This window comes from Sus scrofa, chromosome 18 (assembly GCF_000003025.6).
Source record: "Sus scrofa isolate TJ Tabasco breed Duroc chromosome 18, Sscrofa11.1, whole genome shotgun sequence".
Lineage (NCBI taxonomy): Eukaryota > Metazoa > Chordata > Mammalia > Artiodactyla > Suidae > Sus > Sus scrofa.
Window position 1 is genome coordinate 9,549,178 of NC_010460.4, and position 121,896 is coordinate 9,671,073.

The following is a 121,896-nucleotide window of genomic DNA, read 5'->3' on the forward strand; positions in this document are numbered from 1 at the left end:
AAGGCCTGCGCCGTTTGGTGTCGGGATCGCGTGCTGGAAGCACAGGCAGGGAACCGTCGTCACCAGCAACGAGGGACTTTGGACTCCGAGGCTCCTGGGAACTCTGGGCAGGGAACCTCTGACACACGTGGATGGGGCAGCTCAGTGCCTATAGGTTGGAAGCAGGGACACAAGTGAGAGAACCGAGCAGACCGGGTTTCAGAGAGGATGCGGTGGGAGAAATGGCAGGTTGTGTTACCACCGCCGAGCTGCTGTCCCTCATTTTCTGTAGTATCCTAAGTGACTCCTCTTTGTGGGGTTTTTTTTTTTTTTTTTTTTTTTTTGGTCTTTTTGCCATTTCTTGGGCCGATCCTGAGGCATATGGAGGTTCCCAAGCTAGGGGTCGAATCGGAGCTGAGGTCGCCAGTCTACACCAGAGCCACAGCAACGTGGCATCCGAGCCGCGTCTGCAACCTACAGCTCACGGATCCTTAACCCACTGAGCAAGGCCAGGGATTGAACCTGCAACCTCATGGTTCCCGATCAGATTCGTTAACCACTGCGCCGTGATGGGAACTCCCTCTTTGTGGGTTTTAAGTCTCACCACCATCGTCTTTATCCTCCTCCTCCTCCTCAAAGTGCCATTTATTGAGCACTTCCCTTTTGGGCACTTACCCCACTTAATTCTCACCAAACACTGTGAGGCAGGGACTGTTGGAGGAGCCTGAGGCTCAGGGAGGTTCCGGGACTTGCCAGAGATCCGCGTTCCTAGGTCCTTACCTACTAAGTAGCAGAGAGAGTCTTTGCACCAAAATCTGATGGACTCCAAGCTCTGTAAGGGAACCTAGAAGTTAGGAGTATAGACTGGAGACAGCTTGCTAGTTGTGTGGCCAAGGGCGACTCTGTGATTCAGTTTTCTCCTCCATAAAATGGGAATGATGATGATTCTAGAACTACCTCCTAAGGTCCTACGGAGGAGCAAGTGAGGAACTATAAAATATGACCTAAATTATGGAGGAACTTTTTTTTTTTTTTTTGCTTTTTAGGGAAGCACCACATATGGAAGTTCCCAGGCTAAGGGTTGAATCGAAGCTGCAGCTGCCAGCTTACACCACAGCCACAGCAGCATGGGATTCGAGCTGCATGTGGGACTTATACCACCGTCAGGGCAATGCCAGGTCCTTAACCCACTGAGCAAGGCCAGGGGACGAACACGTGTCCTCATGGATCCTACTTGGATTCATTACCACTGAGCCACGATGGGAACTCCCAATAACGGAGGATATTTTAGAGCAAAAAGTTTTACGAGGAAATTCCCTTGTGACCCAGTGGGTTAAGGATCCGACGTTGCTGCAGCTGTGGTACAGGGCGAAACTGCAGCACAGGGAACTTCTACTTGCCCCGGGACATGGCCAAAAAAAAAAAGGTCTTGCAGTATTTGGGACATATGTATACTAAAAATTATTCTTTGTTTCTCTGAAAGTCAAATGGAACCAAACATCCTGTATATTTCCTGGCAGCCCTATTGAGGAGGCTCCCAGGCTGGCTCGACCCCTTGGCCAGTTTGGTTGGCAGGACTCTCTGCTCTGGTGGGGCTTTTGCTTCTTCCCTGGCCCCCCAGCCTCCTGGCTTCTGGTCCTTCATTTTCATGGCCCTGACCTGCTCCTGGCCTCCTGGCCTCCTGGCCTCCTAGCCTTCAGCCTTTCCTTCCTTCCAGCCTCCTCTGGGGTCTTGACGTGTGTTCTTCCTGCTAATCCAGGCCAGTCCATCTGCTGCTCTTTCAGGCGAGTGACTCTGCTTTCTGTTCTCTGGGCTCCATGAACCACTCAGACCAAGCTGTCTTCTCCTCCGGGAACAGGTACAGGTTTCGGTAATTCTTGCTCTGTGAGCGGTTATAGAAATGCACCCAGCTTCCTGGAGTTCTTGTCATGGCACAGTGGAAATGATTCCAACCAGGAACCATGAGGTTTCGGGTTCAATCCCTGGCCTGCTCAGTGGGTTAAGGATCCAGTATTGCCATGAGCTGTGGTGTAGGTCGCAGACGCGGCTGGGATCTGGTGTTGCTGTGGCTTTGGTGTAGGCTGGCAACTACAGCTCCAATTAGACCCTAGCCTGGGAATCTCCACATGCCTGGGGTGTGGCCCTAAAAGGACAAAAGGAGAAAAAAAAAAAAAAAGAAAAAAGAAAAAAGAAACTCACCCAGCTTCCTGAGGGCACCACTTCTGTTTTCCTGGAACAGCTGGGACTGTGCCGTCAGAGTGAACCAGAAAGTCTGGGTGTCTCCAGAGGACCCCCGCTGGCCCCCTTCCTCCCATCTGCAGCCTCGTTTCACTTCTTGTTCCCACCGAGGGGAGGGGCGTGGGCAGAAGTTTGCATTCTCAGTCGAGGAAGTGGTGCCCAGGGCAGGGCGCCTCCCTTCAGCTGCAATAAGGAAACAACAGCACAGCCTGGAGACCCTCAGAACAACGGGAGGTGGGACAGCAGCAAAGATGCTCATCCGCTTTTGTCACACCTCATCTCAGGTGGCCTCAGGTCCCCCGCCCCGCTACTTCCTCTGCTCCCTGGGCCAGGGCGAGTCCTTGGAGGGACACCCCACCCTCGATTTTTTGTCCTTCCTGTGCTTGTCTTTGTCTTTCCTGGCCCAGAGTGTGTCCTAGTAGAGGCACGGTTCACAGGCCGCGTTACTAAAGCCTTGCTCGCACGCACGTAGTGGCCCTCCTGAGTCACGCAAGGACTTGTTAGAACACTTGTCGCCAGCCCCACCCCTGGCGTTTCAGATTCGTAAGTCAGCGCTGGGCCAAGAATTTGCATTTCTATCAAGTTCCCAGGTATGCTAAGGCTGTGGCCCAGGGCTGCGCTCTGAGACCCACAGGGTGGCAGGAGGTTGAGCTTTTTTTTTTTGCATTTGGATGATTTTAATTTTTTCCACTGTAGCTGGTTTACAGTATTAGGAGGTTGAGCTTCTGAGAGGCATTCTTATTTTATTTTTTATAGGATGCAATCATTTTTAAATAATTTTAAAATTATCATTGTTTTACAATGTTTTGTCTATTTTTGCTGTACGGCAAAGTGATCCATTTATATCTATATATACACATTCTTTTTCTCACATTACCCTCCATCATGTTCCATCACAACTGAGAGGCACTCTTTTTTTTTTTTTTTGGTCTTTTTAGGGCTGAACACGAGGCATATAGAGGTTCCCAGACTAGGGGTCAAATCAGAGCTGCAGCTACTGGCCTACACCACAGCCACAGCAACGTGGGATCTGAGCCGTGTCTGCGACCTACACCACAGCTCATGGCAACGCCAGATCCTTAACCCACTGAGCCAGGCCAGGGATCGAACCTGTGTCCTCATGCATACTAGTCAGGTTTGTGATCCACTGAGCCACGACAGGAACTCCCTGAGCAGCACTCTTGACCCTCAGCTTCCTGATCAGAAGGGTCCTGACCTGGATGGCAGTTCTCTGCGTGCCTGTTACTGTGCCTGGCATCCCTGTAGCATAAAGGATTGAGGGGTGGTGGCTCCAGGTCCACCTGGTAATCCCATCCGGGGGCGCCTTTGGGGACATGGTGTGGTGAGGGACCCTGAGAGGTAGAAGGGCCAGTCTCGCCCAGAGTGTGCTCATTCTCCAGAGTAGACGCAAACTGAGAAGTATGGGTAATGATCAGTCACTCGTTACGTAATCATACCCCTCCGTAGCGGGTTCTGCGGGTGCCGCTGAGAGCCGTGGCTGACGGCTTTCGAGTCCCTTTCCAGGAATTGTCCTCCTTGTGCAAAGCCGCCTCCTCCCTCGGGGCGGCCCACATCTGCTGAGTGGTCGATGCTGGGCTACAGCCCCCATGCTCCAGTTCTGGACACTCTGAAGGGCCATCCCGGTTCCAGAGCTCCCTGGAGGAGCCGAGGCCTTCCCTGTGACCCCATCCCAGCTCAGCGCCTCCCTCTGCCTAAGCCCCCGCTTCCTTCACTCCCTGCCCATCGTGGAACCTGAGCGTCTGGACGGTGACCCAGTGTGCCGGGGTCTGTCCCAGAGTCTACAGGCCTGGGAAGCTGAGACATCTATTTGTTCCTAAATCTGGGGAGGTAGCCCAGAGGATAAATGCTTCTAGAAGCCAGAGGAGGGCACTGTCTTCAGGACCTGGTGTTCACATGGAGGGGGCAGCAGGTGGGCATGAGGGGGTCTGGTGGCCTTACCCCACCCTCTCTGCATGGGCGCCTTGCTTCTGAGACCCTGGGAACCCACCATGAAGTTTGTAGCTTGCTCTCATTGTGACTTCGACTCAGCCCATCTGCTCGCCCTCTTCCACCGGGGCTCCTGTTCCCACCACACCTCCCTTCTCCTAACTCCTCAGATACCACTGCTGAGAAGACCTCCTCTCTCAGCCACAACCTTTTGTCATCCCTACCAAGGCCACTCAAGCAGATGCTGTCTTCCAGAAGAGATACAAAGAAAAGAACATCTGGAAGAAAAGCAACAACACTGAGACTCTGCAGGAAATCTTGGAAGGGTCCCCTGATAAGGTGCTGTGAGCATTTATAAAAAGCAAAGCATAGGGTTCCCATTATGGTGCAGCAGAAACGAATCCGACTAGGACCCATGAGGTTGTGGGTTCTATCCCTGGCCTTGCTCAGTGGGTTAAGGATCCGGTGCTGCTGTGAGCTGTGGTGTAGGTTGCAGACAAGGCTCAGATCTAGCGTTGCTGTGGCTCTGGCCGTAGGCTGGTGGCTACAGCTCTGATTCGACCCCTAGCCTGGGAACCTCCGTATGCTTCAGGTGTGGCCCTAAAAATAAAAAAAAAATTAAATTAAATTTAAAAAAATTAAAAGCAAAGAAGCTCTTTAAGTTTAAACATGAGGTGTCCAAAGGACTTTTAGATATAAAGATCACTGTCCTTGATAAGGATGGTTTGTAGGAATTCCTGTTGTGGCTCAGTGGTAATGAAACTGACTAGCATCCATGAGGAAGCGGGTTTGATCTCTGGCCTCGCTCAGTGGGTTAAGGATCCAACGTTGCCCTGAGCTGTGGTGTCGGTCACAGACACGGCTTGGATCCTGTGTGGCTATGGCTGTGGCTGGCAGCTGCAGCTCCAGTTCGACCCCTAGCCTGGGAACTTTCATATGCCTCGGGTGCGGCTCTAAAAAAAAAAAAAAAAAATGACTTCTATGTTCAGCTGGGGGAGCTCCCTGAAGACAGTCAGGAAACTCATCGCCGGGCACAGAGCAGACTTTCAACAAGCACCAAGTGATGAGGACATGATCGGCTGGGCTGAGCTCTCTGTCATTGTGCCTTGGTGGGCAACACTGCTATCTGCTAATGTTGAGACGCTAAAAAATAGTCCCACCAGCTTCCAGGACACCTTTGCAAGTCATGGCTCCTAAAGGCTCCAGAGACCACCCCCCCCCAGCAGTCCTACAGGATGTGAAAGAGAAAGTCCAAGTGGAACGTGTATCTGAAAAGTCCTCAAGTGCATCCCCCCCTCAAAGCTTTTCTACCCCTCCCACCTGTGGGCAGACCCAGCCTCCTCTCCCCCTGGGCACCATGCCCCAGGCCCCCTCTGAGCCTCAGGCACTGCTCCTGTCACTCTGCCCCTCATGCGCTTCTGGACAAGCCTCTCTCCCATCCAGCCTGTGAGCGCCTCGCAGGCAGGAGCCACGTGCAGACTTTACACCCATGACCACAGCGCCTGGCACCCTGGGGAGGGGTTGCTTCACGAAAACTTCTTGCGGGAACAACCAAACTACATATATTTGTTCCAGAAATAATCTAGCATGGGAAAGACAAGGCAGTTAATTTTAATTTGGATGAAACTGTCTTCTTTCTGAATCCTTGAAGGCGATAAAAAGGAAACAAAGAAAAAGCAGAAATTCACATTCGTGGCCACACACAAAACAGGACTGATTAGAGCAGTGGGGAGAAAACAGAAAACAATATTCTCTGTGACTCTGGGATCATTTTATTCTCAGCGCCTTTTCTGGAATCCAGGGCTTTCTGGATCTTTCGGACACAGTGGGGGACACTAAGTACAGAGAACATAATGAGTTTCTTTGTTTTTACTGCAAGGCTGACCCCCCCGCCCCCCCGCCCCCAACCCCCAGTTCTTAGATTTTGTCTGATTTTCGTAAATAGGCAAAAACTGAGAAGTCTGTTTCCTTTGACATCTTATAGCTCCATTCATAACAAGAACTCAAAACATAGAGCAGTAAAGTCAACTGATAAATTTACAATTAATGCTTAGGGAAGCTATGCTCTTACAGTGAGTATAGAAAGCATTCTCTGAGCAAGTTATACATAGCACATTTTAATGTCCTCAAATATCAAAATGTTTCAACCTTTAAAAGGGCATTTGTGCATATTTCGCTTTTTTTGGGGGGGGGGCACACCCACGCATATGGAGGTTCTCAGGCTAGAGGTCGAATTGGAGCTCCAGCTGCTGGCCTGTGCCACAGCCACAGCAACGTGGGATCTGAGCTGTGTCTGCGACCTACACCACAGCTCACGGCAACGCTGGATCCTTAACCCACTGAGCAAGGGCAGGGACTGAACCCACAACCTCATGGTTCCTAGTCGGATTTGTTTCCACTGTGCCACAACAGAAACTCCAACCTCTCTGCTTTCAACTCACACTTCAAACGCAGATGGGGTTTGAGCTCTATATTCAGACCCTTGCCATCCAAACTCGTTTCGCATCCTCCAGGAGAAGGGACTTCCTCATTCAGCAGCTGCAAACACCTGCTTTCAGCGCTTTGCTTCCCACTGAGGAGTCAGAGGGTTCTCTGAGTGTTTGTGTGTGTGGTCCCTGACCTTTAGTGCCCATTCACTGTTTACCAGGAGTTCCCGTCGTGGCACAGTGGTTAACGAATCCGACTAAGAACTGTGAGGTTGAGGGTTCGATCCCTGGCCTTGCTTAGTGGGTTAAGGATCCGGTGTGGCCGTGATCTGTGGTGTAGGTTGCAGACGCGGCTTGGATCCCACGTTGCTTTGGCTGTGGTGTGGTGGCTACAGCTCCGATTCGATCCCTAGCCTGGGAACCTCCATATGCCGAGTGAGCGGCCCAAGAAATGGCAAAAAGACAAAAAAAGAAAAAAAAATTATCTTAAAAAAAAAAAAGTGTTTACCAGGAGTTCCCTTTGTAGCTTAGCGGATTAAAGACTAGATGCTGTCTCTGTGAAAATGCAGGTTCAGTCCCCGTCCTTGCTCCATGGGTTAAGGATCCAGCGTTAAAGATGGTTAAAGATGTGGCTCGGATCTGGCATTGCAGTGGGTGTGTTGTAGGCAGGCACCTGCAGCTCCAGTTTGACCTCTAGCCTGGGAACTTCCATGTGCTTCAGGTGTGGCTATAAAAAGAAAAAAAAAAGTGTTTACCAAGTTAATCACGGCAATAATAATATTCATAAATGTATGCATAAAAGCAGGAGGGTTATACGGCGAAAGGTGGGAGGTTATTGAGAACTGGTTTTATTCTTTGTATTTTTCTGTCATGACAGCGTTTTCTGTGATAAACAGATTAACTTTAAAATCGGAAAACAAGAGTGCTGTTTTGTACCATTATCGATCATGTAGAAGAACAAAGCATTGTTTCATAGTGTGGCTCAGAGAGAGATTTCTGCTTCTAGCTGTGATGGAGCAGCAGGGATCAGATTTACCCTCCCACCTGAAACAATTTAGAAACCAGATGAAACACACGAAAGAATATTTTTCAGACAGAGTACAAAAGGCAATGCAAGACAATGCAACCTGAAAGGTAGAAACCAACGCGGGATACCACGAAATTCCCCCCAGTCACTACCTGGAGAGTCTCCATCTGCAGTAAAGGGAGGAGGACCCACCTGGAGCCCAGTGGTGTCCTGAGTTGAGGGAGCCAACCTAGAGTTTGGAGATGATTAACGATGGTTCATTTTATGTATCCACTTTGCTAGGCCACCACACCTAGATATTTGTAAATGCCTCTATGAAGGCATTTGCTATGCATTGAATATGTGTGTCCCTCCAAATTCATATGAGATGGTACTTGGAGGTGGAGCCTTTGGGAGGGAATTAAGTCACGAAGGTGGACCTTCATGATGCGGTTAGTGCCCTTAGAAGAAGAGACACAAGGGAGATGATTTCTTTCCCTCTGCCGTATGAGCATGGAGCCGTAAGGCATCCATCTGCAAACCAGAATGTGGGCTTTCACTGGAAACTGAATTGATCAGAACCTTGATCTTGGACTTCCCAGCCTCCAGAACTGTGACAAGTGAACACCTGTTGTTTAATCCACCCAGTCTAGGAATTCCCGTTGTGGCGCAGTGGTTAACGAATCCGACTAGGAACCATGAGGTTGCGGGTTTGATCTCTGGCCTTGCTCAGTGGGTTAAGGATCCCGCATCACCCTGAGCTGTGGTGTAGGTCACAGACAAGCTCAGACCCTGTGTTGCTGTGGCTGTGGCATAAGCCGGTGGCTACAGCTCCGATTAGACCCCTAGCCTGGGAACCTCCATTTGCCTCGAGAAGTGGCCCTAGAAAAGGCAAAAAGACAAAAAATAAAATAAAAAAATAATCCATCCAGTCTATAGCATTTGATACAGCAGCACAAGCTGATCAAAGCAATATTATTTGGATGGGATAAATGTTTAAATGGGTGGACCTTGGGAGTTCCTGTTGTGGCTCAGCAGTAGTGAACCCAGCTAGTATCCATGAGGATGTGGGTTCAATTCCTGGCCTCACTTGATGGGTTAAATATGCAGCATTGCCATGAGCTGTGGCATAGGCTGGCAGCTGCAGCTCTGATTGACCCCTAGACTGGGAACTTCCATATGCTGCATGTGCAGCCCTAAGCAAAAGAAAAAAAAAGGGTGGACTTTAAGAAAGCAGATTGCCCTCCATAATATGGGTGGGCCTGACACAATCAGTTGATGGCCTTAAGAAAAAGACCAATCACTCTTGAGGAAGAGGGAAATCTGCCAGCAGACTGCCTTCAGGCTCGAGCTGCAACAGCAGCTCTTCCCTGGGTCTCCAGCCTATCAGCCTACCTTGCAGATTTTTGGCTTTGTCAAAAGCCAAATACACACACACACACACACACACACACAAAATTCAGGGGACGATGGGGACCCCCTAAAGTTTCATGAGCAGGTCAGTGTAGATCAGTGAGTTGTTTTAGGAAGATGCTCTGAGCTGAACTGGAGGAATGAGAATCTAAAGCTTTGGAGAATTTCTGGTACTGAGGATTGTAAGAATCCAGGTGTGTGGCAGGAAGGAAGGAGGGGATGGAAGAAAGGGGTCAACAAGAAAAATAATTTTGGGGGGCTTCTTTTTTTTAGGGCTGCACCCTTGGCATATGGAAGTTCCCAGGCTAGGAGTCAAATCGGGGCTCCAGCTGCTGGCCTACGTCAGAGCCACAGCAATACCAGATCCGAGCCGAGTCTGCGACCTACACTACAGCTCCTGGCAATGCTGGATCCTTACCCCACTGAGCGAGGCCAGGGATCGAACCTGCATCCTCATGGATACTAGTCGGATTCGTTACAGCTGAGTCACGATGGGAACGCCAGAAAACCAATTTTAAAGAAAGAATTTATAGGGTCTGGTAAAGACTCTTTCTTATTCATTTGACTGAGGGTGAGGGGAGGCATTTCAGTAAAGTCCCAGTGGTGCAAACTGCATTCCAGGGGTTGGGGAGTGATGGATAATGAGGAAATGGTACCCAAGCTCCTCGTGGAAGAAAAGGATGACTAGACCAGTTCCTGGAGGAGTGACAGGCCTGGGAGCAGCTTGTTTAGAGTTCCTTCTGGCTTTGTTGTCCTTTCCTCCGGGTCAGATCCTTCTTGAGCTGTTCCTGCCATCAGACCCTCTGCTGGGCCGTGAGCACAGAAACCGGGCTTAAGGAAGAGAAAGGACGCACGAGCAAGGAAGGGGGATGAGGCACAGACAGGCTTGGCAAGAGGGAGGCCAGGGGTTACATAATCATGGGTGGAGGGTGAGGCTGCTGCTTCTGCGTCTAGAAAAAGACAGAGACCGGCTGGGAGAAGGGGGGAGCCCGGAGGGGGCGTGGCCTCCATCTGCCCTGTGGGTTGTCAGGGTCTCCAGCAAGCCTGTTGCCCCTTCTTCCAGGATGTTTGCCCTCCTCCCTGGGGACTCATCGAGTCCTAGTCACCACTCCCTGGACGCTTGGCCATGCCCTGCCTGACTGGCAAGCGCTCTGTGTTGTTCCCATGGCAGAAGGCGGTTCCTGGCCCACAAGTGTCCCCGAGTGAGGAAAAGACATGTTGGAAACGGGAAAGGATTCCTCCCTGCAAAGTTTTCCTCGGGACACGGAATTTAAACTTTTATCACTAACGAGACTTTGCTCTTCATTTTCCTGAATGACTCAAATGTTTGCTTCAGACAATGGCAGCGTGTATCTTGCTTGAATCATTGGCTTTCTGTTATTTTTGTAAGATGTGGGTGGGCAATATGAGTCAGTATTTTTCCAAGCGATGTGAACATGATATTGCCTATTTTGGATCATGTCATGCTGCGATCTGGAACACTTTTCTTGAATTTCAAATCTTGGAGCTTGGGAAATTTTTGTTTTTGTTTTGCTTTTCCATCATTTCAGAGTGTTTTCAGAAGGAAAATGACAGAACATTCCTTAGCCATGGTTGTACGTTATGAGGTATATAGTAAATTATAAATATTCTACATCTATAAAATAAAAGATTTTTCTACATCCGGTCATGTGTTTGCCGTCTTGGGCTTAGTAGAATGTTGAAGGTCATCTAATTCAGAACCTTCTCTGGTGTGTGAATACCCTCAGGGTAGTTTTCTAGCCTCTCCGTGGGTACCCCTCTCTGACAACTGAATTTTATTTCTCTTTTTACGGCCATACCTGTGGCCCATGGAAGTTCCCAGGCCAGGGGTCAAACCAGAGTTGCAGCTGCCGGCCTACACCACAGCCACAGCAACGTGGGATCCGAGCCACGTCTGCGACCTACACCACAGTTCATGGCGACGCCAGATCCTTAACCCACTGAGTGAGGCCAGGGATTGACCCTGTGTTCTCATGATTACTGGTCAAGTTCATGACTGCTGAGCCAAAAGGGGGATTCCTGATCTTTTTATTATTAAAGCCAGAATAAGAGTGTGAGGCTTCGTGTCTCTGGGGAGGATAGTGTCTGGGATGCACACCCCCCCCCGCCGCCGCCCTAATTCATAAGTTGAAGTCCTAGCCCCTAATACCTCAGAATGTGACTATATTTAAAAAATAAGATCTTTAGGAGTTCCCGTTGTGGCGCAGTGGTTAACGAATCCGACTTGGAACCATAAGGACTCCTAGCCTGGAAACCTCCACATATCGCAGGTGTGAGCCTAAAAAAAAAAGATATTTGAAGAGATGATTAAGTGAAAATGAGGTCTTGAGAGTGGGCTTTCTTACGGGTGTCCTTATAAGAGGAGATTTTGGTCACACAGAGAGATCCAAGGAGCACGAGAGCGCAGAGGGACAGCCCCGTGAAGAGGCTGCCAGAGAATGGTTATCTTCCTCAGAAGAAATCCATCCTGCCAGCACCTTGATCTTGGACTTCCAGCCTCCAGAACCATGAGAAAATGGGTTTCTGTTGTTTACGATTCCCAGCCCATGTCGCTTTGTCATAGCAGTCCTAGCAAGTGAATACAGTTTTTGCCACTAAGAATAAGAAAGCAACGTCACCGGGGCAGTTGCTTTCAGGAAAGCAATGCCCTCCCAGAGTATCTGCATGAGAGCCACCGGCCAGCACTAGAGCAGAGCATGGAGAAACAGGTCTGATGCCACTGCTCTTGCTGTTCCCATGCCCATGCCCCCCCCACAACACTGGAGTCAACCCTGGGTGGGAGCCATTGAGGGGCAGTAGAAACATGTAGAAAGTTCTGGAGAGTTCCCATCATAGCTCAGCGGAAACGAATTTGACTAGTATCCATGAGGATGCGGGTTGAATCCCTGGCCTCACTCAGTGGGTTAAGGGTCTGACGTTGCTGTGAGCTATGGTGTAGGTCACAGACGCAGCTCGGATCCCGAGTTGCTATGGCTGTGGTGTAGGCCGGCAACTGTAGCTCCGATTGGACCCCTAGCCTGGGAACCTCCATAGGCTGCAGGTGTGGCCCTAAAAAAAAAAAAAAAAAAAAAAAAAAAAAAAAGTTCTGGAACAAAGGTAGACTTACCACAAGCTAATGAAGCTTGAGTGTCAGGATCCCCAACTCGCTGGAACTTCTTCTAAGGTCTGAGGAGGTGCCCTAGGAAAGTGTTCATGTGACCTTGTTTGTAAAAATGTGCAAAAGGTATTTTAACTGCAACTGGTTACAACTGCTGCCTCTTCCCACTCCAACTGCTTCTCCATCACACGTATCTTCCTGCTGAATGACGGGAGAGTGTCCACAGCTAAGGGGTCCATTCTGTTTGTTTGTGGGGAACATAGTCACAGTGGTCAGAGTTAGATCTATGTACGCTGATGCTATGGCTTGCTCTCCAAGGCTAGGAATGGCTACCAGGTAGGAGTATCTTAGTAAATGTTTAGCAACTGGATTTGTCGTGTTTGCCGATTTCTATGGTGTAAATACTTCCATGTTGGTCCATTTCAAGCTGTCGGTGTGAAATCACTGTCAGCAGAGGTGGGAAGAGTCTAGACTGTGATACGGTATTTGTATCCTGTGGATTCAATGGCTGTCAATAACCTCAAGAGCACAGTAAGTGCAAAATGTAGTGATCTCCTGGGAAATGATGAATGTTGAGTGTTTATTATCTTTGTTTTAGTATTATTTCTTTAATGATATATAATTTTATATTATTTAATTTTTTTTTTGTCTTTTTGCCATTTCTGGGCCGCTCCTGCGGCACATGGAGGTTCCCAGGCTAGGGGTCTGATCGGAGCTGTAGCCGCCAGCCTACGCCAGAGTCACAGCAACGCAGGATCTGAGCCACGTCTGCGACCTACGCCACAGCTCACGGCAACGCCAGATCCTTAACCCACTGAGCAAGGGCAGGGATCGAACCCGCAACCTCATGGTTTCTAGTCGGATTCGTCAACCACTGCGCCGCGACAGGAACTCCCCTATATTATTTAATTTTTGATAATGTCTGTGTTTAAGCATTGAATCTCCAAATTCCTGAAAACCTAACAGTGGACTCCTGTGAGCCAGAAGGGGCCAGCTTCCCCACATGGCGTACGAACGCCAGGAACACCCCTACCACCCACTTTGTTGATTCACCCTGTTTTATGTCATGAAGTAATTAGTAATTTGATATGGAACGCGAATAAGGGAGGAGAAACTAGATGTATTAATTAATTAATTTTTTTTTTGAAACTAGGTTTTTAAATGTAGGGAGCCAGAAGCTAGTCTAGAAAATTCTTTCAGTCATCAGGTATATACATTTGTACACAGACGATTTGGTTCTCATCAATGCCGAGTTGAAATGGTAGTTCTTGGTTATCGAGGATGTACGTGATCATGCGGTGCATAGAATTATAAAGGCCCCATGAAGTTAAAAGGAAATTTGGATGATATATTAGCTCCACCCTCTTACCTCTCTCATATCCGCCCCCACAACCCTCCCTTTTGCTTTCTCCACTCCAGCCACTTTGGCCTCCTTGTTGCTTCTGGAATTTACAGGGTACATTCCTGCCCCAGGGCCTTTGCACAAGCTCTCCTGTCTGTAATACTTTCTCCGGGTAGTTATATGACCAGTCCCTTGCCACTTTCATGTCTTGGTCATTTCCTTACTTTCTCATGAGGTCTTCCTTCAATATCTCTCTCTCTCTCTCTCTTTTTTTTTTTTTTTTTTGTCTTTTTAGGGCCGCACCTGTGGCATATGGAAGTTCCCAGTCTAGGGGTCAAATCAGAGGTACAGCTGCCGGCTACAGCACAGCCAAAGCAACGTTGGATTCTTAACCCACTGAGCAAGGCCAGGGATCGAATCTGTGTCCTCATGGATGCTAGTCAGATTCGTTGCTGCAGAGCCACCTCAGGAACTCCTCAGTCTTGGGGTTTTTTTTTTTGTTTTGTTTCTTTATTATTTTGAACTTGGGGGAGCCTGTGGACTCTGCTGATAGATGAGGAAGTTCCCAGGCCAGGGATCGACCCAAGCTACTGCAGTGACAACACTGGATCCTTAACCCTCTGTGCCACTAGAGAACTCCAGCTGGCATGTTTTTGAAGGCTTCCCTCAATCTAAAACTACCACCTATCACCCCTCACACCCAGTAGCCCCTTAACCTTTCCTTAACTGAAGTTTCTTTAGACATAATCACCTAGGATATCAGCTGCCTACACTAGGATGCAAGTTCCACGTGTCTTGTCTTATTTTACTCTTTGAAGTTCATTGCCACACCCCTGGCTCCTAGAAGAGGGTCTGGGACATGGTGGTAATAAGTTCTCCTCGTCTCGTTACCAGGACAGTCAAGTTCATCAAGTCATAATAGCTCTCACTGATTCCCATCTCTCTCATTTCCTTTCTTCTTAACTGATGTTTAATTGTGGAAATCATGAGTGCACATAGAAAAATAAAAATGATACAGGAAAGGATAAAAGTATAACATGGAAAATAAGCATCACATTCCCTTTCCCAAACTGCTCCCTCAGTCTTACTCCTCAGAAGACATCATTGTCAAGATTTTCTGTTTTAAGTTTTATGGTGGTTATTATAGAACCTGAAATGCTTTGTTTATGGCTTTGTTTCTGGATTTATCCATGTATGGAGTATCTGCTAATTCCTGGTTATGTGAATGAGGAATTTAACCCATCTGTGATGCCGCTTGCTTTCTCTAATCAGTTTTTATTAGACATCTTGTTTTAGTTCTTTAGTTCTTCTATGGGATATTTCACAACTTCACATGAAATCCTAACACCTATATTTCTTTATTATTTTGAACTTGGGGGAGCCTGTGGACTCTGCTGATAGATGAGTGTCATTTCAAAGTGATAGATGACACTTTCTTTTCTCATCTCTCTGTCACTTCATTAGACATTTTTATCTTTTACATGATCAAGATTTACAACATTTACATGCTCCTCTGTAACCACAAGTAGAATTTTCATTTTCTTTTTTCTTTTTGGTCTCTTTTAGGGCTGCACCTGCGGCACATGGAGGTTCCCAGGCAAGGGGTCCAATCAGAGCTGTAGCCACCAGTCTACGCCACAGCCACAGCAATGCGGGATCCGAGCCACATCTGTGACCTACACCACAGCTCAAAGCAACACCAGATTCTTAATCCACTGAGCAAGGCCAGGGATCGAACCTGTGTCCTCATGGATGCTGGTCAGATTCATTTCTGCAGAGCCACGACAGGAACTCCCACAAGTAGAATTTTCTGAGTTTTGATTCTAAGAATTAAAATCATTTAAAATGCCAGTACAATATTGTAATTATTTAAATATTCACCAGTGAGCCAACAATGATTGGTTCTACAGGGAAGGCATGTAATCCAATGTCATTAAATATTTGAAAGTTAAAGAAAAATCATTTATGCATCAACACCTAATGTATCCTTTAATTCCACCCCCCCCCCCTTTTGGCTGTACCTGCAGCAGATGGAAGTTCCTGAACCAGGGTTTGAATCCAAGCCACAGCTTCAACCTATGCCACAACTGTGGTAATGCTGGATCCTTAACCTGCCTCACCACGGTGGAAACTCTGTCCCCCAATTCCTTTTTTTTTTTTTTTTTTTTTTAAATCTTCCTTTACTTCTGGGTCATTCTCAACTACAATTGTTTCTGGTATTTCAAGCTACTTTATTTCTCGAAATCCTTGATTTTTTTTTTTTTTTCTGAAAGCTCTGGATTTTTTTTTTTTCTTTTTATTATTGGGGCAGCACCTGCAGTGTATGGAAGTTTCCGGGCTAGGGGTTGGATCAGAGCTGTAGCTTCTGGCTTACCAGAGCCACAGCAGTGCCAAATTCGAGTGCCATCTGTGACCTATGCCACAGCTTGTGGCAACGCCAGATCCTTAATCCACTGAGTGAGGCCAGGGATTGAACCCACATCCTAATGGGTACTAGTAGGGTTCTTAACCTGTTGAGCCACAATGGAAACTCCTCTGGAGGGTTTTTTTTAATTTTGATTTTCAAAACTACTCAGATCCTTTTTTCACGTAGGGTTGGTGTCAAACAAATTTTCTAAATTCTTATAAGTCCAAAAATATCTGTTTGCACTTCTAGTTAATTGACAGTTTGGCTGAGTACAGAATTTTAGGTTCACATGAGGTTACAGATTTGATCCCTGGCCTTGCTCAGTGGGTTAAGGATCCGGCGTTGCCATGAGCTGTGGTGTCGTTCGCAGACGAGGCTCGGATCCCGTGTTGCTATGCCTGCGGTGTAGGCCGACAGCCATAGCTCCGATTGGACCCCTGGCCTGGGAACCTCCATATGCTGCAGGTGCAGCCCTACAAAGACAAAAAGACAAAAAGAAAAAAAAAAAAGAATTTTAGGTACAAAGTCTTTGCTTCTCAGAACTTGGAAGGAGGGCTGCCTTTATTGTCATGAGATCTGTGCACTCCAAGAAAGAATGTGGCGTGGAAAACAAAACTCAAGCAGTGGTAGCCGAAGCAGCCTTTCTTTTCCTGGAAATAAAGGAAGTACAGATTAATGAGGACCCGTGCTTGGAAGGACCCTCATTTTGTTTAAGTTTCTGCTGTCACCATCTTGAAATTCTCTCTCTCTCTCTCTCTTTTTTTTTTCTTTTTTCTTTTTAGGCCACTCTAGTGGCATATGGAGGTTCCAAGGCTAGGGGTCCTATCAGAGCTATAGCTGCTGGCCTACGCCAGAGCCACAGCAATGCCAGATCCGAGCCGCATCTGTGACCTACACCACAGCTCATAGCAATGCCGGATCTTTAACCTACTGGGCAGAACCAGCTATCAAACCAACATCATGATGGATACTAGTCGGACTTGTTTCTGCTGAGCTACAACGGGAACTCCCCATCTTGAAAGTCTTAATAATTTTTAATGGAGTCCTACATTTTCATTTCCCCTGAGCCTCGCAAATTATGGAGTTGGCCCCACTTAGAAGACATTCAAGCATCTAACGTTGTGTGAAGTCTAACGTCAGACTGATTTTTATTCCTTGGCGGGTAACACGCTTTCTCTTACTGGAAACTAACTTCCTCCCTTCCTCCCTCCCTCCCTTCCCTTCTTTTCTTCCTTCTTTCCTTTTCCTTTTTTTCTTTTTTATGGCAGCACCTGCAGCGTGTGGAAGTTCCCAGGCTCTGCGGGTCGAATTGGCGCGGCAGCTGCCTGTCTACACCACAGCCACAGCAACTCGGGATCCAAGCCCCATCTGCGACCTGTGAGGCAGCTTGGGACAAAACCAGATCCTTAACCCCACTGAGCAAGGCCAGGGATCAAACCCACATTCTCAAGGATACCATGTCCGATGCTTGACTTGCCAAATAAAGATGGACCCTCCTCTTTCCTGAACCCTTCAGTATGCATATGCATGTTTGTTTTAATCTGAATTTTATTCTGGATTTTCACCATGATGCACCTTCCTGTGGGTCTCATTATCCTGCTCTGCTTTGGTATTCAGTGGGCCCTTTTATGCTGAAATCATTCATTTCATTCTTTGAGCTAGGGAATTTTCTCTTTATTGTTAATCTGATTTTTTCCCCCTTTTCTGTTTCTTTTCTTGTAGAACTTCTATTTGATAAATGTTGGACTTTCTTCATCTTCTACGTCTCACTTTCCCTCATATACCCTCTATTTCCTTGCCTTTTTATATTGTGTTCTGGAGTTGTCCTTAGGTTTATCTTCCAAATCACTAATTTGACCTTTAGCTGTGTTCATTCATTGTTTCACTCATTCACTTTTTTTTCCTTTTACTTTAGTGGTTATATATGTATATATAATATATGTATAGGCTTTTTGTCTTTTTAGGGCCACATGTGTGGCATATGGAGGTTCCCAGGCTAGGGGTCTAATCAGAGCTACAGCTACCAGCCTACACCACAGCCACAGCAATGCCAGATCCAAGCCACGTCTGTGACTTACACCACAGCTCATGGCAATGCCCGATCCTTAACCCACTGAGCAATGCCAGAGATCGAACCTGCAACCTCCTGGTTCCTAGTTGGATTTGTTTCTGCTGCGCCACAACGGGAACTCCAGTAGCCGTATTTTTTTAGGTTCCTCAGACTCTGTGAGGAACTCTGAAAGAGCTGTGCAGGCTCCCTTTTCATAGCAGCTTGCTTTTGTGGCTGGAAATTTCCCCTCTAATTTCTCTGAAGCTACTCATTAGAGCTAAGAAAAAGGTGTATTTCTCTTATGTACCTGAATTTGCTGTTTCTAGGGTGAGTTGTTTCTTTGTGTGTTTGTTTTGTATATTAGTCCTTCTCTTTTATGTGGCTGATTTTCCTCATATGCCTTTCTGTCCCTTCCCATTTATAATATACACTTCTCTTTTTAGTATGCTGCTGGTGTGGGCTTTTTCTGCAGTTCTCCCCTGACTCGGGGTTCTCATTCTGAGTTTTAGATTGATGAGCAAGGAGTGTTTTCAGGTATTTCTCCGGTCAGGTAGGTGAGTCGCAGGTCAGCAGGCTGGGGAATTAATTTCTCAATTATCAAAACAAGAAGGCTTTATTCTGGAAAAATAGCAGCTTGGTGTTTTGTTTTTCTTGTTAGGGCTGCCCCTGCAGCATATGGAGTTTCCCAGCCTAGGAGTCTGGATTCTTCTGGCTTCCCCCTGGAGGGGCTTGTCTGTCTGATTTGCCACCTGAAGACCAGCAGCTGGGAGAGTTTGCAGGGTGGATAAGGGTAAAAATTCCAGAGTCTTCCTGCCTAGGTTTATTTTTATTTAGAATTTTTTTTTTTTCTCTTTATGGTTGCCCCTGCACATATGGAAGTTCCCAGGCTAAGCGTTGAATTGGAGCTGCAGCTGCAGGCCTGCACCACGGCCACAGCAACACCAGATCTGAGCTGCATCTGGGACCTACACCGCAGCTTTTGGCAACACCCTCATCTTCATGGAGACTAGGTCAGGTTCTTAACCTGCTGAGCCACAAAGGGAACTCTGCTCAGTGTATTTTGACCCTTTCCTTTTGCTCCTTCTCTTCCTTCTTTTTCCTGATGTCTGTTGTAGAGCCCTGGACTTAAGAGACCTTAAATTCTGCTGCATATGTCTCCCAGCTTGCAGTATCCTTATTAGGAGCCCTTCTTAGGCATGCTGCCCACTCTCTGTAGAAAGCAGTTGGAGCTTCCTCCTAGATCAGTGGCTCTCGGTGTGGTCCCAGACCAGCGGCAGCCTAAGGAACTTGTTAGAAATGCAAATCTTCTGCCCCACCCTGGACCTGCTGAACCTCTGGGGTGGGGCTCAGCAAACTGGGTTTTAACAAGCCAAAGAAAACAAAGCCATTCGTTTGATTACTGTTGGCATAGGGCAAAGCCGCTGTTGCCAGCCACTCTTTCTGAGGAGGGGAGGGTACACCTGTTCTGGGTGGGTCAAAGCTCTTTAATGAGTTACCCTGATGACTGTCTCCTGGCTCGCTCCCTGTCTCTAATTAATTTATTTATTTTTGTCTTTTTAGGGCCACACCCGAGGCACCTGGAAGTTTCCAGGCTAGGAGTCAAATTGGAACTGCAACTGCCGGCCAATACCACAGCCACAGCAACTTGGGGTCTGAACTGAATCTGTCACCTACACCACAGATCACAGCAATGCCAGATCCTTAACCCACTGAGCGGGGCCAGGGATCAAACCTGCGTCCTCATGGATACCAGTCAGGTTCTTAACCTGCTGAGCCATGATAGGAACTCCTTGCTCCTTGTCTTTAAATGTATTCACGGGCGCTTGAAGCTTCTCTGAAGCTCTCCTGGGGAATTCCAGAGTTACTTTTGGTGTGATCTCCCTTTTTCTTTTTCAACCAGTCAAATCTCATCTGCTTTAAAAAAGTTAGCAATTTTGGAGTTTTTCTTGTGATGCCGCCGGTTAAGGATCTGGTGTTGTCTCTGCAGAGGCTCCGAGGGTTACTGCTGTGGTGAGGTTTGATCCCTGGCCTGGGAACTTTCACATGCCTTGGGTGTGGCCAAAAAAAAAAGTTTGCAATTTTGTCATAATAATAAAAGGATTTAAAAAATAAATCAAATAGTATGAAATTACTTACAATGAAAAACGAGTCCTCTGCTGTCGTCATTATACCTTTGTTCCCCCCACCCCCACTCCCCCCATGCTACCCAAACCCACTGTCTGCAGGCAACTACCTTAAACCCTTTTAGCCATTTTTCTGTTAATAACTCGATACGTGTGTGTGTGTGTGTGTGTTTTGTCTTTTTAGAGCTGCACCTGTGGCATATGCAGGTTCCCAGGCTAGGGGTTGAATCAGAACTGTAGCTGCCAGCCTACACCACAGCCACAGCAAATTGGGATCTGAGCCGCGTCTGCAACCTGCAGCACAGCTCACAGCAACGCCGGATCCTTAACCCACTGAGCAAGGCCAGGGATCGAATCAGCACCAGCATTCTTACGGATACTACTTGGGTTCCTTGCAGCTGAGCCTCGATGGGAACTCCGAACTCCATGTTTCTAAATAAAATACTATTTCTTGATTTTGGACATTGCCTATTGACTTCCTGTTACTGTTGTTGAGGATTTAGTTCTTTCGACCCATCTACTCTTTCCATCTTCTAAGTAATTATATTACAATAAAAAAATCATTAGTGTTTAAATCGGATTCACTATAGAGCCCTGTAGTGTATTCTGATTGTTTTTTTTTTAGTTTGTCTTCAAGTTAAAATCAACTTTTTAAAAAATGTGCTTATTTTTCTCAGTGCTTATTAAAATTTCCCTCATATGCCAATATATCTGTCATCAGTTTTTTTACCTAATGTTAAAAATATCATTTCAAGCAATCTATCAGTTTCATTATTATATTATTATTATTTGTCTTTTGTCTTTTTAGGGCCGCACCCGAGGCATATGGAGGTTCCTAGGCTAGGGGTTTAATCGGAGCTGTTGCTGCCGGTCTACACCACAGCCACAGCCATGCCAGATCCGAGCCGTGTCTTCCTTACCACAGCTCACAGCAACACAGGATCCTTAACCCACTGAGCAAGGCCAGGGATCGAACCCACAACATCATGGTTCCTAGTCAGATTCGTTTCTGTCCTTGTGCCAAGATAGGAACTCCCAGTTGCGCTGTTTTTTAAGAAGGAGACCGCCCTCTCGTCCTCCTGTCCTTCTGTCGTCCTCTCGCATCTGACTGCTCTCCAGGCTTTCTGCTCAGTTACAAGCCCGGGATTCCCCTTTACCATTCTCTTGGGTTGCATGAATCTAAGCAGGAAGTATTTAAGCGGCTCAGCATCATGTCATCCTTCCTTGAATTGTGCTTCTAATTCCTGGCCTCCGTCCTAGTCCCTGGGACAGGTCATTCTTTTGATATATCCAGGACCCCTTAGGCCTAGTTCCTAACTTCATTCCTGCCAGGCCCTTTGCCCAGGGGTCACCCAACCCCTAAATTCCAGTCGCAAGATGGGAGTCCCCACAGCTGTTCAGACTTCCTTGGTGCCAACGGGTGACTCTGATCCTCGAATTTATGATCCTTTATGTTCCATGGTATTGAGCCATCTTCTGCGTACAGACAAGAGACCGTGACGTCATACAGCCCTGGAGTCAAATCTCACCTGCCCCTCTTCCTGGCTGCGAAACCTTAGTCATTTTCCACTTTAGAAAAGCCCAAAGAGCAGTGGAAACAAATCCAACTAGTATCCACGAGGATGCAGGTTTGATCCCTGGCCTCGCTCAGTGGGTGGGATCCGGCATTGCCATGAGATCTAGTGTAGGTGGCAGGTGTGGCTGGGATCCTGCGTTGCTGTGGCTGTGGTATAGGCCAGCAGCTGTGGCTCCAATTCGACCCCTAGCCCGGGAACCTCCACATGCTGCAGGTGCAGCTCTTAAAACAGCAAAAAGAAAGAAAGAAAGAAAAGAAAGAAAAGCCAGAGGATAAAAACACTACTCTCAAAATTCCTATGGTGGCTCAGCAGGTTAAGGAGATGCCATTGTCTCTATGAGGACGTAGGTTCGATCCCTGGCCTGGGGACTTCCATATGCTGCAGGGTCAACTGTGGTGAAGAAAAACAAAAACTACTCTTATTAAGATTGTTAAAGGTATTAAATGAGATGATATACATCAAGCATCGAGGAGAGTTCCTGCAATGCACTAGCTCTATTTTCCATTCTCTACTACCGTGTCTCTGGTCCTACCACCAACAGCTTTCTTTGCATTGTCATCTGATTGTACTCTTTCCTTTGGATAAACTGATTCTTTTTTTTTTTTTTTTTTTTTTTTTTGTCTTTTTAGGGCCACACCCGAGGCATATGGAGGTTCCCAGGTTAGGAGTCGAATCGGAGCTGTAGCCACTGGTCTACGCCACAGCCATAGCAACTTCAGATCCGAGCTGCGTCTTGGAACTACGCCACAGCTCATGGCAACACTGGATCCTTAACCCACTGAGTGAGGCCAGCGATGGAACCGGCATCTTCATGGATCCTGGCCAGATTTGTTTCTGCTGAGCCTCGATGGGAACTCCCTGGATAAACTGATTCTTCGTGCATCTGTACCTGAACCTGTCTCTCCCCTGCTTGTGGTTTCCTTTGGTCCACTCCAGAACCTAAGTCTTGTTTCAAACAGAGAACCTTTCTAGTCCTCCTAATGCTGTTATAAATAAGTGGGTCATGAGTTCCCATTGCAGCTCAGTGGTAACAAACACGACTAGTATCCATTAGGACTCGGGTTCTATCCCTGGCCTCGTTCAGTGGGTTAAGGATCCGGTGTTGCTGTGAGCTGTGGTGTAGGTCACAGACAAGCCTCAGTTCTAGCACTGCTGTGGCTGTGGTGCAGGCCGGCAGCGACAGCTCCATTTCAACCCCTAGCCTGGGAATTTCCATATAGCAAGGGTTTGGCCTTAAAAAGACAAAGGGGGGGGGCGGTGTCAAATCCATACTTATTCTCCTATGCCATCATTTTTTTTGGCAGAGAGAATTTTCTAGCTCAAAAGACATCTTCTGATAAGAGATGAAAACTAAATAGATGTTAAGAATTTTGCTTTATCATCTGTCAGTATTACACCATCCGCCCCTACCATCATGCCTACACCTTCCTTGTTCTTTTTCTCACTCTAATTATAGATTAAAGAGTCCTTTTAGTTGTCCTTAATTTATTTTGGCAGGGCCCAGCTCATCCTAGACTTTGGTCTTCCTCACACCTTCTATACAAATCTGTGCTGCAATTCTGATTTGTTCTTGACTGAATGTTCTTTTCTCCAAGTCCTTGGAAGATCTTGGGTTTTCAGGGCTCCCCGTGTACTACATGATTAACTCTTTGCTCACTGTGTTTTAACTCCTGTAATTAAAGTTGGTTTGATTGTTTGTTTATTTATTTACTTATTTATTTGCTTTTTAGGGCTGCACCTGCAGCATAGGGAGGTTCCCAGGCTAGGGGTTGCATCAGAACTACAGCTGCCAGCCTATGCCACAGCCACAGCAACACCAGATCTGAACCACGTCTGCGACCCACACCGCAACGTAGCTCACGGCAATGCTGGATCCTTAACCCACTGAGTGTGGCCAGGGATCGAACCTGGAACCTCATGGATACTAGTCAGATTAGTTTCTGCTGAGCCATGATGGGACCTCCCTCTAATATTAATTTCTAATGAGGACCTATAAAGGAATAAATCTGTGAGGCAATAAAATTAAGAGGCAAGGCTCACAATTAAATCTACAGTCCTGATAGGTTTTAAGTTATTTTTGCATAGACAAAAGGTTTATAAATCATATATAAGGAATTCAAAGACACTGAACAACATCCAAAGTTGTTTTTTTTTTTTGGCTTCACCCAGGGCATATGGAAATTCCCAGGCCAGGGAGTCAAACCTGAAGTGACAAGGCTGAGTCCTTAACAGGCCACTGGGAACTCTCAACTTATTACATGTATATCAATGCTGCTATTTTCAGGTTACAAAAGAATTACTTATCATTTGGGTTCAATTTGAAAGAGATTTTTTGTGTTTTAAAAATATTGATCAGTCATGGGAGTTCCCATTGTGGCACAGTGGAAACGAATCCGACTAGGAATCATGAGTTTGTAGGTTCAATCCCCAGCCTCACTCAGGGGGTTAAGGATCCGGCACTGCTGTGAGCTGTGGTGTAGCTTGCAGACACAGCTCAGATACTTTGTTGCTTTGGCTGTGGTAAAGGCCAACAGCTGTAGCTCCAATTCAACCTCTAGCCTGGGAACCTCCAAATGCTGCAGGTGTGGCCCTAAAAAAAAAAAAAATTGGTCAGTCATGACAAGTCATTACTGATTGCTGTCAGTCAGAAACAAGGAGGTATCACCCCTGAAATAAGAATGCAAACAAAATTAAGAACTTGTCCAAAATTTTCTCTTACAGTGTTTATCACATTTTTCTATACCCCTATGTTATTGCTGAACACACCACCTCGAGTGCATAATAAATGTTTGTTGTTGCTACACAAGAGATTTTTGCCACTGCCTCCCATTCAGTCCCCTTTAAAATACACACTCTAGCCTTGCTACTAGTAAGTCCTATCTTGATGACTGGGTTTACTTTTTTTTTTTTTGTCTTTTTGCCCTTTCTTGGGTGGCTCCCGCGGCATATGGAGTTTCCCAGGCTAGGGGTCGAATAGGAGCTGTAGCCACCGGCCTACACCAGAGCCACAGCAACCTGGGATCTGAGCCGTGTCTGCGACCTACACCACAGCTCACGGCAACGCCGAATCCTTAACCCACTGAGCAAGGCCAGGGATCGAACCCGCAACCTCATGGTTCCTAGTTGGATTCGTTAACCACTGCGCCACATCGGGAACTCCGGGTTTACTTTTTATAACCTGAAAAACCCCAAATCTCTATTTCTATCTGTCTATCTGTCTGTCTATCTATTGCAACTCTACTTGAGGAGGTAGTAAAACTTCTTTATCCTGCTGGGAAAGTAAAATTTTTTACTATTTCACAAATAGGGATGGTGACGGACATAGAATTTCTTTCAGTGTTTGTTCTTTAGGACTAAACATTCCCTGATCCACCCCAGTCTGGAGGAGGTGTCTCTCCCATGTGCCGCCACGGTTCTTTGCATCTTTCTCCATCACAACACTCAGCCTGTTGTGTTACAGTCTTCTACGGACTCATTTATCTCTTTTATGGTGAGAGCCCCCTGAGGGCAGCCAACGTACCTTTAACCCTTGGGCTCTTAGCAACCACCAGATGTACGGAGGAGACACTCAATAATGAAGAAATGGATGAATAAGTACATTGACTTATTCCTTTGTTTGTTGATTCATTTGTTTATTTTTTAGGCCTGCCTTCATGGCATATGGAAGGTCCCAGGCTAGGGGTCGAATCAGAACTACAGCTGCCAGCCTGCACCACAGCCACAGCAACTCGGGCTCTGAGCCACATCGGCGACCTACACCCCAGCTCTTGGCAACGCCAGATCTTTAACCCACTGAGCAAGGCCAGGGATCAAACCTGCATCCTCATGGATACTAGTCAGCTTCTTGACTGCTGAGCCATGATGGGAACCCCAAATAAGTACTTTTAAATGCTGCCAACACTTCAGGATAATAACAGGTACATACACACACAGACATGCGTAATTTTCCAGACTTAATCATTACTAATAAAATGTTGTCACCTCACTAGGCCTAGCTTCTCAGATCAAAGTACTGAAGAACTCAGAATGGGAAGCCACTATCGAGTGTCCTACATAGCAATATTTTTCGTAAATGGGTTGGTATTTGAAACTTGGAGTGTTTGTAGGTAATGGACACAAGAGTTTTTCCTTAAACCAAAGCAATACACAAACCTAAAGGCTTTGTGATTATGGGATAGCTCTAAGCTCTAGGCCTCTGAAAGGACAGTTTTAAATGTACAGAAAAACTGAGAAGGCAGCATAGAGTTCCCATATGCAGGGGCCAGACTTCCTCTGTTCTTCACACCTGCCATATTCCTGATACATTTGCTAGAATTAACACACTGATATTGATACAGCATAATTAACTAAAGCTCATGGTTTATTCATGTTTCCTTAGTTTTAACCCGAAGTCCTTTTTCTTTTCCAGGATCCCATCTAGGACACGGCATTACATTTAATTGTCATGGCTCCTTAGACTTCTCTTGGCTGTGACAGTTTCTCAGGTTTTTTTTTTTTGTTTTTCATGACCTTGACAGTTTGGGGGAGTCCTGGCCAGGGACTTTGTAGAATGCCACTCCATTGGACTCTGATGTTTTTATCATGGTTAGACAGGGGCACAGGTGGAGTTTTTTGTAAGGAGAGAGACATAGTCTAACGAGGTGGTTATCAACTGCTTTCTCCTTCCACGTTGCCCGCATGTGTGGCACACACGCCCCTGAGTACCATAGTCTCCTGTTAGATAAGGAATGGAGGGTGTGGGCACAACACTAGGGGCGTTTGGGAAACAGCGTTCTTCAAAAATGCCCCTTCCAGGGTTCCCTTTGAGGTTCAGCGGTTAACGAACCTGACTAGTACCCATGAAGATGCAGGTTCGATTCCTAGCCTCGCTCGGAGGGTTAAGGATCCAGCGTTGCCATGAACTGTGTTGTAGGTCGCAGACGTGGCTCAGATCTCGCATTGCTGTGGCTCTGGCGTAGGCTGGCAGCTGTAGCTCCGATTTGACCCCTAGCCTGGGAAGCTCCCTATGCTGCAGGTGTGGCCTGAAAACAACAACAACGAAAAAAGCTACTCCCTATTCCTGGTAAGAAGGGTCAAATTGTCAGATTTTACTTCCTTGTTTCGTAACCCTTTGGGTTGTGAAGCTTAAATAAAATAATAGTCCCATAGCACTTTGATCTCTGAAAGACAGGTATAATTCTAGAAGATATTATCCACTACGTAAATATCATTTAACTTCTGAACAGACTCAGGAAAGGCCACTTTTTTTTTTTCTTTTTTTTTGGTCTTTTTTTTGCTTTGTCTAGGGCTGCTCCCTGGAGGTTCCAGGCTAGGGGTCTAATCAGAGCTGTAGCCGCCAGCCTATGCCAGAGGCACAGCAGCACGAGACCTGAGCCGAGTCTGCAACCTACACCACAGCTCACGGCAATGCCTGATCCTTAACCCACTGAGCAAGGCCAGGGATCGAACCTGCAACCTCATGGTTCCTAGTCGGATTCGTTTCCTCAGCTCCTGGAGCAGAAGCAAAGAAAATCAGGCTGACTATCAACAGTTGTCCCCCTTTGCGTGTTGGGACCCTGACTTCTTTCCTTGGGACCCTGCTCTCTGTCTTCCCAGCAGCAGCCCTGCCCTCCCTCCCCAAGATCTGAGCTACCTGGGTGATGTTTTCCATCTATTTCCTCTTCCCTTCAGCTCTGTTCTGTCAAATTAAGTTCGCTCTCTTCCCTTACACCTTGGAGCGATCTGTTCCCTGCTAACTCTCGGTAATCCGATGAACAGGCTATTGAGAGGCTCAAGTTGTGTAAAGTGCTCTGCAAGACAAATCACTCATTCATACATGGCAATGGTTCACTGTAGAGTTTCTGGAATATGTTGGTTCCGTGGGGCATTCATAGCTTGTATGAAAAAGAAAACTACAATACGTTGAGAGGTTGAATGACTTTGGGAGATGCCGAGGGAAAATCACACAGGCTCCAGATTTGTTTTTGCGTTTGAACTGCAGAGGGAACAGTGTGTGGCCTTGTCTGGACTTACTTGACTATGAAAACCCTCCAGTCCTCAGAACACACCTTAGTGCTCCGCAGAATCACCACCACTGGGCTACCGCACGCACTTGGTCTATCTGTAGTTGTTCAGGAGCCTTTGGAGGACAAGGGAACCCTACCTAACCCACATTAAGGGGAATGTTATGCGCCCTGGCTGGCTGATGAAGAAAACCACTGAGAGTGCGTAGTGTCTTTCAGGATCCCCAAGTTGCATTACATAGGCTAAAAGTCTAGAATCTTCTTCTCCAAAGAAATGCCCAGAACGACTGCTAAATATTCTATCATCTTTTCTTTAGTTAAAATTTTTTCTAAGTATTGTTTTTCCTTCAAGTATGGATAGCTTTTTGTTCTCTCTCCTTTTTGGGGGGGCGGGGCACATGGAAGTTCCTGGGCCAGGGATTGAACCTGCACCATTGCAGTGACCTGAGCCACAGCAGTGACAAGGCCAAATCCTTAACCCCCTGAGTCACTTTGGAACTCCTCTGTAGCCTTTTGGAAACAAGCTCCTTCAGTTTCTGAATCAGTAGGAAGAAAAATAAATGTCCTCTAGGGGAAAATAATCTAGGGACTGACTGAAAAAGCCTGAGTAACACACAAGTAATATGCAAATTAAAATTTATGGACAGAAAAGACACAGTAGAGCCAGAGGACGGGACAGGTGGGTTTCGTCTTTTCGTCTTTTTTTTTTTTTTTTTTTTGGTCTTTTTTTTGCCATTTCTTGGGCTGTTCCCATGGCATATGGAGGTTCCCAGGCTAGGGGTCTAATCACAGCTACAGCTACCGGCCTACACCATAGCCACAGCAACAGCAGATCCAAGCTACATCTGGACCCACACCACAGCTCACGGCAACGCCAGATCCTTAACCCACTGAGGAACCCGCAACCTCATGGTTCCTAATCAGATTCGTTTATGCTGCGTCATGATGGAAACTCCTGGGCAGGTGGGGTTTGAACCATGTTTTGAAGAAAAAGGAAGGAGAGTGGACAGTAAGGATGAGATTAGCAGATACAGCCATGGAGATAGCTCAGTATCAGTACTAGCTGCAAGCCAAGTTGTTAGATTGGAGAAAACTTTTTGTATTTTTTTTTTTTTTTTTTTTGAGAAATGAGGGTTTATGGACAAGTGGAATGTTAAAAAGAATCCACAGAGTGACTTAAGGAAGTTCCGTGGTGGTGTAGCAGGTTAAGGATCCGGTGTTTTCATGGCTGTGGCTCCAGTCACTGCTGTGGCACACGTTCAGTCCCTGGCCTGGGAACCTCCACATGCTGCAGGCCAAAACAAAAACAAAAACAAAAACAAAAACAAACAAACAAAAAACATTAAGTAAGATGTACTAGAGTACCTACAAAGGAGGAAAGTAGAGGAACCCCACAATCATTGCCATTCAAGGCTGGCATGGAGCTGGGTATCTTTCCTCAAGATACTTTCTTTCTGAAATTCTCTTCCCCCTTGTTTTTGGGGCAATACACTTCTAGTCTTCCGTCCTAACTTTGTAGATGCTCTTTGGTCCTATTATTATTATTATTATTATTATTATTATTATTATTACTTGTCTTTTTGGGGCCACACCCTTGGCATGTGGAAGTTCCTGGGCTAGGGGTAGAATCAGAGCTGCAGCTGCCAGCTGCAGCCAAGGCAATGCCAGATCCGAGCTGCACCTGTGTCCTTACACCAAAGCTTGCAGCAACACTGATCCTTAACCCACTCAGTGAGGCCAGGGATCAAATCCACATGCTCATGGGTTTGTTAACCACTGAGCCACGAAGGGAACTCCCTAAAATTTTTTTCTTAGAGTTGATTGACAATGTTCTCTCAGTTTGATACTTTGATACTATGTAAATATTCCAATCCTTTTCAAACTTTCAATTTATGTTTATTTACTTCTGTATGGTTTCCTCTTTATACAGTGGGTATTTAATACATTAATACATTATCATCAGCTTTTGTTTCATACCAGGTTGGGGATACAAGTTTTGACATGCCCCACTATTTTTTGTTGAATGTATCCTTTTTTCCTGGCACAACTGGAGGCTCCAGCCTCATCCTGTACTTCTCCAGGACTGGAATTAGCCATTTTTCCAAGAAGAAATATGAAGAGGAGGATACCATTTAGATGCCAAGAGCTGGGTTACATGTTCTCATCATATTGTGTCCCAGACCCGCGCTCTCAGTGGACAGAGCGTGCATGAATTTACAATATGTTGGGCTTCCCGTGGGGCTCACAGCATAGCTACAATATGTCTATTCATCTCCAGAAATAGAAACAGATTGATACCTCCATTATCAGTCCACTACCAAAGGGTTCATTCTAGTTGTGTTTCCATATTTGCAGCTCTCTTCCTCAGCAGTGAGAAATTGGCTCCCATTTTCCTGACTATATTAACTTATTGGATCCTCTTGTACATACCCCATCTCCTGGCACCGCTGCTGCCCCCTCCTTTGCTTGGCTACCCTCTTCATTCTATCCATGCTGACATCGCAGAACCAAGGGGCCCTGCCAGCACCGAGAACACACCTTACCAGGCCGCATCCCTGTGTGGATGCCTTCCTCACCCCCACTCCAACATGAGAGCTGTGGCTGTGCCCCCTTCCCTAACAACACACCTCCTCTACAGTGTACTTAATTTTTTTTTAAATTCATCTTATTGAGGTATAGTTGATTTCCAATGTTAATTTCTGCAGTGATTCATATATGCATGTATATATATATATATAGTCTTTTCATTACAGTCTATTATAAGATATTGAATATAATTTCCTGTGCTATACAGGACCTTGTTTATCCATCTCTACAGTGTACTTTTAAAGGTACACGATCCTGGAGTTCCCGTGGTGGTGTAGTGGAAATAAATCCGACTGGGAATCATGACGTTGCGGGTTCGATCCCTGGCCTCCATCAGTGGGTTAAGGATGTAGCGTTGCCATGAGCTGTGGTGCAGTTCACATAAGCATCTTGCATCTGGTGTTGCCTTGGCTGCTGTGTAGGCTGGCGGCTACAGCTCCAGTTGGACCCCTAGCCTGGGAACCTCCATATGCCACAGCTACGGCCCTAAAAAAAAAAGACACACACAAAAAGATACATGATCCCCTTGCTTGTTAATAAGCCTCTGTGAAGTAGTTAAGGAAGATATTATCCACAATTTTTCTTTGAACAGATGTTCAAGGATTTAATTCAAGAGAAATGGAGTGACTTGCCCAAGGTCACTCAGCTTCCATAATACAGGGTCTGAATGTAAGCCTTTTTTTTCACTCCACCAATCCAGGATGCCTCTAAACATATGCCAAAATCACAGTAACTATTCTCTTTTCACTAGTAGAAGTGTTTCAAACTCATTCATTCTGGGATTAACTCTGATTTCCAGGTTTTTCTTTTCCCAAAACATATGTGACAAGCAATAGAGCGGTAGAGAGAGGACTGGATACAGAATCGAACTTAAAAACTTTAGCTTAAGCTCATATCTGACACTTGAGGCAACTTAATTGCTTTCCTCAATTATAAAAAGATTAGAATAAATCAGTGATTTTCTGCCTGGGGCTGAGTGAGACCTGGAGCTATTGGGATTTTACCATTGATAGAAACGCCTGCGAAATTCAGCTACAAATATCTGATTCCATAATTCTTAACATCCCTTCCAATTTGCGTGGTTATGATTCCAAGGCAATTTTTCTCTATTCGGTATGTGCTAGCTGTTTTTATCCTTATCAATCACATCCTTCATTCAAAAACATTTATTAGTGGCCTATTATGTGCCAAGTACCGTATTATCTGGTTTTCGTGGCAGCCCCTTCCCGAGGCGTCATCACATTTAGAATTTTATCCCAACCTTCCAAACTTGGAACTCAGCGTTCGCGTCTCACGTTATTTATAAACACGCCGAGTTCCTCTCCGGTCCTTTCTCCACCCACTACATTTGAAGCCTGGCCCCTCTCGGCGCACAGACTGAATTAACTGAATTCCTCTTGGGAACAACCTCCTTCACCTACTAGTGGCTCCATCAACACTAATCTCCTGGCTAGTCGGTGGGAAATCGGCTGGGACGTTTTGGAAGTTTGAATGACTCCCCAGCACACTCCTGCCCATCTGCCGGGCATAACCCGCTCTCCGTGGTGTTAACCCTCGACTCGGACCCCGGAGGTCTCGGGGAGGCTGCTAGGTGACTTCGGGAGGTGGCTCCGGCAGCGTTCTCCTTTCCTCGGTTCTGCGGCTCTGAGCATAAACGCAGCGTGCGCCGCTTTCCACTGCGCAGGAACTTCCCCGGCCTCGGCGTTCACTCAGAAACCGAGAAGCCGGCTCTTCGCGCGCTCCCGCAGTTCTCCTCCTGCGGCCGCGCTCCCAGCGCCACAGCGCGTGTCCTCAGGGAGCCTCTGGCTCCCTCCGCCTCCCTCCGCCTCTCTCTCCGCCTCCCCCGCCCCGCGTGCCCTTCAGCCTGTCCCTCCGCCCGGCCGACGCGAGGGGAGCGCGGTGCGCGCGTCGGCGGCAGGAGGACGTGCGCGAGACGCACGGCCCCGCGCGGAGCGCCGGAAGGAGCCGGGCCGGGACCTCGCGCGTCGTGCGCGCGCCGCCGCCCGCCGCTGACCCGCCCCCCTTCGCCGGGCCGCGGCCTCGCGCGCGCGCGCACTGGGGCGCAGCCGCCGCCGCCGCCGCCGCCGCCGCCGCCGCCGGCGCCGCGGCTGCTGCTCCGGCTGCTGCAGGAGGCGGCGCTGGCTGGCGGCTGCGCTCGCTCCAGTCGGCGAGCGGAGCAGCGAGCGAGCGTGTGTGTGTTTTTTAAAGATGGCCGGAGCGGCGGCGGCGGTGGCCGCGGGAGCAGCAGCTGGAGCCGCCGCGGCAGCCGTGTCGGTGGCGGCTCCCGGCCGGGCCTCGGCTCCCCCGCCGCCCCCGCCGGTGTACTGTGTGTGCCGGCAGCCGTACGACGTGAACCGTTTCATGATCGAGTGCGATATCTGCAAGGACTGGTTCCACGGCAGGTAAATAAACCCCCTCTAGCCCCGCCGCCGCTGCCGCCGGCCACCGGCTAACCGCCGCCGTCGCCGCGCCGGCCGCCCGAGCCGCTCTCCGCTCGGCCGCCGCGCCGCGTCGAGCGCTCAGGGGCTCCGGCTCCTAGCCCTCGGCCCGGGCAGCGCGGCGCGCGGGGTCCCGGGCTCGCCGGGCGCCGGGCGGGCTGAGGGGGGCTGGTGGGATCGCCTGGCTGGGCGAAGAGTCGCCACAACAAACGGGAACAAAGGGGGCCGGCCGAGAAGTTGGCAGGGGGAGACCCGGGCGAGGGGACGCGGCCGGGGCAGGCGCCGGCGGAGGCGGCGGGCGGAGCGCCGGCCCGGCCCGCCGCCCCTCGCCGCGCCCGCAGCCCGGCCGCCGCCCCGCCCGGCCGCCCGCCCGCCCGGGACTCCCAGCCCGAAGTCGCCGCCCGGCCGGCCGCCCTCCCCGCCTTCCTTCCGGGCGGCGACCGGCTGGCCCCGGCCCGGGGTCTCCAGAAATTGCCCTCTTTCTGCGGGTCCCGGTCGCGCCCCCTTCCCCTGTCTTTATCAAACTTCCTCGGCCCCCGGGCTCTGGGACGGGGGCGTCGGCAGCGCCCGCCCGGTGGGGTTCCGCGGAGTAAACAGAGCAACAGATGAGGCACTTTCGGGGACTTGAAAGATGCCAGTCGGAAGTTTGGGCCGGGGGTCCCGAGCGGGGCGTCAGGTCGGCTGCGGTCGTGCCAACCACCCGTCACCCCGGCGCAGCCCGTCCCGGCGGGGGTGGAGCGGATGGAGTGGGCAGCGGGGCCCGGAGGCACAGCCTCTCGTCCCCGCCGCCCCCGGGCCGCCCCCGCGCCGCCGCTCAAACTTTACAGAGAGTGAAATTTCCCGTCGCCCGAAGGGCCGGCGACCCCCGGGCAGCCCGGGGCCAGCGCCCGGGGGCCTGGTGCAGGCGAACTTGCGCCGTTCGGTGGGGACTTGGGGTCGGGTGGCGGGGGCGGCGAGCGTCGCCTTGTGCCTCAGCCGCTGCCTGCGTTTGGGTTTGACGTTTGTGAGAGCTCGGGCCGCCTCCGCCGCCGAGCCGCCGACTCGTGTGTTTTGTAATCAAAGTGTGAGGCTAATAAAGGGCGGCGCCACAGCCTCTTGACTCCGGCGTGGGAGGGATTCGCAGGCATTTAAACAAAGAAACTAGTTGAGGTCGGGCTCCCAAAGTCCTTATTTGGGTGTTGTGGCAAAGCCTGCGGTCACCTTTAGGTGAAGCAGGTTTCCCCAGCACCGTTTGGCGGTGTATCTTGGCGAGAGTACGCTCCCGGGTAATAGCAGATATGGTGACTGTGATTGTAGGAAGTGTCCTTTGATTGACAGCAGGACATTTAAATACAGCCTCCGCTCCCCCCCTCCCCAATTTCGCAGAAACACCACACGACCAGGCCAGATGTCTTAGTCTCCCTCTGCTGGCCCTGGGAGAGAAAACCGGTTCAGCACAGCGTTCATGTCAGTGTTCAGTGCTAGATACAGTTAGTTTTGCTGAATTTTCAAGTACAGTTAGTTTTACTAATCAGTTTTCAGGTGGCACAATTCTGACAGCTGCAGAGGGGGAAACACTCAACAGATTGTCACTGCGAAAGAAGGACAGCGTCCTTATTTTGTATATCAGGTAATCTTTTAACAGTCTGGTGGATGCTGGGAATGCTGTTACCACCATGCCACTTGTCATTAAGAATAAATTATCCAAAGTTCTTTTTTTTAATCGCTTCAATAAAACCCGATGTTTTTTTCCCTTATTTTGATTGTATGTGAAACTGATCTATGAAGACACCTAATCTTGCCAATTTTTTTACACCCACTTTCCCCATCATAGGCAACCAGAATAGAGATTATCCGAAAATCTAGGTTACATATAGAATAAAACCCGAATCCCTGGTGATTATGTAAATACTTATTTCTTCAAAGAACCATTTTAGCTGCTTCAGAAATTTGTGCCATGATACAAAGCAGAGATTTGATAGCTTAATAGATTTTAGACTAGAATTTTGTTTATCCTAATTTCGGGAGCACCGTAACCATGAGAACCTGCAGGTAGTTTATGGAGAATTTTGTAATACATTTATGTATAACTTTGTAAATAGGAAAAAGTTAAGGGAAAACAAAGAGGATGTGTGTGAAGGAGGGAGAACAAGGCCAAAACAAGTGTGTTCAGCTTTGTCACATACATTTGTGTGTGTGTGTGTGTTTTTTTTTTTTTTTTTTTTTTTTTTTTTAATGGCAGCATATAGAAGTTCCTCCCAGGCATCAAACCCTGGCGTCCTCAGCAACTTGAGCCACTGCAGTTGGGTTCTTAACTCACTGTGCCACAGCAGGAACTCTTATTTGTGTGAAAGTGACTCTGAAAAATGTTACTTTGAACTTAGGGTTTTTTTTTTTTTTTTTTTTTTATCTTTTTAGATTTGTATCTGCGACACATGGAAGTTCCCAGGCTAGGGGTCGAATTGGAGCTATAGCTGCCCGCCTACACCACAGCCACAGCAACATGGGATCCTTAACCCAATGAGCGAGACCAGGGATCAGCCCCGCATCCTCATGGATAATTGTTGGGTTGGCAACCTACTGAGCCACAATAGGAACTCCAGAACTCAGGGTTTTTTGATTGGCAATCCTTGAGAAGTTAATGTGATTCACATGTCAAAAGTTAGAAATTTGATGATAATGCCCTGCCATGCAAAAGCACTATCTTATTAGCAAGTTTCATTCTTAATGAGGTGTTGGTCATTTGGAGTCTGTATGTTTTTTTTGTTGTTGTTTTTGTAATCAATATTTACTCTGTTTATTGTACCATGAAATGAATGATTGGTTTTTGGAACACAGCAAGATGTTCCTTCTGTATTAATTATTAAACAAATGTCATTTGCTCATGTGAGAATTCCCCCTAATGAGTACTTTAATCCTCATTCTTAGCTTTCTTTTGGTTTCCAGCGATGGCCTGTCTGCAGAAGAGAAAGAAAGGATAGGAAGGTGGATACATAGATTTGTCTTTACTTGAATAACTTCTTGATACCTTTTTTTTTTTTTTTGGTCTTTTTTGGGCCATACCCTCAGCGTATGGAGATTCCCAGGTGAGGGGTCAAATCAAAGTTGTAGCTGCTGGCCTATACCACAGCCAGATCGGAGCGATGTCTGTGACCTACACCAGCTCACAGCAACACCGGATCCCTGACCCACTGAGCAAGGCCAGGGATCGAATCTGCATCCTTATGGATATTAGTCAGATTTGTTTTCATGGAGCCATGACAGGAACTCCCTTCTTTTTCCCTTCTTTTTTTTTTTTGGTCTTTTGTCCTTTTAGGGCCACACCCGAGGCATATGGAGTTTCCCAGGCTAGGGGTTTAATTGGAACTGTTGCCACCGGCCTACGCCACAGCAACACCAGATCCGAGCCACGTCTGTGACCTACACCACAGCTCACAGCAACACCGGATCCTTAACCCACTGAGCAAGGCCAGGGATCAAACCTGCAACCTCATGGTTCCTAGTTGGACTCGTTTCTGCTGCGCCATGACGGGAACTCCCTTCTTGATGCTTTTATTTTTTCAAGTAGAAGAATTTTTTTTAAACTCAAGATATCAGTGAATTTTGATGTAAATTTGGGTTTACTCTGCCTGGGGTTTCTGCCATCTGGAAATCTGAAAAGTTTTTGCCCTCATTTATTCTAACTGGGAAGGGAGACCCTTCCTTGATGCTTTTCCTTTTCAGCCAAGCATGAGGGAAGGCTTCCTCCAGGCTTGAGGCTTTTGAACTTTGACTACATCCTTGGTGTTCAGGAATTCTATACCCTCATCTGTCTGCCTAAGCCTTTTCTGTAAGTGACAGGGGAGAACACTTGCCCAGGACACAAAGTATAATTGACACCCTAGGGGCAGTGGGCTGAGGAATTAACAGGATTTTCCAGGCACAGGTTCCTTGCAACCTAGAGATGGAATTCTTCCTCTCTGAGTCCTTGGTGGAAGTTAAGACAGCTGAGATCTTTGTTGACAATGCCCCAGGCCCTAATCTCTAGGCTAGATGTCTTTCCATAGAGTTCTTATATCATCCTGTGCAAATTACTGCATCATTGCCCTAATTCAATTGTATTACAGTGTCTTTTGTCTCATCATCGTAATGTAAACACCTTTATTTATTAGTCTTTTTAGTCCTTTATTTATTTATTTATTTTGTCTTTTTGCCTTTTTCTAGGGCCGCTCCCACAGCATATGGAGGTTCCCAGGCTAGGGGTCTAAGCACAGCTACAGCTGCTGGCCTACACCATAGCCACAGCAACAGCAGATCCAAGCTACATCTGGACCTACACCACAGCTCACGGCAACACTGGATCCTTAACCCACTGAGCAAGGCCAGGGACTGAACCCGCAATCTCATGGTTCCTAGTTGGATTCGTTAACCACTGAGCCACGATGGGAACTCCCCTATATTTATTTTGATTGGCAAAAGGAATATATTTTAGAAAAACTGGGAAGTACGCAAGAATATCAAAAATATCAACGTACTCAGGCCTTCCAGAGATTACCACTGTTTTAACATTTAAGGAATATGTTTTTTTAAAAATAAAACAGAACTGGAATTCATGAATTCTAAGGTTACTTATCATTCATCAATATATACTTTTTTCCTATATCTTCAGTGTTCTTTGAAAAACATGTTCAGTAGCTTTTTAGAGTTTAATTCCATGGAAGTACAGTACACTTCAAAATCATTTCTCTCTATTTAGTTTTTTTCTTTGTTTACTACTTTTTCCTTCTATTTTCTCATGATGAATAGTTGACATCCTTCTAAACAAACTGATGTGTGCATCTCTATTCATTTCCTTAGAATAAATCAAATAAGTTAATACATGTAAAACACTCAGAAGAAGATCCGGCCCATGTAAATACAGAATAAGAAATTTCTTTGAAGTAGAATTATAGTCACAGGGCACAGATATTTTTAGGCTTCTTGTGCCCATTGCCAAATTTTCCCCCAGAAAGGTTTTTTTAGTTTATATTCTCACCACTGCCTACTTCTCTTTCCCTGGATTCTCACTAACATGTTATTTATTAACCACCACCACCACCACCCTGGCCAGAAAAAGTCCAACCAAACAAAAATGTTGCCAGTCTGCAGATAAGTGAATATTTCCACCAAAAGACATACCCAAGATTGTTCATGGCAGCACCGTTCGTATTATCCCCACACCTTGAGAACAACCTGAATGTCATCAGTTGTGGGTTGAGTGAACTGTGGTCTGATGGTAAAATGGAGTGCTACTCACCCATAAAGAAGGAATGCGTGTGGGTGTGTGCAAGCGGTGGGTGACTCCCACAGAGGCGGAGTTGGACAAAAGAAGACAGACATGGAAACACATACTGTTTGCTTTACTGATGGGAAGTTCAAGTACGGGCGTAATTGGGTGACAGAAGTCAGACCATTGTTCACCTCTGTGAGGGTATTTACTGAGAGGAGGCCCACCGGAGCTTCTGAGGTGCAGGAAATGGTCTCGGTCTTGGGTTGTAGTTACATGAGTACAAGTGGGTTTGTGAAGATTCACTGAGCTACACGTGCACGGCAGAGTTTTTAAAGTGTAATTTTAATGTTTGAAGTGTACTTTAGCCATTAAAATAAAAATCAGGGAGTTCCCATCATGGCTCAGTGGAAACGAATCTGTCTAGTAACCATGAGAATTCTGGTTTGATCCCTGGCCTTGCTCAGTGGGTTAAGGATCCAGTGTTGCTGTGAGCTTTGGTGTAGGTCACAGAGGCGGCTGAGATCCTGGATCCTGTGTTGCTGTGGCTGTGGTGTAGGCCAGTGGCTACGGCTCCGATTCGACCCCTAGCCTGGGAACCTCCATATGCCAAGGGTGCGGCCCCAAAAAGCAAAAAAAAAAGAAAAAAAGAAGAAGAGAAATTCAGTATCTTCCACTTTGGTAGCTGGCACATAGTATTTTGTAATTTTATTTTGTTTCTTGTTCCTGACACAAGGGATTGCCTCTTATGTTTTATTAAGTATGATGTTGGCTTTGGCTTAGTTTGCAGTATGCCTGGTGCTGTTCTTGGTGCTAGGAATATAGCAATGAACAAAACAAAGTCCTTGTTCTCCTGTAAGATTCTTCAGGGTTTAGGGGCGGGATAAGTGAACAAACATCCAGGACAAAAGAATGCTAAGGGCTGTGAAGCAAAATTTAGTTAGGAGAAGAGAGAGGACTGCAGATGGTATGAGGCTGCTTTCGTAAGGTGGGGTTATGGATGACTTGGAGGAGATACTTGAACACTAGAGTATTTTGGATTTTACCCAGAGCAAATGGTCAAATATTTTGAGTGGAGGACTATATTATTTGACTTAACCTTTAAAAGGTTCACACCTACACGGAGAAAAGTCTGGAGAGGAAGGCAAAGGCAACAGGCAGGCCAGGAAGAAAGCTATTGTAGGAGTTCCCTCTGTGGCACAGTGGATTAAGAATCTGACTACAGTGGCTTGGTTCACTAGGCAGGGGCAGGGATGATCCCTGACCCAGTTGGTTGGGGTCCAGCATTGCTGCAACTGTGGCTGGGATTCGTTCACTGGCATAGGAACTTCCATGTGCCGTGGGTGTGGCCAAAAAAAAAAAAAAATCTTTTGTAATAATCCACGTGAGAGATGATTTCAAATGTTTGAGTCAGTTTACAAATGCCATATACTAGTTTTTGTTCCTGAAGCTTGAATGAAAGGAGAACTTGATTTATGAGGATAGAAGTATTTTATCTAGAATAATGCTATTGAATAGGAATTTCTCAGCTACTCCCTCCAGAGTCTTAGGAGCTCACTTGAACATGTATCAAATGCTTTACCAAGTCCCAAGCACTGTCCTAATTGCGTTAGCTATATTAATTAATTCATCTAATTCTCGCAATGATCTTGCTAGGTAAGTGTTATTATTATCTTCCTTTTACAGATGAGGAATCTGAGGGTTGAGAGGTCAGTAACTTTCCCAGGATTGCAAAGCAAGAAGATCGTAGAGCTGCATCTGAACTCTCTCCTGTGGTGGGGGGCAGGGGAGGCATGCACAGGGGTGTAGGTAAAACAGATGTGACGGTTCCAGAGAATTACATCTGTAAGCATCTGTTTTTCTTTAATAAAATTATTTTCTTCAGTGTAAATGTTTAAAATGATCATAGCTGCCTTGGAAACAGAGTATAAAATAGTTATTCAGAAAGTTTTATAATGAACTGTTTCATCCTTATTCTAACCGACTTCTTATTGGAGTGTATTTTGATTTTTTTTTTTAACATTAAGGATGAGAATTATTCCTAAAATTTGTTTTGTATACATTTCCACTTAATGATCAAGTATTTTAGTATTATAAGCTTACTAGGCGAACATGCATGTATCTCCCTGTAAGGGAACACAAAGTTTGTTTATTGAGTTTCTCAATATCTTTTTTTGATGTGACAGTTTATCACAGGAGAACATTTGAGTATTTTCTTCATATGTTTCAGTTATAATAGTATTGTACATCTGTACTCTTTGAGCAAGAATATGTTTTGAAATAGAGTCTTAGTCTGCTTGGTGGCACTAATATACAGTTCTCTCAGAACTTGTTAAAATTTTAAATTACCATTTTGCGGCAGACTTCTGCTTAGTATGTTGTCATAGTCTGTGTTCTTAGATATGAAAGTGAGTTTACTGATCACCCAAGCGGAAGAATGCCTTTATATTTGATGATCAAGAATAAGATTAGAACAGGTGTAAGGGAATTTGGTTACAAAGCAAGCTTTGGTTGGTTTGAGCAAATGAAACTCTTCCAGTAATTTGCACAGCTTTTAAACAGTTGGCCAGTGCTGATCTTGCAGCTGCTACCAAGTTTCTAATTCTTTTTGGAAGTTACATTTTATTACCATAGTGATTATTTACTTTTCTATTAATAGTATATTTTTCTACTAGTTACAGTGTGAATTGATGGTAACTTGTATGATTTTTGTACCTATTTGTATGAGCCTGGTTCCCTTTGTTGGAGAGTGGTTGTTAGAAAGCCTGGTCTGGCACTGGGTGGACTCATTGCTTCTAGGCCTTCTCAGTGGACAGAACCAGTAAATACTCTAATCATGCACAAGCAGCTGCATCTGTATTTGTGTCTCTGTCTGTTGTCTGCATTAAAGCCGTATGTTTTTATAATGAGACCTGTGATTCTAATCTGATACCACAGAGTTCCCCCTTTCCTTACTTACAACTTTGTCTAATAGTTAGAAAGCCAGCTCTCATTATCTATAATGGATTGATTTATTTGTTCAATCCTAGTGTATACATAGAGTAGTTTTCAAATTGCTAACCCATATCTGTCTGAGAAACTCAGTTTGTTAAGTAGATTACAGTATTTGGGTATAGTTCTTTTTGTCTTGAGCCTTATAATACCTAGGCAGAACACTTGTTTTCCTAAGTTACCTCAGTTCTTCTTCTCGTTAGCATGTTTTATCATTTATTTGAATACAGTTAGATTTGTTACTCTTTGTATTGCTCTTTGGGTTCCTCCTCTCTTCTGGTTGGTTTTAATTGTTGGTTTATATTTTGAATATGTGAAACATTACTATGGTTCTGAGAAGCCAGACGTTTTATGAAAAGATATACTCAGCAGGGTCAGGTCCTCTTCATTCCTCCTAGCCCACCCCACCATCTCCCCCACCCCAGGCCATCTCTTTAGTTTCTGACTTAGCCTTTCTGTGTGGAGTTTTTTGTTTGTTTTCCCACAAATGAGCAGATCCATTTTCTTACGTCTCCTTTTTTTTTTTTTTTTTTTTTTTTTAACATGAAGTGTAACATACGATAAATCTCTCCACTTTGTGCTTTTTTTTTTTGCTTTTTGCATTTTGCTTTTTGGGGTCGCACCTGCAGCACCCAGGCTAGGGGTCGAATCAGAGCTACAGCTGGCCGGCCTATACCACAGCCGCAGCAACGTGGGATCCAAGGCGCATCTAAGACCTATGCCACAGCTCAGGGCAAGGCCTGATCCTTAACGCACTGGCACTGAGCGAGGCCAGGGATCAAATCCACATCCTCTTGGTTTTGTAACCTGCTGAGCCACAGTGGGAACTCCTGCTTTTTTTCCTTCCTTGGTATATTCTGGAAATGACTCCATGTCAGTTCATAGAGCTCTTCCTTATTCTTTTTAACAGTTTGGTACTCTGTTGTGTGCAGGTACCCTGTTTTACTCATCCATTCTCTTTTGTATGGGCATTTAGGTTGTTTATAAAATTTTGCAATTACAAACAATGCTGTAATGAATAACTTTGTGCGTATGTATTTTCATGTCAGTGGGGGGATGTCTTCAGGTTAGATTGCTGGAAGTGGGATTACTTGGTCAGAAAGTAAGTGCATTGTTTGTCAGGATTACCAGCTTTCCCTCCAGCACGGTTGGACTAGTTTTCATTCTCAGCATCAGTGTAGGAGAGTGCTTCTTTCTCCACAGTCTTGTCATCAAGATGTGTTGTCATGTTTTTAATTTTTGCTGACCTGGTAAGTGAAAAATGATATCCTTGTTTTAATCTGCTTATCTCTGATGTAAAAATGAGTTTGAACAATTTTTCTTGGGGATGAGGGCCATTTTCTTTCTTCTCTTTTAAAAAATCATCTGTTTATATATTCTATCACATTTTTGGTCCTTTGTCCCTCAGTTTTTAAGATTTGTTTTCATGTTAGGGATACTAGCCCTTTGTGGCATATATAAATATACTCTCTCAGTTAGTAGTTATTTTTTGGCTTTGTTTATGGTGGTTTTTTTTGAGGTAAAAATTTTTAAAAATTTTACATAATCTTATCTATCTTTTTTCAGCTCTGAACTCTGAGTCATAATTAGCTAACCTTTTTCTACCCCAAGGTTAAAGAGGATTTTACCTACGTTTTCTTCGCTCACCTAATTGCATAGGCTTATACTGCTAGTACCGTGTGGAATAGTGGTGGAAATAGTGGATGTCTGGTCTTAGTGGAAATGCTTGTAATGTTTCCTCATTAAATAAGGTACTAGGAGTTCCTCTTGTGGCTCAACAGGTTAAGAACCCAACTAGTATCCATGAGGATGCAGGTTTGATCCCTGGCCTTGCTCAGTGGGTTAAGAATCTGGCTTTGCTGCAAGCTGTGGTGTAGGTTGTGGATGCAGCTTGGATCTGCTGTTCCTGTGGCTGTGACGTAGGCTGGCAAGTGCAGCTCCGATTTGACCCCTAGCCTGGGAACTTCCATATGCCATGGGTATGGCCCTAAGAAGACTAAATAAATAACTAAAAATTCTAGCTTTAGGCCTAATTTATCATTTAAGAAAATGTCCCTCAATTCCTTTTCTTTTTTCAGTGTATTTTATCATGAATCTAAGTTGAATTTTATCAAAGGTTTCTTCAGCATCTTTAGAGAACCATATACTTTTTTCTCTTAGATCTATTACTGTGCATGTAACATGTTTATAAGTGTACCTTATCATTAGCTCCTGTGAAGAAGCCTCATGGAAGAATATTTTTTCACTCTGTAGTCCACTAATAGATATTTGTTACATTCTTACGATGCTTAGCAGGTAAATTTAAAATAATATTCTATATATGAATTTAAAAATACCACTGCCTTTGGTAGTTTTTGGTATAAAACAAAGTTGACAAATATAACTGATACAGAGGAACAAATAAACACTAAGGAAGTAAGTGAATGTAATAGGGATCTCTAAAGCATTAATAACCCAGGAATTTCTCTAAAGCAGCATTTTTTAAGTCATATTTTGTGAACTCCAGGGGTTTTAAGGTATTTTGGGAGTTCATGTATTTTAATTTTTGCTTTTAAAAGACAATGATTATTTTCCTTTTAAAATGGATTAGTTTGAGAGCCTCTGTGTGTTTGAGCAACATACATGGGATGCTTTATGGAAACAGTTGAATGATTTTAAGATTCACGTACTGGGTTCGTTGTTGTTCAGCTGAATGTTGCTAGCTGCCATGATGGTCTTGATTTTAATTTTTGTGGTTTTTTTTTTTTTTTCTGAGAAAATTTCAAACAGCCAGAATAGTATAATAGGCTTCCAGATAACCATCACTCTACTTCAGTGATTATCAATCCATCCATGACCGGTCTTGTTTCATTTAACTCAGTCCCCATTGTCCTTGCACTTGGTGTTATTCTGAAGCAAATTTGTAATGAATCATTATATCTATAACTATTTCAGTATCTAGATCTATTAAGGTAAGGCCTTTTAAAGAAAAATTAAATACATACCCTTAAAACAACTAAAATAATTGAAAATTTCTTAATATGTCATATTCAGTGTTCAGATTTTCAATTGTATCATAAATGTCGTTTTTTCCCACTAGTTTGATATTATAGTAAATGCTAAATACAGTAAATTTTGCTACTGTAGTTTGAATCACGGTCCAAATACAGTCCACACATTATGATTAGTTGATATGTTTCTCCTTTTTTTTTTTTTTTGTCTTTTTACCTTTTCTATGGCCGCTCCCGCCGCATATGGAGGTTCCCAGGCTAGGGGTCGAATCGGAGCTGTAGCCGCCAGCCTATACCACAGCCACAGCAACGTAGGATCCGAGCCCCGTCTGCGACCTACACCACAGCTCACGGCAACGCCGGATCCTTAACCCACTGAGCAAGGCCAGGGATCCAACCTGCAGCCTCATGGTTCCTAGTCAGATTCGTTAACCACTGCGCCATGATGGGAACTCCTTGATATGTTTCTTAATCTGTAGCGGTGGTTCTCAACTGGATGGGATTTTGCCCCCAAGGGACGCTTGGCAATGTCTGGAGGCCTTTTTTATTTTGACAGTTGGGTGGGGCGGAGGTGCTCCTGGCATGTGGTAGGTGGAGGGCAAGGATGCTGCTCAACTTCTGCACAGAGCAGCCCTTGGGAGAAAGAGTCGTCTGATCCCAAATGTCGGTAGTGCTGCTGCTGGGAAACCCTGATCTGTAGGTTGTCCTCATGCTTTCTTTTTTCCTTTTCAATTTATTTGCTGCGTAAAGTGGTTATTTAGCCTATAAAGTTTTCCACTTTCTGGATTCTGCTTATTACATCCCTGCAGATCTTTCAGCATGTTCCTCTTTTTCTTGTAAATTGGTAGTTGGGGCTTGACAAGGAGATTTTATAAGTGGGCGGTATAGTCTTCTATCAGGCGGCATGAAACTGGTTGTTTCTCTTTTTGTCGTGTTTGCTGACATTGATCAATGCCAGTATCCATTCATTCTCATTAGCACTTGCAAAATGATGCTTTATTTATAAAATTTCTTCTTCATTTATTAGTTAGAATACTTCTGTAAAGAGAAAAATTTTCCTTCGGTTATCTAGTGGTACCGTTTGTGTAGGAGAGGCAGATTTGAATGCTTGATACTTTCCTTTAGTCACTAGTTTTGCAATTAATTGGCTCCTTAGATTTATTTATTTATTTATTTTAGGGCTGCACCACAGCATATGGAAGTTCCATCTAGATGGAAGGGGTCATACGATATACATAATTCTTTTTCATTTATTAAAATATTCTGGGTGTTCAGGAGAGCTTTTCACCTTTTCACTTCAACATGGACACATCTCTCTCTCTCTCTCTTTTTTTAAAGGCTGCACCCACTGCATATGGAAGTTCCCAGGCAAGGGGTGGAATTGGAGCTGCAGCTGCCAGCCTACACCACAGCCACAGCCACAGCCACATCGGATCTGAGCCACATCTGTGACCTACGCTGTGGCTCATGGCATTGCTGGATCCTTAACCCACTGAAAGAGGCCAGGGATCAAACCTACATCCTCATGGATACTAGTCGGTTTCTTAACCTATTGAGCCACAAGGGAAACTCCAAATATCTCATTCTTTTTAAGGGCTGCATAAAATTCCATTCTTTGGATTTACCATAATTCACCTGGTTCTCAGTTGATGAATTCTTCAGCTGGTCTCTGTTTCTCTCTCCGTACTTAGCAGTGCTTCAGTGTATTTATGTTTATGTTTTTATCTTTAGTCTTAATGAACATTTAGGTATTTTTAAGGTAAGTTCCTAGCATTATATATTTTGAAATTATTTTTACCTGCAGTCCTAGTTAAAATTTATGTTCTAAAGGGACTCTTGATCAAAGACAGGAAGCATAAGGAACACATACGGAAATATGTTTGATGAGCTTAAACATACTAGCTATGCAAATTTAAGATACTTCTTATTTTTTTGTTTTTATTTTTATTTTTTGCTTTTTAGGGTCACACCTGCAGCATATGAAAGTTCCAAGGCTAGGGGTGAAATTGGAGCTACAGCTTCTGGCCTACCCCTCAGCTGCAGCAATGCTGGATCCAAGCGGTATTTTTGATGTACACCACAGCTCATGGCAATACTAGATCCTTAACCCACTGACTGAGGCCAGGGATCGAACCTGCATTCTCACAGATACTATTGGGGCTCGTAAACCACTGAGCCATGAAGGAAACTCCTTAAGATACTTATTTAACACGGCTGTAAGTTGCATTCATCTGGTAATTCTAATACATCAACAACAACAAAAAAATCAATGTTAGAGGAAATACAATGACATGTCCAACTTGTATTCTGTTATCGGGGCGAGGGGGCGACTAAAACTCTCCCAGAATGCTCTGTGGACAAGTGTGAAACTTCTCCTTCTTTGTAATTTGAAAGTGTTTTCCTTGAGCACAAAACACAGAATTTCAAACATAATGAGTTCTGTTTATCAGTTAATAATCATAGCAGTCTGGCATCATGTAACAATAAAGTACAAAACTGCAAAAGCTGGGCCATTGTAGATAATTTGGGGTTCGTTATGTCCTAAAGCTGTTGTCAGATAAGTGGTCCTCTTTGACCAAGAAGTTGAAATGTAGTCCACGGTGGTCCTTTTGGTTTAATATTAATAAATACAAAAAAGAAAATAAATGGTCCTCAGCGTCTGTCTGGAAGTACTGGAGATATTCACACTGCCCAGAAACGCCATAGTTTATTTTAAAAAACACCGGAACAGGAGTTTCCATTGTGGCGCAGTGGTTAACGAATCCGACTAGGAACCATGAGGTTGCGGGTTCGGTCCCTGCCCTTGCTCAGTGGGTTAACGATCCGGCGTTGCCGTGAGCTGTGGTGTAGCTTGCAGACGCGGCTCGGATCCCGCGTTGCTGTGGCTCTGGCGTAGGCCGGTGGCTGCAGCTCCGATTCAACTCCTAGCCTGGGAACCTCCATATGCCGCTGGAGTGGCCCTAGAAAGGGCAAAAAGACCAAAACAAAAAAACAAAAAAAAACCCCACAGGAACAAAAATCAAAACAGGGAAAGAGTTTGGATGACATCTTGACTGATCCAGTTAAGTGACAAAGAATGGGGCAGAAGGTGCCCTGGAAGAAGAGGCTTTCTGGTCGGTTCCCGTCAGTGACTTCAGAAACTTTCTGTGTGACCCACTGGGATCATTCTCTCCCAGAGCCTGGATTTGTGGCTTCTAGGGCTTTCCTCGTCTCTGTGACCTCCCACAGTGCCACACCTGTCACACATGCTGCTCTGTAGACATGTCTGTGGTCAGTCTTTTTTACTTCACTACTTTATGTAGGAGCCCTGGGATGTAAACTGTCGGCGGACTAAAGGAATTGTAGTCTTTTTACTTAATATAACTCATCACAGGTCTGACTCATTCCTCTCTTACAGTCTTCCTATTTTAAGGCTGGTATTCGGTGCGCCTGGTTCTTGAAGTCAGTTTCCTTCTTCTGCCGGCCTGTCCTTATTTTCTGTACAGCAGAGGATCAACATTTCCTTAGATGCCATGGTTACTGGGAGAGCAGTGTCCCTGCTGTTTGATTCAGGGACTTCCTTCCTCAGGCCTGCCTTTCCAGCCATCCAAGGGCCAAGCAGTCAGCACTGGACTCTGCTTGCCGTATTTTCCTGTTCTTGCCTCTCCCTTTGTGGGAGGAGAGATCAGATTCCTCGATCTGTTTTCTCACTCCGTGAACCCCCTGTTGGAAGTGATTGCTCTGAAAGCTCCACAGTCTTGCACACACCTCTTTCCCTCAGGACCACGTTGTTGGGGCTGCCTGTCCCTTCAGGAGCGTCTTCCAGGGAATCTATCCACTTACCTCCTGCCAGCGGCAGGGTGTTTTATTTTTAGCTTTGTCCTGGCCCCAGGGCTATTGCATGATTGCTTTACCAGTTCCTGGGCTCTGAGAGGTTCTTTCCTTTGGGCAGGACAGAGGAAGACTGTGGTGCAAGCTTCTTAGGACTTTAAGATCAAGCGATGCTAAGATATGCATGACTTCTCTTTGCTCTGCACCACCTCAGGGATTTTTGGTTTCATTACCACTGTCACATTTCAAGCGTTCATTGACTACCGTTATGGTTTCTGCCATGTCTGTGTAACACCTGTAATGCTAATTTAATATTTTTCTGTAAGACAGCTTTGAATGGATTTTGTTTTTTTTAATTTAATTTTGTCCTAAACAGTAAGTGCCTTTTCAATCATATGTTTCCAATGCTCATTACATATTTTAATATTTGTGAGAAAGGATATATTTATTGGTATAAAGAGTCTTTAAAATTTAAAATTTATATGTGTAAGATTGTCAGAAGGGTGGCGGTGATTGATGAAAGGATAATAACAAGGGAAAGGATAGAGGGTTTTTTTTTTTAATCGCCATACCTGTGGCATATGGAGGTTCCCAGTCTAGGGGTTGAATCGGAGCTGTAGCCACCGGCCTACACCACAGCCACAGCCACACAGGATCCGAGCTGTGTCTGCGACCCACACCATAGCTCAGGGCAACGCCGGATCCTTAATCTGCTGAGCGAGGCCAGGGATCGAACCTGCATCCTAATGGATGCTAGTCAGATTCGTTTCCTGCTGAGCCATGACGGGAACTCCAGTAGAGATTTCATTAATGGAAGTACAGGACTGAAGAACTTAACCAAATGAGAATGGCTGTATAAAGCAGGAGGCCCAGCAGAATTCCTCCCATTGGCAGTACAAGCCACCCTGGCTTTCAGTCTCATAAAGGTGCCCTACTGCCCATGGTAATACCATCTGGAAACTGGATCCCATCAGGTTCAGCTCTTCTCATGGTGCTGATGGTGCTGGGGTCCTCTGGGTCCCTCCCTGTTTTAACAGTGATCTTGCCTGCCCAGCAATATGAGCAACTGCTCATAACCTCGGCATGCTCCCCAGTATTTATGACAAGATCGGGTGATTTGTAGATCAGCTCCTCATATGTACCTCTTTCTAGCAGGCTTCAAGCCTTCTTGAAGTCTGTTCCTCCAGGTATGCGTAGCTCAACATTTTGGTAGACCTTGAACTAGATGAGTAAAAAGTAACTAGGAGGTTTGTACACACCCACAGAAAGAAAGGATCCTCCAATAATGAAAAGTAGTGTATCTCTTTTGTCAAAATAGCATATATTCTTCAAATAAATATTTTTTCCCTTTAGATATTTTTTATTCTAGTCATTGTTTTTGAAGTGTCAGTGCCACACATCTTGCATTCAGCCGTTTGTATGTGAGCCAAAGTGCGCTTTAGTACGGAGAGATCTATTTTCAGAATTAGGAAATTTCTGGAAATGTAATTTCAGGAAGAAAAGGAAACTTCTAAGTCACTGGAAATTATCTTTAGATTTATTAGATCCCATCTCCTTTCTTCTATTCAAGAGCATGACCTCAGCAGTTTCCCCCTCCCCCCCATATCATGTTTTACTCACTAATGTGCAAATAATATATAACTTTAATTTTAAAAAACCTTCCTCGACCTGACATTCCTCCTTCAGCTGCATCCCCATTTCTTTTCTCCCTTCATAGCAAAATTCAGCAGAAGAATTGTCCATATTTGCTGCCTGCATTGTTGTTTTTCTTCCTTTCTCTATCTAATTGAGGTCCATTCTCTCTGAGGCCAGTTCAGTGGGGCTTTCGTCTTTACTCCATTGGAAACAGTTTTACCAAGTTACCAGTGAGTGTCACCATACCTGACTTCTTGGAAATCCCTATGGTGATTTGTCCCCGTCTTCACTCTTCCTTTCTCCTCCTCAGTCCTCATTGCACTTCCCTCTTATCTCCCTGATTTTTTTTTTTTTTTTTTTTAAATCCCTGGAGTACCCAGGATTCATTCCTCAGTAGTTCTCGTTTCCTAGTATTTGTCTAGGTGCCAGAGCCCACCACTCAAGCTTTTATCTGTGTGCAGATGAGCCCTAAATTTTTGCCTCCTTTGTAGACCTCTTCCTGGAGTCTAATCTTAAACATGTAATTGCCAACTTAATATCTCCACTCAGGGAGTTGCCGTTGTGGCACAGCAGAAACGAATCTGACTGGGAACCATGAGGGTGTGGGTTCAGTCCCTGGCCTTGCTCAGTGGGTTAAGGATCCGGCTTTGCCATGAGCTGTGGTGTAGGTCACAGACTCAGCTTGGATGTGGTGTTGCTGTGGCCCTGGCATAGGCCGGCTGCTACAGCTCTGATTAGATCCCTAGCCTGGGAACTTCCATATGCCACAGGTATGGCCCTTAAAAACAAACAAACAAACAAACAACCAAAAACTCCACTTGCATGAATAGTAAGCATCCCATCCTCTAGTGTATCTAAAGTCAGATTCCAGGACTCCCTTTCCCATCAGCCCTGCTCCATCTCAGTTAATGGCAGCTCCTTCAGGCAGAATCTTTAGAGTCATCCTTGCTGCTTCTCTCATGATCTGCATTAAATTTTTCAGCAAAATCCTGTTGGCATGCCTTCAGACTCACTGCTTCTCATCTCTTTCACATCCCTCCCTATATATGAGATTATTGAAGTAGCTTCCTAGCTAGATCCCTGGCTCAGGATCTTCCACATGCCTCAGGTGTGGCCAAAGAAACAAAAACAGAAACAAAAAACAGATGAAGAGGTACACAGGGCAAGGTCCTGAAGGGTCCCACATGCTTCCATCCTTTTGGAGTTTGGACTGTGCCACCCTCGTGGCATGTGAATGTGTTCACTAACCCATAGTGCTCCAAACCCCTTTGGGTGGGGTTTTTAAGGAGGCCCCACTATGTAGGCATGATTGAGTAAATCATTGATGATTAACTCAACTCCCAGCTTCTCTCCTCTCTTTGAGGTTGAGGGGGTGAAGCTGAAAGCTCTAACTCTCTAGTCATATGATTGGTTTCTCTGGCAACTTGACCATCCTGAAGCTATCCAGGGGCCCACCTAGAGTCACCTTATTAGCATAAACTCAGGTGTGGTTGAAAGGGGCTTGTTATGAATAACAGCAAATACACCTCTGTCACTCAGGATCTTATCAGAGTTTTAGGCACACTTGTGTCAGGAACCAGGGATGAAGACCAAATACAGATTTCTCATTATGTTACTGTATCACTATGGTTTAGTTAAGTAATACTAATCCTCCAATAACATGAGTCAAATTTTAGTCATGATGATATATTAAATATGCAAAAAAAGTACAGGTTTTGCTGCTCGCTCCTCAGCATGCAGGTCAGCAAGTCAGTGACAAGTGCACATCTGCTCTTCAGCTCACACACAGACAGGAAAGGGTGTCGTCACGCTGCTTCCTTGTTTCCCAGTGATAAACATGACATGTTACAAAGCTGGGCAATCGGAAGAAGGAAGTGGTCAGTAGAGATGAAAGTTCAGTAGAGAAACAAAAGGTGATGTTTCTGGAACTGAAATTTAAACTGAGCATAAGTGAAATAACAAAATTAATCACCGATGGTAGGAACGTTGACACTGCTACCATTTGAGAGACTCTTGATATGCATCCAGAAGTACTTAGTGTTGGCAGACTTAGCAGTATAATGTTTTAAGTTACAGGGTACTAAATAAATATGTTTTACTAATTTTCCATTTCTTCATATAATCAACAGTAAGAGAGTTTTGTTTATTTTTTATGATTTTTATTTTTTCTGTTATAGTTGAGAGAAATTTAAATTATTTCTCAAACATTTTTGAAAGTTAGGGAACAATTATAATTTTTCTCCATTGATTTCTAAGATTGCTTTGCATGGTTTCACCTTGAATGTTTTTTTGTTGTTTTTTTTTGTTTTTTTGTTTGTTTGTTTTAGGTCCTTATCAGCGGCATATGGAGGTTCCCAGGCTAGGGGTTGAATCAGAGTTGTAGCTGCCGGCCTACGCCACAGCCATAGCAACGCAGGATCTGAGCTGAGTCTGGACCTATACCACAGCTCACTGCAGTGCTGGGTCCTTAACGCACTGAGCAAGGCCAGGGATTGAACCTGCATCTTCATGGATGCTAGTCAGATTCTTAGACTGCTGAGCCATGACAGGAACTCCGAATGACTGTTTTTATGGCCCCATACTCCCTTGCAAATTGAGGACTGCCTTTCTTTTTCTTTTTCTTTTTTTTTTTTTTTTTTGTCTTTTAAAAATTTTTTATTTATTTTTATTATTTTTTTTTTTGTCTTTTGTCCTTTTAGGGCTGCACCTGCGGTGCGTGGAGGGTTCCCAGACTAGGGGTCTAATCAGAGCTGTTGCTGCCAGCCTATGCCAGAGTCACAGCAACACCAGATCCACATACCACAGCTCACGGTAATGGTGGATCCTTAACCCACTGAGCGAGGCCAGGGATTGAACCCGCAATCTCACGGTTCCTAGTCAGATTCATTTCCGCTGCGCCATGATGGGAACTCTGGTATTTTTCTTTTCTTCTGTCTTTTTGCCATTTCTTGGGCCACTCCTGTGGCATATGGAGGTTCCCAGGCTAGGGGTCCAAATTGGAGCTGTAGCCGCTGGCCTATGCCACAGCCACAGCAACTTGGGATCCGAGCCGCGTCTGCGACCTACACCACAGCTCACAGCTCACAGCAACGCCGGATCCTTAACCCACTAAGCAAGGCCAGGGATTGAACCTGAAACCTCATGGTTCCTAGTCGGATTCGTTAACCAGTGAGCCACGACGGGAACTCCCTGTATTTTTCTTATATTTGCCAATCATCTATCATTTGACCTCTGTCAAACATCTATCATCTGTTCCTCTAATGAATTTTGAGGAACCTATAATAGTAAATCATCTTTTGAATGGATCCAACATACAAATAGGTAAAAAGTCCTACATCTTACACACTTTACATGTTGCTCATCCTGTATGTTTTGAAATAGGATAGTCCAGTTTGCTGGTGATAACTCAGCACTACCTGTTTAGCTTTTGATGGGTACTTATGATTTGGGATTTTTTTTGAAGTTCTTTGCAATCTTCAAGTAGGGATATTTGTTATGGATCATGTCAAGATCCCCATGATCCTAAGCTCTGCTCTAGCTCGTCTTTCATTGAGAATGAAGACACCTGTTAAGGATGTTAAATAGTCTCCCTTAGAAACCTAAGTTTCTGTCTCAACAGCAGGGTCTCTAAGATGCATCCTTTTTCTTGGCTTCACTTGGAATGTGGTCTCTTCCCTTAGATTTGGGCACTGAAGACTGTTTACAAGAGGAGAAGCTCATTAGGGCCCTAGATGTGCAGGAATTGACCCTGTCCTTTGTAGCTGATTCATCTCCAAGCGTCCTCAGTGTAAAAGTTATGACTTGCTGTTATCTTTTATCCCAGGGTGTGATCTCCTAGCCCTGCATATTTTAAATCTTCTGTAGGTATCATTAGACCCTAGAAAATGTAGCTTTCCTCTCCATGCTCACATGGGAAATAAAACTGTCAGCTGGGTTGAGATGAAAATACTTGATGGCTATTGGTTCATCTTTAAAAAATCTGTTTCTGGAGTTCTGTTGTGGCTCAGTAGGTTAAGAACCCGACTACTATCCATGTGGATGCGGGTTTGATCCTGACCTTGCTCAGTGGGTTGAGGATCCGGTATTGCTGTGACTATGGCGTAGGCTGGCTGCTGCAGCTCTCATTTGACCCCTAGCCTGGGAACTTCCGTATGCGGTGGGTGCAGCCCTAAAAATAAAAAAAATCTGTTTCTGTTTATAATCTATTTAATCTATATATTCTTTTAGTAGATACCCTAATTGGAAAATCTAATTAAGATAGGGATACTTGGAGTTCCCTTTGTGGCACAGCGGCAATGAATCTGCCTAGTATCCATGAGGGGGTGCGGGTTTGGTCCCTGACCTGGCTCCGGTGGGTTGAGGACCTGGCATTGCCATGAGCTATGGTGTAGGTCGCAAATGCAGCTTGGGTCTGACATTGCTGTGGCTGTGGTGTAGGCCAGCGACTACTGTTCCGATTCGACCCCTGGCTTGAGAACCTCTGTATGCTGAGGGTGCAGCCCTAAAAAGACAAAAAAAAAGGGGGGGGGATACTCAGAAGCTACAGAAAAGGAGAACAAAATATAATGGGCATGGTTTATAAATCTGTAATGAACAGATTTTGTGCAGTAAGATTATACCTGTGACTAAACCTGATCATTCAGAATACTACATCCTTTTTCATTGACCAAAAGTATGGACATTTCCAAGTTAGATCTCAAGAGAAAAAGCCATTGGTTATTTATTTTTACCCATCATATCCATTTTCTACCATTTGTATTTTCAAAATTCATATTTAAGCAGGCTCCAGGTAGTAGCCCAAACTAAGGCCTCCCTAATGGGCTTGGAATTTCAGCTTTGTGTCAGTAAAATATTCTGTGAGCATCTACTGTATAGTCAGCTTTGGGTAGATCTGAGGGGGAATAAGAAATTCTTGAGTTATTAACTTAAATCCTTGAGTTATTAACTTATGTCTTTAAGACACTAAAAGTCTAATTAGGGCAACACAGTTTTCATAGGAAGCAGCTGTGAAGAAGGGATTGCCCTAGCCTCTCTGCTAGGGCTTTAGCTCAGTAGTTCCCCAAATGTCATTTCTCTGCTGAGCTTTCTGCAGGAAAATTACCTAGGGAACTTATTAACAATAAAGATTATTGGGCCCCACCCTTTAACTTTTCCCTGTAGATCTAAGTAAGGTGGGGCTCAAGAATGTGTTTTTCTTTTTCTTTCTTCCTTTCTTCCTTTTTTTTTTTTTTTTAAAGGAACGTCATTTTCATTTTTATTTATTTTTATTTTCTTTTTGTCTTTTTGCCTTTTCTGGGGCTGCTCCAGCGGCATGTGGAGGTTCCCAGGCTAGGGGTCTAATCGGAGCTATAGCTGCTGACCTTCGCCAAAGCCACAGCAACTTGGGATCCAAGCCGCGCCTGTGACCTACACCACAGCTCACGGCAACGAAAGATCCTTAACCCACTGAGCCAGGCCAGGGATCGAACCCGCAACTTCATGGTTCCTAGTCAGATTCGTTAACCACTGAGCCATGACGAAACTCCACTTTTTCTTTAAAGACTAGGCAATGCACAGTAAAAAGATGGGGAGTTACATGGTAAAGGCAGTTTTCCCTTTCCTCACTCTACATCCTTTCAGTTTTCTTTCCCAGAGGCAACCACCCTTACGCATTTTGTGCATATTGTTCCACACATATACTCTGCATTTACAAACATGCCTTTCTGGGGGAGCTGTGCACATGGTTCTGGGCCTGGCTTTTGTGGCTTTACAGCATAGCTTGGAAATCTTGCCATATCCCTTCTTGCAGAGCTGCCCTGTTCTTTTGAAAGGCTGCCTGGAACAGCTTGTTCAAGCTCTGGGGGAGATTCTAATGCATGGCAAGGTTTGGAGGCACAGATAGACTGAGCATTAAATGGGTTTTAAAAAGTTTTCTTAGAATGTTAATTCCTTAAATCTTTCGTTTCTCGGCAAGGAACTGGACTCAGCAGACATTTCATGAACGTCTAGATTCCAGTTGCTTTAGAACAATTTTTTTCTTTCCTTTTTTTTTTTTTCTTTTTAGAGCTGCACCTGTGGCATATGGAAGTTCTCGGGATAGGGGTCAAATCAGAGCTGCAGCTGCCGGTAAATGCCACAGCAACACTGGATCAGAGTCGCATCTGCGACTTATGCTGTAGCTTGCAGCAATGCCAGATCCTTAACCCGCTGAGCGAGGCCAGGGATTGAACCTACATCCCAATGGATACTAGTTGGGTTCTTAACCCGCTGAGCCACAACAAGAACTCCTAGAACAAATTTTTGCATGTTTCTTTCTTGCTACTAGTTACTAGGTAGAATTTATCAGTCAGAAATACATGAAGGCAGTAATGTACACACTGATAGTATAGTTTTTAATTCCTTTGTGAATTTAGGAACATTGCCAATCGAGTTCCTCTTGTGGCTCTGTGGATTAAGAACCTGACGTAATCTCTGTGAGGTTGCAGGTTTGATTCCTAGCCTTGCTTAGTGGGTTAAGGATCTGGCATTGCCACAAGCTGTGGCATAGTTTGCAGATGCGGCTTGCATCTGACTTTGGTGTAGCTTGTGGCATAGGCCTTAGAGGCAGCTCCAATTCGACCTCTAGCCTGCGGACTTCCATATGCCACAGGTGCAGCCGTATAAAGAAAAGAAAAGGAAGAAAAAGAAAAAAGAACATTGCCAAGCAAACCTTTATGTAATTGTTACTGTTTATCTTGTATCATCATGGCAAGTTTTTCTCCTCCAAGATGATTTGCAAAGTTCTTGTTACATTCTCACATGATACTCATTTTTGAATAGCATTTATTTGATGTTTCACTGGCTATAAATAGAAGTATAGTCTATCTCCATGAAACAGCAGACCCACTGGGCATTATAGCTTTCCTTGGTCTCTATAGACATTCCTTATACAGCTGGACAGGCAGCAAGTAGATTGCTAGAAAGGAGTAAGAGTATTAGCTTGAGAGATTGAGTGGCTAGAGGAATGACGACAGGATGGTGAAAAGCACATGGAGTCAGCTTTTTGGAGATTTCAGAAATTTAAAACACCTTTCCTTTCTTTAAATATTCTGGTAGAAATTATTGCTTTCCCAAGATAACAGGTTTTTTTTTATGCTTATTTATAAAGATCCTTCAATCCATTTACCATTTATGTTGCCTCCCCGGTGTACTCAGGTGTCAGTCAGACAGTGCCCAGCAGAACAAGCATGTTTTCTGCACTCTAGAAGCAAATAGTGTAATGTATCAGCATGTCAATTATATATGATGTATGTATTTCACACATTCATCTTGGAACAGATTTTATTAGAAGCTTGTCAACAGGATTTTCAGCTTTTTAAGGGGTGCATTTTGTATCAGTGAGCTCATCTATTGGTTTTTCAGCCCCTCTTATTTTTCTCCCATGTTCTTTGTTCAGTTCTTTCTTATATTGTCTTCCTCCTTCACCCTTATTACCATAGATGTTCTTAGTCAGCTGGTTGAAAATAGCTCAGGAACCCCTAGGACAGTTGGAAGCATGAGCCAGCTGTTAGAGGTAGGAAAAGTGTCTAGTTTTTTGATATTATTATGAACTTGAAGGAATTTGGTTCAGAGTGTGCAATTCATTCAAAATCCTTGTTGATTATAGTTAAGCACAAAACATGCCAATAAATAGCTTTAATGTGTCAAAAATAAAATCTTCACAAACGTTGATAAATGCCATACTCAGCTTGTAAAGAGAGGCACTTAATTTTATGAAAACAGTTTTATATGTCAGCAAGAAAATAAAAGAAGTTGAGTTTTTCTGCATCACAGACTCGATTGTAAATTACCAGTTTGGTTTTTAATGAAAGCATTTCATATGTACAAATTATAAATTTTTGCTTTAGCTGATATCTGATTATACTGTGTCTTAGGGTTTGAACACTGCATAAAATATAATTTAGAAGTGAAAATACTTACTGTCATTGTAGTACTTAGTAGGAGTGTCATCCTATTAAGCCGGTACTGGTTAGCAAAGTAAAGTTTTTGGACCAGCAAAACCAGTGTTCTGTAGTTTCATTCTAAGCACTGTATGTTTATTAACTTAGTTAATTTTCTTAACTCTTTGAAGGAGATACTGTTACTATCTCCGTCTTTACACATGAGACAAAAAACAAAGTTACCCAAATTTACACAGCTACTTAGGGGAGTAGCCCAGGATTCTAACATAGGCAGACTGACTCCAGAGAACTCAGCCATCACACAGTAATTAAAAATTGTAAACAAATTCTCTTTTTCCCTCAAAGAATGGACATATGAATGTCTAATATATACTCTGAAGAGACATCATTGAAGAAAAAAATATTAAGCCTAAGATAAAGCCAAGTTTTCTGCTTGGGCTCAAACTTTATAGGTAATAAGCCCAGAGCTGTTGTGACTGGTACTGAATAGAAACATAGCAATCTTAATGGTTCCTGTTAATTACTTAATATATTTACTGTAGCACTGCTTAGTGTATGCTATGCCACATGCTTTTTACGTATTTATATACATTATCTTATTTAATCCTATGGGAACTCCTGCTCAGAGGGATTAAGAAACTTGCTCAAAGTCAAAACTAGTGGAGTTAGAGTCAAACCAAGCCTTTCTAATTTCAAAATCTATACATCCCATTGAAGCCAGTTGACGCCAGTTTTTCTGGTTGCATGGAATTGGACTGAGGAGGCCTTGCCTGGCTTATTGCTGACCCGAGGCCTCAACTGACCCCAGAGTTATGAAATGAAAGGAAGTCGAAAAGCAATTTGAACTGTCCTCTGTATTCCTGGTGGTAACTCATCTCAAAGGCCACTCCCCAGCCCCCTTGATGATGTTAGTGTGAGGCGTTGGGAGTTGCACCATGAATGACTCAGTCCTCTAGCAAGACGTTGTAAGAATCACCCTCGGGTTAAAAAGCAAACTTTTGAAACACAGGTGAAACCTTGCACTGAAGCAAAAATTGAAATGAATGGATTTCCTTACTACATCTTCTACCATATAAGGAAAGATGAAAAATGTACTAATTCAAACATTGAAAGATCTTTCCCTTTTTTACTGTTTCCTTTAGTTTCTGTACCAACTTCTTAAAAAATTCAAGCTGAACAGCATTTTTTTTTTTTTTTAAAGCTGATTGTAACTTTACCACAATATAGCAGGATTCAAACAAGTTTTCAGCACAGTTAAGAGCCAACAGAGATTTGCTGGAATCATTGTATTGAGAGGGCACTGTATTTGGTACTGAGGGAAGTCTTGAGTTCAACTTAGGAAAGCGAGTGTATAAAATGTCAACATGAGAAATGAAGGGCAGTGTATGCCAATAAAATGTGGCAGGACTTTGTGGTGACCCAGTGAAGTGACACCAAGGAGGAGGAGTTTGAGTTGAGTTTTAAAGACAAGGTAATGTAAGACTGCTTGGTGAGGAATGGGGAGAGCATTTGGAACAAGAGGAATATCTAATGAAGTCCACTGGCAGGAAGACCTTAAAGAATTTGGCCACCCACTCTTCTGACACCCAGAGGAGAGCATATAAATGGGAGTGTTATTCAGGAGAAAAAAAGAGAATGTTTGGCAGATCCTGGGGAATTCTGGTTAGTCATTAATTTGATTCTCTTCTTGTCAAGTGTCAAAAAAAATGCCAGCTAAGCAACAATTTCAGAAGATTAAGACAATAGAAAGTGCTAAAGTTGTCACTGTCCCACTCACCAAATGGCAGTGAGGCTGTTCTTCTATAGATGGAAGCTATTCAGCAAAGGTCAGATCCTCACCCCATAGGAAAACACCTCCCCCCCACTTACAATGGTCTAATAAACATTGAACATTTTGCCTTAGAAAAAAGTGGAGCAATTTGTTTATGAAGGATAGTTTTTATAAGAGAAATAAAGGGAATGAGAGACAAAAGGAGGATTGAAGTTTATTCTTAGAAAATTTGCTTTCAGTTTATAAGAGAAATAAAGGGAATGAGAGACAAAAGGAGGATTGAAGTTTATTCTTAGAAAATTTGCTTTCAGAATTCCACATTTTATGTGTGCTACTGCGTTCGTTAAAGCTCCAATGACTTTAGAATTCTTTTAATGGGTGGTGAAGGGTGGGAGAAGCTATTCCTCCAGAGAGAGAAACTGAAATGTATGTAATAGTTCCTTTCAATGCCCTCCAAAGATCTGAAATAACCTGGTTTAGGGACATTTCATTTTTGTGTGTTTTTGCTGTTGTTGTTTGTTTGTTTGTCTTCTTAGGACTGCACCCGCGGCATACGGAGGTTCCCAGGCTAAGGATTGAATCGGAGCTATAGCTGCCGGCCCACACCACAGCCACAGTGGGATCTGAGCCACGTCTGCGACCTACACCACAGCTCATGGCAACGCCGGATCCTTAACCCACTGAGCGAGGCCACAAATCGAACCTGCAACCTCATGGATGCTAGTCAGATTCATTTCCACTGAGCCAAGACAGGAACTCCTAATTTTTATGATTTTTCAAATTTAAAAAATTTGATTTGATTTTTTAAAATTGTATTTTATGAGATTGTTCTTCAGATTTACTAATTTATCAGATGTATTGTTTTTACTAATTTACCACATTAAATTCTATTCAGTTCTGAAATTTTTAATACACTTAAGCTCTAAATGCTTTTTCAGTTGATTAGAATTGGCCAAAACCTGAAGATATCACTGACATTTTCATAAAAGAGGGTATGTATGGTGAGTATGGAAGTGAAGAGTAGAAGAGAGAGGAACCATGGGTCTTTGAGGGTCATTAGCGAAGATTGCCAGTGTCTTAATTAATTGGAATGTCCTTGTCGTCTCTTTCCCCCCTAAGCTTTATGGGAATCACCCTTATATATGTATCTTAGATATTTAAGATAAGTTTATGGTATAGATTGGTTTAGGTTTTCTACAACATAGGATTTTTTTCTCAATTCTTTTGGCATAACCATCACTTTTTAAGAATAATGAAGGGGGCCATATTCCAGGTATGACAAGACGTCAAATTGGCTTCTGTGGCCTTGAGTTTTTGTTCTGTTACTGACCCCTATTGAACCTCACTTTCAAAAACAGGGAAATTTGGCTTTGAATTCTGTTTCACTGAATGTAGAGGTACCTCTCACACATCTTCTCATTTATCTCCAGTGACACCCCCCCTTTTTTGGCTCCATTTTAGCCACCTGCTGTTATTATGCTTGTACCTTCTCACTGTAATAGGCTATGCTACGCCAGAAACCTCAAATTCTAAACAGTCTACTCTTTGAGCATAGTCTCTGCCCCTTACAGGTCACTTGTCACAACCTTCCACTGAGTCAGTGCTAGGCACTCATCAAAACCCCTCAGATCATCTCACCATTTCTCACTGCCCTTTTCTATCTTCATGCCCCTTTTTTCCAGTTCAGATTTCATGGTTCATCATTATATTGTCTCCCTTATGAATAGCTTCAGTTCCCTTTCTAGTCTTTGCCTACAAAACCCCAACTCTGGACAGACCCAACCTCCTCCACTGCATCACATGGTTGAACATTGCTGAGAAAATGAAAAGCAGTCACCCAGCTGTGTAGAGATGGTTTCACTTAGAATCCATTCTCACAGACCTCAGGTGGAGTCTCAGCACTGCCCCAGCAAGGTCACTGTTTCTTGGTCTCTCGTGCTTCAGGTCAGTTATTTTGTACTTTGTTTCCTCACACCTCTCTACCACGTTCCAAACTTAGCTGATTATCTCATACCAAACTAAGGTGAGAAAACAGAAGCTTTTGTGTTGCAATGTGACATCCATTTATCTCCTTTTCTTTGGTCCCTCATGTTTTTAGTGCTAGATCTAAGAAACCATTTTTTTTTTGTCTTTTTTTTTTTTTTTTTTTCAGGGCTGCACCCACGGCATGTGAAAGGTCCTAGGCTAGGGGTTGAATTGGAGCTGCAGCTGCCAGCCACAGCCACAGCAACACCAGATCCCAGTCGCATCTGTGACCTACACCATAGCTCACGGCAATGCCGGACCCTTAACCCATTGAGCAAAGCCAGGAATTGAACCCACGTCCTCATTAATACTAGTCAGGTTCGTTACTGCTGACCACAATGGGAACTCCGAGAAACCATTTTTTCATTTAAGGCCATGAAGATTTATTTACTCCTATGCTTTATTTGGGGAATTTTATAATTTTAGTTCTTACATTTAGGTATATGATCCATTTGAGTTAATGTTTGTATATGCTGTGTGGTTGGGGTCCATCTGCATTCTTTTGCATGTATTTGTCTCAGTACCATTTGTTCAAAAGACTGTTCTTTTCCCCATTGGATAATTGTGGCACCCTTGTTGAAAATCACCTGATCTTAAATGATGAGGGTTTATTTCTGGACTCACAATTCTATTCCATTGATCTATATCTCAATATCACACTATCTTGATTTATGTAGCTTTGTAGGAATTAGGAAATGTGAAGCCTCTGCCCAATGGTGCTTCATCTTTTCTTAGGGTTTCATAAACCTTTTAGGTATCTTATAAAAAAAACATGGAGCCATTGTGTTAGACATAAATATGTAGACATTTTTGCACAGGGATTATTTAATTGGGTTGGAAATGGTTTTTCAGTTAAAAAATGCCTTTTAAAACAGTTAAGGAGTTTCGTTGTGGCTCAGCAGAAACAAATCTGACTAGCATCCGTGAGGACTCAGGTTCCATCCCTGGCCTCACTCAGTGTCTTAAGGATCTTGTGTTGCTGTGAGCTGTGGTGTGCATTGCAGACGCAGCTCGGATTTGGCATTGTGTGGCTGTGGCGTAGGCTGGTAGGCTCTGATTTGACCCCTAGCCTGGGAACTTCCATGTGCCCATGGATGCGACCCTAAAAAGAAAAAAAACACCCCAAACCAAAAAACCCCAGTTAATGTATTCATCTTTTCTTTGTGTGGAAATAAATGAAGAATATCTAAATTGGACAAATAAAACCAAGGAAATTTCTGTTCTACTCAAAGAGAAATTGCAAGAACTTGATTCATTACATGGATTGAATATTCAGTTGGAGGTATTATGTTAATTTTGACAACTGGTTTAGACTTTTTTTCGTCTTAATTGAAAAACTACTCAGACTCTCAAATCTTATGGAAATCATTGTACTGGAATCCTCAGTTGAGATTAGGTTTGTTTTGGGCTCGCCACAAATTTCTAAGATTCATTGTTTTTGATATTTTGTTTAGATTGTTAGTAATGCAAATTAATACATTACAAGGTTTTTTTTTTTTGCTTCATCTTTTTAATATGATTGTAGATAGGATTTTATCCTTAAGTATTTTAGTCGTGAAATAAAACAAGTGTCTGAGACATAAATGTATAATTTAATGAATAATTATAAAACATATCCTCTTGTAATAACAACCACCTGGGATCCCAGGACACCTCCTGGCCAGTCCGTTCCAGATCACGACTCCCTGGAGGAAACCTACTGTTAGGATCCATCTCTTCCTTGCTCTTCTTGTAGTTTACCCTTAACACTGTACTGCAGCTCTGCATTGTTTTGAACTTCATGTAGATGTAGAATAAGAGTATACGTTAGATTTTTAAAAACATAGTATTGACATTCATGGAATTAATTTAGTTACTGCACGAGTCTATAGATCTTTCATTTTTATTGTCATATAGAATTCCGTTGTGAGAATATACTGTAGTTTATGCATTTTACTGTTGATAGACCATTAGAAATAATGATTCTGTTACCTTTTCCATATAGTGTCCTTGTGCACCTGTGCATGAGTTTCTCTAAGGTATGTGCAGCGGCGCCATATGGAAGCTCCCAGGCTAGGGGTCGAATCAGAGCTGCAGTTGTTGGCCTACGCCACAGCCATGGCAACGCTAGAACTGAGCCTCGTCTGTGACCCACACCACAGCTCAGAGCAACCCACTGAGGGCCAGGGATCGAACCCAAGACCTCGTGGATGCAAGTCAGGTTTATTACTGCTGAGACACAACGGGACCTCCTATTTTTAGTTTTTTAAAGAAGCTCCATTTTAATCTCCATAATGGCTGCACTAATTTACATTCCAACCACTAGTGTAGGAGGGTTCGTTTTTCTCTACACTCTGTCCAGCATTTATTATTTGCAGATTTTTTGATGATGACCATTCTAACCAGAGTGAGGTGATACTTCATTGTAGTTTTGATTTTCATTTCTCTAATAATGAGTGATGTTGAGCATTTTTTCATGTACCTGTTAGCCATCTGTATGTGTTCTTTGGAGAAATGTGTGTTTAGGTCTTCTGCTCATATTTGGATTGGGTTATTACTTTTTTAATATTGAGCTGTTTGAGCTATTTATATATTTTGGAGATTAATCCTTGTCAGTTGCATCATTTGCGAATATTTTCTCCCATTTTATAGGTTGTCTTTTCGTTTTGATTGAAAAATCCTTGCATTCCTGGGGTAAATCCCACTTGATTTGGTGTAGGATTCTTTAAATATATTACTGGATTTAGTTTGTTAGCATTTTGTGGAGGATTTTTGCGTCTGTGTTCATCAGTGGTATTGGCCTGTACTTTTATTTTTGGTGGCATCTTTGTCTCATTTTGGTATCAGGCTGATAGTGACCTCAGAGAATAAGTTTGAAAGTGTTCCTTCCTTTGCCGTTTTTTGTAATAGTTTTAGAAAGATAGGTGTTGGAATTCCCATCACAGCTCAGAAAACGAATCCATCCATGGGGAGGCAGGTTCAGTCCCTGGCCTTGCTCGGTGGGTTAAGGATCCGGAACTGTGGTGTGGGTAGAAGATGCAACTCGCATCTGGCATTGCTGTGTGGCTGTGGCGTAGGCCAGCAGCTACAGCTCTGATATGACCCCTAGCCTGGGAATCTCCATATGCTGTGGGTGTGGCCCTAAAAAAAAAAAAAAAAAAAAAAAAGGTAGGTGTTACCTCTTCTCTAAATGTTTGGTTGAATTTGCCTCTGAAGCCATCTGGTTCTGGGCTTTTGTTTGTTGGGAGTTTTTACATCGCAGGTTCAGTTTTAGTTCTTATAATTGGCTTGTTCTTATTTTCTCTTTCTTCCTGGCTCAGTCTTGGAAGATTGTACCTTTCTAAGAATTTGTCCATTTCTTCTAGGTTGTCCATTTTATTGGCATATAGTCGCTTCTCATAGTCTCTTATGATCCTTTGTATTTGTGTGGTATCGGTTGTAACTTCTTTTTCATTTCTAATTTTACTGATTTGGGCCCTCTCCCTTTTTTCTTGGTGAGTCTGGGTTACAGTTTATCAATTTTGTTTATCTTTTCAAAGAACCAGCTTTTAGTTTCACTGATCTTTTCTCTTGTTTTCTCAGTCTCTGGTTCATTCATTTCTGCTTTGATCTTTGTGATTTCTTTCCTTCTCCTAAATTTGGGTTTTGTTTGTTCTTCTTTCTGTAGTTGCTTTAGGTGTAAGATTAAGTTGGTTATTTGAGGTTTTTCTTGTTTCCTGAGCCAAGCTTATATTGCTATAAACTTCCCTCCTCGAACTACTTTTTCTGCATCCCATAGGTTTTTGGGTTGATGTGTTTCATTTTCATTTGTCTCTAGGTAGTTTTTGATTTTCTCTTTGATTTCTTCAGTGATCCCTTGGTTGTTTACTAGCATATTGTTTAGCGTCCACATGTTTGTGATTTTTGCATTTTTTTTCTTGTAGTTGATGTCTATCCTCATAATGTTGTGGTCATACTGAGGTGCTTGATATGATTTTGGTTTCAGTTTTCTTAAATTTACCAAAGCTTGCTTAGTGGTCCAGCATGTGTCTATCCTAGTCAGTCACTTCCCATGTATTTGGGTAGGTTATGCGACACACAATTATTCAGCAAGTATGTAGGGAAGGATAAAATGTATTCTTATGTTTCTGTACTCTACAAAATTTGTTGATGAGGTTGTGGTACATTTTTCATTTAAATTCTAACTGATCTATTATAGTTAAGATTTTCCACTTATTTACGTATTGTTTTTATTTTTCTTTTTCTTAGCTGTGTTGGAGTAGAAGAACATCATGCTGTTGACATTGACCTGTATCACTGTCCCAACTGTGCAGTTCTACATGGTTCCTCATTGAGTAAGTACTAAGAGCTTAAATAGAAATTGAAGTTTAGAAATTAATGTGTACATGACAATATTTTAATGAGACTCTGACTAGTTATATTATACCCACCAAGAACTATAAGGAAGATTTTTCTGCAGATATTGAGAGTACAGTTTTTGTTTGAATTGTTAAATAACTTATTTAACAAATCAAAACATTAAGTGAAAAAAATACTGTCATTCTTAATTGTCAGTGTGCAAAACCCCCAAACTCAAATACATGTTTTCAAAGCCTTCAATTTGAGAAGTGCAATAAGGTAAAATTTTTCTGATTCTGGAAACTGATTTCAGCTGTCGTATTGCTTTATACACACACACACACATATATTTTAAAGAATGGTTGAGTTCCCTTGGTGGTGCAGTGGTAATGAACCTGACTAGTATCCGTGAGGACACAGGTTCGATCCCTGACCTTTCTCAGTGGAGTAAGGATCCGGCATTGCTGTGAGCTGTGGTGTAAGTTGCAGATGTGGCTTGGATCTGGCGTTACTGTGGCTGTGGCATAGGCTGGCAGCTGCAGCCCCAATTAGACCCCTAGTCTGGGAACTTCCATGTGCCATGGGTGAGGCCCTAAAAAAAGCAAAACGAAAAAGAATGGTAACTAGACCTATTGTAGTGATCATTTCAAAATGTGTAAAAATATTAAATCACTATGTTATATAGTAGGAACTAACATAGTATTATGGTCAGTTATGCTTCAAAGACAAATAAATTCATAGAAAAAGAATAAATTTGTGGTTACTAGAGGCGGGAGGTGGAGGGGATTTGATGAAGGTAGTCAAAAGGTACAAATTTTCAGTTATAAGATAAATACTAGGGATGTACAGCATGATACATGTTCTCTGTGAAAGCTGTTAAGAAAGTGGATCTTAAGCGTTCTCATTACAGGAAAAAAAATGTTTTTCCTGTTTATTTCATAATGAGATGATGTATGTTCTCTAAATTTATGGTAATCATTTCATGACATATGTAAGGCAAATCATTATGCGCTACAACTTAAATTTGTGCAGTGCTGTATGTCAGTTATAGCTCAGTGAGGCTGGAAGAAGAAGCAAAAATATTTCAGTATTATTTGGAACAGTGTACAGGATAAGACTTTAGTGCATATTATACTTTTAGAAGAAAACTAGGGCGTTGGTATGCTAGAGTACTACTTTTGTCATCCAGACGTGGTCATAATGTTGAGTATGACCTACAGTTCTACCCAGCTGTCCTCTGACTGAAACAACTTCCCTGTAGGACGGTCTCTGTCCCCAGGAAGACAGAGGTCAGACCAAGTGTCTGCCTGCACTCTTCTTCCTGAGGGCCAAGGGCATGGGCACGGAAGCTCACGCATCCTCTGGAGCAAACCAGCAACACCCATAAAGAGATATTTATCCTTAGCCTCTGACAGATACTTCAGAAGAATAGATTGGAATATTCATAGTCATTGTATGTGAGAGTAAAGATTTTAAAGGCTTTGGATTATATTATAACTTTCTTTTCTTAAAAATTTAGACTGCATTTTGGCATATTTGTGTTCAAACTAAAGAGATTATAACACTAAGTGAAGTAAGTGAGAAACAAGTATCATATAACGTCACTTATGTGGAATTTTAAAGAATGGTATTAATGAACTAATTTATGAAACAGAAACAGACTCATAGACTTAGAAAACAAAATTATGGTAACTGAAGGGGAAAGGGAGGAATAAATTAGGAGTTTGGAATTAACATGAACACACTACTATATATAAAATAGTTAATCAGCAAGGACCTACTATATAGCACAGGGAACTCTACGCAGTATTCTTTAATAACCTAGATGGGAAAGAATCTGGAAAAGAATGGATATATGTATATGTATAACCGAAACACTTTGTTTTACATCTGAAAGTAACACAACATTGTAAATCAACTATACTCCACTATAAAATAAAAAATTTAAAAATTTAATAATTTAACAATAATTTAAAGATTTAATAGTTTAAGGTATATGAATGCATTACAATATTTCTTCGTAAAATACAGATTATCTTTTTTGTTGGTTAACACTATAAAATTTGAGGTTAGCAAATTGGTAGAACTGTTACATGCGTAATTGACTAATTCATGTCATAAATGTTTTTAAAGTGTCTTATTTTGTGTAGCACTGAAGTATGTAGTATATAACTTGAAGTAATTACTGACCAAGTATAATTCTTGGAGGAAATAAATAATCTGGGTTGTTATATCAAGAAAGGAAACAGAACTAAAATGTAAGTTTCAATTTAGAATTTAAATAACCCCCAAATGAAATAATTTGAATTTAATCTCTATGAAATGTTAAATGGGTTACTGCGAGGCAGAATAATGTAGTTTTTAAAACACTACTGCATGTGAGGCACTCTATTTTCTTTTTTTTAAATTTGATTTAATTTTTTTAAAAGCTCGTTATGCTCACTAAATTGATTTCACAATCCATAATGGATCATGACCTGTACTTTGAATAACAATGCTTCAGAGAGAAGCTTGACTCTTACCTGCCCCTTCATGTGCTTCTCCTCCTTGGATAACATAAGATCAGTCATCGGATGTCTTCTGGGTAAAATTCCTACACTAAGTACCCATGAGGAAAATGCCCAAGATCCATTCCAGAAATCTGTTTTATCTTAAGGCTCACCCTCATCCCTAATTTGGGTATCCCTTTTGGTCCCCTTCTCTCTGCTCTTAGGCCTTTCTTGCTTGCCATCAAGGGTTTCCTGTTTCTTTCAGAGTTCCCCAGGAGTCCTTACTACAGATACCATTGAGACAGTGTAATATTCATCAATTTGGTGAATTTTTGACTTTACCCCCTTAATGGGAATTTAGAACTCCATTTGAGGAGTTCCTAGTGTGGCTCAGTGGATTACGAACCCGACTAGTAAGAAGTCCACTCGAGGGCCAGTATGAAAAAAACAGCCCCCCCTCAAAAAAAAAAAAAAAAAAAAAAAGGCAAAACACCAGCCAGCCTAGCCTAATACTTAAACACATATTCTCAGTGCTCCTCAGGCACATGCAATCCAGACTCAAAATTTTCTCTCCTTGCCCTCTGACCACTGTTAAAGTACTCTTTCAGTGGCCTCCTTCTAAGAAATTCAGTCAGCTCTTGCAGTGGTTGATGTTACATGTTAATGAGTCTGCTGGCCCATCAGGACAGCTGTAGTTTTCTCCTAACATCCTGCAAGTTAGCACGTTTGATAGCAAGGAAGAGTAATTGGCAGCTTATTGGTTGCCCATATATATATAGGAAAAAAACTTGAGATGAAATACTCTTGAATTTTTTGGGGGGGGCCACACCCACAGCAAGCAGAAGTTCTGGAGCCAGGGATTGGAACCTGTGCCATAGCTTCTACATGAGCCACAGCAGTGACAACACTGGGTCCTTAACCCACTGCACCACTAAGGGAACTGCACCCTTGAATTTTAGAACTAATTTTAAGTAAGAAAAGAATAGCACACAAAGGACATCTTAATGGTATTTTCTAGGAAGATTGCTTAATGATTGTCAGTTTTTTCCATGAGGTTTAAAAAATGGGACTTGCTCTTCCATATTGAGGCTCTGACTGCCATAAATTACTTGGGAATTTTGCTTTAGACTTTTTGATATGAATAAGCCTGATTTCCACCACTATTGATGATTTAGTGTGACTTCCCCTTATCCATGAGAATTCAGCATTATTTTTTTTTATTATGATCTTTGTAAGGCAAAGGAAATAATTTAGACTTAGAGTTGTCTGCTCACCAAGGTTTTATTATATATGCAGGAAAACATATAGGAAAATTTGAAAGAATTTTGCAGCAAGTACCTCTAAAGCCACCACCTAGATTCCACTATTAACACTTTAAGTTACTTTAACTCATATCTGTCTATGAAACTGTCTATCCATGTTGCTCTCCATCTTACTTTTTGATACATTGACCAGAATCATGGGGGGTTTAGGCTTAAAGGTGATTTTCAAACTTAAAAGAGGAGTAAAACTGAAATCTTACATTGATACTGCACACAAAGATGTGTAGGTGATGCCACCCTGGTAGAAAGAGGAGTGAGGTCCAGAGCTCCCATCTCCGCCTCTTCTCCATCTTCCCTTTCATTAAGGTTCTTCAACACATTCTGTAAAACAGCGCCCATCTTCTTCATTTCTGCATTGAGGAGATGGGACCCAGACATGTTAAGTCTTTTGCCCAAGGTCTCAGAGTAAGTCATAGCTAAACAAGGAGTCAAAGCCAAGTCTCCTGATTTCGGTTTCTGTGTGTATTCAAGATTGTAGCCTCCCAGGGCTACATAGAGTCACAGGATCTTAGCATGGAACTGTCAGTTATTTACTGTCATCTTACTTGTTGTGCTTCCATTATGCTGCAGTCATCTGCAATTTTTGTTTGTTTGTTTGTTTTTGCTTTTTAGGGCCATACCTGGGGCATATGGGAGTTCCCAGCCTAGGGGTTGAATCAGAGCTGTAGCTGCCGGCCTACACCACAGCCACGGCAATGCCAGACCCGAGCTGTGTCTTAAGCCTCCATCACAGCTCACAGCAACGCTCCTTAACCCACTGAGCGAGGCCAGGGATTGAACCCGTAGCCTCATGGATACTGGTCGGATTCATTTCCACTGTTCCACAACGGGAACTCTTCGCCTGCTATTCTTTGTGTCAGTGTAACCATACTTATTTTGGGAATACACCTTGACATAAACGAGAAGGGAACTGTGCTATTAAAATAGATTTCCGATGTGGGATCAAAGGCACTGCCCCGAGAAGATAATTTGGATGGTGCATAAAAATCATATTGTACTTAATGTTCTTGTGAAAATCATGATTTTAAATAATTGTGATAGTTTTAGTATGTATAAATGTGGATGTTATAAAAGGCTCAATCTGCTATTTTGAATTCTTGACTTAGTTTTAAAATAATTCGAAATAAAAAAATAGACTTTTAAAAACCCACAGTTAATTGCCTATAATTGCAGTTTTTCATAAATTTTACTTCTTTAGCCTTAGAAATATATTGAAAATGTTATTATTATACTTGACAGTTGTTATTTCTGATTATAAAGACCAGTGATTAGAAAGTACATAGTATCACCAGTTACAAAATGGTTTTCTTTTTTTAATCTAAAAATCCAGTGAAAAAGAGGAGGAACTGGCACAGGCACGACTACACGGAGGTTGATGATGGTTCCAAACCCGTGCAGGCTGGAACTAGAACTTTCGTGAAGGAATTACGTTCTCGAGTCTTCCCAAGGTATGGAACCCTCTTATGACCAACGACATTTAAGAATGTTGCCTATTGAAATGGCGTTATCTAAAGCAGTGTTTTCAAGCTTTGGTTTGCAAGCCATTATTGTTCTCCATCAGCTTTTTACTTGTCGAAAATGAAATAGAATAGAAAATATTGGTACAATGAAGTTAATAGGCGTAAGCAAGCATAGTTGCATGGAACTTCTGTTACATGTATGTGTGCTGGGTCGCTGTGTAAAAATGTATTTCATAACTGCGGGCCCCAGTCCAAAAAGTTTCAAGCACACTAATCTAAGGCAGTTATTCTCGTACTTTGTTCCTTACGTGATGCAGCTGCTGCTGCTTTTCCATCTTCATCCCACCTACTCCTGTTTTCTCATTATGTTGTTTTCCTATCTGTCTCCACCCTATGTCTGCCAGGAGTACCCGAAATTGTTACTTAGCCTCTGGGGGCAGCAGGACTGGGCTTTTTTGATTTTTTTTAAAAAGATAATGGAAAGTATTTGAGTTATCTGTGGCTTGAAGAGCATCAAAAGCATTATACAGCATTTAACTATGCTAATTTAGATCATTTCCTACTCACTGCCTGACATCTATTTAAAGTGATAATGCTTAATAGGCTTTTTACACGAGATCATATCCAGGCTTGTTAAAAAGGGGAAGCACAATTTAAATTTCAATCACAATATCATATGCAGCCCATTACGGAATTATTTCGGATCCTGTAACTGTAAAACCCTGCTATTTCTTCACAGTCTTCAGGATTCCTGGCTAGCCCCCTCCCTTAAACAGAAACGTAAATGGTCAGCAGCTATTGTTGACTCCCTCACGTACTGAGAGGAAAAAATATGTGTATAAATATACATGAAGCCCAGTAGTTTTCCACCTGATTTTCATGATATTAAAGACCCTATCCTCAAATATTCTCTACAAAATCATTAGAGAAGTAATTGTTTTCATTGTTTGCTTTGGAGTTTTCAGCCAGGGTCTAAGGGACGGCTTCAGAGAGAGTTGTGAGTTCCCTAAAACCATAGAAACAATTTAGTATTGACCTGTGAATGTGAATCTTTCAGGAATAGGAGACATAGCTTTCATTTTTTAAACACAGGTTTGTAACCCAAAAGAAAAGTGTTAGGAATCCCCGTCCTGGCTCAGTGGTAACGAACCTGACTAGTATCCATGAGGTTGTGGGTTTGATCTCTGCCCTTGCTCAGTGGGTTAAGGATCTGGCGTTGCCACGAGCTGTGGTGTAGGTTGCAGACGTGGCTTGGATCTCATGTTGCTGTGACTGTGGTGTAGGCCGGCAACCGTAGCTCCAATTTGACCTCTAGCCTGGGAACTTCCATATGCTGCAGGTACAGCCCTAAAAGGACAAAAAAAAAAAGAAAAAAAGAAAAAGAGTATTAAAAATCCTGGCCACGTGATTCCTGTGGCTTCTTGGCCAAAGTACTAAACACAAATGAAAGCAGGTGATGGAGAGATGGTCACAAATGTCCATACTGTACTTAACCATTAATTAAAGGTCTTTGGTTTTAACTCCATAAACCTCCACATCATTTAAAACCATGGTAGAGCTACAGTAACTAAATGATACATCTTTAATGTGATAAACACAGAAGTGTATAAAAGAAAGTGAATGGGAGTCCCTGTAGTGGCGCAATGGTCAATGAACCCGACTAGTATCCATGAGGATGTATGTTCGATCCCTGGCCTCGCTCAGTGGGTTAAGGTTCTGGTGTTGCTGTGGCTGTGGTGTAGGCCAGCGGCTACAGCTCCAATTCAGCCCCTAGCCTGGAAACCTCCATATGCCACGGGTGCGGCCCTAAAAAAACAAACAAACAAAAAAAGTGAATGGGTTCGCTTCTCTGTCCCCTGTTTTAAGACTTAAAGTCTTTTGAGACTCTTTTTCACATAAATGATGACTTTTAAACATTTATGTATATAGGTAAATAGATGTATATATACCTAATTTTTTAAAAATAAAATGGGGTTATATTGCCATATGTTGTGCAACTTGCCTTTTTTTTTTACTGTTATATTTAATAAATATCCTTCTATATGTAGACACAAATTTGCCTCACTCTTTAACTGCTGTGTAGTGTGCAAGAGTGTATATATATATACACACACACACCATAATTTACTTAACCATCCCACTATGGTTTATATTTAGTTTGTGTCCAATTTTTTTCTCTTGTGTGTAATGAAGTACTTGTATTTTTAAGCACCTGTGCCTATGTATTTCTGATCAGAGGGGAAGTAAAGCAACAAACCTTTAAGGCGAAGGGGCACAAGTGATAGATGATCTCCTTTAGATTGGTGTTTAAGGAGTTGTTAGATTCTCACAGATTGCTGAAGAAGGAACACTTACGGATGCTTATGGGGAAAATAAAAGGCAGCACAGGAGTTCCTGCTGTGGTGCAGTGGGTTAATGACCTGGCTTGTCTCTGTGGCGATGCACGTTTTTTTTATTTTTTGCTTGTTTGTTTTGTCTTTTCTTTTTGTCTTTTTAGGGCCGCACCTGTGGCATATGGAGGTTCCCAGGCTAGGCGTCCAATTGGAGCTGTAGTTGCCAGCCTACGTCAGAGCCACAGCAACTCAGGATCCGACCTGCTTCTGCAGCCTACACTGCAGCTCACAACAACACCAGATCCTTAACCTACTAGCGAGGCCAGTGATCGAACCCTTAACTTCATGGTTCCTAGTTGGATTTGTTTCCACTGCACCATGATGGGAATTCCAGCCTTGCAAGTTTGATCCCCAGCCTGGGACAGTGGGTTAAGGACCCAGCATTGCTGGAGCTGTGGCATAGGTCGAGGATGCAGCTTGGATTCCATCCCTGGCCTGGATATGCTACAGATTCGGCCAAAAAAGCCAATGACAACAACAAAAACGGCAGCACAGAATTCAGTTAGATAAAGGCAATGGAAGCCCTCTACTTTCAAGACTATCCAAGAAAAGTCTGTCTCAGTTTTTTTTTAGGCCTCAAACTGACCTTCTTTTAGTGAGAAAGTGGGATGATCTGAGCTTAGTGATTCAGACACCCAGTTTCTCCTGTCTTCCCCTTGACACCTAGGCTGCAGATGACATCGGGGCAGTTAAGATCTGATTGTATAAATGGAAACTGTTGTGTTTTAACCTATGATGCAAGTGTTGTGCTTAACTTTGCATGTAGAGTGGCTGTGTCCTCTGAGCATTTGGAAAATAAAATCAAGAGCATCTCCATTTGTTTTTTTCTCTTTTAGGGCTGCACCTGCAGCCTATGGAAGTTCCATAGGGGTTGAATTGGGGCTACAGCTGCCGGCCTGCGCCACAGCCATGCTAAATCCAAGCTGCATCTGTGACCTATGCTGCAGCTTGTGGCAATGCTGGTTCTTTAACCCATGAAGGGAGGCCAGGGATTGAACCCGCATCCTCATGGGTACTAGTCGGGTTCTTTACCCACTAAGCCACGACAGAAACTCCTAGAACATCCCCATTTAAAGAGATCTTTGATTTATGGTTAGATAGGGAAAGTGAAAAGAGACAAACCACACTTAAATGTAATACCTATAATGTGCTAGTCATCAGAGGGGGCAGTTGGAGATTGAACAACTCTTTAGTGGCTTAAGGTGACTACTTATAAAACTTACTAAATATTGGTTGCAACAGATCATTCAGATCAGGAGTTCTCAGTTGGGGTATTTGGACATTTTCTCAGTGGATAGGGACCATGGATGCTAGTCATCCTCCAGTGTGCAGAGATAGCATGAATTGTCCTGTCTCAGGAGACTGTAGGGTCTAATAAGTATTTGTGTAGGATCTCACAGCCAGATAGAATCTGTCCTGTGTTTTACTTATCCTAACTGGCTTTTATTCTAAAATACCCCCTCCCTTTTGCTCTTCGGGATTCCTACACAGCTTGTGTTGGGTGGCTTCTAATTTTGTTACTTTTTACAAGATTGTTACAACTAATTGTAAGCATCCTATTATTCTATTATCTTTTCTAGTCTTGTTTACCTGAACATTCGTGTATTGAAATACACATTTTGCTATAAACTAATTTGTTTTTCATCTTGTTATATTTAAGGTATTTTATATAATATATATATATTTCCAATTATATGTATTGAAGTAATTATTTATGACTTTTACTTTAGTATACTAAAAGGGACTTTGTAAAACATTTGTTATAAAGAGGAGAATTAGGGAGTTTCCTTGTGGCTCAGCAGATTAAGGACCTGGCATTGGCACTGTGGCTCAGGTCACTGCTAAGGCACAGGTTCAGTCCCTAGCTGAGAATCACTGATATGGTTAATAATATAGTATGTGAATTAACCCATTGCCAAATTATTTTTTTGACTTATCAACAAAGATGACATTTGACTCTGCTTTCCTTAGTGCCGATGAAATCATTGTAAAGATGCATGGCAGCCAGCTGACACAAAGATACCTGGAGAAACATGGATTTGAAGTCCCTATTATGGTCCCCAAATTAGATGATCTAGGACTCAGGCTCCCTCCACCTACTTTTTCTGTTATGGATGTGGAACGTTATGTAGGTACGAACTTGATTCCTTTAATTACTTGGGAAAATATGGTAAAAGTAAAATTGATATTATCCCAAAAATATTAAAAGTTGGATGAAGGAATGTTAATTTAGTTCAGTTTCTGGGTCAGGAAAAGTGAAAGTCATTATCACTTATGTTGAAAACTATTTTTTCTCATCAGACCTGCATTCAGGAAAACAGAAACATTTTGCATATTTTAGGTTACTCAGCCTCATCCTGTTGCTTTTTTGTTGTTGTCATCAAATTTCCTGATACCTGCTTAGGAACAATTATTCCTGAGAGGTAGCTAACAGATATGGGGAAGAAGCTTGGAAAATTGGATTGGTCCTCAGCCTCTGTAGCAGCATGCAGGTGCAAGATTTCTGGATCCTGCTTTAGTGACCTCCTGCTGCCTAGAGAAAGGCCATGAAAAAAGAGGAGCTCATTTTCAAACCAGTTTTTATGTTAATAACTTGGTGATATTTCCATTTAGTGATGGCTGGACTTAATTTGTTACATTGAGGTCCAGAAAGGCATAAGAAACACGATGGAAAACCCTTTATCTTTTGCAGTATCATTGACATTTTCAGTTGCTTCTTTCATTCTTATCAGGATATTTAGAGATAAAGCTGACTATGAAGGATCTCATTCCTTGTCAGCAGTAGCGATTATTTGAGCATTAAATCTCTAATCTGTCTTAAATCAAACTATGTATTCTTTATAGTACATTTTGTCCTGAGCATGAAATGCCTGATAACTTGCCCCTTTATTGATCCATTGGTTGACATTGATAATTGTTTCACTGAAGAAGTCCAATTAAATTGCTGTGACTTCACATGCAGCTAGTTTTGAGTTACTTGATAAATTAGAGGATGAAGCTGAGATTTCACCTAAACCTGTTTGCAGAGATAGCACTGCAAGCTAAATGGCCGGTGTAACATAACTGTAGGAAAAATGTTCAAACTACTTAATAGCTAACTTTGTAGTACTGAGAAGTGCTTCAGTTAACAGAATTGTTTTGCCTCCTAAATATAAAATAAAGTCTACTTGGCAATACTTTCTTAACTTATATAAAGTTACATTAAAGTAAGAAAATGGCGCTCATTTGTATTGCCATGTTTTGAATTTCACATTATTCTATAGGACCCTATAAAACTGAGTATGCTTTTTAGGGTGATGCATTGGTGTGCAAGCAATAACTCATGGTTTTATAGGAAAATTATAAATTAATCTCAATTCAGATCTCTTTTCACAAATACTAATAAGAGCTGATTTTTGCTTCCTAACCACTCATTTTTTTCTTGAAGCAGAACGTGCAAAGACACTACCAGGCAAATAGAAACTGTCCTGGTTAATTTGTTTACTGATTACCCAGTGACTGGTTTTTCAAAACGATGGACTTAAAATCTTAGATGTTAAAGAAGTGAAAGGGAAAAATCAGTGTCTTCATTCTGTGCATGAATTAAGACCCCGAGCATGTGGTATAGTTTCCACCTACCAATATAATGCATTTTTGTCGTGAGCTGCACAATAAGCCATTGGTATATAGAAACCTTTGTAAACATATGTATTATGCTCCGTGTTGATTATGCAGCACTCTCTTTATTGCTTTATTCTTTTCCTTCAAAAACCGTCCCTTGTTCAAAAGTTCTAGTTGGACTTAAAAAGTAAGGCTATAGGAGGAATCTTTGTCTAGGTTATATACTTTTAGAGATGGTGTAATTATCATACCAAGTGAATATGGTCTTTAAAATATTTGTGTTTAGGGCATTTATTGATGAAGCTCTTAGCCCAATAATAAGACTGTAATTTTTCTCTGCAGGTGGTGACAAAGTGATAGATGTCATTGATGTGGCAAGGCAGGCAGACAGCAAAATGACACTTCACAATTATGTTAAATACTTCATGAATCCTAACAGACCAAAAGTGTTAAATGTGATCAGCCTTGAATTTTCAGATACAAAGTGAGTAGTTCTGGACGTTTTGGTTAAGCCTTCTGAGTGTTAGCTAAATGAAGTTAAATCATGAATTTATTTTAGTAAGAAACATACTTGTGTGGTCCAGTGATAAAGCTATGTTGTCAATTTTGCTTTGGCACGCCCAAACTTTAAGTATTGTGGTGAGCCTTGAGTTCCAGTTTGTGTTGAGATGGAGATGCAATTTTAAGAAGTTTTAATTTGCATGACGTGGGCGTGTGTGTATATGTGTGTTTGTTTTTTTAAAGGATGTCTGAATTGGTGGAGGTTCCTGATATAGCCAGAAAACTTTCCTGGGTGGAAAATTATTGGCCAGATGATTCAGTCTTTCCTAAGCCATTTGTTCAGAAATACTGCTTAATGGGAGTTCAAGACAGCTACACAGATTTCCACATTGACTTTGGTGGGACTTCAGTCTGGTACCATGTCCTCTGGGTAAGCTTGGGGTATTTGTTCTCTTATTCACAAAAGCACAGAGTCTTATTTTTCTACAGGTACATTCATTTGCCATAAAGGACGTTTGTAAAGAGAAGTTTTTTGTACTTTTCCAGTAGAATATATCATTTTGAGTGCTTAAAGAAGTATTATTTTTTAAAAAATATTAAGTAATGGAGGAGCCATGAATTCTGAATTTATAGATTCCTCTTTTTTGCCCCTTCTTGTGAGTTAATCTCTTTTAGCCGTTTGTCTCTTTTCATTTCTTCTCCCCGCTATTGAATTGTCAGTTAAGAATCAAATACCTGAAGAGTTCCCTGATGGCTCAGTGGGTTAAGGATCTCACGTTGTCACTGCTATGGCTTTTTTTTTTTTTTTTTTTTTACCGCTTTAGCATGGGTTCAATCCCTGGCCCCAGAAAGTTCTGCATATTGCAGGTCTGACAAAAAAAAAAAAGACCAAAAAAAAAAAAATCAAATATCTGAGAAAGAGCAAAATTACAGTAATAATTGCTTCTGACCCTTAAGATCAGGCTAAGACATGTAGTTGAATAAATCAGGAATGCCTGTAAAAATACTCATTCTCCTCGGCAGCTTATATTTACCTTGCTTTAGCTAGAACTGCGCTGTTCCATGCAGTAGCCACTAGCCACGTGTGGCTAAATTTAAGTAATTAAATATAATTTAAAATTCAGCTTCCTTATTCCCATCGGTTAAATTTCAAGTGCTCAGTAACTGCATAGGGCTTATAATTACTATACTGAGTAGCTCAGATCGAAAACATTTCTATCATCACGGGAAGTTCTTTTGGACAGTGCTAATCTGGAGCCACGTCTTTGTCTCTATCAAGTGCCTGTGCATCAGCAGTGCTCTGGACTATATTTGATGCCATGCCCTTGAGCGCCTCTGCCTTTTCTCCATGAGAAAGCAAAGGGTTAATTCATTAAAAGAAGTTTATTTATAGGTCTTTAAAAATAATTATATATAGGTCTTAGGAGGAAGGCCAAAGTTCGCAAAGATGAGACCCGGAAACCTGGGGCCTATTAACATGCATTTACTTCTATACCTTGAAAGAAAGGCCAGTAGGATGCTTGTGATTCTTTCCCTTCCTCTCTTGCAACTGTTTCTCCATTGCTGCTGTATTGACCCCTTGTCATATTCGGGAGGGGGAGCTTTAGCTCTTGGGAAAATGCTTATTAAGGATAATAGCTATTGATTAGGTATGTGAAATAACATCTTTTTGAGCCTAAAAAAAAATCTGATGATTATCTAATATAATTTAGATCATTGTATTGGGAAATTGCATCAATATAGGCCATGCTAAGAATGGCATTTACTTTTTCAAAAATTGTGTGATTGTTTTCTCCCAGGGCGAGAAGATTTTTTATTTGATTAAGCCAACAGATGACAATTTGGCACTCTATGAATCTTGGAGTTCATCGGTGACCCAGAGTGAAGTGTTTTTTGGAGATAAGGTTGACAAATGCTACAAATGTGTGGTGAAGCAGGGACATACCTTATTTGTTCCTACAGGTAAGTTTTTAATCCCATCCTCGTTTCCCATAGGGCAGACTCATCACACAGAATCACTTTTAATTAGAACCCCTCGCTTTCACCTGTTTGGAAAATAGTTTTGTGTAGCCTGAGAGATTACTCTGATCTTGGATTTTTCACTTCTTTGTCCCTTAGAGGGCTTCTCTTACAGTCAGGACCTGTTTTAGTATTGTATTTTATGTCATTTGTCTTCATTTTATTTCAATTTAGAAAAATTCGCATTAAATAATACCCTTTTAATGTGTCCAATTCAGTGGGGTTTTTTTCCTCTTTTATTTTATTTATTTTTATTACTCAATGAATTTATTACATTTATAGTTGTACAATGATTATCACAACCCAATTTTATAGGATTTCCATCCCATAACCCCAGCACATCCACCCACCCCCCAAACTGTCTCCTTTGGAAACCGTAAGTTTTTCAAAGTCTGTGAGTCAGTATCTGTTCTGCAAAGAATTTCATTCTGTCCTCTTTTCAGATTCCACATGACAGTGAAAGCATTTGATGTTTTCTCATTGTATGGTTGACTTCACTCAGCATGATAATTTCTAGGTCTGTCCATGTTGCTAAAAATGCCAGTATTTCTTTCCTTTTAATGGCTAAGTAATATTCCATTGTGTATATGTACCACATCTTCTGGATCCACTCCTCTGTCGATGGACATTTAGGTTGTTTCCATGTCTTGGCTGTTGCAAATAGTGCTGCAATGAACACTGGAGTACATGTGTCTTTGCGAGTCGTGGTTTTCTCTGGATTAGATGCCCAGGAGTGGGATTGCTGGATCAAATGGTAGTTCTATTTTGAGTTTTCTGAGGCATCTCCATACTGTTTTCCACAGTGGCTGCACCAATTTACAATCCCACCAACAGTGTAATATAGGGTTCCTTTTTCTCCACACCCTCTCCAGCACTTATTGTTTGTAGACTTATGGATGATGGCCATTCTGGCTGGTGTAAGGTGGTACCTCATAGTGGTTTTGATTTGCATTTCTCTGACAATGAGTGATGTTGAACATCTTTTCATGTGTTTTTTGACCATCTGTATGTTTCCTTTGGAGAATTGTCTGTTTAGATCTTCTGCCCATTTTTTGATGGGGTTGTTTGTTTTTTTGGTATGGAGCTGCAGAAGGTGTTTATAAATTTTGGAGATTAATCCCTTGTCAGTCGATTCATTTGCAAAGATTTTCTCCCTTTCTGTGGGTTGTCTTTTCATTTTGTTTAGGGTTTCCTTTGCTGTGCAGAAACTTTTCAGTTTAATTAGATCTCATTTATTTATTTTTGTTTTTACTGCCATTACTCTAAGAGGTAGATCTGAGAAGATGTTGCTGTCGTTTATGTCAGAGAGTGTTTGGCCTGTGTTTTCCTCTAAGAGTTTTATACAATCCTTTGGTTTTTAATAGATTAACAGAGCTGTGCAACCGTACCCCTAATTCGTCACCTCCATACATATTAGCAGTCACTCCCCGTTTCCCCACCTCTGAGGCCCCAGCAACTGCCAATGTACTTTCCATCTTTGTGGATTTGCCTGTTTTGGGTATTTCATATATAACATGTGGAATCTGTGACTTTTTGTATCTGGCTTCTTTTAATCAGCATTATGTTTACCAGGCTCATCCGTGTTGTAGCACTTCTCAGTGCTTCAGTACTTTTTACGGCTAAATAATATCCCATTGTATGGCTGTTTCACATTTCGTTTATCCCTTCAGTTGATGGACATTTGGATTGTTTCCACTTTTTGGCTGTTACGAATAGTGCCACTTTGAACATTTGTGTAAAAAAGTATTTCCCCTGGTTCTATACACCTAGCAGTGGAATTGCTAGGTCATATGGTTTAATGATAGTTAACTTTTTGAAGAACTACCAAATTGTTTTCCTAATGGTTGCACCATTTTATATTCCCACCAGCAATATACAGGTGTTCCAATTTCCCCACATCCTCACCAACACTGTAATTATCTTTTTTTTTTTTAGTTTTGCCATTCTAGTAGGTATGATGTACTAGTGTCTCATTGTGATTTTGATTTGCATTTTCTTATGAGTACTAATACTGAGCCTTTTTCTTATGCTTAGTGGTCATTTGAATATCTTCTTTGGAGAAATTTTTATTTAAATTATTTGCCTGTTTTTAAGTTGGGTTGTCTTTTTATTGTTGAATCGTTAGCATTCTTTATATATTCTGTATACTAGATCCTTGTCAGATATACGATTTGCAAATATTCTCTCCCATTCTGTGGGTTGTCTTTTCATTTTCTTGATAACAGCCTTTGTACAAAATTTTAAGATTTTGATGAAATTCTCTTCAGTTTTAATGGGTCAGCAAGCCTGCTGTAAGAATCTGGGCTGCTGTCCTGGGACAGGTAGAAGGCAATGAGCGTATTTTGAGGGACCTGGGAAGGTGCTGAGTACCAGCCTTATCGTAGCCTCAAGTATGGTACATCAGGCGTGTCATTTTGGGACATGACTGAATGCAGGGTATGGACTTTCTGGGGCAGTGGGTTTGAGAATTGTGTTCTTATGATTTAGGGGACCTTAATGGCTGCAGAAAATTAGCAGGGTTCTATTACAGGCCCTGCTTTCCTACCTTGGTTCTGGCGTGTATAATAATCTGTTGAGTAAATGAATGGACGCCTAGAACTAGAATTTATAAATCTAGACACACATCAGTAGTTTCATTGTGAATGGGCTAAGCTGCTCCCTTAAAGCCTCTCCTCAGTGCTCCCTCTTATAACAAACGTTTTGGTATGCCTGCTTCGAAGTTTTGAGTTCAAGTTTATCAACAATATGACCACCTACACCAATAATCCCACCCCCAAATTGATGTAATGACCTAACTAGAACATAGAGAAGAAACTGAAAGTAATTTATAATAAAGTACTATTTCAAGATGTTCCTGCGCAGACGCAGCAGCATTAGAAGACAGAAGGATGCACAGGCCAGCTCACCATACAGGTGTGTGATGGGCAACTCAGAGGCTGTGGCGTTGGTCTAGATGAATGGTTCTCAAACTTCATTGACCGTCAGGATCACCTGAAAGCCTTATTAAAACACGGAGTGCTGGGCCCAGCGGTTCAGATACTTTGTTTCCGTATTACTGGGATTATAGTTTCTGGGCGCAGACGGTGAATGACAGATTTTATACCTGTCTGAATGCCCAGCAGAAATGTGAAAGTCCTGAGTAATGCAGGACAGTTTCTTTCTGTGTGGAACTGTCCTTACGTCCCTGGCTCCCACTCACAAAATGCCAGTAGTGCCTCCTGATTATCATGACAAAAAAAGCCTCCCAAACTCTCCACAGCACTGCCTCCATTGATTACCACTGCTTTACAGAATCTGTAGCCATCGTAGACTCAAGACTGTGTGCCTTTGCACACAACAAATGGGCACCACTTGAAATCTAGCCTCGTGGGTAAATTTTTTGATACTGGGTCATAGCACAATGAGGGATCAAAATAGGAAAATATGAAGAAAATAGTATTTGTCTGTTTAACAGCCAATACATGTAGGTGTGTGTGTATATATAATGTCTTTCTGTTCAGTCTAGGGATCTTTCTTTCAAAAGTTAGGCATTGTCTCTTAAAAATGTTCCTCACTTTGAAAACATTTTTATTGTTTTAATTTTTTTTGCTTTTGTAGGGCCTCACCCACAGCATATGGAGGGAGGTTCCTGGGCTAGGGGTCTCATCGGAGCTACAGCTGCTGGCCTACACCACAGGCACAGCAACACAGGATCCAAGTCACACCTGTGACCTACACCACAGCTCACAGCAACGCCGGATCCTTAACCCACTGATCGAGGCCAGGGATAGAACCTGCAACCTCATGGTTTCATTTCCGCTGTGCCATGACAGGAACTCCTGAAAACATTTTTATGAGAAAACACTTTTTTTTTTTTTTTTTTTTTTGTCTTTTTGCTATTTCTTTGGGCCACTCCTGCGGCATATGGAGGTTTCCAGGCTAGGGGTCGAATCAGAGCTGTAGCCACTGGCCTACGCCAGAGCCACAGCAACACGGGATCCGAGCCGCGTCTGCAACCTACACCACAGCTCATGGCAACGCCAGATCCTTAACCCACTGAGCAAGGGCAGGGACCGAACCCGCAACCTCATGGTTCCTAGTCGGATTCGTTAACCACTGCGCCACGACGGGAACTCCGAGAAAACATTTTGATGTTAAGGGAAAACATCATTTTGATTTGCCAACACTGGTATTTATAGGACCATAAACCTACATAATAGAATGTGGCTGATCTGCCTTTTCTTTCTTAGAGGCAGGTCCTCAGTTGAGTTCCACTGATCCTTCTCTGCTTGGTCCATAAAGATGCTCATTTCAGGATGACGCTAGGGAGGCGAAGCACTCAGCCAGCTCCATTGTTTATTTAATGACTGCAATTGCCTCCTTATAACCAGATTTGACTTGTTTCAAAGCAAAATCTTTAGGGTAAAGTTAGATTGTGTTTTTAAACTAAAAAACTAAAACAGCAACAACCACGAAAACCTTCACTTATCCTGCACTGTAATTTTGCTAATTAGGTCAATGTGTTTACTTTAAACTCAGCACAGAGACTAGCATGTAATAGGCATTTAATAAATATTTGAACCAATGAATCTCTAGATCATAATAGGATTTAAGTATGAGGTAAACTGATTTTGATATTTTGTGTTTCTTAAAACAGGTAGGTAGCATATTTGTGTGGCTTAAATATTGAAAAATCACTGATTTATATACTTTTAACCATTTCAGGGTGGATTCATGCTGTGCTCACGTCTCAGGATTGTATGGCTTTTGGGGGGAACTTTCTGCACAACCTTAACATTGGCATGCAGCTCAGGTTTGTGTCATCAGTATTTAAAGGGTTTTTATGCTTTCTTAATTACAACTTTATCTAAAAGTTAAAAAGAAAATTCAACAACATATTTGAGATTTCATGGAGATAGGCCCTTAGGAACTTTGTTTTTTTTTTTTTTTTGGCCATGTCTGTGGCATGCAGAAGTTCCCAGGTCAGGGAGCAAACCTCTACTATAGCAGTGGCAACACCGGATCCTTAACTGATTGGCCACTAGGGAACTCCTATTGGGAACTTTTTTCTTTCTTTTTTTTTTTTTTTTTAATTTTATGGCCACACTCATGGCATTTTGAAGTTTCCAGGCCAGGGATTGAATCTGAGCCACCGCTGCTACCTGTGCCACAGTTGTGGCAACGCTGGATCCTTTTATTCTTTTACTTTTTTTGGGGGGGGGGACACACATGTGGCATCTGGATATTCCCAGGCTAGGGTTCAAATAGAAACTATAGCTGAGGCCTAGGCCACAGCCACAGCAACTCGGGATCTGAGCTGTGTCTACGACTTATGCCCCAGCTTGTGGCAATGCCAGATCCTTAACCCACTGATCAAGGCCAGGGATTGAACGTGCATCCTCATGTCTACTATGTTGGGTTCTTAATGTACTGAGCCATAGTGGGAACTCCTAGATCCTTCTTTAACCTACTGCACCAGGCCAGGGATCGAACCTATACCTCAGCAGCGACCTGAGCTGCTGCAGTTGGATTCTTAACCCACCATGCTACAGTGGGAACTCCCCTCTTTTTTTTTTTTTTTTAATTTTAGGGTTGAGATGGGGAAAGCATGGATGGGGAGCTTGGCGTTAGCAGATGCCAAGTATTATATATAGGATGGATAAATAAGGTCCAATCGTATAGCACAGGGAACTATATTCAATATCCTCTGACAATGAAAAAGAATATAATGGAAAAGAATATGAGAAATGGGAAAGAATATCAGAAAGAATGTACATATTTATATAACCAGATCACTTTTGCAGTACAGCGAAAATTAACACAACATTATGAATCAACTATACTTCAGTAAAATAAAATTTTTAAAGTATCCTCTTAAAATTTTGACAAATGAACACCTGATGGTTTTCTAATCCAAAATATAAAGAATAGGCGTTCCCGTCATGGTGCAGCAGAAACGAATCTGACTAGGATCCGGGAGGTTGCGGGTTTGATCCCTGGCCTCGCTCAGTGGTTAAGGATCCGGCGTTGCCGTGAGCTGTGGTGTAGGTTGCAGACGTGGCTTGGATCTGGTATTGCTGTGGCTGTGGTATAGCCCGGCAGCTGCTGCTCCGATTAGACCCCTAGTCTGGGAACCTCCATATGCCATGGGTGCAGCCGTAAAAAGCAAAAACAAATAAATAAATAAAATAAAAAGAATAACTCATTCTGTTTGACACTAGATATTTCCCCAAATTTCAAAATTTCATAAAAATGGGTAGGCTCTTCTTTGACTGTTTTTACCTTGAGGGAATTGAACTAAATCCAGTCGGATTCAGATGTGACAAAAGGTGCTGGGGAAGAGCACCCTGAGTGAGGATTGCTGTCAAAACACCTGCTTTGATGGTTCTGTGGGCAAAGGATTGACAGCTACTTCCTCCTGTGTGTGAGATGTTGACCTTTGGGCAATAACTCCCCTGGTAGCCTCATGAGAGAAGAATGTTACCAGGCAATATTGCTTAAATGGTGAAATGGTTCCTGCCTGACAAACGGCCTCAGGACTGGGACAACTAGAAATACCTGGTAGGAAGACATATCTTGGGCTTTCCTGAGTGAGACTCTTTAAAGTTGGCCTGTTCCCCATGGAAGCCATGTGTCTGTGGAGTTGTGAGAAATACTAGCTCTTACGGGGCATGAAGCTCTAAGCGCAGGCAGCTCCCGTCCTTGCCAAGTGTGTATCTTTTTTCTTTATATCTGAGCTGTCACCAGGGGAAGGCTGGCTCTGTGGACTGCGGCAAGGACACCCACAGAAGAGTCACGCCGTGGCAAGGTGGTTTCTGTCTTCTCACCTTGACCAGCGGCCAAACATGGTCTTGACATTGACTGCTTAGTGAAGCCTAAAGAACACCCCCTGAGTGGCTGTTGGCAGTGTTGCTGTATTTATTGTGGTGGAACCCTTGTAAAATTCTTTCTGGTAAAACCAGGATACAGATCCCAAGGTGTGCTCTTTTTGAAGCCCAGTGTACATTCTTCAGTGTGCTGTCAAATTCGTTAAGGTCAGACCTGAATAAGGCCACAGCTCAGTCTCAGCCGCATGTGACGTTGTTAAGCAGTGCACAGGGCTTGGCTGGCCTCGGCCGTGGCTGCTTATTTTATTCCCCTTAAGCTGGTTGCTTCCATTTCACTTTGAACTGCTCATATGAATAAAAATTTCTTCAATTTTTATTGATTTAGGTGTTATGAGATGGAAAAAAGGCTAAAAACACCAGACCTTTTCAAATTCCCTTTCTTTGAAGCCATATGCTGGTTTGTAGCCAAAAACTTGCTGGAAACCCTAAAAGGTAATAAATGATCTGTACATTTTATTGTTTCATTTGATGGATGATGTTTGTAAATTCAGTGAAAGCCACTGATAGAAATAGAGGCCCTTTTAAAAATACAGTGTGGCTCTTGTTTCTATTTTGTTTTTTAAGTGCATGATTTTCCTGTCAAGAATCTTTTTAGCACCTTTTTTTTTTTTTTTTTTTTTTTGGTGGGGTATTCCTTTAAACTTGAAAGCTACCTTTTTAATGTGGAATTTCATATTTTGGTGTTTTATCTTTTTGGTTTAATAATCTTTGAGAAGTCAAGTTGGAGATTCAATTTTACTTCTACTTTCACCCTTTTTTTTTTTTTTTTGCTTTTCTTGCACTTGTGCCCATGAGAATACAGTCCTTCTGGTTTCTCTGTTGTCCAACTTCCTAGTCAGTTTGCCAATAGTGCTACTGTTATAATTAACTCCCAGAAGAAGAGATATAAACAGATTAAACAGCAAACCTATTCTGAACATTTGAGGTTACACAAGAAGAAAAGGTAAAATGAGAACAGCCAGTAACTCATTTCCCAGGAGAGCATGCACAGAGTTAAATGATAACACTCACTTAATGGTTTCTTTCCTTAAAAAAAGGGGGAGGAGTTCCCATCATGGCGCAGCGAAAACAAATCTGACTAGGAACCATGATGTTGCGGGTTCGATCCCTGGCCTCGCTCAGTGGGTTAAGGATCCAGCGTTGCCGTGAGCTGTGGTTTAGTTCGCAGACGTGGCTCAGATCTGGCATTGCTGTGGCTGTGGTGTAGGCTGGCAGCTGTAGCTCCGATTTGACCCCTCGCCTGGGAACCTTTGTGTGCCACAGGTGCGGCCCTAAAAAGACAAAATCACCAAAAAAAAAAGGCGGGGGGGTGGGGTGGGGTGGGTAAGCTCATTCTCTTTGGAAAGCAGGAGCACTCGCAGCGCATCCCACACCTTGCAGCACCGTGGAGAAGTAGTCTCAGCAGTGGTGCAGCTGAGTGCGATGGATGAGGCGCAGGGCTTTCTGCACAAGCCCAGTTTCTGCTCCGGAAATGCTTCCTTAGCCCAAATTCCTGACTCATTCCGTGTTTTCAGGTATTTTTCTTTACTGCGGGAATGTCACAGTGGACCCATAGAGTTCCCATATGTGACTTTTAGGAAAACACTAGCCAGTAAAGTTCATAGTCTCTTATTCAAATAGAAGCCTAGGAAAACAGGGACACTAATAAAAATGCTTGGAAATGTCCTTGTTTTCTGGACCCAATTACTAAACCCTCGAGATAAGAGATTGGCAATTCAATACTCAGAAAGTTGAGAGAATTTTTTCCACCTCTCTCTTTTCACTAATACAGACAGGTATGTACACACACGCACACACCCGGAGTAATGCTTTTTCCTGAAGGTCTAAGAGGGGCTCATCAATCAATTTTTTAGAACAAATTAAAAATTTATCTGAAAGACAAAATCTTGCTATTCCTCTTGCAGCCACAAGCAGCAGACTAATTGATTAGTCTTGGAATAACAGTTTAGCCTTTGGTTTTTCAGGCCATTGAGAGTTCAGAGATATTGAGGTCTGATTGAAAACATGACCCTATACATTAAACACTTTACTGTGAAAGGATATCTGTAGGTCAAGTTTTAAAGTGTCTTCGTTTCATCAGCTGTATCAGTGTAGGATACCTGGCAATATTAGTGAGTCGGTCCAGTCACAGTAAGGCTCGAGCCAAATGGCCATCATTGTAGCAGGAATGGTGGTCTTGGTACCTCCCTGCATTATGTCGTTCTTTTATTCCTGGCCTTTTAACTTTCTGTTGCAGCCTCTTATTTGCCAGCTCAGACTGTTAAAAGGCTTCTGCAGTGAGTTAAATGAGTGTGGAGTATGTGAAACTCTTAACTGTGTTTAGTGTCAGGAATAATAAAACAGTGAACCAGTTTTGGATTTATGTAAGTAAATTAACCACTGAGCAGAAGTGAAAAGCAGAATCTTCTGCTTTTGTTTCACCTCACCTGAATTTTAGACCACATCTATTTTGTATGAGTTTTGGATAATTTGGTTTTAAAACTCAGGCAAGATGTGTGTGTATGTGTTTTTGCATTTACAATAATGTAATCATATATCAGACCCATAGTCAAGTGTATATAGATCACACACCACATACACAAACAGTCCCGTGCAGTTAAGGAATCACATTATTGCAGGTCAGCTCCACCCAAGGTAAGAAATCGGCCTTGCCGGTGCCTGAGAGAGACCCAGTTAGTTTTCCCCTGGCACCCCCTCCTTCCCCTCTAGAGGGAACCTCATCCTGACTTTTGCGATAATCTTTTTCTTCAGTTTTATCCTTCATGTCACTAAAATAGTTGAATTTTGCCCGTTTTTAGACTTTATATTTGTTGATTCCTGCTGAGGCTCTTTTATGACCTGTCTTTTACTTCAGCATTATGTTCGTGAGCTTTATTTTAACTGGAGCATTTAGTAGAAGCACATTTAATGTAATTTTATTTGTCTTTCTTGCCTTTTCAGTTGACTGTTTCTTATTTCACTTTTTTCCCTTTTCTATTAGCTCGTTTGGTATTTGGTGGTTTCTCAGAACCTAAAGGTTAATCCCTTTATCACGGAATACTAACGCCTTCCCCCGCCTTCCCACAGAGCTGAGAGAAGATGGTTTCCAGCCACAGACTTACCTAGTACAGGGAGTGAAAGCGCTGCACACTGCTTTAAAATTGTGGATGAAAAAGGAAGTAAGTCGTTATCTTTGGTGAAATAATTGTTAATTTTTATGCGGCAGGGTCAGTAAAACGGAGTGGTTATGCTCTTTGGGCAGTACTTGTGAGCGGGAGCCGTAGAGGGAATGGAAAGCGTGTTTGGGTACAACCCACATTTTATCCCACAGTGTAGGCCCATGTGGTTTTTGTTGATATTTGTGAGAATCAAGTACCTAGGTGTTTCTTTAATGTCGAAAAGGAAGCGCATTTGATTATATCTAGGGTACTGACTAAGAAATGACACGTAGACTTAGAGTAATAATAAATAACTTGGAGCTCTCCTGGTGTGCTCACCAACGTGCTTAGTCCTTATATTCATAAACTCATTTACTCGTAAAGCAGTAACATGTATGAGGTTGGGGAGCTGTTGTTATCGCCTTTTGCATATGGGGAAGTTAAGGTTCTAGAGTTTTTAGTGTTTGCCCAAGACAACTTTCTGGAGCTAGGACTAAAGCTAGGTCTCTGTGTTTGCCAGGCCTATAGGCTCTTACCCCTCTGCTTAGTCTGCAAGTAAGAATGAAGGAAAAGAGAGGTCACAGTTCAAGCATGAGCTTTCCATTTCCCCTAAAATGAGGCCTCATTTGCATTTGAATCCCACCGCCTCTAAGAGGTCGTCCCAGATCTCATTTGGAATTAGTGTATCCTTTCCTTTTGCCTTCATAGCATAGTTCTTGCGCCAGTGGACTTATAAGTAAATGCCTGTGCAGTGATGTGTCTGTGTCCTCTTGCCTAGATTTTTGAGCTCTTGAAAAACAGGGACGTCCTCATCTTTATTTCCTTCCTGGAACTTTGCACACAATGCTTTTAATAAGTGATAACTGTGTGAGCTGATGAAAATACATTTCCATGCTAATTTCTTTTTTTTTATTTCTTTTGAAATAAAAATCCTGCTCTTAAGAGATACTGGGCAATGGTAGTTAATAAATAGGTTACTCTTCCAATAGTTTTATGCTCCCTTTCACCTTATTACCCTGCCTGCATACCCACTAGAGCAACATGCTGCGGGAGCTTTCAGGAAAGTAAAAAGGGTGTCTTCCAGTGGCAGAGATGTCATCATCTAAATGACAGACAAATAGATTACAAAAGGATATAGTTTATAACAAGATAAAAACAAAATAAAGGCTATGTTGCAAAATCTGTGTAATCCTTTTCCTGCTGAAGGCTTTAGACAAGCTGTTCTCAAGCTTGTGTGTTTATCAAAAGGCCTTAGAGCTTTCAAAAAATGAACTCCCTGCATTTTTCCTGAGAGATTCTGACTTCTAAATCTGGAGTAGGATCTGAACCTCTGTTTTTAAACAAATTTTGTAGGTGATTTTGACGCAAAGTAAAATGCATCAGTAGGTACCGTTAATTTATTACATTTGAAGTGCACTTTTACAAGCATAATGTTTGCATTTAACTGTTAACCTTGCTCTAAGACGCAGCTTAGCATAGTGGTTAAGAGTGTGGACTCTGGAGTCAGATGTTGGGATTCAGGTCTTAGCTATGCTATTGCAGACCACTAACCTCTATGCTTCCGTTCCCTCAGTTGTATAATAGAGTCACAGTAGTAGTGTTGAAAGGACTGACGAGGTAACGCTCGTAAAGTACTCAACTCTGTCTTGCCCAGCACATGGTTAGCACTTAATGTTACTGTTGTTGTTAGTTTGTTTTGAAAAACTAAGCTAAAACCAAGGAGAGGATGTAAAGCAGAAGTAATAATTAGTGTGTTAACTGTCTAAAAAGTCAGAATGTTCTTAGGAGTTCCACTGTGGCTCAGTGGTAACGAACCCGCCTACTAACCATGAGGATGTGGGTTCCGTCTCTAGTAACTACAGGAACGTAATGCCTTTGTTAAAAACACCTGGTCGGCAGAGCTTTTGTCTGATTTTGGAGAGGGTGGAGGGAGATGCTCTTCTCATGTTTCTCCTATTTCTCACAGGGTAGGTTTCATTTTGCCCTAAAGAAAACCTATCTTGGGAGTTCCCACTGTGGCTCAATGGCTTAAGGGCCCGACATAGTGTCTGTGAGGATAAGGGTTCGATCTCTGGCCTTGCTCAGAGGGTTAAGGATCTGGCGTCGCCGTGAGCTGTGGTGTAGGTTGCAGACGTGGCTCAGATCTGACGTTTGCTCTGACTGTGGCGTAGGCCAGCAGCTGCAGCTCCGATGAGACCCCTGGCCTGGGAACTTCCATATGACATGGGTGGCCTTAAAAAGCAAAAAATGATAGGAAATGAAATGAAATTTTTTAAAAAGTCAAACTGTTCTTCGATATAGAGATTAATATTAGCAGCAGTTTGCAGTTCAGTAGATATGGCAACTCACCAATTCTTTCCATTTGATGGGCTCTTTTTCCTATTTTGCTTTTGATATTAAAAGAAAAACTTTATGAATTAGACTGCCCATGAGAAGTTAGAATGATTTAATTGTTTATGTTCCCCTTTACAAATTCTTTTTTTTTTTTTTTTTTTTTTTTGCCTTTTCTAGGGCCACTCCCACAGCATATGGAGGTTCCCAGGCTAGGGGTCTAATCAGAGCTGTAGCTGCTGGCCTACGCCAGAGCCATAGCAACTCGGGATCTGCGCTGCATCTGCGATCTACACCACAGCTCATGGCAATGCCAGATCCTTAACCCACTGAGCAAGGCTAGGGATCGAACCTGAAACCTCATAGTTCCTATTTGGATTTGGTAACCACCGTGCCATGACAGGAACTCCTCTTTTTGTTTTTGTTTTTATTTTTATTTTTTGTCTTTTTGTTTTTTTCTAGGGCTGCACCTGAGGCATATGGATTTCCCAGGCTATGGGTTGAATCGGAGCTGTAGCTGCCAGCCTACGCCACAGCCACAGCAACTTGAGATCCAAGCTGCGTCTGCAACCTACACCCCAGCTCACAGCAACACCGGATCCTTAACCCACTGAGTGTGGCCAGGGATCAAACCTGCATCCTCATGGATGCTAGGCAAATTCGTTTCCGCTGAGCCATGATGGGAACCCCCCCTTTACAAATTCTTATGTATTATAAATTAAATTTAAGGCTTCTTTAATTTCTTTACTAATTATATTAGTATTTAGAATTACAGTTGGCTTTACAGAGTACAAGGTTACTATTCCATACAGAGCAAAACTCACAGTAAGACAAATCCATCTTTAACTCAAGGTAAGAGGATTTTATAAGTTAATAAGGATCTCCTCAGAAAGTATTAAACCTTCTAAACATGAGGTCTGAGACCTGGCTCATTGGTATTTGGCTTTGTCTTAAATCTAGAGAACGTGAAAATGAATAAATTAGTTTTTACATCTTCAAATGTAAATAACTTGTCTTATCTTTGTTAATCCAAATACAGCTTGTATCTGAACATGCCTTTGAAATTCCAGACAATGTTAGACCTGGACATCTTATTAAAGAACTCTCTAAAGTGATTCGAGCAGTAGAGGTAAGACTATCATCTAAACACTTGGCTACCATCTGCATTCAATTGAGAAGTGGTTGGATCTGTCACCACACTGCAAATAGCTGAAAGACCTTAAACACTCTTAGAAACAGTGAGTGAGCTGTGCCTTGGAAGGAGTCTCAGGTTTGCAGACTTCCAAAGTCCTACAGAGAGCTCTAGAGAGTTGCGTCGTAATGAGGTCATATGAAGCACTTACCAGGTTACTTCATGTTCTTGAGGTTGCTGCACAAATAAAAAAAAATACAGAATAAACAAAACTTTCAGATCTCATTCATTTCTAAAGTACAGAGATGAATACACCCTAAGATATTAGAGAAAGAGAAGCTGTAAGGTAAGAGGTGGGTGAAGCCGGATTGGAAAGAGGGATGATGTAGAGTGGGGCGAGGGATCCACCTGACGGAAAATACTACAGCAACTGCCCTTTGATAAAGGCCCACTGCCTCTGAGATTAGGTGTTTTCATGTACTAAATAGGAGCTGTTCTAGTTGTTCAAGGAAGGGTTTTGTTTTGTTTTGTTTTGTTTAAGGGCTGAACCTGCAGCACATGGAGGTTCCCAGGTTAGGGGTCCAGTCGGAGCTACAGCGGCTGGCCTACACCACGGCCACAGCAGCGCTGGATCTGAGCCACGTCCTCAGCTTACACCACACCTCACGGCAACACCAGATCCTTAACTCACTGATTGCGGCTGGGGATCGAACCCTCATCCTCATGGATCCTAGTCGGGTTCATTAACCGCTGAGCCACGAAGGGAACTCCAGGAAGGGGGTTTTAATTAAAGTATTTCTTCAGGAAGGTGGTTCTGTTAGTGTTTAGCTTCAACTGAAAGGAAATTAAATGGAGGAATGGAGGCTCCCTGAATATTTAACAGCTTAGTTTAAGGCTGTGTTTGGAAAATGTAAAGAGGTATAAATCTAAGAGATGTTAAAATGTTGGGTTTAACATCCTTGGATAGAGGAGTTCATATAATTCTCCATATGTTCAGATATGGGAGGAAATAATTTTCTATTTTTGAAGAGTTGCATATAAATGGATTTTTTTTTTTTTTTTTTTTTTTTTGTCTTTTGTCTTTTTTGTTGTTGTTGTTGTTGCTATCTCTTGGGCCGCTTCCGCGGCATATGGAGGTTCCCAGGCTAGGGGTTGAATCGGAGCTGTAGCCACCAGCCTACGCCAGAGCCACAGCAACGTGGGATCCGAGCCGCGTCTGCAACCTACACCACAGCTCACGGCAACGCCGGATCGTTAACCCACTGAGCAAGGGCAGGGACCGAACCCACGACCCCATGGTTCCTAGTCGGATTCGTTAACCACTGCGCCACGACGGGAACTCCTAAATGGATATTTAAATCATATTTAATCTTAAATATGTTTGTAAATGTTTAAGTACATAAACATCATATACAATAACACCCAAAACTAAGAATAAACTCAGAAGGAAAGGTGTGAGTCTATATGAAAAAAAACTATAAACTTGTACTAAGAAAAATAAAACTATATTGAAAACTATATTGAAGAAATGAGAGTGTCATTTCTGAAATATGTCAATTCCAAATTAGTATTACAAATTGAAAATGGTAAAATATACCTGGAAGAATAATTGGACAAAAATAGTCAACTAGGTATTTTTTTAAATTAGAAGGTAGTGAATATAGAATGCAGCAAAATGGCAGTAGAAAAATGTACCAGAGGAGTTCTCTTGGGGTACAACAGGTGAAAAATCCAGTGTGGCCACTGCAACAGCTCAAAGCTGTGGCTCGGTTTCGGTCCTTGGCCTGGGAACTTTTACATGCTGCAGGTGCAGCCAAAAAAAAATTGTACAAAGAAAATATAAATAGGAATTTCGCTAAAGAAGAGAGAGAAATGACCAATCCAATAAAAATACGAAAAATATTCTCAATATGTGAAAAATATTCAACCACATTTGCCAAATAATTTATGATTTTAAATGATTGTTTATCAAATTGGCAAAAATAAAAAAATAAATAAAAAATAAAATTGGCTGGTAGGAAGAGTAAAGGCATATCCCCTGACCTAACATTACGTGAATAAAGTAAATAAGAGGATTCTAACTAAACCTGGTAGATTGACCATATTATTACCACCCTCACCTCCTGGAACCAAAATGAGAGTAAAAGAATAGAAATGAGTTCCCTTGAAAACAAAGAGAATAATAGAGATTTTGGAAGCTGAAAAGCAAATGTACAAGTGGTAACTGACAGGTCAGAGAGAGCTGGAATCTGTGTGTGCAGTGGGAGAAAACCAGAAGCAGATCTTATGTGTACAGTAAAACCTTCAAGAAGCTCAGCAGTCAGAGACACTAGGACCCTCTAAATAGGAGAGGGGAGGTGGAATTGAGAGCAGGGTTGATTAAAGATCTCATTAAGAAATAGGGAGTTCCCATTGTGCTCAGCAGTAAAGAACCCAACTAGTATCCATGAGGATGCAGGTTTGATCCCTGGCCTCGCTCAGCAGGTTAAGGACCCAGTGTTGCCGTGAGCTGTGGTGTAGGTTGCAAATGCAGCTCAGATCCGTTGTTGCTCTGGCTGTGGCATTGGCCGGCAGCTTCAGCTCCGATTCAACCCCTAGCCTGGGAACTTCCGTATGCCTTGGGTGTGGCCCTAAAAAGAAAAAAAAGACAAAAAGAGAAAGAAAATACCTTCAAAACCCTGCCTCAACACGTGCAGGAAACTGGAGATTTAGATTTTTGAGAAGTTGACCTTGAGACTGGCTTTTGGAACACTGAACCCAGCTGAGAAAACAAGAGGGCTAAGTGGCAGTCTACATAGTGAATGATTCTTCTTCCACGTGGCTCCCCAAACAGTGGCAGTCTGGCCTGGACCTTCCAGGCTGAGAAGAAGATCCACTGAAACTAACAATTTGAAACCTTCACGTGGAGCAGAACAACCCAGATTCCTACAGTTAAACCTGTCAGCTCTCAAAGCTCCACTTGCATGGCGCTCCCAGTTAGCTTTTTCCTTTCTGTATACAGTGACGTGCACAGGTGTCATCAGTGTACAGTTGAGTTTTAACAAAAGTATATACCTGTGTAACCCTTACTCCAATTGAGATATGAATCATTTTCATCACCCTGGAAGGTCATTTCATGTCCTCTTCTTTGACTACGCTAAGCTACCTCTGACCTCTCCTGCTCTCATCAGAGATTAATTTTGCATATTTTGAACTTTAAATCTCCCATGTTTCCTTTCTCAGGAAACTCTTAGAGGATGTGCTGAGAGGGGGTAAAGCAAAAAAGGAGGAGCCCTGGAATTCATCTTCCAACAAATACGGAGTACCTGCTGTGTGCCGTGTACCATCAGGAGTGGGCATAGAGCAGTGAACAAAACAGAGGCCCTGCCCTCATGGAGCTTAGTAGCAAGAGGCTGGCCATAAATATTTTAATGTCGCAGTAACCAAGTGCTATAAAGAAGAATAAAGGAGAGGAAAAGGATAGGGAGTGGCAGCCAGAGATGGTGGTAGGGGTTGTAGTTTTATGTGGCGGAGTGGGAGCCGATGGGGAAAGGTCTTTGATGTCATGTGCAGGCCCAGAGAGCAGCTAGTCCAGGATGGATGAGGAGAATGAAAGGCTTTATGTTGGTTATTCATCCGAAATTCAAATTTAACTAAGCATCTTGTACTTAGCAAGCATTCCTGTCTAGGAGATCTGTCTCCAAAGAAAAATTGATTCAAATTGATAAATTACTTAATATGTTTGAATGTTACATTCCTCTAATGGGGAATTTGGGGAATCAATTAATGATAAATACACAGGAAACAAAGCAGATGGAAATGAGAAAATTGCAAATCCAAGGGACAGTCAGAGGATGTAAAAGGAAATGTAATAGTTACGTTACGTGGCCCTGGGTTGTAAATTTCATTGAGTCCAGTTTAAATATTGAAGGAAGAGAAAATAAATGTACACTTAGGAGAGGCATGTAAGGATTAATACTTCATTTGCATAGTAAGCATTCAGTAATACCTGAAGCTGAAAAACCAAGAAATAACAGTTTAAATGTGTTCTTTAGATATCTGGAGGCAAATAACGGAAACAACAATAACAATGACGAAAAACAGCTACAAGGGTTGAAAGTCCTGGGTACATACTCAAAAGAATTGAAAGCAGGGTGCATGCGCATGTTCATAGCACTTCGTAGCAGCATTATTCACAGCATTGAAAAGGTGGGAGCAACCCGAGTGTCCATAGATGAATGGATAAACAAAAATGAGGTATATATGTGCAGTGGAATATTATTCAGCATAAAAAGGAAATTCTGACACATGCTACAATGTGAATGAACCTTGAAGATATGTTAAGTGAGATCAGCCAGCCACAAAGGAACAAATATTGTATGATCCTGGTTACATGTAGTTCGTAGAGGAGCAGATGCAGAGAGAAAGTTGAATGGCGAGTTGCCTGGGGCTGAGGAGCAGTTGGGAGTTACTGTTGAAACATCTGAGTTTGAGGTTAAAAAGTTCTGGAAATGGGAGGTCCTGTTGTGGCTCAGTGGGTTAAGGGCCCAATGTTATCTCTGTGACAATGTGGGTTAAGGCTCCGGCGTTGCCATAGTTGTGGCACAGGCCTCAGCTGAAGCTGCAGTTTGACCCCTGGCCCGGGAATCGTCCATATGCCACAGGTGCAGCCATTAAAAAAAAAAGTTCCGGAGTTTCCATCGTGGTGCAGCGGAAATGAATCCAACTAGGAACCTGCGGTTGTGGATTCGATCCCTGGCCTCGCTCAGTGGGTTAAGGATCCGGCGTTGCCATGAGCTGTGGCGTAGGTTGCAGACATGGCTCAGATCTGGCGTTGCTGTGGCTGTGGTGTAGGCCGGCAGCTACAGCTCCGAGTAGACCCCTGGCCTGTGAACCTCCATGTGCCTTGGGTGTGGCCCTGAAAAGACAAAAAGACAAAAACAGAAAGTTCTGGTGATAAATGGTGGTGATGGTAAGACAACAATGCAAAGTGTGCTTAATTCCACTGAACTATACACTTTAAAATGGTAAATTACATGCGTGTTACTGCATATATTATGTGGTACAAAATTATGTATATGTTACTACAGTTTTTAAAAACTTGCAAGTTGTTACCTCTGGAGAAAGAGAATCAGACGGGGAAGAGTAGATTGCACTTCATAATATTTTTGATAGAGTTTTAATTTTTAAAACTACATAGGGAGTTCCTGCTATGGCACAATGAGCCAAGGATTCGGCATTGCCACAGCTGTGGTGTCGGTCACAGCTGCGGCTCAGATTCATCCTCTGGCCTGGGAATTTCCATGTGCCAAAGGTGTGGCCAAAAAAAAAAAAAACCAAAAAAACCAAACTACGTAGGAGTTCCCAGTGGCTCGGTGGGTTAAGATTACAGCTGTGTCGTGTGTTGGATTCCTAGCTGAGGAACTTCTGCATGCTACGGGTACAAAATAATAATAAAAATAAAAGTGCATAGATGTATGACTTGGGTTTAAAAGCTCTCGTGGATGTATGCAGGTATGTGTGTGAAAGCATGGTCATGATGGGGAAGAACGGGGAGCAGCCTGAGTAGCTCCCTAAGTGTTAGATCCATAAATTACGTCACACCTCTCCAGTAGCCTGCTACACAGCCTTTAAAATGATACCGAAAACCGAGGAAATATGTTCACAGTATATTACATGGGGAGAGAGGGGGAAAAGGTCTCAGCAAAGCTGTTCAAGTGTTTAAATTTTATTTTATTGGAATATACTTGACTTACCAAGTTGTGTTAATTTCAGGCATACAGCACAGTAAATCAGTTGTGCAGATACATGTGTGCATTCCTTTTCAGATTCTTTTCCCCGCAGCGCTGAGTCAGTTTCCCCGTGCTGTGCTGTGCTGTGGGTCCCCGTCCCCGTTACCCGTCTATATAGAGTAGTGTGCACATATCGGCCCCAACCCCATAATTTACCCTCCCCGCTGTTCAAGTTTTATGATTTCGTCTTTTTTGTTTATATGATTAAACAGAAATTTTTTTGTTTTCTAAAATGTTTTTATGGCTGATTATTTAGTCAGGTATATATGTGGTCTTATCATAAAAATACCCTGAATTTAATTCTTAAAGGAGGAAAACGGCAAACCAGTTAAATCTCAGGGAATTCCTACTGTATGTCCAGTTTCACGGTCCTCGAGTGAAGCAGCTTCACCCCACCATTCCCGACGAAGGATGAGGAGGCTTCGGGATCATAACGTCCGGACCCCTTCGAACCTCGACATCCTGGAGCTCCACACGCGGGAGGTGCTCCGAAGACTGGAGATGTGCCCGTGGGAAGAGGCAAGCCTCCGTTTCATGCTTCCACAGAGGCGCGGGTGTTTCTCAGGGGCCTTCGGAAGGGTGATAGAAAGAGTTGGACAATCTCGTTATCTAACCTTTGCTTAGCCTCGTAGGGTCCGAAGCTCTTCTAGCATCGGGGGCATGCTTCAGCTTTCTGGGCTTCACTGTAGTAGGACAAACAGATCGCCTCTGTTTGCTAACATGTATTTTATTTTATTTCATTTCATTATTTTTAGGGCCACACCTGTGGCTCATGGGAGTTCCCAGGCTTAGGGGTCATATCAGAGCTGTGGCCACTGGCCTACGCCACAGCCACAGCAACGTGGGATCCGAGCCTTGTCTGCGACCTACACCACAGCTCACAGCAACATTGGATCCTTAATCCACTGAGCGAGGCCAGGGATGGAGCCCGCATCCCAGATTCATTTCGGCTGCACCACAACGGGAACCCTGCTGACATGTTTATTTATTGTTTGCCACGTGCTCTTCTGGGCTCTGGGGAAGATTCCAGAGTGAGCAAAACTTAATTGCCTGCCCTCATGTAGCTTCCATCCTAGCTCAAGTTGGAAAGATCAAAGCTGGAGATACATATTATTAAAAAAATATAATTTCGGATAACAAATTTTAATGAAGGAAGCCAAAACAATAGAGCAGGAGAATATAGGGGCTGGGTGGCTGACTGCTTTAGCTCAGCTGGTCAGGGAGCTCTCGGGTGTGCATTTTAACTGACACTTAGCAGAAGAGGTCAGGTGGGCACACGGATTTGAGGTAAAGGATTGTAGGTGGAGGGAAGAGCACGCGCAGAAGGCCTTTTCCTGAGCCAGCGGCATCAGCGTGGCTGACTGAGACCAGAGCCTGGTAAAGGAAACCCAGTATAGTTTGAGAAACGCCGCCTAATGGACAAAGGGTGAGAAGGGGTGGGCGGTAATGAGCTCAGTGTAAGGAAAACATGCTGGGGAGAGTCATCTCATCCATCATTTTACATCCTAAGTAGGGATAAGTTAAAGTGAGTAAGACAGCAGTATCTCCGAATTGACATAGTTAAAGAAGTTGTATAGAGATGAAAACTTCCTTAAGTATTTTATATTTTATATAATTGTGTTTATACTGTTTTAAGCTTTCGTTGTTGTGAACCTCTTTAAACCCTTAGGCATGTGGGAGAAAATTTAGCTTACTATAAAAGGTGTGGTGTATTATTAAAGAAAATTATTACCACGAAAAGGAAGTATTCTTTATGTCTTAAAAACCAGCTACTGTTGTGCCTTTATGTCACCCGGTAGCCTTTGTTCCTGGCGGTGACCTGCTGAGAGTGCCCAGTGGGAAGCCTAGAGATTAGGTCAGGCGTAGGGGGCCTGGGAAGGACCCAACAGCTAGCACTTCAGCGGGAAGAACAAAGCAAAGAGAATCCAGGTCCATGAAGGCAGTATTTCTAGCTTCTCACTTTTTTTGCAAGAGTGAAATGTCATTGACCTCACTCGATACACATTTTACATTCTGCTTTGTAGAGTGTGTTTTGTGGTTACTGGCCCTACAGAAAGATGAACCATATTCACGCTTTGCTTTTGGGATCCGTTTTGTTTTCATGCCACACCGCTGCCAAGGCCCCAGCCTCGGAGGTTGCCTGCACTCTTTAGGACACAGGGCTGCCAGGGGAGGCGGCGGTATTGTATTCCCAGACGTGTCAAGCAGGTATATTTGAGGGTGGAGGTTAAGTCAGTCCTGTTTTTATATTTTCAGGACATTTTGAGCTCTAAACTGAATGGAAAATTCAACAAACACCTGCAGCCGTCTTCCACGGTTCCTGAATGGAGAGCGAAGGATAACGATCTACGATTACTGCTGACGAATGGAAGGATAATTAAGTACGTGACGGCGACCAGATACCAACCAGATGAGCTTTCAGTGGATCCCTCTAGTCATTCAGTCCCTCGTCCAGACCATTGTACACCTGCCTGAAATGTGGGGACAGCGTCTCAGTTCTCTCTGCTTTATACTAACTGGCCACATGGTTGCACTGTCTTCTGACCTAATTGTTTTTCTCTTTATACACAGGGATGAGAGACAGCCCTTTGCAGATCAAAGTCTTTATGCAGCAGACAGTGAAAATGAAGAGGATAAGAGAAGGACGAAAAAGGCAAAAGTGAAGATCGAAGAGAGTTCAGGAATAGACGGGCTGGAGAATGAAGCATCTCGAAAGCCGCTTAACAGTATGTTTGTGCTAATGGTCATTTTAGAGGTCTCTTCATTACTCATGTGCTAAGGATTGCTAGCTTTCAGGTTCTTAAGTTTGTAGTGGGATTAAAAATTTTCTGTCCCTGATAGACTTTTGAGAAATCCGAAGTGTTTCTGAGTAGTCTCCCCATCAGGGAAATGCTGAATGTGACTGCCAGCTGAGGCGTGGCATCCAGGGAAGGTGTCACCGGTTAGTGACACCCTTGTCTCATGACAGTTTTTTACAAGTCACATGAAAGCTCATGCATTTTATGGGCCTCTACTCCAGATCATAAAGCAGTTGCAAGTTTAATGCAATTTCGAAGATAATTTTAGCTAACATGCCTGTGGTTTTCAGAATTAGGAGACGTATGTAACTGGCTGATCTGAAGCTGTTCATGCATTGCTTTATGTGATTGACTTGTCTTCTGTTGACAAGAACCAAAGCCTCTACTTGGTTATTAACTGGTTATCAGCAGCGTGATGAATGGTAACACCTCCTCCTCAAGATCTTTCTTCTTTAAATGAAGTCTTCATTTTCTCAACATTCTTCAGGGTCTTCCTACATTCGTCTATCTTAAAACATAGTTGGATATTTCAGTACTTGATTAGTAAATGTTCTAGATAATTGACGTTATCTAATCCACATCCCGAACACCTCAGTTTCTGCGAAATCCGGTTAAATTTGATAATGTGTAGTCGGTGACTGTGCATTTGTTTACATGCCACAGGAGAGGCAGCTAATCAGTAGAATTCATCAAACAGTGGCCCTTGGGGAGGGCCTCAGGGAAGAGAAAGTCACTGGTGAATCCTGGTTTACAAGCATGTGAATTCATTGTCTACTGGAATGCATGTCTGGCTTAGGAAAGTTTTTTGGTTTTGTTTTCTGTTGACAAAAATAACACAAGGGAAAGTGAGAAGCATCTTGTAGCTAATTTTGGTGTTAGGGTTTTTTTTTTTTTTCTGGAAAGAAATATAAGTCAATTCATCCATATAATATAGAACCTTATTCAATAAATACCACAGATGGGAGTTCTCCCGTCGTGGCGCAGCGGAAACGAATCCAGCTAGGAACCATGAGGTTGTGGGTTCGATCCCTGGCCTCCATCAGTGGGTTAAGGATCCAGCGTTGCTGTGAGCTGTGGTGTAGGTCGCAGAGGAAGCTCGGATCTGGCGTTGCTGTGGCTCTGGCATAGGCTGGCGGCTACAGCTCCGATTAGAGCCCTAGCCTGGGAACCTCCATGTACTGCGGGTGTGGCCCTAAAAAGACACACACACAAAAAAATAAATAAATGAAAGTTAAAATAAACAAATACCACGATGTTTTGAGAATACACTTCAGTCTGTATCTTGGTCAGTTAGTGAGAAAGTCCTTGAGGGAAGAACAAAATGAAGATGATGAAAATAGTGAGAAAGGACAGAGCAGGCTCGGTTGAGACGTCGCTCTCAAAGTTGGACAGGCTGTGGATGGCATTTTGTTCAAATTCTAGTAACTCTTTCTTTTTCTGTCATCATTTCCCTTCTCAGGGTTTTTAACAAGTGTGAAATCGGAACTCAGGAATCGACCATCGGAATACTCTGATATTTCTGATTCAGAAGACTCTGGACCTGATTGCACTGCACTGGTATGCCTGCAACCCTATGACTTACTCCAAATTTGATGGAAGGATGAAGGGCTGCTTCCCCTACCCAAGAGGAGAGTGAAGAGCAGCTCGCCCAAAGCCCGCCTCTCTGTCCTTTGCTGTGCAGGGCCTTCCCTGCAGCGGTGATTAGACACACACACCTCATCATGGGACTTGTAACTGCAATACTGTAATTCCTGAGAGAAAACACACAGTACAGCTTTTTCTTTTGAGGGGCTGCCCCCAAGCATATGGAAGTTCCTGGGCCCAGGGGTCCAATCAGAGCTGCAGCTGCCAACCTACACCACAGCCACAGCAACCCAGGATCTGAGCCACATCTGCCACCTACACCCCAGCTCACGGCAACTCCAGATCCTTAACCCACTGAGCAAGGCCAGGGATCGAACCCACATCCTCACAGACCTCACATCCTCATAAACCATGTTGGGTCTTGAACCTGCTGAGCCACAGCGGAAACTCCCAGGACAGGTTTTCTTTAAGGCAAAATGAAACCTACCCTATGAGAAATAGGAGAAACATGAGAAGAGCATCTCCCTCCACCCTCTCCAAAATCAGACAAAAGCTCTGTCGACCGGGTGTTTTTACGTAAGGCATTACGTTCCTGTAGTTACTAGAGATTTGTACTTTTTCAATTACAGAAATAATTCCATGGTGATGGGGATTGTCACTTTGCCGAGATGGATAGGTGTTTGGGGTTCTTTTGTACAGACTTACTCAGATTTCTTATGTAGATTTGTCTCCATTTCATTGTTTCAGAAAAATAATTTTACCACTGAAGAGTCTGAAAGTTCAGGTGATGAAAAGAAACAAGAAATAACATCAAACTTTAAGGAAGAATCTAATATGATGAGAAACTTCCTTCAAAAGAGCCAGAAGCCATCTAGAAGCGAAATTCCAGTCAAAAGGTAGGCATGCTGATAGTAGTAGTCTTATTTATTTATTTTTTTGGTCATTTGTCTTTTCAGGGCCGCACCCTCAGCACATGGAAATTCGAAGGCCAGGGGTCTAATTGGAGCTACAGCTGCCGGCCTACACCACAGCCACAGCAACGCCAGACCCGAGCCGCATCTGTGATCTACCCCACAGCTCATGGCAACGCCAGATCCTTAACTCACGGAGCATGGCCAGGGATTGAACCCGCAAACTCATGGTCCCTAGTCGATTCATTTCCGCTGTGCCATGATGGGAACTCCTTTTTTTTTCAGTAGTGGTCTTTTTTTGCCATTTCTTGGGCTGCTCCCACGGCATATGGAGGTTCCCAGGCTAGGGGTCTAATCGGAGCTATAGCCACCGGCCCACACCACAGCCATAGCAACGCCAGACCCGAGCCGCATCTGTGATCTACCCCACAGCTCATGGCAACGCCAGATCCTTAACCCACTGAGCAAGGCCAGGGATCGAACCCGCAACCTCATAGTTCCTAGTCAGATTCGTTAACCACTGCACCACGATGGGAACGCCTAGTAGTAGTCTTATTATATTGTGATATGAATGCTAGGAAAATGCTTGTTCTTGGGTTTGGAGTGGGGGTTAAACTTTACCAAAAATTTCATCAGAATAAAAATGTTTTTGTCTTTTTCGCTGCTCTGCCCTTTAGGGAATGTCCTACCTCGACGAGCACAGAGGAAGAAGCTATTCAGGGCATGCTGTCTATGGCAGGGTTGCACTATTCCACGTGTTTACAGAGGCAGATACAAAGCACAGACTGTGATGGTGACAGACGCTCTCTCCAGGATCCCAGCAGCTGCCACAGCAGGAACCATGAGGTCAGGCAGTTGTATCGCTATGATAAGCCGGTGGAATGTGGTAAGAAACTTAAATTATTGGTCTCTAAAAAATAACGTATAGGAGTTCCCGTCGTGGCTCAGTGGTTAACGAACCCGACTAGGAACCATGAGGTTGCGGGTTCGATCCCTGGCCTCACTCAGTGAGTTAAGGATTCGGTGTTGCCATGAGCTGTGGTGTAGGTCACAGATGCGGCTCAGATTTGGTGTCGCTGTGGCTGCGGTGTTGCTGTGGCTGTGGTGTAGGCCTGCAGCTACAGCTCCAATTCGACCCCTAGCCTTGGAGCCTCTATATGCCACAGGTGCGGCCCTAGAAAAAGGCAAAAAGACAAAAAAACTGTTTGTTGCACATCTTTAGTTGGAAATGTTAAGCATGTTGGCTGAAAAATACATGAGGTTGACAGATCTAAGATGCAAGTATAAGAACTCAAATGTAAATTAATGGATTAAGGGTCGTGTTCACTGGTACAATTCTGCCATTACTGTTGCAAGACAGTTTTATTTCCCTTTCATTAGTTTATCAGAGTGGAGGGAATGTTTTGGTGTCTTCGTTAGTGTACTGACTCTGAGCAGTCAACTCTTTTTCCTTTTACGGAGGGGAAAGCAAGTCTTGAACTGTTTCTCCTTGAGGATGTTGTCTCCCCTATTTGAAAAGGAAGTATTAGTAAAGAGAGAGGACCCAGGGGCAATATCAGTGATGCCACATAGGGTCTTCTCTCTCTCTCTGCCTTTAGGAAAAACTTTTGTTTCCCAGAAAGTCTGAGGAGGACCGCAGAGAAGATAATACTGCATTAAAACTGCAGCTTGTTGTAGAAATTGTTTTTTGTTTTTTGTTTTTGATTTTTTTTTTTAGGGCCACATCTTTGGCATATGGAAGTTCCCAGGCTAGGGGTCTAATCAGAGCTCCAGCTGCCAGCTGCACCACAGCCACAAAGGATCTGAGCGCATCTGCGACCTACACCACAACTCACGGCAATGCGTGGTCCCTAATCTACTGAGCAAGGCCAGAGATCGAACCTGCATCCTCATGGATACTGGTCGGATTTGTTTCCATTGTGCCGCAGTGGAAACTCCTGTTGTAGAAATTGTGTTCATTCCCATCTAGCTGTGTCAACTAAGTACCAGGAGCGTCACTGAATTCTTGAAACAATATTTTGGGCATATATACTATAACTTAACAGATGAAGGACAAAAGACTTAGGGGCGTTAACTTGTCCATCCTTACATAGCATTCAGTGGTGTTTTTTGAACCCAAAACTGGACCATCTGATCTCAAAATGCTTGCTCATTGTATAAGCGGGAGCTGAGCTTTAAAGAGGTTAAATAACATGCCTAAAGATGCATTGGTAATGGAAGAACTCAAATTCAAATCTGAGTTTGTCTTTCCATTCTACCATTCTATCTCCCTATAATCTCTTTGGTTCCTTGAAAAGAAAGCTATGGAAATGCTGCCAAATTCAGGTAAATATATGCCTTTATTCTATGTGGAAAAACATACTATTTTTAGAGAAAGTGTATTGCACTTGGTTTTAATCTACAACAGATGGCCATAGAATTTGACCCTAGATCCTCACAGCATCTGGCACAAAAACCTGTTGTATAAAGACAGTCTTTGGGAGAATTGAAAGGATTAACATGTTAGGTTTGTAGACTGGTGGCTGTTTTGTTTTTGAAAGGGAAAGGAGTAAAGTGAAAGTCTATGAATAAATATTTAAAGAGCATATTCAGTTTTAAATAAAATGTCAACATAAATTTGCTTTCAGTTATAAGCATTAGGCTAACTTTGTTCTTTATGATGAAGTTTGTTTGGAGATAACTTAATTAAAACTTCTCTTTAGGATATCATGTCAAGACTGAAGATCAAGACTTGAGGAGTTCTTCTTGGATTAAGCAGTTTGATACAACTTCCAGATTTAATCTTCAGGTATAGTCGAGGTTTGAAACATTAAGTTGGGGTTGTCATTAGCTCTGATTTTGCTTTCTTGTTTTCTAAACTGCAACCAGTAATAAACCACAAGATCTGGAAAGCTTAGAAATTACAATTAAATGGACATTTGAACAGCTGTCCATTTTTATCTGATACAATGACTGATACAGGGCTTATGGATGGAATGTGATTTGGAAAAGAGCAGTTTATTTAAGAAAGCAGTTTAAAAACTCTTGGCTGCCAACACCTTTAGGTTATGTTTGGCTAGAAAGAAACACGACAGGGGAAGAAAAGTATGATGAGGATTTCTTGTTTGTTGAACATTTGTAGGTACTGAATTTCTTTGAGAATATGATGACAGTTATACTTCTCTTTCCAGAAAAATGGTCATTATAAATGTGACTTTTGCTTGCATTTTCTCATGGTTTGTGGTCCCCCCGCCCCCGCCGCCCCAACTATCCACTGATGCCGGATTAAGAGCCTCTGCTCTAAGCGAAGACACTTGATGTCTTAAGATCCGGATATGGGTGCTTATACCAAACAAAATGAACCCCACATATCTTTTTAAAAAACCCAGACTTTGCCAGTACCACCATACAGGGAAGGTAATAAGGTCTTTGGCTGCAAACCTTGGAAAATGGCCTCCAAGAAAGGACAGAATTCTCGGGAGCTAGAGTGCAGTGCCCAGGCCGCCTCACCCCTGCACACTCTGAGTAGCAGAATTCGGGTGGTTTTTGTTTCTCCATTCAGCTTCTCTGTATTTTCTAAATACTTATCAGTTGCTTTTACAGTAAGAAAAAGAGCCAAGTTATTTCTTTAGGCAAAGTTTTGTGAGTACCGGTTCTTTTAATGGAGTCAAAGAGTCAGAGGTCCAGTAAGAAATCCCTTAACTCTTCAGGATTCTTGTACTCAGTGGGTGATTCTATAGTGCCTCACTGGTCATAAAATTTATGGCTCATTAACATTACAGAATTTGGTATTAAAAGTCAGCTATTATTTAAATCTAACTTGTTTTCGTAATTGTCTTTGACAATAAAGAAGTAGAGGAGAGACGATGAGCAGGATGCTCTTAGAGGAAGTCGATTTTCCTTTGCCTGTAATCTAGGGAGGTATTAGAAAGGCGTGTCCAATCCTGCCGCTGTTTCTTCATGCTCAGGCATATTTGTAAGACTATTTGAAAGCAAGTCTGTGTTCCATGCTGATTTTAAAACTTATTTGACCATTACAGAATCAGAAATTCACTTCAATACACACAAACACTCTTAAAACTAGTTTCATGAAACATCACATCTGCAGTGTGTTCTTTTATCTTTTCCTTTCTCTTTAATTCTGGTCAGGACCCTCTCCATTTTATTTAAGACCCACCAATCCATAGCATTGTTTGTTCGGGTTTTTTTTTTTCTTGACAGTTCACTTGATAATCTTAAAGGACTGAAGGAATAATTATTAGAGAAAAACCAGACTTGGGGCTCAGAATCTAGGGATTTTTTTTTTATTTTTTATTTTTTTTTTAGCAAGCAACTTAAATATAGTAGAGATGAACCTTACACAAGTTAGGTTCTGAAAAAAGGCAGTATGTGACACCCTGAGAAATATGGGAACCGAGACGCGCTGAGTGGTGGGGATGTGGCCTGTTCGTGCCATGGCCCAGCGTGGCACGTGCTGCTGAGTTCTGGGTGGCTTGTTGAAGGTATTCATTCTGTCTGTCTATAACGTTTTCTTTTCAACTTAAGTTGTGAGGCATCTTCAAGACGCGAGTCTTTCAGAGCTATTAGGTTTTGAAACGAGGTGACCCTCAGGAGGGGGTGGCCTTCTGTGGCTACTGCATGTTAAGAAAACCCAAGGACAATCATCTGTCTCTTCTGTCTCTTGAATGGTTAATGCATAGAGAGTTTAAATACCTTACTTATCTTAAAGAAACCCTGAAAATTCAACGTTATTTCCTCCCTTCTTTTTTAGGATCTAAGGAGAGGTCAGAAATGCATCAAAAAGGAAGTTTCATCAGAAATCAGTCAGAAAGTCCAAAGTAGGAATTCTGTGGACAGCAGTGGCTCCAGCCCTCAGAGTGGAAAGTACACGCAGAGCTCGAGCTTGCTGTCGGGGGTGTGCCAGATGAGTAATGGCACTGTGAGCCCGGAAGGGCCTGTTGGGGAAACCTCCTTTTCAGTGCCCCTTCATCCCACCAAGAGACCTGCATCAAATCCACCACCGATCAGCAACCAGGCAACAAAAGGTAACTTTTACACGCATAGGTTAAGTGTGTTTCTGTGCGTGTGGGTGACAGGAGCGGTTTAGGTAGACTTGGTCTCTGCGCTCCTGTTGCTGCCAGCCTGCTGCATTGCAGCTGGCACGGTGACAGCGGTGTGCACAGGTGACTATGGGGACAGAGAAGAAGGATACCCGTGTCACCGCTGAGGAGCCGGAGGGGCTTTTTGGAGGAAGGAGGTCGATCCTGGTACCGGCGATGATGTGTGCTGTCGAGAGTGCTGGCCACTGTTATTTACCCCATTGCTGGTGTATTTGACAGGTAAACGTCCAAAAAAAGGAATGGCAACGGCCAAACAGCGTCTCGGGAAGATCCTTAAGTTGAACAGAAATGGCCACGCACGTTTCTTTGTGTGACGGAGCTGCGGTTGCGGCCACTCTTCCCTTCGGAGACCGGGCTCGGGGGCGGGAGCCTGGAGCTTCGCCGCGCCCCACCCAAGCAGTTTGCATGTACAGTAGAGAACACTGCCTGAAGAACAAAATGAACCCGATGCTGCATTTTCACTGTGCCACACCCACTCAGCAATAACCATTTTGGACCTGGTGGGGAGAGGAAGAAGGAGGGTAGAACCTTAAAAAGAGGCCTTGAACTGGAAAGGGTCTCTCGTCAGGGCTTGAATTTCATTTTGTTGTTGGTAGTGTCTTGATTTATTTTCAGTGGTAGGCTAAAGAATTATCAATAATTTATTTAACAGATTTTTTTTTTTAAAGTTAACAACTTTTAAATTCTTTCCTTTTTTTTAAAGCTATTTATTTGGAAGATTTCTGGAGAAATATCTCACTAATTTAGATTTAAGAATGTGAAGGTTTTTAAATTATTTTTGATAGTGTGTGTTGTTACAGGTGGGGAAGAGCCACGGTAACAGTAACCAGTCTGGACTCTTAAATTTGCTATTCAGGTTAAAGTCTTAAACAGGGATTTGATGCATTAATTATTTTAAATTAAGATGTATATGAAAATCATTTTATTTTATATATTTCATGTGTTTTTTATAAGCTATTAGCTTCGCTTTTGCTAACATCCGAGGTGCATACTGTTAGCCAGGTTGCTTGCCTACACCCCCACCTTCCCTCTGCGCTCCCCGGCATCTTGTGACCACACGACAAGACTCTTCGTCTCTTTGCAGGGAAACACTTTCGTAGCCAATGTGTAAGAAGTACATGAACGACCCCGCCTTTCTCCTTTCGTTTGACATTGCAGTTTTCTTCTGACTAGAAAAACAGGCTTCCTGCATTTTCATTTTTGCTGATGCTGTCTGGGTCCCAAAGAGTACAGCTTTAATCTCTTTTCCCACTTGTGGGAAAAGTATGATAAGTTTGGTTAAAATTGTCATGTGTGTAGTCTTTCACACCCGTTTGTAATGACAGAGGGCCTCCATGCTGCTGGTGTTGGAGGGCAGGAGCAACACCTGCCGCAGAGGTTACATTTTGTGGCGCTTTCATTCTGTATACCTAAGTTGTTGGAAAATAATGAACTCTGGTTTGACTTAGCATATTCAGATCTGCGTAATAAGCCGTAATGTAAGAAGACTACATTATACTAAGTTGTATAGAAGCAGGCACGTTGGAGTAGATGATTTGAGGGTGCGTGCGTTTAGTTTTTTACTTCCTAACATTCTAAAGAATTATTTAAGGTATGGATTTGGAGTAGAATGGGTGCTTTCTGCAGTTTCTTCCATCTGTCCTAAGTTGACCAGTGCATAGTGAGGTTAAGTATCTCGCCGAGCTTTAAGGAGTCCTTTACCGCCTTTGAGCACAGTTTTTGCTGAATGCCAGATTTCAGTTGCTTGCAGTAGCTTATATTTTCCTTTTTTCTCCCAGTGGCATAAAAACAAGTGATTTCTGGGGGTGGGGTGGAGATATTCCCAGTTCTGACAATAGAGCCATTTTACAAGTTTCTACAAAGAAAATATGGGCAAATTGGATAAAGTGTATGTTTATGGAGAAGAACTATGGCCATATCATGGATTTGTCTTTTTTTACTTGGCAGGACTTTCCCTTCTGTGTTATCACCTGAAAAGCTAGGGGAAAAAGTCTATACCACTCTCTTTGATGGTTGCATTCAAATGTGCGTTTTCAAAGAGAACTTATTTCCTACTCTGTCTCCATTCCGGGGCTTCATGGAAGGTATAGTAGGAAATGCCTTTAGGAATTAGCCTTCTTGGTCCAGGTGACCGGACCACTGTCTGGGTCTCATCTGGGAGTCAGGAAGAAGAATGTTCATGCAAGTGCCGAATGTCTGTAATAGGCCTACCTGAACTCTGTCTACACTATGCCGAAACCAGGTAAGAGAGAGGTACAGGCAGTCATTTGATTGGTCACCAGATCTCGAGATGTCAAAGACGGGGGTTTGCCTGCTTCTCCCACCTTCCCCCCACAATATATTACTGTGATGTTTTGGTTTTCTGTAGATACCATGGTCGTGTTAGAGGACACAGATTTTTGCTTTGGTTTAAGAAATAGGAATTGTAATTTCTTTTTTTTCCAGCTACATTATGATCTGGGTTCTTTTGCTATCTTTACATTTTTCACAGCTCTAAGTATTTTTAATTAGCTGACTTTTTTTCTTTCACTATAAAAATGGAAATAAATAATTTATTTTGGGGAATTAAATTGTGGCCAGTATCCACCCTGTGTACTTAAGCTGGTAAATACTAATTTTAAGTAGCCAGTATGTGGAGCTTTTAATTAAGTGAAGGTACTGTGGATTTCTTTTTGGCAGTGTTAGCCCCTTAACTGGCTACCTTTTAAAAACTTTCAGTGAGGCGATATAACCACTAAAACAGAATACATGTAATCTTTTTGAGAATTGGTAAAAATTCAGTCACTGATCCAGTGACTGTTTCCAGACAAACCTCTTATAAAATCACTGGCTCTGATGCATCCCTTTATCTCATGCAACATTCAGTTCAGAAATGGCTGAACTTTGAGGTACCTGCTGCCGGCATCTGGACTCGACGGGCAACAGACAGCCTTTCGTCTTTTCCTCAGTCTCATTTATAAATAATACTACCGTACAGACCCTGCAACTTAGGAAGACAGCAGTGGGGACTTTGAGCTAGTGATAAATATGTCAAACAATTGTGATTTTAACGTACAGTTTTAATTGTAGTCATAGGTAATACTTTTCCTATATTGATTCAAATAAGGGACTTCTGCTGAGGGGGCTCTCCTGTACTGTAATTGATAATGTCGCATGATATCGTGCTCTCCATGAGGAGGTAGTCTGTACAGAGCTGGCAGTTACAATAGTTCAGTATCCTCGAAATACTTGCAACTTCATGAGCATCGGTTACTTGTCAAAGCATACCGAATTGCAAATTCTGACCGAAACCGTCTTATAAGTTCAGAAGACAGGCTCATTTCTATCACTACTTAAATACTTAGCATTGAATACTGCTCTATTTTTTTTCACAGTCCTGATGGCCTTTTTAATGATCTCTACTGTGTTTATTCACGTGGAGTCAGCAGCTATTTATCAAGCATCTGCTGTGTGCTCAGCACTTCTTGGCACCGTGAGGGGATACAAAGTTGAAGTTGTGGTCTCTGCTCTTGAAGACGTCTTCTCCAGGAAGCAAGCAGTATTATTTTTACTTCTGAGCAAACTTAAGCAAAAGAGGGCTCATTTACAAAAAAGCAAAACGTAATTATGAGTTGCAACAGAGATGTACTGCACAACTGTAGAAGGAGAAGCAAAAAAATTTAACTTCAAAATTTTAAGAACATTTCAAAAGTTAATAGTTTAAGGTTGGACATCATGGGGGCATAGTGGGGCATGAAAAGGAGCAGAAGACGAGGTATTTGTCCAAGTTCTGCCCTTTGACCTTGAGTAAGTCACTTATCCTTTCTGAGTATTTTCTCATTTGTAAATTTGGATCAAAAAGCAGTTAAGAACATAAAAAGCATTCCTTAATCTGTTAACACTTCATTATTTAAGTTGCAGCTGACAGTGAGTGCACATGCATATGCATTTTTAAATGAAAACCGCCATTACTCATAAAATTTGCTTCATATCAAATATATACCCAGAATGTGCTACCTAAAAAATCTGAAGACCCTCTAACAAGGTGCTGAATTAACCTCAGAATCAGTGCTCCAAGTAAAAAGGAAGGGGATAGATTATGGATAAGAGTGAGAATGGTCATCCTCAATCTTCATTAAGATGATTTGAAGTAACTGAAAGACAAGTTTAGGTTTTTCTCAAAGGGTACCGCTCCCCAGATTCTCCATACTCTTCAGGCGCGAGACTAAGGTAAAATAAATCATGGAATTAAAATGATGTAGCAGCAACCCATGGTTCTAGGGTGGAAAAATTGGGTGATTAGAAAGATAGGGATCAGCAGAAACAGCTCTGAGTTGGCCAGCGATGGCTCATTGGTAGAGAGAGACACCACTGTAGTCGTGTAGGAAGGGAGACTGCTGGACAGCTTCAAAAGAAAAAAACGCTCTCCGTAGTGACAGGTCTGCTCCCCAAAGAGTTGACGGATCACTGTACGGCCCAGTATACCACTGCCGGGAGTAACTCTTGGGGGCTGTGTATTAAGAGACGAGGGCTTAAGGGAAATTTGAAACTTTTTCAAAAACTCGTCTTTCTCGTTAAATGTTCAGCTAATTGCTCCTTCCAAAAAGAGAAGCTGAAGATCACCAGTCATTTTCATATGCCCTCGACCTTCCTCTAAAGCAGGTTTGAGAAGGTTGCACATCAGATCTTTAGCTTGGGAAAAACAGCACACGAAACCCAGCAAGGGTCGTGACTCGCCTGGGGCTCACAGTGGATCCTAAACCTCTGGTACTTTGCTCCCTACAACAGCCCCCGTTGTGTGACACTGCAGCCTCTGCTCGCCCCGTAGTGGATGGTGTTGATGTGCTGACTGGAAGCCAGGTGCAAAGAGAGGGAGGGAGCGGCAGACCCACGACATTGCTTTGAACGTGACTGTAATTACTCTGTAGCCTTACTAAAAACCCTTCCCTTAGTTTCGATTTATTTTTCAGTGCATGCCATGCTGTAAGTCAAATCTTTGATAACCCAACCCTTACATAATTTTTTTTTTTTTTTTTTTTGCCCTTGAGGACATTAAGAAGCAAATGCCTATTTCCAAAGCAATTAGCTTATCGTGATTGACGGTGGTTTTATTCTGTTATAGTATCGTTTTCCTCTTTAGTGGATAGGGGAGAATAATACTTATTTGCCTGCATTCTGCCCCTTAGAGGCTCTCTCTCACCTTTCCTGTCCTTTCTAGTGTCCTAAAGCTTTGTCTTAACAAGTGCAACGTTAATTTTTTTTTTTTTGATAAATCCTTTTTAAAACCGTATTCAGTGATCCTTCCAACAAGTTTATCTACTCTGCACTATTTCACTAATAAACCCTGGCTACTACGTAGCCCATGACCTCCAAGTAGTTTACCTATGCAAGACCTGTGACATTCTGAATTCACTTTTCTTTATTTCAGAAAGCAGTCCTCCATGGAACTTACTCATAAACCTTTGCCTCCACCCAGTTTTCTTTTGGCCATTTCCTTTTCAAAATGTCAACTATCCTCCCCCCCTCCCCCAAGATTTTTCACCAAAACAATGATCATAAGTGCTGGAATATATAATATTTTGCAGGAATAAAATAACTCAGAAATACTCTTATATTTCTTTGGTGGAGTTTGGTTGGTAACCATTACCAGCAGTAAGTGTAATATATAATGAGGAGTTGATTCCTTGCCTAGAATCATCTCTTCCCTCTAAGATTCATAGGATTCACCTTTTATTTTTTACAAAGCATACGTATAACTTCCACATTATAGTCAGGGACCTGAGGTGTAACTTGCTAAGTGAACCCCAAGGTTATTTTATCTTGCAAAAGAAACCTAAACCAAACTAAGGGCCTTACATTTATGGTTAGACTGAATCAAAAGCTATAACCTCAGTTTTTCCAAAAACAGCTTCTGACTGCAAAGCACGTCTGCAGTTGTTAGGTATGAAATAGCACTGATCAGGAAGTGCGCGTGGATCTTGGCAGACTGCGTTTCCTTCCCAAAAGACTTTTCTACTTTTAATATAAATTAAGCCATAACAGTTTCATGCTGTGGAAAGAGGGTGAAAAGGTTCATTTTAAGAGATTATATAATATGAATTTTTCACATTTACTGTGAAATGTCTAACTTTGCCAGTGCTTCAGCAGGTTTGTTTGATTTGGGGGTGGGGGGCGGGGGGGAGGGAAGAGGGTGGTGACCGGGAGGGGTAGGATTGGTTTTAGGGGTTTTAAAGTCTGTGAAATTTGAAAAGGGACGGTTGTTGGCTATGGTATTTACTAGTTTTGTAGTAATGTTTTGCTAGCCTGACTGACTTTCCTGAGCTGATTTTCATGCCCATGGTCCCAGGTGACTTAGCCTTTCTTGTTGGGGGTGTCTGCGGAGTAGTGTCTTGTCTGTGTGTATAGGCAGTCCGCGTGTGTGCACAGGTGTGCCCTTTGAATACAGAAGCACACTGTGTGACGACGGCGTGGGGGTGTGGCTGGGAAGTGGGATGCTGAAGCTTTAAGAGCATTTTTTTCAATTCATAACAGTATTTCCCATCTTTTGCCTGCAGGCAGGGAACGTGTACAGTATTTATTTTGTTTCTGTTTTAAATTTGTAAGTTTTTAAGTAGCTTACATTGGTTATTATAGGGGAGAACAAGTGACTTGTTTAAAGTTGTATTTGGTATTCCTACTTTCCAATTTCTGTATTTTAAAATATTGAAATTAAAATTGTATTACTTCTGTTTTGATTTTTTTTTTTTTAGCACTCGGTGTATTTTTTGCTCATTTTGTTTGAAAGTATAAATGTTGAAAGTTGTATAAACTGTGTCTTTGAAAGAAAAAAATCTGAATTCTATATCCACTTCTGACTCTCCGTTCCCGTTTTCTGCTTATTGGGTCTTGGGAGAATTATTTGAAGATGTGAAAAACTGTGTCAAACTTATGCTCCTTACGAGTTCTGAAGGTTTCAATGTGAAAAGTCAGGTACCTTATTACTTTCCTGGCTGTGTTGCTGGGGAAGCAGTTGCTGGAAGAGAGGGAGGAACCCAGCGGGGTGATGGGCGGGAAGAGGCCGCTGCTGTGGCCGTCTCAGTGACCTTCCAGAGGGTCTCTTAGGAGCACACGTGGTCCCCAGCCTGGACACCCCCCAGATGATTACTGAGCACCTGCAGCGTCCCGGGAGCTGCGGGGGTGCACACCCCGCCCCCGTGCTCCGCGGCAGAGGAGGGCGAGCCAGGTGCCGGGGCCTGGCTGCCTCGTGGAGCTGGGAGCGGAAGGGTGGCTTGACCGAGGAGGAAGAGTTCGTGTTGGACACGGTGCTCCCGAGGCTGCGAGAGCCGGGTCTGGGTGATCTGAGTGTGGTGAGGCCTCGCCTTGGGCTGTTGAGAGAAGCCCAAGGAGGCAGGAGCTGAGGGGGCAGCGATGGAGGGAGGAAGGGGGGCCTGGGAAGGGGGGCAGGCCGTCAGGGCAGAGGAGCCGCGCTCAGCCTCCCAGAGACCTGGGCAACAGGAGCGCCAGGGGCCTCTGCTTCTCCGCCGCCCGGTGCCTGCAGCAGCACCGCTGGTCCAGAGCGCTCGCGCCTTAACCACCTCCGCAGCCTTGCAGGAGAGTCCCCCCGAGCGCCTCACGGCCCTCCTCCTACCCACTGGCCCGCTTCTGTCCACCGCATTGAGCCTCCATCTGAGACTCTTGTAAAAATCCTCTCTCAGGAAGCCTGCAGGCCGTTTACCCTTCAGCTGGCTCCTCCGCTAGAAAGAAGCGCCGAGGGTCAGGACCGCTTTCCCCAGACTCTGAGCCTGAGTTTGTGTTTTCACCAAGCAGGGAGCCGAGCCTCACCAGGGCCAGACGCGGGTGTCTAGAGTGGAGAGAAACAGGTGCAGCGCGCAGATGGGGTTTTGAACAGAAGCCCCCGTTCCCTTTATTCCATGTGCGCCATCACTGCATACGAGGCGTGTTTTCGTTTCTTCTTCGTAAGGACAAACCAGCAAGGCGCTGTGGTCCCCATCCTGCAGATGGCCAGAGAGGGGAATAACGGGTCCAGGTTCACCCTGCTAACAACTAGAACAAGATTGTAATCAAAGCCCAACTCTAAGGAGCTCCCTTGTGGCACAGGGGTTAATGATCCCGAGTTGTCACTGCAGTGGCTCGGGTTGCTACTGTGGTGCCAGTTGGATCCCTTCCCTGGGAACTTCCACATGCCGCAGGCATGGCCAAAACAACAACACAAACAACAACAACAACAAAAACCCTCTAGGAGTTCCCGTCATGGCGCAGTGGTTAACGAATCCGACTAGGAACCATGAGGTTGCGGGTTCGGTCCCTGCCCTTGCTCAGTGGGTTAACGATCTGGCGTTGCCATGAGCTGCGGTGTAGGTTGCAGACGCGGCTCGGATCCCGCGTTGCTGTGGCTCTGGCGAAGGCCGGTGGCTACAGCTCCGATTCAACCCCTAGCCCGGGAACCTCCATATGCCGCTTGAGCGGCCCAAGAAATAACAACAACAACAACAACAACAACAAAAAGACAAAAAAAAAAAAAAAAAACTCTAGAGGCCATGTTACTTCTCTATTTTTTTCTCTTTTGTCTTTTAAAATTTTTTCTCTTCCTTAATATTTTGAATTACTATATACTTTCACTAATAGATGGTCTTGAGAAATGATTTTGTTCTAAAACTTTCTTTGTAGGCACCCATTTTGGGTCAAAAATACATTTCTTTTTTTTTACAGCAGTTTGCTGTCACTCAGTTGACGCGTTGCGTCTGTGCTTTCCCCGGGGCTGGGCACACGGGAAGGAAAGTGGTTCCTCTTCCAGACCGCATCTTCTGGTGAGGAAGAGGCTGTCAACAAGGGACACGTGATCGTGTTCGGACACCCGAACGGAGCATGCATTCCCCCAGCCACAGACCCCGGTGCAGAGAACATGCTCGCCCACCAGCCCTGACGCGCCGGCGCACTGCGCCGCCTCCCCCCCCCCCCCGCCCCCACCGCACATAAGCCTCTCCTGCCCCCTTCTGCCCCTCAGCTCTGGTGAGCGGGTCTGCCCGGGTGAGGAAGAAGAAGGAGACGACTCCTCTGCCTGCCTCTTCCAGAGCCTGGCTCCTCTCCCGCTCTTGCCCCCTTCGCATCCACGACCACCGTCCCCAGCCTGTCTTCATTCACTTCCCAGCTCCGCATCCTGCCCTTCCTTGCCAGGCTCTTCCCACGCTCAGCCCCAGAAATACCCTTCACATTAAAAAAAAAAATTATTGAAGGATGATTGATGTACACTGTTGTGTCAGTGTCCGCGATACGGCAGAGTGGTTCAGTTAGACACCTACACATGGCCCTTCCACGTGGGTTATCCCAGAATGTTGAGTAGATTTCCCCACGTCCTAGAGCAGGTCTCTGTTGACCATCCATTTCATACACAAGAGTGTTACTGCGCCGTCCAAAGCTCTTAGTCCTTCCCTTCCCCCCAACCCTCGCCCTTTGGTGGCCATAACTTTGTCTTCAAAGTCCGTGAGCCTATTTCTGGTTTGTAAATAAGTTCACTTGTACCATTTTTTCTACATCCCACATATACATGATATCCTATGGTATTTGTCTTTCTGTGACTTACGTCACTCAGTGTGATGATCTCTAGGTCCATCCATGTTGTGTACCTGGCACGATTTCATTCTTTTTTATGGCTGAGTAATACTCCACGGTATATATGTACCACATCTCCTTTATCCACGCCTCTGTCAGTGGACATTGCGGTTGTACCCATGTCTTGGCTATTGTGAACAGTGCTTCAGTGAGCAGGGGGATGCATGTATCTTACAAATTCTACCTTTCTCTGGATAGATGCCCAGGAGTGGGATGTTGGCTGAATCATATAGTAGTTCTCTTTTTAATTTTGAGGAACTTCCATAACTTTTCCATAGTGGTCACACCAGTTTACATTCCCACTAACAAGTGTGAGAGGGTTCCCTGTGCTCCGCACCCTCTCCAGCATTTATTAGCCACAGAGTCCTAACACTGAATTTGTCCATCGCAGCCTCACAGCCCCAGGAAAATGGCCTGTTTTCGGGAACACCCCACTCCCTGGCCTTGTCTCTGTTTTAAGACCTTTTCCCACTTTCCCTAAACAGTGGAAAAGGTCTCTTCACTCCGTTCTCCGTCAGGTTTGGTGGAAGGTGCCGATGGTACCCTCAAACTGTGTACCTGGCAAGGTGAATAAAAGGACTGTGTATAAATGTGCGCGGGGGTGAGGGAGAGCCCGGAGCAGGGCGAGGTGCACAGCGGCTGCGTCCGAGGGAAGGAGCCGATAACTGTCCTGAAGTTGCTGGGTCGCTGAGGGAGAGCTGGGTACGGAGGGCCTCCCGCAGGGCCTGTGGTGTCTGGCACAAGCATACGGCCTCTCTCTCTCATCTCCTGCCAGGGCCTCTCTCATGGGTGGGGCCTGCAGGAGGCTGGACAGCCAGGAATCAATCAACAGTAATACTAGTTATTGTAGTAACTGACCTCTCGACCCCATCCACAGAGGTCAGTGACCAGGAGCACGGTCCAGGTTGGAGAAGAGTGGAGAGTGAGCCTGGAGCGGTGAATGGAAACTCTCCAACCCAAATCCGTTGCTGTTCGAAATTTCCATTTCTCTTAGGAAAACCAACCCCTCTGCCAAGAAGGTCTGACTTCATCCCAGGATATAGCCTTCAACCTTCTGCAGCAACCACCAGCAGTGGTTCTCCCAAAGCCTGGGTGATTCCATCAAGAAGAATGATGCTGGGTGGGGCCGGAGGGGACATGAACATGAATTCTGGCCAAACCGTGGGTTGGGGAGGGCTTGGAGACTCCAAAGACTGGCTGCTTCTGAGTTTTTCCTGCCAGCAAGGGGGAAGGTGTGCCTGTTCTCTTTGGTTGGGCCCAAGCTGCTGGTATGAGTTTGCTAGGGCTGCTGTAACAGAGTGTGACAGACTGGGCAGCCTCGACAACAGAAGTCTATTTTCTCCAAGTTCTTGAGACTAGAAGTCTGAGATGAAGGTGTTGGCAGGAGTGGTCCCTTCTGAGGGCCAGGGAGGAAGAATCTCCTCCAGGCACTCTCCTTGACCTATCAGTGGCCACTTTGTCCCTCTTTCTCTTCAAAACGGTCTCCCTCTGTACACGTCTATGTCCAGGTCTCCGCTTCTTATAAAGATACTGGAGTTCCTGTCATGGCCCAGCAGTAATGAACCCAACTAGCATCCATGAGGACACAGGTTTGATCCCTGGCCTCGCTCAGTGGGTTAAGGATCTGGCATTGCCGTGAGCTGTGGTGTGGGTCGCAGACTCAGATTCTGCATTGCTGTGGCTGTGGTGTAGGCCGGCAGCTGCAGCTCCGATTCAACCCCTAGCCTGGGAACCTCCATATGCCGTGGGTGCAGCTCTAAAAAGCAATAATTAAATAAGTAAAAAATAAAGACATCATCATAGTGGATTTGGGCCCAGACTAATAAACTCATTTTAATTGAATTACTCTTTAAAGACCCTATCTCCAAAATATGATTATATTCTGACGTGGGGGTTGGTTAGGATTTCAACCTACAAATTTGGGGTGGGGACATGACTCAACCCAAAACACCGCTGGGTCCAGTGATACGTATATATACAAACAATAATTCTCAGAGAGTAAAGTTTATAAAGCCATGTTTAAAAAAAGAAGAAACAGGAGTTCCCATTGAACGGAAACAAATCCAACTAGTATCCATGAGGATAAGGGTTTGATCCCTGGCTTTGCTCAGTGGGTTAAGGATCTAGTGTTGCTGTGAGCTGTGGTATAGGTTGCAGACGTGGCTGTGGTTGTGGCTGTGGCTGGCAACTGTGACTCCAGTTTGACTGGGGACCTCCATATGCCGTGGGTTCGGCCATAAAGACCCCCCCCCCCAAATTGTTTTTTTCTTACTATCGCATTATCTGCTTAGAGTCCCCTGCTCACAATTATGGTGACCAGTGCCTAAGAAATAGGGCTCTTCACGGGGTCACTGGCCTGCCCACAGCCCTTGAGAGGACCCTGTTACCATAGGCCAGATGAAGGTGGGGATCCACATCTCAGCCCTAGGGTGAATACGGTTCCATCTGGGCGGTGCGATTATGGAGGCTGTTTCTATCTTTATTCTTCCTCAAATGTTGATTGACGATTAGGTCCTGGCTGGGCCCTAGGGAGGTTAAGGGAACAAGACAGGGTGGCAGCTGTCAGCCCCGGTGTTATAGCCAAGGAAACAAGCAGAGTGCCATCATTGTGACAGTCCTGCAGCCCCCGCAGGGGTCACATGCCATCCTGGGCCCGGCGTTTAGCCAGTGCCGACTTCCTCCTCCTCCGTCTCTGCCTGTCAGTGAAGTTCAAGTGGTCCGAAGTGCAGGGCGTGTCCGCTCCACCCAGATGTCATGGCTCCCTGCCCTGTCCGTGTGTCTGTCTGCAAGCTTGGCTCCTGGAGCCTCTTTATCCAGGTACAGAGAGACAGGAGGGCTGGGGGCCCTGCTCCTGCCCTCTGCCTCCCTCCCCTGCAGGCCTTAGCCAGGACTGGATGGGCAGGAGGATGGTAGCCGGGGGCAGGCAAAGTTGGAGGGGTATTTACAGCGGACCCTCGTGAGTCACAGCTTCTGCATGTGCAGATGTGTCTGTGCCGTCACATTTATTTGCAACCTCCAGCCCACGTGTGCGGTGCTTTCCTGGTCACTCGTGGACACACACAGGATGCGGTGATGCTCGCCTCTTGTTGCAACTCTCCTCCTGGAAACAAGCGTCCTTTTCATGGTCTATTTAGTGCCATGCTTTTTGTCCTCGCGCTTTTTGTTGGTGATTGCGCTGTTTAAAATGCCCTGCAAGCCTCGTGCTAAAGGTCTGCCTGGTGTTCCTAAGAGCCCAAAGGCTGTGATGCACCTCACGGAGCAGCTCAGTGTGCGAGAGGGGCTTCGTTCAGGCGTGAGTTGTAGTGCCTTTGGCCGCATTCCGTGGTAGTCAGTCAACAGTAGAGATCAAAATGGGGTATCTTTAAACAGAGACATATAAAGCAAAGTCGTGCGTTGACTGGTTGCTAAAAATGTGACCCGTGGCTCAAAGGAAGCTAACCTTGTATTTTTCCTAGGAGCGGTGATTTGGTATTCACTAATGCACTGTTCCTGGTGAAGTTCTAGAACATGACTACCGTGAATAATAAGAATCCACTGTCCGTTCCAGACTCCCTGTGCGTT

The 121,896-nt window shown here is 43.3% G+C and overlaps 1 protein-coding gene across 1 annotated transcript; it reads left to right on the forward strand.

The window, feature by feature from the left end:
* KDM7A (lysine demethylase 7A) lies at nt 32,291–115,573 on the forward strand. Its single transcript, XM_003134614.4, has 20 exons — nt 32,291–32,616; nt 65,245–65,330; nt 70,476–70,593; nt 74,970–75,130; nt 76,941–77,082; nt 77,343–77,529; nt 78,899–79,061; nt 83,823–83,910; nt 86,310–86,416; nt 89,051–89,142; nt 92,492–92,581; nt 98,665–98,874; nt 100,612–100,736; nt 100,927–101,081; nt 102,613–102,710; nt 103,485–103,633; nt 104,326–104,534; nt 106,351–106,436; nt 108,399–108,672; nt 108,967–115,573. The coding sequence occupies exons 1-20, from the start codon at nt 32,423–32,425 to the stop codon at nt 109,059–109,061; spliced, it is 2,829 nt and encodes a 942-aa protein (XP_003134662.1). The 5' UTR covers nt 32,291–32,422; the 3' UTR covers nt 109,062–115,573.

What these genes read in the sequence shown, in the direction of transcription:
- KDM7A (XM_003134614.4), top strand. Translation starts at nt 32,423, where the DNA reads ATGGCCGGAGCGGCGGCGGCGGTGGCCGCGGGAGCAGCAGCTGGAGCC. An exon ending in TACCTTATTTGTTCCTACAG is followed by an intron (nt 79,062 to 83,822) that starts GTAAGTTTTTAA and finishes TAACCATTTCAG; the next exon opens with GGTGGATTCATGCTGTGCTC. An exon ending in ATCTCGAAAGCCGCTTAACA is followed by an intron (nt 101,082 to 102,612) that starts GTATGTTTGTGC and finishes TTCCCTTCTCAG; the next exon opens with GGTTTTTAACAAGTGTGAAA.